The sequence below is a fragment of the Alternaria rosae genome (assembly GCF_020736505.1).
Source record: "Alternaria rosae strain MPI-PUGE-AT-0040 chromosome Unknown BKA58scaffold_6, whole genome shotgun sequence".
Lineage (NCBI taxonomy): Eukaryota > Fungi > Ascomycota > Dothideomycetes > Pleosporales > Pleosporaceae > Alternaria > Alternaria rosae.
In genome coordinates, this window is record NW_025763575.1 from 1,803,190 (window position 1) to 1,934,347 (window position 131,158).

Sequence of the window (131,158 nt, forward strand, 5' to 3'; positions counted from 1 at the left end):
CTCTTTAGTAGTTATTTAATTAATACACTTTTTTTAACTAAACTAATAAAGTCTCTTTAGCTCTATTACTTTATTATTTTAGTCTTTGTAATAACTAGAAAGGTAGGTCTTATAGAAATAAGCCTAGGCTTATTCTTCTCTAAAGCCTATAATTAATGTAATAATACTACTTACGCTTTAACTTTTTATTTATCTATTTAGCTACTTTAGCTCTACGCTTTTTTAAGACTATTATAATAGAAGATAGTTATTTATAGAGTAATCTTACTTAGACGCCTAGCTTATAAGTTATCTACTATATCTTATCTATAAAGAATATTTAGCTATTAGCTAATACTTCTTTTATGCCTTACTTAAAGATCTAGCTATCTTCTTTTCTAGCTAGCCTCTCTTTCTCTTTTACTTTTACGTTTTTTAAGTAAGTCTTTTATTTTTTTTTATAGATCTAGAATCTAATACTATAGACTAAATAGCTAAAGATAGATTAATTAATCTAATAGAGAGCTTCTTACCTCTAAGCTCTAGTAAAATAGCTCTCTTAGGTATAGATACTACTTTTTAACTACTAGTAACTCTATAATTTCTTTAATTACTTATCTCTTAACTTTCTTACTTAGGCGTAGGTTCTAAAGTAGTAATCCTAGTGTAGAGTAGCTAATTAAAGAGAATTTTTAATAGAATACTAGCCTAATATTCTATTCTTTCTACTTCTTAAAACGTAGATAATAAGCGAGAAGAACCTTTAAGCGAGTAGAATCTTTTTACTAAGACCTAACTAAAATTATAAATATATATAACTATATAATACTATTTAGAATAGTAATTAGTATTTATAGTAAACTAAATTAATTAGAAACATCTACTACATCTTACTTGTATGTGCGTAAGTTATATTCTACCTTACTATAGCGTCTATAGCGTCTTTAAGATAATTTGTCTATCTTAGCACGCGCTCTCTTTTTAAATTTCTTTTTATTACTTTACGCTCTAAGCTCTTTTAGAGTTGTTAGTTAAAGTTCTTTACTAATTATAAGAGTTCTTTTTGTTTATATACGCTTTCTTTTATATAATTTATATTGCGTAGCTACTTTATTAACTACTTTAAGCTTAGCGTTGCGCGTAGTTATTAATACTAGAGAGTGCGCTATTATCTCCACTCTCTTTGTAAGCTTTTTAATAGTCTTAACTATTAAGATTAGTAAACTATATATATATCTCTAAAACCTCTTAAGACCTAGCTTTGTTTAAGACTCTAATTCTAGAGTATTACTTAGAGTCTATAACTATAAAAGACTATTCTTAATAGTAAGTAATAGTAGAGTATATAGGTAGATATTAGATGTTAATACTATAGCCTCTAAATTAAATAGAAGTAAGCTAGCGCCTTAGAAGTCTTCTAGAATCTTACTCTTTATAATAAAGGCGTTATAAGTAGTAATAAAGTATAGCAAGAACTCTATTTTAGTAATATAAGTAATCTTATTATATATTAGCTTCTTAGCTTAGCACCTATACGTCTTCTTTAGTAACGCAAAATACCTAACATTAAGTAGCTATAATAAGTATAAAGAGTACGCAGGTATATAAAGAGTAATTATCTTCTTCTTCTTATTAAGCTAGTAGAAATTAATAAAGTTATAGCTCTTATAGCTATTAATACCTAGTAGGTAATAGCTACTAATAACTTTTTCTTTTATATACTTATTAAAGTACTCTAGCTACTTAATACTAAGCTTATTTATTATCTAGCTATTTTTAGAGACTCTAATAATCTAAATCTATAGTAGGTCTTCTTCTTTATATTAGGTAGAGATGTAGTACTTACTAGTAAAGATAATAAAGAGTAGAAGTACCTACTCTATTACGTTAATACTCTAGATAGCTATAACCTACTTCTAATTACTCTACTAAACTATCTTTAGCTATGCTTAATACTCTACTACTATAACTACTACTCTAGTTAATATTACGCCTATTGTAAAGTCTATTTTACCTCTCTAGGCCTAAGAGACGAGGTCTATAGTGTACTTTTTTTAGAATTACGTAATAACGCGTTACTATATTAGACTAAATAGTAAACTTAAAAATCTTTAACGTAAGCCTACATTTGCGCCTTATAACTTTACGCTATATTCTATAATTACTAAGATAACTATTTTTATATATGTAATTGTTATAACGCGCTCTATATTTATTCTAAATTACTAATAGTCTTTTAGATTATTAGCTACTAGCACTAATACTAGCCTTATATAATTAAGTAATACTAAAAAGAAACTAAGTAAGTCTACTTGTACTAGTATAAAGCCTAACTAAAGATGCTTACTAATACTTTTAAGATTACAAGTAATTTATATTCTATACGTAATTACTTATAAGCCTAGCTATAATAGTAACTATAATATATACCTACTATAGCTACTATCTATATTTACTATTATCTATCTATCTATTCTCTATCTATGCCTATAAGTTTCTAAGTTCTTTACTATAGCTATAAAAATAATAGAATACTACGCTTAAGATTATATATTATATAAATATAGTAAAGAACTTTTAGCTTCTACTTTTTATAAAAGTTTTCTAGAGTAATCTTAATAAAGTTTTTTTTAAGCTATTATTAGAACTTATATATTAAGAAGTTTCTTCTTAAGATACTAGAGTTGCTAGAGCTATACTTTTATAATAGTCTACTTAGTAGCTAAAAAGTCTAACCTCTATTTTATAAGTACTACGCCTACTAAGAAGATAATAACTACTAATATAGTATTACTAGATAGCTTATCTAGAAATTTATTATTATTAATATTAAAGTTAGTACTATAAGTATAGCTAATTAAGCTACTAGCGTACTTTAGACTAACTCTTCTATTAAGAATAACCTTATCTAGTATATTACTTAGACTATAGTAATAGTTATTTACTATTTTTTAAGTAGTAGTCTATAATTTATACTTAAAGTATATTCGCTTAAGTATTAGATATAACATATAGTTTATATTAATTATATTATTATTCTTAGAATTAGTATTAGAATTAGAATTAAAGATATAGAATAAAGAGAAGTATCTCTAGCGCAAGAGAGAGGTTTTATACTCTTATAGCTACGCTCTTCTAACTCTAAACTAAACTTTTATAGAAATCTCTATACTTATAGTACTATAGTTTAATACTATCTTTAACTATAGTTAACTTACGTAGCACTATAGTTTAACTTAATCTTTAACTATAGTTAACTTAAGTAGCACTATAGTTTACTCTTAAAGTAGTACTACTATAGTTTAATACTACCTTTACTATAGTTGCCTACTAAGTTCTATAGCTAATAGAAAGGCTTCTATTTAATAATATACTATGTTTTTATTTCTAGCTCTCTTACTAATAAGAGTTACTTATTATTACTATTAGTATCTACCTCTATAGCTCAGAAAGCTTATTTCTATATTAACTTCTAGATAGAAAATATCTTAATATTTATATAGCTTTTTAAACCTATAGCTTACTTATTACTACCTCTAAGCCTACTTCTAAGTCTACTAGAAACGCCTTTATTACTATTACGCCTATAAGTATATTATTATTAAAGTACTATATTTATAGTAAATATTACTAAAATAGAGTTTTATTAATACTTATTACTATATATAGTAAATATAAGGTATTTAGAAAATACACCTATATTAAGATTACTATATAGAGTTACTAATTATATTTTGTTACTCTACTCTGTATTAACACTTTACTATAATAACTTAGTATATAATCTTTAATAAGCGCAAGTTCTATAAAGAAAGATCGAAAGAGAAGCTAACTAAGAAGTAAGTAATTAAGTAGATTAAGGTACTCTTTAATAGTAAAATTATCAATTCTTTAAAAAAATTAAAAATCTTATCTATTAATTGAATAGTAACTTGAGAGAAGTTATAGGCTACTAAGTAAGATTTTAGAAAAAATATTATTATAGATCTAAGTAATATAGATAGCCTACTTATTAATAAGAATTATAAATTATAAATAGTAGAGAAGATAGAATATAAAGCTTATGTTCTATTAGAAATATTCTCTAATTAGCTACTCTATACTAGAATTACTACTTTAGAACCTACGCCTAAGCTAGGAAGTTTAGAAATAAGTGATAAAAGAAATTATAAAGTTACTAGTAGTTAAAGAGTAGTATATATACTTAAGAGAGCTAACTTACTAGAGTCTAGAGGTAGAGAGCTCTTTATTAAATTAATTAATTCATCGCTAGCTATTAAGCCTATAGTATTAGACTCTAGATTTATAGAAATAGATAAAAAACCTACTTAATAAGAGTGAGCGCTAAAGAGAAAAAAAAGCTAGCTGCTAAAGAAGATAGCTAAATCTTTAAGCAAGGCTTAAGGGAATAAATAGCTAATAGCTAAATTCTCTTACTAGATAAGATATAGTAGAAAACTTATAGGCTAAGCGCCTTAGAAAGATCTCTCTATAAATAACTATCTTCTATTATAATAAACTTATAAAGGTAAGAAGTCTAAGTAGCCTAATAATTAAATAGAGAGTAGAAGCGTAAGTAGTATTAATATGTTAATTATAGGCTTAAAAGAAGATTAAGCCTAAACTAATTTCTATAAGACCTACCTTTCTAGTTTTTATAAAAACTAGAATAATTAAGTAAGCTATAAGACTATAAATATACTAATTATATTTACTATACCTAGTAAGTATAAGATAAACACGCTTAGTACTTACTAATACTATAATAGTCTTTAAGAGCTTTCTAGAATATATAAATATTTAATCTAATATCTAATAAGTGTACTCTTTAAAGACGCCTCTAAGAGAGAGATTAATTAGCTAAGTAAAAAAGAAACTTAGACTAAGATTCTAAGAGCTTAAGCTAGGAATTGCCTTCTTCTATTAAAATTAGTATAGACTTATAAGTTTAATTAGAATAGTTATCTTCTTAAATATAAGACTAGAATTATAGTTTATAAAAATTTATAGAAGAAGAACTTAATTAAAAAACCTATATAGTTACTCTAGTAGCTAAGTTATTCTACGCTATAATAATAATTACTACTTAAGATAATCTAGAGATTAAGTAATATAATATTATAAAAGCGTTTCTAAACATGATAATTATAGTAAAGAACCTAGTAGTCTATAAGATACTAGATAGCTTTAAGAAGCTAGAGTTAGATATAAAACTTAATTACGTACTATATAGATTAAAAGACTCTCTACTATTATAGTATAAGAAGTTCTCTAGTACGCTAAGAGCTATTAGTATAATAGCCTCTTAAGAAGAGCTATATCTCTTCTTTAATTATAATTAAAGAATTCTAGTACTCTTCTACGTTAATAATATCTTTCTACTCTATTATAAGAGTATAGAATAATAAGTAAAGAATCTCTAGGTAGAGATTACTAAAAAGTATAAGATCTAAGATTAAGATAATATAAAATAGATTCTAGATATATAAATAATTAGAGACTAATAGCTAAAGAATATTATACTAATTTATAATACGTATATAGATAAGATACTTAAGAAGTTTAATCTAGAAGATAGATTGTTCTTTTTTATACCTTTACTATTAGGAGAGCTAACTAAAAATACTAGAGAAGTAACTAAGGCGTAAATTAAGGCTTACTAAGAAATAGTTAGATTAGTATTATATATAGTAATTATACTCTAACTGGATATTTTATACTTAACTTTAAAGCTATTTTATTTTCTTATAAATCTAAGTTATTACAGTAGAGTGTTAATGCAGAGTAGAGTAACAAAACGCAGTTAGTAACTCTATGTAGTAATCTTAATATAGGTATATTTCCTAAACACCTTATATTTACTATATATAGCTATAAGTATTAATAAAACTCTCTCTTAGTAACATTTGCTGTAGATCTAATACTTTAATAATAACGTGCTTATAGGCGCAATAGTAATAGAGACGTTTCTAGTAGACTTAGAAGTAGGCTTAGAGGTAGTAATAGGCAAGCTATAGGTCTGTAGGGCTATAGAAATGTTAAAGTAGGTGCTAACAGTAATAATAGGCAGCTCTTATTAGTAGAAGGGCTAGGTATAGAAACGCGGCATAATGTTAAATAGAAGCCTTTCTATTAGCTATAGGACTTAGTGGGCAAATATAGTAGAGGTAGCGTTAAACTATAGTAGTAGTGCTGCTTTATAAGTAAACTACAGTTAAAGATTAAGTTAAACTATAGTACTACTGCGTAAGTTAACTATAGTTAAAGATAGTATTAAACAATAGTGCTATAAGTGTAGAGATTTCCGCAAGAGTCTAGTTTAGGGTTAGAAGAGCGTAGCTATAAGAGTATAAAACCCCTCTCTTACGCTAGAGATACTTCTCTTTATTCTATATCTTTAATTCTAATTCTAATACTAATTCTAAGAATAATAATAATATAATTAATATAAACTATAAGTTACGTCTAATACTTAAGCGCATGTACTCTAAGCGTAGGTTATAGCTTACTACTTAAAAAATAGTAAATAACTACTACTATAGTTTAAGTAATATACTAGAGAAGGTTATTCTTAATAAAAGAGTTAGGCTAAAGTACACTAGTAGCTAGATTAGCTATACTTATAGCACTAACTTTAACGTTAATAATAAGGAATTTCTAGACAAGCTACACAGCAACGCTATTTTAGTAGTTATTATCTTCTTAGTAGGCACAGTACTTATAAAATAGAGGTTAGACCTCTTAGCTACTAAGTAAGCCTTTATAAAGGTATAGCTATAGTAACTTTAGTATCTTAAAAAGAAACTTCTTAACATATAAGTTCTAATAATAGCCTAGAAGAAAGACTTTATTAAGATTACTCTAGAAAACTTTTATAAAAGGTAGAAACTAAAAGTTCTTTACTATATCTACATAATATATAATCTTAAGCGTAGTATTCTATTATTTTTATAGCTATAGTAAAGAACTAAGAGACTTATAGGCATAGATAGAGAATAGATAGGTAGATAATAGTAAATGTAGATAGTAGCTATAGTAGTTACGCAATATAGCTACTACAAATATAGCTAGGCTTATAAATAATTGCGCATAGAATATAAGTTGCTAGTAATTATATAGGTGTCTTAGGTTATCTTAGAGGCTTTATACTAGTGCAGGTAGACTTGCTAGGATTTCTTTTAGTATTGCGCAATCGCATAGAGTAGGTATTAGTGCTGCTAATTAATAACCTAGATAACTTTTAGTAATGTGTAATAAATATAAAATAGTTAGCGTGTTGCAATTGCGCGCGTAGTAACTATTGTGTTAGTAGTAATTATAGAACACAGCGTAAAGTTGTAAGTTACAAATCTAGGCTTGCGTTAGAGATTTTTTAAGTTTGCTTTTAGAGTCTAATGTAGTACTGCGTTATTGCGTAATTACGTTATTACGTAATGATTACGTAATTTTAAAACAAGTACACTATAGGCTCTGTCCCTTAGGCCTAGGGGGGGAAAATCTAAGTTATAAGTATCTTAAGGCTATAAAGTAAGTAATTTTATACTTATACTAAACTTACTATAATATAATATAGTATAGTAACTATAATAGTCTAGATCTAATAATTACTAGAAACGTATTCTTTACTAATAATCTAGAGACTTGCTAAATTCTTATAGATATATTACTATACTATAAAAAAGAATAATCTTTTAGAAAGTAGCCTATTAAAATATAGTAACTATATTAACTACTAAAGCTAAGCTTCTTACTCTTAAGTATATAATAAAGAAAGAAATAGCTTTCTAGCGTTTCTTCTATAAGCTTACACTTAATCTTAGAGACCTATAGACTATTTAGTATAATAATTAGTAGATAATTAGGCTAGTTATAAAAATAAATAAATAGATAACTACTTAGCTTAGGTATATAGATATCTAGAATATATAGCTATAGTAAGAATATACTAAAGGATTATTCTAAGTTAAGTACTTAGAAATAGTCATTATAAAAGCTAATAGATTAATAAAGACGCTTATCTAATAATAGTTTTAGAAGTTTTAATAGCTACTTAATCTATAGGATTTAGAATACTTAATTATTAAGAAGTAGATAGAGAGAAGAACTTATTACAGTAGAGTGTTAATGCAGAGCAGAGCAATAAAACGTAGTTAGGTAACTTATTATAATGTTCTTAATGTAGGTATATTTTCTAAACACCTTATACTTACTATATATAGCTATAGAAATTAATAAAACTCTATCTATAACGTTTACTATAGATCTAGTACATTAATAATATAATTATAAGTAGTAATAGTAATAGAGGCTTTTTATAGACTTAGAAGTAGACTTATTATAGTAGAGTGTTAATGCAGAGCAGGGCAACAAAACGCAGTTAGGTAACTTATTATAATGTTCTTAATGTATTTACATTTTCTAAACACCTTATACTTACTATATATAGCTATAGAAATTAATAAAACTCTATCTATAACGTTTACTATAGATCTAGTACATTAATAATATAATTATAGGTAGTAATAGTAATAGATGCTTCTTATAGACTTAGAGATAGACTTAGAGGTGTATATAGTTAAGCTATAGAGCTATATTCTCTCTTTAAAGAAATTAACGTAGAAATAAGCTTTTAAAACAATAATTAGATTACGCTAATAAGAAGAGCGAGCGTATTAATAGACTAATATTAAATAGAAGCCTTTCTATTAATTTTAGAAGTAGGTAGGTTAGAGATAGCTTTAAACTATAGTACTACGTAGGTAAACTATAGGTTTAAGACAACGTTGTACTATAGTACTATAAGTCTAGAGGTATTTTGCGTAGTTAAAATATAGTTTAGAGAATAGCTACCTTATATAGTATTTATATATAAGGTCTATACACTTAAAGAATACTTCTCTTTATTCTATATTTTTCTTAATACCTCTATATACTTTAAAATATCTTTAAATATCTACTAATATATCTATTAACTACTAAGAATATATAGTATAGATTAACTTCTCTTTTATACTTATAATAGAGGCCTCTATTTTTAAAAATACTTAAGCTATTAGTATAATAGAATATATAACTATAGTAGAGCTTACTACTTATAAAAGTAGCTTATTTAACTTTTTAGTCTTTACTAAAAACTCTAAAATAGTAGACTTAAAGGCCTTAGCTATATAAATAGAGCTAGTAAAGAGCTTCTAATATAATAGTATTAGAATTATAGTAGTAATTAACTTAAACTAAAAACGCCTTATAGACTTATATATTATAGCTATATAGTATCTAGCTTATATAGATTTTTTTTCTTTTACTATATAGATAATTATAGAAGAATAGTTTAGTTAACTTTTAACACTAGATAAGAAACTAGCTAGTTTAGTAGTTATACTAGTAACCTAAAAAGAGCTTAAGTTTATTAAGATTACGCGTAATAATATTTCTATTAGCTAAAAGTAAGTAGTACTTTACTAGCTCTAGAAGGCACTAGAAAAATAGTATAGTATTAGACTATACTAATAAACACGTAATAAAGAGTAGAGTAAGTAATTAAAATAATAGAGAATAGTATAATATAGCTAATATAGCTAGGCTTATAAATAATTGCGTATAGAATATAGGTTACTAGTAATTTTATAGGTATTATATCCCCTCTAGACCTAAAGAACAAGGCCTATAGTGTACTTGTTTTGAAATTATATAATTATTACGTAATAACGTAATCACGCAATAACGTAGTACTATGTTATCTAATAGTAAACTTAAAAATCTCTAATGTAAGTATAGATTTGCGCCTTATTATAATACTTACACCTATACTACTACTACTACTACTACTACTAACACAATAATTACTACGCGCGTAATTACAACGCGCTAACTACTTTATATTTAATATATATAACTAATAGTTATCTAGGTTATTAATTAGTAGTAGCACTAATACTAGCTCTATGCAATTGCGCAACACTAAAAGAAAACCTAGTAATAGCAAGCCTATTGCTAGTATAAAGCCTAACCTAAGACACCTATAAGATATCTATAAGATTACTAGCAACCTATATTCTATACGTAATTATCTATAAGCCTAGCTATATTAGTAGCTATATTATGCTATTCTCTATTATTCTAATTACCTACCCCGCTCTTTATTGCGCGTTTATTAGTATAGCCTAATACTATACTACAATTCTAGTGCCTTCTAGAGCTAGTAAAGCGCTACCTACTTCTAGCTAATAGAAATATTATTATATATAATCTTAATAAACTTAAGCTTCTCTTAGGTTACTAGTATAACTACTAAACTAGCTAGTTTCTTATCTAGTATTAAAAGTTAACTAAACTATTCTTCTATAATTATCTACGTAGTAAGAGAAAAGAGGTCTATATAGACTAGACACTATACAGCTATAATATATAAGCTTATAAAGTGTCTTTAGTCTAAGTTAATTACTACTATAATTCTAATACTATTATATTAGAAGCTCTTTACTAGCTCTATTTATATAGCTAAGGCCTTTAAGTTTACTATTTTAGAGTTTCTAGTAAGAACTAAAAAGTTAAATAAGCTACTTCTATAAGTAGTAAGCTTTACTATAGTTATATATTTTATTATACTAATAGCCTAAGTATTCTTAAAGATAGAGGCCTCTATTATAAGTATAAAAGAGAAGTTAATCTATACTATATTTTCTTAGTAGTTAATAAATATATTAGTAGATATTTATAGATATTTTAAAGTGTATAGAGGTATTAAGAAAAATATAGAATAAAGAAAAGTATTCTTTAAGTATATAGACCTTATATATAAATACTATATAAGGTAGCTATTCTCTAAAGTATATTTTAACTATATAAAATACTTCTAAACTTATAGCACTATAGTATAATATTATCTTAAACCTATAGTTTATCTACGTAGTAGTACTATAGTTTAAAGCTGTCTCTAACCTACCTACTTCTAAGGTTAATAGAAAGGCTCCTGTTTAACATTATACTACGTTCTAACTTCTAGCTCTTCTACTAATAAGAGCTTATCTATAATTACTATTAGCACCTATATTATTTTAAAAGCGTATTTCTACATTAATTTCTTTACAAAGAGAATATAGCTTTATAGCTTAACTACGTACATCTCTAAGTCTACCTCTAAGTTTATAAAAAGCCTTTATTACTATTACTACTTATAATTATATTATTAATGCACTAGATCTATAGTAAATGTTATAGATAGAGTTTTATTAATTTTTATAGCTATATATAGTAAGTATAAGGTGTTTAGAAAATACACCTATATTAAGAATATTATAATAAGTTACCTAACTACGTTTTGTTGCCCTACTCTATATTAACACTTAACTATAATAGGTATCTTATAGCTGTCTTAGGTTAGGCTTTATACTAGTAATAGACTTACTAGGTTTTCTTTTAGTACTGCGCAATTGCATAGAGCTAGTATTAGTGCTACTACTAATTAATAACCTAGATAACTATTAGTTATATATATTAAATATAAAGTAGTTAGCGCGTTATAATTACGCGCGTAGTAATTATTATATTAGTAGTAGTAGTAGTAGTAGTGTAGGTATAAGTATTATAATAAGGCGCAAATCTATACTTATATTAGAGATTTTTAAGTTTGCTATTAAGTAACATAGTACTACGTTATTGCGTAATCACGTAATTTTAAAACAAGTACACTTTCGGCTCTGTCTCTTAGGCCTAGAGAAAAGAGAGAAGAACTTATTTATTACTACTATATAGAAATTACTAATCTCAAGCTAGCTCTTAATTACTATAAGAGGTAGCTAGTTGTAGAGAATTAAGTAAGAAGAATAAGAAACTATAATTAGTAACTAAACTATAGAACTTTAAACTCTAAATTAGAACTTTCTCTACTTCTTATTCTAAGTCTTCTTAATTTTATAGTAGAGCTAATTTTTACGTATATAAAAATTATAAATGCTAAGCTTAAGCTTATAATACTTATACTTACTTTTAGCCTTTTTATACGCGTGCTAATACCTAGTATAGCTACTTAATCTAGTACTAAAGAGTAAGCTCTTAAAGGCGCGTAGAATAATTAAGTAAGAAGTAGAGAAAAGTAATAAATAAGTATAGCGTAGAGAACCTATATTAAGTAAGCTAAAGTATATAGCGCTAATAAAGTTAAGCTTATAAGTAAGTAATAGCGTTAGCTTAGAGAAGTAGGTTTTCTTCTTAAAAGAACTTAAGCTCTTCTTATAATATATAAGAATCTTAGTAATTAACTTACTCTTAACTTTAGTAGCCTTAGTAGAATACTACTTCTATTAAAAAGTTAGCTAAAAAATTAAAATAATAAAGATTATTAAACTTATATAGCTAAAGCGCTTACGTAGCTAATTATACTTAGTAGATAGATTAGTGTTAAGTAGATTATATAGATAAGTATTATACTTAGTATACTTACCTAATAAGCTAAGACACTTATAGTAGTAATAATAGAGCTAAAAATTATAAAGTAAATACTTAATATAGCTCTTACACTACTTATTATAAGAATAAGAAGAATTAAGTAGAGTACTAATAACTTTAGTAAGTGTAATAAGTAGATTAGATAGCTACTTACAGTAACTACTACTCTTACTTAGAGTAACTAACTACTAATAATTCTTAATTTTATATAATAAATAATAAAGTAGTAGAAACTATAGCTCTTTATACTACTTACTATTAAAGCTAATAAGCTTAGAAGGCTTAACTTAAAGAGTAGAGCTAGAGCTTATCTTTCTTATTTATACTTTACTCTTAGCGCGTAAAAACTAGTAATAGCGCTTATTATTCTTATAGAGCTACTTTTCTCTCTTATACTTACTATTAGACTCTATACCTTAAGTAGTAATTCTCTAAGCTAGTAAAGAAGTATTAGTATAGCTAAGAAATTAATAAGGTAAAGACCTATATAGAAGACTTTAAAAATTATAAAAGTAATTACTTATAACTATCTCTACTCTTAACTAACTCTCTAGTAGATAAGTAGCCTTAAAGAGTTAGCAATTCAGCTCTTTATTATATTCAGAGAAGGCATATTTATTATACTTATAGCCTACCTAAGTAATAGAATCTTAAATAATAAGTTACGTAGTACGCTTATAGTACTTATTACTATTATAGTGCTAACGCTTACTACGTAAGCAATTACTAATAAGAGAGTTAGGATAAAACTATAATAATATATTAGTAAGTAAGTTAATTAGAAGAGTAAGAAACTTACTAAAAGAAGATTAGAAAAAAGGCTTAAAGAAAGTAGAGGTAAAGTAAGGTAGCTAGAGGCTTAAGCGCGCAAGAGCTTAAGTATAGTAGGTAAGTAAGTAAAGTAGAAAGACTAGATAGATAGCTTAAAGAGCTAGACTAGAAACTTAATACTTTTAATTACTATACTAGAGAATTATATAGTATAATTAAAAAGAGAAGAATTAAGAGTACTATTATTCTTAATAAAAGTCTTTAATTATAGTCTAAGTACTTTAATATATACTATAATTACTAGATTACTATTAAGGTAGTAATAATAGAGATAAGTAGTAAACTTTACTTAAAAAAATTAAGAGGTAGGTAAAAGAACTAGGTCTTACTACTAAAGAACGTAAAAATATAAGACTCTTACTTATATTCTCTAGAATTATAAGCTAATTTCTTACTTACTAAGACTAATTTCTAGCTAATTAGGCTCTAATTAAATAACTAATCTCTTACTTCTATTAGTATTAAGAAAGATTAGATTGTAATTTAACTTTAATTTACTATACTACTTTAGGCTTTGTAATCTAGGCCTTAGAGAAGTAAAGTAAGTATAGTAAATATAACTAGATTAATTTAATTAGAATAAATTAATAAATCTTACTGTTCTAGAGAGTATATTAGAGTAGAAATCCATAGACTTCTAGTCTTTTTACCTAATTATAACAATCTAAGCTACGTAATTGCTTAGTAAGTAGATATATAGTAGAGGATTTTATTCTAAGTTCTTTTTAGTAGTTATCTAATTAATACACTTATTTCTAACTAAACTAATTAGGTCTCTCTAGCTCTAACATTAATTAAATAAGTAAAGTTTATATCTATAAAAGAAACTGTTATAGTTAAAGATTACGCGTACAAAGTCTTTAGAGCACTAATGCTAGAGTATAGTATACTAGAAGATTTAATAATAGATAGAGATAAGCTGTTTATGTCTAAGTACTAGACAACATTTCTAGTAAAACTAAAGAGAAAGAAGAAGCTATTAACTAGCTTCTATTCTAAAATAGATACCTAGATATAATAATTAAACTAGATACTAGGATAGCATCTAAGAATATACGCTAATAAGCTATAAGATAAATAAGTTAAACTCTTACTAATAGTTTAATTAGCTTATAATTTTATAAGATAAGTAACTATAAAGTACTTACTAGACTACGTAAACTATAGATATAAGCTAGTTACTTATAAAGATCTAAAGAATATAGAAAGTATAATAGTAGACGTAGAAGGTAAAGCCTATCTTATATAAGAACTATATAAAAAATTAAACTAAAATATTACTTATAGAAATCTTAGGAATTTCTAGAGTAGTAACTAAACAAAGTATTAAAAGACTAACTTTTAAGAAGAGAAATAAAGTTTTTTAATTATAATAGAACTTAAAATCTTAGTAGCTAAGTAGAAAACTAGATAACTTCTAAATAGGACTATTTAAAACTCTAGAGAAAACAAGTATAGTAAATTAAAAATCTAACTATTATTAGGTATACGTATCTACTCTATCTTATATTAAAAGCTTCTAGAACTAGTACTTCTAGATACTAAGCTAGTAATAGATATAGAGCTTAAAGATAGTAGATATAAGTTAAAAGAGATTAGAGACCTAAAAAAAAATTAGTTATAAGTAAAAGTATTTAGTTAAGTAGTAAGAATAGCCTAATAGTTAGAATATTTAGACACTAAAAGAAGGCTTAAAAAACTATAAGTTACTAATACTTAAATACTACTAGAATTACTTAAAAAAGTAAGAACTAGACTCTTAAGAGACTAAAAATAATTAAAAAAAGAATTAAAAGAAGCGTTAGTCTATAACTAGTCTAAGTTAGTTAATAATATAGGTAGTAATAGTTTAGTTGTTAGAAAGTCTATAATAGAGGTAGAATTCTTCTTAGCTTACTCTTTTGCATAATCTTAGAGAACTAAGATAGTAAGATCTTAATTTGTAAATATTTATTCTTACGCCTTAGCCTCTAAGAGTTCTAGTTTACTCTAAGCTAGCTAAGCTTTTAAACGCGTAATTTTAAAATATCTTTAATACTTCTTCTTAAAAATAAATAGACTATACCTAGCCTGTATAAAAACATAATAAGTATAGTAGCTAGTTATAGTATCTATAAAATAATAATAGTTCTTCTTCTTATAATACTTATAGTAGAAGAGTATCTCTAGACTCTACTCTTTTATATAGTTAGTGCGAGCACAACACTTAGAAGTTATATTCTAGAGATAAGTATAATAAGAAATTAAACTTTAGGAATAGTTAGAGACGCTAGAAGTAGAAAGAGTTAGCTATAATAACTTAAGGCCTACTAACCTTATATATAGGTAATGCCTTAACGCGTAGTATAGAAAAATAATAATCTAAAGTATTATAATAATACGCCTAAGAGAGAAAATAATATTATAAGTAAGAAAGACAAATTTTCTCTATAGTAAAGGCAAGAAGTTAAAAGCTAACTAGAGCCTCTAATAGAAGGTAATAATTATTTTAAGGCTAAGAGTTACGTAATATTATATTTTACTAAGGCTAGCTATTTAAGATAGTAGAGTATTATAGAATAGCAACGCTATTTTAGAACTTGTACTAAGTTGAGAAAGATAGAGTAGTAGAAATAGATTATAATAAGTATAAAAGTGTATAAGATCTTATTATTATACTTATTATAGTTAACTTAAATAGTTTATCTCTTATATAAATTATTAACTAGTTATTCTATAATAACTCTTTTCTATATAAATTGCTAGACAAACTCTATAGACTACTACTTTAGTCTACCTCGCCTTAGTACAGACTAAGGTTAGAGAAGTATAGCCTAACTCTATGTAACAAACAGTTGCCTATATAATTAGGTCGCCTGTAGAGTACGTTAATAAGCCTACGTAATATAACGTACAGCTAAGTAAGCTGCTAACGCTGCTTTTGCTCTCTATATTTACAAAAAGTATAAAATTCTCTATAGTTTTTGTAAGGTTGACTGAGGCCTGCTGTTCGAACAAGGCCCTTCTAAGATTCCCCTTCAAGAGGGCGACTATTTGACGGGAGAAGAAATCAAGCGATACAGAGACTCGAAACGATGCTTCCTGGATAACTCCAAGTCTCTTTGATCGATTCTAGTCATCTTCCTTACACTTCCAGATGCTCAGATAACGTATTTCAACGAGTTTCACTTCAGCGATACTCGCTACATCATCCGGCTGCATCTCGTACGGGTGGATCACAGTCTGGCTGCGCATCGCAATCCGATCAGCTTCGACGACTTGGCGGTGTTGTGCGACGAGGTCAGAGCATCGTCATGGCACTCTATGTTTCGAGACTGAGATGCCGTCATGACTTTCATGCCCTTGGTGCAAGAGAGACTGATGAGTTGCACTGGGGATCCAGAGCTAAGGTTTCACGCTTGTTGGGATTGTTGGCCGCGTGGAACGTTACTGGATTTCGGATGGACCCGAGAAAACAAGGATATGCCAAAAGCCTGGTCATTTTTTGCCTACTGCAAGCCGGAAGACTTATTGACTTGCCTTGTTGAAATTATGGACACGATTACAGAGTTCGAAAACCAGCTGGCTGGTGAATGGGTGTATCCAAGGTTCCAGCCATGGAAGCTTATCACGGTAGGCCAGGTTCTCCATTGCCTTTACAGGAAACGCATTCTAGTTGAACCCCAGTCGCCAGACAAGATCAAGTATATGGAACATGTTCTGTATGTCCTCGCATGTACTTAACTCCTCAACACATTCTTCAAAAGCGAGAGATCAAATATTCGGGGGCTCCAGGTTAAGCTCACCCAGAAGATCTGGTCGGAAACAGAACTTGATGACGTGGACTACGTGGACGAAGTCGAATTTCTGCTATCACTGCGACTATCTGAGCTAGCAACGCTAGCGTTGCGCCCAGAGGACAATCTGATACCTTATTGTTATTTCGGACCAACAGACGCAGAGGTTTTTAACCCAAGGCATCTCAGATTGAATCTTCTAGTTGGCGTTGGGGGTTTGAAAATAGAATGGACCGAAGACCTTCACGAGCACTTGACTCTCAACGCATCAACCTTGACTGTTTACATTTTCTGGTTTGCGTCACACATCCGCCAAAACTCCATGTTCCAGTAAGTTGTCATTGTTGCACCATGAGGGGCGTCTTCTAATTTCGTCAGGATGTACTGTGATCTCTTCGATTGTAAACTTGATCATGCAAAGATCGGCCAGCCTAGCATGTCACGATTATCAATGTCATATCGAAAGCAAATACTCAGGTCGTACTTATGGATCTTTCATGAACTGGCATCTAGCTCGTCACGTAGAGAGGCATACTACGACCTTCCGCTGCCCTGGTGGCTTGCTCCTCTTCAAAGCGCCCAGCAGCAGCAAGTACCAACAAAGACTTCAGTGAAAGGCTTGTTTGTATGGCTAGGGAAAGCTTTGAATGCCTTGGCTACGTTGCTCCATTTCAAAATGCCGCGACCCAAGGAGCCGTACGGGACTATCCGCTCGCTTCTCAAAGATGGTATTGGCAGGAAGTGCAAGCTACCTATCGACTGTCTTCTACAGCTTAGGCCTTTTAATAACGAGCGTACAGAGATTGCGGAGGGTGGACAGATAAGCGAGCTGTACGAGGACGACTCGGACGATGAAGAAGAAAGCCTTGGCGTTACACACCAAGTGTCGTACCAGTTATACCCAGCACTAGCTCCTCGTATCAAGATACTGATTGAGCATCTAGAAAAGCAGAAGCCGAAAGGGTTCGACGCCCTGTGGAAGGATCAGAGAGATTCCAATACCTGGTATACGTTCTGGGCAGCGGTGATCTCTGGGGTCACGGCGTTGGTCCCAGCCGCAGGAAGTTTAGCAGTGTCAGCTGCGCAGACTTGGGCAATATTCAGGGCGGTGTATATGTGGCATGAAAGATAATGCGTAGTCGAATCGCTGTAATTTTAGATTCTTTCGGAGCTGCGTAGATAGCAACCCAACTTGACGCTGTAAAGCCTAGTGATAGCATAAGTCATGAGTTGATAGACTCTAACAGGATACTAGTCCACGACTTCCAAGAACTATAGACTTCTTAGCCTTTAGATTTTTTTACCTGATGTTGCGATATCGTAGACTTGCATCTCGTGCGGGGACATCAAATCGTAGCTTTCTTCTTGTTCGTATTGTCCCACCTCGTCGCTAAGCTGGTGAAGACAGTGATGCCACAGGATACGATGGTGATTGCGAACGCAACCCTGATACCCCAGGCGTATGCGAGGATGACGCCGTTCAGCTCGGCTTCGTGAAAAGCTTGACGCAGGGCTGTGGCGCCGGTAGATATGACTAAGGAGCGATTGATACTTGGTGTGGTTGTCCGAAGCTTCTGCAAGAGCTGGTTCTCGAAGCCGCACTGTGCGGCTGCGATCATGAATGTAGCACCAATAGATCGCGCGACTATTTACGGGACGTACCATCAGCTTCGAGATACAACAAATGAACGGGAGCCGGCCGCCTCATCGGCAATGAAGCGGAAGGAGACTTACAGATAATGATCGCGGTCACAGGAGCAATATCGCTCGGTTCGGCGAAAGCCTGCGCAATGATAAGCGGGATCTGGAGGCCCATTCCGTATCCAGTGCCCGCCAACATCTGTTAGCCGACCCATTTGCCGGTCGATGTTCCGACATCTAGGGTATATAACAGACCAGCCGAGATGGTCACCATCACCGAGCTGACCACGAGGAATGGAGCGGCGATACCCGTCTTCGAGATGGCTTTCCCAGATGCAAACGTGAAAATGCTGAACAAAGCTATGAGAGGTAAGTTGCGAACACCAGAGCCAATTGCACTTTGGCCATCAATGCTCTGAAAATATATGGGCAGATAGTACAGCGTGATGAAGTACGCGCCAGCAAAGAAGAAACCCCATATCGAGCTGACCCAGATGGTCCTTTGTCGCATGAGACGTGGTGTCAGCATAGCGCGCTCACCTTGCCAGATTTCTACGATGATCAGTGCGATGATCATGAGCCCGAAGCCGACGAGTAAGCCTATGACGAGACTGGACTTCCACGGATGAGTAACTCCTCCGTACTGGAGAGCTAGAAGTAAGCAGAGGGATGCGCCCATCACAAGCGCAGTCCCAGGAAAGTCCATCTGCAGAATCTTCTCCTTGGCAGTGGCTTGTACACGTGGAACGGATGCAGGAGTCTTGAAGGTGATCAAAATGACCAAAGCTGCCAGACCCCCAACTGGAAGGTTGATATAGAAGCACCTATAATTGATATGGAGTCAGCTCGTGTCACGATAGAGGTCTACAGTTGTAAACGACATCGGTCTCGCAACGAAAACGAACAGCGCAAGCATCTTTACTCACCATCTCCAAGATGCTCCATCGGTAAGCCCTCCACCAATGAGTGGTCCAGCGACAGCGGCGATGCCATATGTCATTCCGATGAGCCCGGTGTAAGTGGCCCTCTTTCCAGGCTCGGCGGAAAATGCGGAAAACGTGTATACTCCAGGCGCTACTCCCGAGGCACCGAGACCAGCAAGGGCACGGCCGACAATAACTGTAGTCGAGTTTTGGGCAACAGCGCTGACCAGACTGCCACATTCGAATATGAGGATCGCCACCAGGAAGCTGTATTTAAGGTTAAAGAATTTGAACACTTTGCCCCACTGCGACTGGAACGCGCCGAGCGTCAAGAAGTACGCCGAACCGTACCATGAGATGTCTTGCATCCTGTCGAATCGGTCGGTAATCTTTGGAATAGCGGTCGCAACAATGGTCTGTATAGGGAGTTTCAGCTTATCGGCCTAGAATACGTTGACAGAAGATAGGTCAGCGTAGGAGGCTTGTAGCACCAGAACATACCTGGTCCAGAGCACAAAGGGTGATGCTGAGCACGAGCGCGAGCATGATGAAGAACATGTGAAGACCATTTGGATATTCTACGGTGTTCGCCGGCTCCTCGAGAGCTTTTTCTCCAGCAGCGGGACTATTGTCTTCAGAGTTGTCAAGCTGGCCATTGCTATCGCCAGCTGGGGACGCTTCAGTGAACGGGCCGTTCTGTTCCATAGCTTGCTTCTCCTTCTCCGGCTCGGTCGAATATGGTACGTCTCTTAGGTCGTTGAGCCTACCATCCTGTAGCAAGCGTGGCGGGTTTGTTGATGTAGCCATGTGTACGTGTCGTATAGCTCGACTGTGCAGATTTGCTGTCTGACTCTGTGAGCATTCGATATGGGGCTCAAAAGTAAACGGTATGCAATCGTCTTACGGGTTCAGATGGGCTAAGATACGGAGATAGTCGGTGATAGTGTTGGGTACAACACAGTCAAGGGGCGCACATTCTAATGTCCTTTTTTGTGTACCTCTTGGCGCTCCTCTTCTACTTCATCTGGCTGTTGCATAGTGCGACTAAACCTGCTCCCATACGCCGTTAAGTCTGTAAGCCCGCTAACCCCGTTCATTTGCGTTAACGCCGCTTTGTCCGAAAAGTGATAGTAGCATCACTGCTAATCATGCTTGCAGGAACGTGCCGACCTAGGTGCGCTGGCATTCAGAGGGTTTTGACATAGGATGACAATGGCTGCTATATAATAAGGAGGATGAGACTGCAAAGTTGATAGTCTACTCCACTATCTACAAGCGAACTTTGCAGGTCTTCGTTCCAGTGACAGACTTGTCGCTTTCACTCGTAGCAACGAGAGTTATTGTAGCTTCCTTGGAACAATATCCTTCGCAACCAACAGCAACATTGACTGTCTTCTGCTTACCCGCCTTTGCGTAAGCTAACGCATTAGGCACAGCAACCTTCCAACCAGCGCCTTTGACCTCCGCCTCCAAACGGTATATATCCGACCCAAGGTAGGCGGACAGATCCTGTGGGTGAGGGTTTGTCGCAAGCGAGGCCGCTTTACCGGTGTTCTTCAGCTCGAAACTGCAGTATAAGCCATCCGCGGGGCTAGTAGCGTTTCCGTTACTGACAACTTTGCCGGATCCGAGTTCAATGCCATGTTGAGCAGACGTAGTAGCGTTGGTCGCTGTCGAGGCCGCGCCTACGGTGTAGCGCAATACCCCATTTTCGTCAGTTATCTTGTCGAGGATGTACAGATGCAGGCCGTTCTCGTGATCAATGTGCTCATACTCTGAGCCCGAGTTTGTACCAGCGTGGAACAACGCATCGACCAGTTGCCTGTAGTCACCAATGGTCCAGTATCTTGCGGTTCCGTTGGGAAGGTAGAAGTCGATCTGGCGCGCATCCTGTGGGTTTGCGTCAATTGTCCATTGGAACGGCTGCACACGATCGCTGTTCTTGGTCTTGCTAATCATGACGCCAGAGTCTGGGCAGAAAGAGTCCGCACCAAGTCGCTGAACAACTTCAACATTGTAGTTGTTGTAACCACGGCCGTCGCAAAGAGCATCGAGGGACGCATTACATGGGGGCGCAAGATCGCCCGCAGCGCCAAAGGAAATGTTGAATCCCATAAGGCTGTCCACTGGATCGACAGAGCGAGCGGTAATCTGCGCGATGACTGGGCCAGAGACGGCAAGGCCTGAACGGGAGATCTGTAAGATCGGAGATGTATCGATGAGCCCGATCTGGTGCTTGTCTCGCATTGTGTGTAGAGATCCCATGGACGCGCCTTGTACTGGAGGGATTTGCCAGCGCGTGTGAGGCCCTCCCGGTCCATTGAAGCTGCCTCGAGACAGCATGCTCCAAGGGCCAGTGTATGTTCGTCGCGGAGGGTCGCTGAAGGGGTTATTGTAGTTATCACCGATACCGAGCAAGTGCGACAGTTCGTGAGCAAAAGTAGCCATTCCACTCGATTCTCCCTGGGTTGAAGAGCCGCCACCGGCGTTCGGCCATATCGTAGAAGCTGCAGCCCACGATGACCACTCGACATAACGTGTACTAGCCCAGTTTGGGAGGGAAGAGTTGTCCGGTGGTCCAAACTCCTCAGGAACGTCTTCCTTGGAGAGGAATTTCATCTCACCGAATTCCTGCCATGTCGAAGATTCGTCTTGGCCGGCCGAGAGGATGAAGGCCAATTCGTACGCGTCTGCCGTCTCATTCCCAACATCGGCACGCCATGCTCCGAGCGCATCGGTCCTAAGATCGACCGAGCATGGCGGTCCCTCCGGGCAAGCGCCTTCGTTAAAGCCACCTTCCTCGTCGTCAATACCGTATTGGTAGCTTCGCGCTGGCATGCGATAGGGACCAAACACGGTCAAGTCCACTCCGTACTTGCCGAATGAGTCGCCCATCCAGTATTCGTGAAGTGTGTGGCCTTCGTTGAGCTCGCTGGGTACGTTGAGAAGGTCGTGATAAAATTTGGGCACATCTTCACGGCTCAAGCCAGCGGCAAGTGGCTGTGGGTTACCGAAGATGTCCGAGTTAGCCGGCAGAGTGACGACAAATGGAGAGTCGGGGTAGTCTATGGTCACCAAGGCGATGTTGAAGTTCCGGTCTCTGCCCTTGCGTGCTGGGTCAGCCCAATTTGTCGTGGGTGGCGCAACATAATCTGAAGAAAGCTTTAGTAACTTGCTGCATACGCGTAGTTATGCTTGGACGTACCGTCCCAAGTCATGTTATCCGGATTGACCCAATTCTGGGGGTCTATAGGCGCGAATGGATTCACAGGCGCGCTTTGGCGACGCACGACAGCAGCTGCCGCAAGCTCAAGCATCGTGCTCAAAATGACAGCCATTGAGGCGCGATGAGGGCTTCGGATCGCCATCATTTACCACAAAGCTTTGGAAGGCAGATGAGCAGGCAACAGGAAGAGCTTGGGAAGCGGAGGTGAGAGGAGACCCTTGAAGTATGCTAACGAGAACCCGGACCTGCATCATCAAGATTGAGTTGCCTACCCATGATGCCGACTACGTAAGGCAAGACAGATATCAAAGTAAAGTGCATATGCGGCTGCCTCTTCCAGCTAGGTTAGTCCGTTCCACCGTCTTGGCACGCGCGCACCTGCTGTTCCCAGTCTCCGAGGCTGGGGTGGACGATAACGGCGTCGCTTGGTCCTGCACTTTCGTCGATCTGATGGGTAATTGCGTCCAATGTGACGGTTACGTACTTGACGTAAGCTTTGGTGGTGCCGTGAACCTTGGTACTATGGCTGCTAAAGCTTGTCCGCACCGACCACGGCGATCCCTTCCGCCCCGCTTGAGACTTGCCGGAAAGCTTCAATGTTTTATCGTATCGCGGATGATGGGTGATAGCACGGGTATAGCTCGGCCGCTTGATTCTGCGACTACGGGCGGCCCAGATGTTGTGTTTACTTTCTCACGCCACGACGTACGTCATTGTGCGGATGCCTCTTTCTTGTTCGACATCCTTTCGTGCTTTGGCCATAACGCGGCCACAGAGCGCCCTGCAACTCAAAGTCTGTGTCAACCGAGAATCTTACGGCGCCTTGGTGCTGTCTAGCTGACGTGAGACAATTGCAGCACAGCGAAGTACGGCATCTCTGGCAAATCTCCGATGCACTTCCTTGTGTGTCAATAAAGGATGGCCAGGGGCTGGGAAAGGAGGGTTACATTGTCTTCCCAGACTTGGCTTAGCATGTCTGATTCCATGAACGGCAGATTCTCACGGAATTTTTGATATTATAGACATACATCCAAGATATGCATCGCGATTAGGCCTACTTTCCAACGGCTACGGCGACTGACTGTGATTAGCCAGCACCACGCAGATGTGGCGACCTTACACGTGGGAACACAGATGTATGCACACGGATTCTTGCTATGTATCATTTCCCCTCCAGCGTAGCATAGGCCCTCTTGCTTGTCAAATGCTGGATGGACGATGCTCAATTCACCCCAGACGACCCTTACCGCCCCCATATTTCCCTTCCGGGCCCTCGAGATGCGCATCCAAAACTGCCGATGTCCCACTGAGGACGCTCTTAATGGCATCTGGTAGCAGTCTACTAAGCTCGTCCGCAGTGGATGCATGCGCAGCCCATATCTGGCCTCCACTTGCCGCCTTGGCGATGCCTGAGTAGTCTGGAGTCGGCGCGAAACTGATATTGAGCTCCTCGTTGCTGACCTTAGATCCCTCTCCATCGGGATGTACCAGTAGCATAGACCGTCGTGGAGCGTTCCAGCCCTTGTTGTTGAGCACGACGGTAAGAATGGGAATGTTGTAGCGCTGCGCGATCCAGTATACCGATCCGGGAACGGAGAACAGATAAGTACCGTCTCCAACAATTTGACACACGAAACGCTTCTTTCCTTCGGTGTCAGTTGCAAGCTTGACGCCAAGCGCACCACCTCCAGACCACCCAAGTCCGCCACCACCGCAGTTTATCCATGAGCCAGGAAGCGTGGCCTGGATCTGGTCCGCAACAAAGCCGGTCTGAGTAACGGCCTCTATGGCCCAGATGGTGTCATTAGGGCAGAGTTTTTTGAGTTGAGAACAAAGGTACGGGGTGCTGAAATGGCCTTTATCGTCGACCTTTGCTTCGCCGGCAATGCCATCAAGCTTCTTCTTATGCGACTCCTGTAACGCGGTCCACCGTTGGTTAAAGAGTTGAGCAGAGATCTTGTCCTTGAGTTGCGATTCGAAATGTTCATTGAGCTGCGTTAGTGAGGTATGAGAATCGGCTCTGTAGCGTTGTGTAGCGTTTAGGTAGAAGACAGGCATCTGTTGTTTTAGGGGGTCGACATCGACATGGAAGATCTTGGCATTGTCCTTGGGATGACACTGAGTGTTGATCCACGGCACGTCACAGTCAAGGACTAGGATGACGTCGGCCGTTTTGATGGCAGGATCGTTGCCGTATCGCAGGCCGAGCCAGGCTGGGTGGTTCGCGGGGAAGCACATGTCACTGCCTCCGGTGTCTAGTACGCGAAGACCCTTGACGTTGTCTGCTAAACGCACGAGCTCTTGCACGGCATCGTGGTTTCGCCCCGAGTATCCGGTGATGATGAGGGGCTCTTGAGCGTTCACCAAGGCCTCAGCAATTGTCTTGACACCCTTAGGAGGAAGTGCAGCGGGCTCGACAGGATGCCAGAAGTCCATCTCGAGCTTGTACGGGGTCAAGTCCTCTTCCATGGGCTCGCGCGCGCCGTAGAGATATACAGGCCCCTTGGGATCACTCATGGCAAACGAGAGAGCCCGATTGACCATCTGCTTGACGTTCTTGCCCGACTTGATTTCGCCTGTGTACCTGCAGTATTGTGCGACAATTTGCTTCTGGTCCGGCACGTCTTGTATCCAATGGATGTATTCCGTTCTGCTGCCGCGCATCTCGCCCTCGATGGTGAAGGGCGACAAACCGGCGAAGATGAGGACAGGCGCGCGTCCACATGAGGCATTATGTACGGCGGCTCCGAGACCTTGGGTTCCGACGTCGACGTGCACGATAACACATTGGGGCTTGCCTGTCAGTCTGGCATATCCATCCGCCATGGAAAGGGCGACCATCTAGACGCGTCAGTCTCTGGGCACATAGAAGTGCATCTCAAGTACCTACCTCGTTCGGACATGTTATGATCTTGGGGAATTGGCCTTTCTTCTCGTTTTGGCCTTTGACGATGGCTTCGATGATGGAGGGATGGTCGGACCCAAGGTTGACAAAGACGTGGCTAACGCCATACTCCCAGAGCGCCTCGAAGAAGGCAAAGGACGCTGTGTAGCTAGCAGCAGTCAGTACATTATACGTGCGTGCATGCAGAGGCGGTGCTTACACCATGCTGGCTGCTGTGCGTGGTCTATCTGTCGTGCCTCCAAGCTGACTTGAGGGCAGGTGCGCACAAGTCCGATGACGGCGTGCGTCGGAGGATTGAATGCCCCATCGCTCTTGCTGCTATCATGGGATGGGTACGGAATGGGCAGCGGCCCCACCAGAGCGCGGGGAAGCTTTGCTGTCAGGGTTGGGGTTGACGGCAGGGCGACTCGATTATCGGCAGTCCGAGGGGCGAAGGCGGCTGTTGACGGCTTCATCAAAGCCGCATCGCATTCTCAATTGACAGTCGTTTCGGCGTCATCTCGCCCGTCGCTGAACACTGGCGACATATATGCGACGGTGGCACGCGTCTAAACCGTGGCAGATAATGGAGCTTGCCCTGTCGCGCCTGCTCGTTATCGATCAAGTCGCGGCATGGTTCCGCCGTGCGGAAAAGCCACTTCGTGACCAAGACATCTTCATTTGCTTGCACCGCACTACGACCCTCGCCTTCGCCAACTCTCGTCTTGTCGTCTTTCACTGAGATTGCGAAGCCTTGCTCAACTTTGCAATGTCTGCACCACCACCACTGCAGGAGCGCGGCGCGGCGAGATATGCGTATCAAACGCGTTTCATACCAAGCACGTATACATAGTCAGTCAGGCCCGGCTACATCATGATCGTTCCCAACGACCGCTGGCCATTTATCCAGACTTTACAACATGCGCTTTCATCCCATTCACCTTTTATCATTCATTGCCTCGTCAGTCCTTGCACATCATCCCGAAGAATGCCCATCCAATGCCACACAACACATTCAATACCCGACATGCCTTGGCCTACCGGGGGTCTATCTCGTCAAAGCAAGCGAAGGAAAGGGCTTGGGCGTTTTCGCTACGCATGATATGGATATAGGCGATATCGTTATGCGCGAGACGCCTGTCATCAAGATTCGTTTGCCAAAGCTCGCCAAGGGGAGCCCATATCCCATGGCAGCCGTCGCTTTGCTACTCCAAGAGCAATTTGACAACCTATCGCTAGAGTCACAGGAGGAGGTCCTTTCTTTGACACATGAGTCAAATGCTGTAGACAGCAAAGCTCAAGATACTCTAGGCACCATCTTTCGCAACAATGCCTATAACACTGGCGATCAAGTCGGCCTATTCCCCAAGATCGCTCGCATCAACCACTCGTGCCGACCGAATACGAGCTACTACTGGAGCGGGAAGCTGAACAAGCGCATCGTCTACGCCACACGCAGCATCAAGGCAGGAGAAGAGTTCTTCGTGTCTTACATCTCACTGTTGCTCAGTCGGGAAGATCGCCAAAAGCAGCTCGATCGATATGGCTTCAAGTGCGGTTGTGAAGCATGCGCACACGAGCGAGCCGCTCAGATAGCTAGCGATAACCGCCGTGCCACCATCAAGAATGCCTTCTCGAAGTTCGAACCGCAACTTGTGCTGGCAGCTCCACAGTCCAAGGCTGGGAAGCGTCAGGCACAAAAGGACGCTGAGGTGAGCGTACAACTCGCTCAGCTAGTAGAGGAGGAAGGACTTGCCGACTACTATGCCAAAGCTTACAGAATTGCCGCTATAAGCCATGCCAGAGTTGAAAATTGGGCGACCGCTGCGAGGTGGGCGAATCGAGCCTATGAGATACGTTACATGGAAGACCCGGAGTCAAAGAGCACGTTAGAGTTGCACCACCTCACAAGCAGCTTTATCTCAAACTGGGAAACTGAGTTGCGAAGTCGTGCTTCAACATGAGATTCTGCAAGCGGCTTTGACACTCGCGTCGCAGTGCCCTGCATATCATGCGGAGGATTGGCCGTTCCAGACCTGCGGTTCGCACATGCGGCCCTGTTCACCCGGTCGCCCGCTTATTAGCCTAATGCATCACCAGGCCTCTGGAACTTCGCATTACAGCAAACGTATCTTCACCTAACAATCATCGCAATCATTCACAACCATCCAGCAACATGAGTTTATCGCAGATTACCCCCAGCATGTCCAAGCAAAGACTCATCGATCGTGACGAGCGAACTCGCAAAAAGCCGATGCGGATCCTGGTTCTGGGCATGTGTCGGACGGGAACAACCACTATCGCCGTCGCACTCCGTAAACTTGGGTATACCTCGCATCAGATGCGCGATGTGCTTACCAAACCATCTGAACTCGCGCTTTGGGAAGAAGCTGTCAACGTCACTCTATTACCGCCCCAAGAACGGCCTTCAAACCAACAGAAGATGGAACCGTATGGCAAAGAGGAATTCGACAAACTGTTGGCCGACTACGATGTTGTTATGGATCTACCCGGTTGTGTGTTCGCATCGGAACTGGTGAAGGCCTATCCCGACGCCAAGGTCATCCTGACGAAGAGGAGGTACGAAGACTGGGAACAGAGCATGCAGGACAGTATATGGTGTCTCGATACGTGGCGGCTATTTACTCTCTGTCGCCAACTTAACATCACACAATTGGCGCCATTAATGCGACTCGTGCACTCTATATTCCGAGTGCACAACAATAACAACTACGGTGGCCCTGCAACGAAGACGGCATTCGATAAGCATTACGACACTGTTCGCTCGTTGGTACCTCAAAGTCAACTACTGGAGCTCGACACCGACAGAGACTTGAGATGGGAGCCTATCTGTGAATTCCTGGGCAAAGAGGTACCGAAAGAAAGTTTCCCGAAAACGAGCGAAGACAAGGCCATGCGCAAGGGTCTTGAGAGCGCATGGTGGGGCATGGTTCAATACTTCGTCATGTTGGTTCTTCTTCCCGGGCTTGTCGTGGTTGGGTCTGCTATGTTGTACACGTATGCGGATGAGGTGAGGGCGTATCGAGACGGGTGGTTAATGGTGGCAAGGAAGTACATGGAAACGGGAGAATTGTAACATACTGCGAGAGCCTGGTAGCATTTGACAAAGTCGTGATCATTTTAATCTGTGCCTATCATTCTTGCTTCAAGAAGGCTTTCTATGTCGTATATCTAGTTGTCTTAACTCATTCAACAAACTCATCGTTCAGTATTGATCTGTTTCATGCCAGCTGCTCAAGCCCTCCACCTCAGCAGAGTGAATGAATGCTTTCCGAATTTGAACTTGCCCTGCCCGTCCCAGCTGTTTTCCTTGATACCAACATTCTGCACGCCATCAGTGTTGACCACATCGACATTATCACCCGTCACAGTGTGCACCTCGACCTTGTCGGCCTTCAGTCCGGGGATGTCAACCTCAAAGTCCTGCTTCTCGTTGACATTAGTGACAGCAAGGTTGATGAACCCATCGTCACTGATCGTGGCACTGCAGTCCAGGTAGGGCGTCTCGATGGTGTTGCGGATCCAGCTCGGGTTCGTGCGGCCGGTATATTCTGGGGCGCGAACATTGAGCGCAATAGTGTGGCCACGCATGTACTTGGAGAAGAGGAGCAAGGGCCACCAAGAAGTCTGTTTGACGAGTCCCTCCTTCGTGGTCATCAAGGGTGAGATGACGTTGACGCTCTGTGCGACAGTCGCCATGCCCATATCCTTTGCTTGACGGATGAAGCCGTTCAGGAAGATGGAAACGGCGAGAGCGTCGGAAAGGGTATACTTCTCCTCAGCACCGAGCTCACCGGGGGCACGAACAGGATCCCAAACGTTCCATTCGTCAAAGCAGATAGTCTGCCTGGGCACTGTCTCGGGAACCTTGTTCTCAATGCGTGCAAGATCGATCAAGCTCGCAGTCATCTGCACTGCTCGCTCAGCTGCCCGGGGTGCGGTAGCATTGGGCAGATGCTCCTTGTCGGCAGTGTAGATGTGGATGGAGTGCATGTCGATGAGTGACTTGGTGGTGTCGCCACTGAGACCGTGGACATCCCACTTCACGCACTGGTTAAGGACATAGTAGTCCCAGGAAGAGTAGCCAGTCTCGCCGCAAAGAATAGTAGTGATGGTTGGGTCGAGGAGTTTGAGGGCTTTGGCCCATTGATACGCCTTCTTGGCATAGTCTTCTTTGGTCATCTGCTCAACCTGCCATGGACCCCAACATTCGTTGCCGAGGGCCCAGTACTTGACCTAGATGGTTGTCAGTATGATCGAGACTGTAGGAAGAGGAAATACAGTAGTCATGAACATACATTGTAAGGCTTCTCGCGACCATTCTTGCGACGAAGGTTGGCGTAGTAGGTGTCGCGATCCGAGTTACAGTACTCAAGCCATCCAAGAGCTACATCTAGTCAGATCATGTGCGACAACACCAATTGGGTCAAACGAACCTTCGTCCAGAGTGCCAGTTCCGAAGTTGAGGCAGAGATATGGCTCTGTGCCGACTTCTTCGCACCATTGCATAAACTCATCCGTACCGAATGTGTTTGGCTCGATGCCAATCCATGCCAGCTCAGGCCTAGGCTCAGAATTAGCTTGCTGTAGTGGACATGCTGAACAAATGGTGGCTGGGTCCATGTCACATGAACACGCTTGTGGCGCCAGTATGACCAACGGGACATGATCCTCAAGATGCATCGGTAGCCCCCAACGCAGGCGCGCAGTCAATGATCGCCACGCATGAGTGAACATACGTGACAACTTACCTCTTTGGTCTGTTCTCTTTGGGTCCAACACCATCAAGCCAATGGTATGTTGCTACGAAGTTGCCGCCCGGGTACCGCACTACAGGCACATTGAGTTCCTTAAAAGCTTCAATGACGTCCTTGCGGAAGCCTCTCTCATCGGAAAGAGGGTTGCCGGGGTCGTAAATGCCGCCGTAGATGCAGCGGCCCATGTGCCTGGTGCGTGGTCGGTTAGCCGAAAAAGAAACACGCATCCAGCGCCATCCGCAAGGCGTCTATCCTGGAGCTTACTCAGTAAATCCTCCATAGATGTTGTCGTTGATCTTAGCAATCTTGTGAGAGGGATGTATAGTGATCGAAGGCGTCTCGCTCTCTTCGATCTTGGTGAAGCTTGCCATGATGATGAGGGTGAATGAGAACGACGCCTGAAGATTGAATTGTGTGGTGTTTCGGAAGAGAACTTCACATGCAAGTTCAAAAGTCACGATGATAGTGGCCTGATCTTCGCGATGTCGTTGAAGGCTTCATGGCGTTCATGCGCACCTCCGGCTCGGCGTCGGTGTCAACGCCAAATTGGTTGACGCACCCGACGCTGATACATGCTCCCATTCGTGGAATTTACCCAGCGGACGCTAGCTGCTATCATCTCGGAGACATGCCACACTATTGTTGTTTACAGAAGAACTGCCGCCACAACCACGGGGAGCCAAGAAGACTTCCACCAGTGGAAATGTAGCGCGTTCTGCATTTGCATCCTGAATATGCATGTGCTAACGTTGTCGCGTTGGTAGCAAAAGTAGCAATTCGGGCTACGATCTACCGAACAAGTGCTGTCGCCTCGGTACTGACGCCGATGGCTGGTGATGCAGGGATGAAGGGGCGGGTCGCGGAGAGAATAAACGCGGAGTCGAGTCAGTGTCCCCGCTCTTTGCGGAGACCGTGGAGTAGCCTCGTTCGATGCGTTCCCCAGACCGCGGTCAGCCATGGGTGGTGACATGGTGCAAGGGAGCAGCGCAGAAGGATCAGTAATGCCTTCAAGTATAAAGGCCCAGCAGCCTGCCAGTAGTGGGTCTGTCTACGCATCGCATCCCCCTCCGCACTGCAGCGCTCAATCCCTCTGCAGCAGCCATGGCGCTCCCTCCCAAAGTCTACCAGTTCCTCGTGGGTCTCTTTGCATCCCTTGGTTCGCTACTGTACGGTTACGATCTCGGTGTCATCGCCCAAGTCATCTCCTCTGGAGCGTTCAAACGCGAGTTCAACGATCCTGGCGCAAATGCAAAGGGAGCCGTTGTGTCAGTTTTCACGGGCGGTGCCTTCTTCGGTGCCATGTTCGGTGGCCCTGCCGGTGACTACCTCGGTCGACGACTTACTATCCTGATGGGCGCCTGTGTAAGCAATTCCCAAAATATTGACTGGTTCGCCCCGTTTCTAACCCAATGATGATCGTAGGTCTTCATGCTCGGTGGTGCTTTGCAGACTGCTGCCGTGAACCTCAACTACCTTTACGCTGGACGTGTCCTTGCTGGTGTCGGTGTCGGTTTCCTCGTCATGATCATCCCTCTGTATCAATCCGAATTGGCTCATCCCAGCATCCGTGGACGTATTGGTGGATTGGTGCAGTTCATGCTGGGTATCGGTGCCCTAGCCGCCGCCTGGATCAGTTATGGCGTTGACATCGGGTTTCCGGACAGCGACAATGGTCAATTCCGAACATCACTGGGTATCCAGGTCGTACCTGCCTTCTTCTTGGCCGCTCTTATCATGATGTTCCCCGAGTCGCCCAGATGGCTTATCAGCAAAGGCAAGGTCGAGCAAGGTCTAACGAATCTGGCCAAGCTTCATGCCCATGGTGACACCAACGACGTTTGGGTTCAAGCCGAGTTCCAGCAAATTCAGGATGCCCTCACTTTTGAGCGAGAGCATGAGGCCCAATCTTATCTCGAGCTTTTCAAGGACAAATCGTGCTTCCGCCGTCTTTTCCTCGCCTGTGCGCTTCAGGCTTCCGTTCAAATGACTGGTGTTTCGGCTATCCAATACTACTCAGTTACCATCTACGAGCAGATGGGTATTAATGGTACCGAGGCGCTCAAATACCAAGCCATCTCTTCTGTTCTTGCTCTTTGCGGACAAGCACTCTGCATTGCCTTCATCGACCGACTGGGGCGTCGCTGGACTCTGATCGGTGGTAACCTTGGTAACTGCCTTACTTTCATCGTATCCACCATTATGTTGGCTGTCTTCCCTCCAGGCTCAACAGGAAACGCAAGTGCTTCGTGGGGCTTCATTGCTGTCACCTGGCTGTACAACTTCTGCTTCTCGTCGACTTGTGGACCACTATCTTGGATTATTCCCGCCGAGATCTTCGACACAAAGACCCGTTCCAAGGGTGTATCGATCGCCACCATGACATCCTTTGCATTCAATACTTTGATTGGCCAAGTCACCGAGCTCGGCATGGTATCCGTGGGATGGAGATTCTACCTGCTGTTCGTTGTAAGTACTCTCGCAGCTTAACAAATTGACCGTAAGCTAATCAAATCCTCAGATCTGCAACTTCACCAACGCCGTCTTCTTCTACTGCTTCTTGCCTGAGACCGCCAAGCGTCCGCTCGAGGAGATGAACTACCTCTTCACCAACGCTCCCCTCTTCGTCCCCAACATGAAGTCGTCAGAGTGGGGTCTCGACATCGAGCGCCGTGTCGAAGAAGTTGCTGCTAAGCAAGGCTCGGTCTCCCACGCCGAGCATGTAGGCACCAGCAAGCACGCCATGTAGGAAGCCCACAATAGTTTAGCTTCCTTGTCGAATTGACGTCCAATGCTGCATATCTTCATCACTATTTCAACCGTCTAAATGGGATTGTGATGGTATAGATAATGAAGCAATTCCCACCAAAGCTTTCTTCCGTCTTCTTGTGAGATTAACGTAATTCTGAAAGTATGCCTCAGTGACGATGCAACTTCTGGACAATTCTGATGTCAATTATCAAGGCCACTGCAATTTGCAAACGCGATTCTAAGCATTACCGAGCTTTATTTCGTACAGTGTGGAGTGGGAAGTAAAATTTGGGTTATAAGAAGCTGTATTTCGGGCAACGATGTACAAGACTTGGCTGGGCACGCCTAGACTATATATTGTAAACCGACCAAAGCGCTAGTGAAGATCGGAGTGGTGTAACTTCTCTTGATGCCTCAGACTGAGTGCACTTACGTCGAATAAAGTCCTCTCTACTGATCTTTTAATGTCTTTTCTAGATACAGATGGACCCTTGTTTCACGAATCGGAAAATCCGGCGACCTTGCCTATCACATCAACCCCAGGCTATGTGCAGACATGCCAGCTCTTCCAAAATTACCTTGCCGCAACGAAGACGTAATCTCTCATACGGCAGGAGCGCAATGTCCCACTATTCGACATCCTTATGTCTACATAGTAGTCGGTACCGTCATGGGTGTAGCTGCTGTATTGCTGTTCGTCTTGTGACTGGTGCATAGCGGCACCCCACGGTTCAGACATTCTCCCGCCATGGAGATTGTGCGCATGAATGCGTTGCGGAACAAAAGGTTATACCAAGTTGTTCGCCATGTCCGCGGGCTGCGTAGCAACTAAGGGATATCCGGGCAATGGCTTCGGAAGATGAGATCCGCATGCGCGTGCGTTCACTGGCTCTTGCTAAGACTTCAGGCAGTACTTTTCCCATCGAAAAAGCTTGTTGGGAGAGAAAACATCATCGGTACTACATCGAACAAAGTGTACAGCAACTCTTGACCCGAAAACGACGCTGTTCACGAAAATGAATTCGAGTTTCATCCAACATCACACGAGACTTTCCACAGCAGTACGTATGCAGGCAGTGATATTAGTTTTGATACTACAAAGCTACGACTACCCTGATAGATGAACTAGTATCAACATCTAGATACGTGTGGTTGTTCGCACTTGGTCAATTTGTGACAATAAATGAGGGCGCTTGTAACTATCTTTTGTATAATATATCTCTTATGTCGCGAAACTGGTGTTTTATATCCATTTTGTCTCCTTCGTCCGTTCATTTAATCCGCGAGAGACTGCGTAATGTCTTGGACAATGTATCAGTAGACAAGCCATGAGAAGCATTGATACCGAGTCTCTGGTGTGTGATATTCACTATCATTAGTCGGCGTTGTGAGTACACGAGGTCTCGTCTGAAGACGAGCTAATTCAATCGTCTGATTGGTACGTTGTAAACAAACTAGGCTCATCCGTACTGAAAACAGCTTCTACTGCATGAACCAATGCACTGCTTATAATCCCCCTCTTCCATCCCACCCTACAACAGACGACCAACAAGACAAGAACCCCCCAGACGAGACAGCTCACTACGCAACAAAGCCAAACTACTTTCACACTGAAACCGATGGAAAGCATAGCACAAGTAAAGGTGGTCGTGCTTACGGAGTATACAACTGTGTACCCCACAGACGTTGCCCAGGCTACGTTCGAGCCGTCCGCATCTCTGACGACCGCCGTTAGTCTTTCCACTAGCCTGAACAGCAAGATACCTGAACCCACGATTTCGGTTTCATCGGCTGTTCCCTCTCAGACATCGCGGCCTACTTCTTCGCCCACTGTTATCCCGCTAGGTCCAAAGCGCCAATTCAACGATACCTCCGTCATCGTTATCCTTTCACTGTTCATCCTCTTTGCCATTCTTCTCATTGCAATGGTTGGTTACCTAATCCTCATGCGTTTCAAAGATAAATGTTCCTCGTGCCGTGATCTGCAGGAGCAGATCTTGAAGTGGGAGAGCGGCGAGCTGAAATGCATCACACGGCATATGATTATGGAGCGTGATATGCTTAACAAGACCCCTTGGGCACACTACACTTCATCAGAACTCGATCAGGAAACTGGATATCTTGGGCACAAAATGTCTCGCGCACCGACTATCTACCAAGCTAAAAGGCAGAGGAGACCGTCGTTCTTCCAAAAAATAAAAGCTTGCATTGCCCGTGGAGGCAAGTCATCAGCTCGAGCTCCAGATTTGCCGACTACCTACAACGATGGTCATCAGTATTCGGCTCGCTCCTCTGCATATTTGGCGTCTTCTACATACTACGATCCCGAAAAAGACGACAAAGAAATGCGTGTCTTCACAGACGTCTCGGTACCAGCTATTTCCAGCGTTCGTGGACCTCTCCGCAAAGAGTCAGATGAGCCAAAGCGCTATACCGCATACGCACAGTCTGAGGATGATGAAGACTACTCTCTTCAAAACGAGATGGACATCGCCCACGCGATGGCGAGTTTAGAATCTAGAGAGTACAAGGACGCCAATGCCATCCTCAACCGCCAATCTGCAACAGGCTCTGAGACTCGACGCGCTCTGGGATTCGTCGATACTAAAGACCAACAGATGAAGGTCGCACTTCATCCCAGCCTGTACTCCGAGGTCGACAAATCTCTATATGAACCACCAGATGCTAATACCACTTCGCAAGCTGGGGAGTACCAGCCGTTCAGCTGGCGCAAGAAAGGCCGTAAACCGCCAGACCTGGGAGACTAGCAAGAGAAACCCCAATAGTACCTGAACAACAAATCAACCAACCAGTAAGCGTAAGAGCACGTAGCTAAGGGCCTATATCGGTCGGATGGGCTGTAAGCAGATGTACTTGTAGTCTCAAGAGGACGACGGGCGCGCGACCGACGTTGTCAAATCTGGAACTATCAAAAGATGAGCGAGAGATTGCTTAAATTCCAGCAGGTTTTGGTTTCCAGCTGCTGAAATAGAACACGTAATGCAACTCAATACTATATCTATCGCCTTCAGCCTCTTCTCGGTGTATATTTCGTATAGCGGCAAGAGAATAGGAAATGCCGTCTTCATGCATCGTCTGCAGTGTCTCGGAATAGACTTGCATGGCGTGGTTCGGCTTCGATATGGCTGTCACCACTCGCCGGTTTGCCCACGGTGCGTATCATGTAAAGTTCTGAAATGCATTTGCGATCATAGGTCAGCTTATAGAATGCTGCAAAATATGTGATGCAAGTCGTGTCTGTAGTCTCAATAGTGGCGTCGCTGGCGGTACCTTTTGTTGATGCAGGCACCAGGCGTGGGCGCGCAACGCCGCATGCCTCCTTCCCGACCACCGGTACCCCTCATCTGGCAGCCGGACCGCCTGAGCTATTGCATCTACTCTCCAAGTCGGTGCACACAATCGCTGGCCGCAAAGATTATAACAAACAGACAGCAATCAAGATGCGCTTTTGCGTCAGCGTTCGATTCAGCGCCTGAGCGGTCAGGCAGGAAGTGCGAACGATTATGGACAGCGCGCTAATCTTCCCGCCGCTTCTTCCCCGGTGCCAGTCGCTTCTGCCATCAAGCACACGACCAACTCCATCATGAGCATCTATGATTCCATCGGCACGACTCTGTCTTTTCTGAGTCTGATATGGATCCCGGCTACGCTGCTCTGCTGCCTGCCATGGGTCCAGAAACGTTAGAAAACACTTGCTGAGTGAACATTAGTAGGTCAACGCTAACAATGCCAGAAATGCTCTATCTCCATAACTTCACATTCTTCCCCGGAAAATGGTTGACGCAGCCTGAAAGAGCAGGATTCCTGAGTATGTCGAGTCTCCTAGGTCTTCATGACAAAACTGTGCGCCATATAGTTCTTTGGGCTTATGTGATCAGAAAACCAGGTCATTCCCTTTCGCATTACCTCGAAGGACGGAGAGCGGCTCTTCGCATGGCTTATAGCTCCCTTGGGTATCTACGCTAAGAATGCCGACGCCTTCATCCAAGAGAAGACAGGCATTGACGTAGAGCAAACGGTTGCCTGGAATGCGCTGCGCAACGACCCGGAAGCCAGACTACTCATATACTTCCATGGGAATTCTGCCACGTTAGCACAGGAGCGCCGCACGATAGAGTATCGATCCTACTCTGCTGGAGCGTCGGAGAAGATGTTTGTTCTAGCATTCGACTATCGCGGTTTTGGCATCTCGACAGGTGAGCCCTCGGAATCTGGTCTACTGAACGATGCAGAGGCTGTGATTGACTGGGCTTTGAAGACTTGCCTGATACCTCCCGAGCGAATCGTACTTCTGGGACACTCACTAGGCACGGCTGTCGTATCAGGCATTGCACACCGTTACGCAACCAGTCTCGGCATAGAGTTCGCTGGCCTCATTCTGTGCGCAGCCTTTACGAATGCTGGAAACGCATTTTCGTCATATTCAATCGGTGGCGTTGTGCCTGTTCTTGCGCCTGTGAAGGTGTTCCCTGCCTTCCAAGCCTGGTTTGCCCGTAGGATGGTAGACACCTGGCGAAGCGACGATCGACTGGCAACAATGGCGCGTAAGTTGACGAAGCACCCAAACTGTTGCGGAGCCATGTCGTGGTTTATACGACGATCAAATTTGCTCAATCCCGTCTGATCCGATACTGATGAATCGAATAGGTACCTGCTCGAGGTTCAAGCTGGTCCTTGTTCATGCCGAGAGTGACCAGACCATGCCGTGGCACGAAACGGAAGCGCTCTTCCAATCAACACTTCGGGCCGCCAAAGACGCGAGTCCGAACGAAGACAGCCTCAAGAGTCTTGAGGTGGTCGATTTGGGCGAAGCCGGACGACAAGAGGTTTGGCAGAGCAATTCGCGCAGCATTTCGAAAACGATTGCTAAGCACGGCGGTACGTACTCGTCTTGAGGAGTTGATCCCTGAGTGTCGGCGCTTGCAGATTGCGCGTTTCGCCTATTGTCAGATGGGATCGGCTGCCCCACATCCGTCTAACGCAGACGATGCACATCTGCACCCTTCATTTCCTGGCTTTAACCACGCAATGAAGCGCAACGCAGAGAACCTGAGGCCAGCGGCAGTGCGCCTTCAGGTTCATGGCGATTTCGCACCATGCAGACGTTTACCCCACACGTAGTGATCTGGGCCGGCTCAGCCTGACATCCATGCGGTCATCGCCGCGCCTTCCGGCCTCGCTAGTTGGAAACAGGGCTAACGCTTCATACTAGGACACAACACGTCAATGACATGGTCGCCTGTAGCGCTCACCATCCTCCAGGTTTTTGGGCTTGCGGCTGAGACGGCACGAGTGTAGCTTTCTGAAGATATCATTAGGTGTGGCCCCTGGAGATCAGGCCCAGTCTCAGGATCCTGGTCGCTTCAGCAGAGGCTGGGTAGATCTGAGTAGCTCAAGAATGTCGATTAATCATTCAGTCGTCAACAAGGCACCAAGCGCAAGGACTGAGAAGTAACAGCATCTGTGAAGAAACAGACTACTGGGAAGTCGGCTTCGCACCAAGAGTGTAGCGCATGTCTAATCACTCTAGTGTATGAGAACGCGCAACCGCCAGGAGTTCCGACTTCTCGGCATGGCGGCCATGTGCGTCAGTCGATTCTCCACAACCCCCATGACGTCTCCACGTGTGGCTCATCCAGACCCGCATACAAAGCGCTTCACCGGCAACTGTCATCCTTCGTTTCAGCACCTGTTCGTTGTTCCAGACACTCTTCACGTACGACTTTCGCTACACAACGCTCCGTAACCCGTCCATTCCTGTCGCTCTCACCTCACCTCTTGACACCTTTCGTTTGTGACCTGTTCTTTGCATTGAATAAAAACACAACTCTATCTACCTCGTCACCAGGTCGGACATCGAACACTCTACCAAACAGAAAGACTACTACAAATATGCCTGCTATCCACCATCTACAGGCGCGTTTCCTAGAAGATTCGAACGGCAACGGCGGAATCTCACCGACAGCTATTGCCCTCATCGTGTGCCTCGGAATTGTACCATGCATCATCTTGATATGGGCAGTCTGCTACCTCTTCTGGGCCTATCCATATGACCGCAACTGCTGCTGCATCAAGCGAAAGCGCCGCTCGGAACCGCAAAGCGTACTGAACCAAGCGCCAATGAGCGAGGAGACGTTATTCGAAAAGCAGGGTATGGCACCTCCACAAAGACCTTTCTCTGTGCAGACCAGGACCGAATCGGGGAGCTCAAGCAACAATGGGCGCCTGCACAAGCAGCAGAGGCCTGGCAGTGGAGTCGACACCCGGGGCGCGCGCATGAGCCAGCAAAGCGTTATGAGTGCGAACACTATGACGTACGCCCAAGAGCCTCAGCGATTCGTATGAGGATCGAGCGATGAACCACGACATGAACGAACCTTTTCAACAGCGCATATGCGCACCGAGATGGCCACGACCGGCACCCGGCATCGGCACCGGCGCCTCCGCTGTGGCTGCGGTCATATCCCGCCTGTGAAGGCATTGCTGGTATCCCACCGCCAGGGAAAGATGGCGGGCCATCCAAAGACCAACCAGCACACTCAGGGCCAAAGATTATTACACGTCCACGAGGGACATCTCAAGCTTAGCACGGCAGCTACAGTAGTAGCGCTGCAACACGCTCTGCCCTTTGCGGTGAGCAGCTGGAGAGGATGAAGAATTCGCTGAGCTAAGAAGCCCAGTAACAGATCGAAATCTGCTGGACTATCCTAGTTAGGACTGTACCTATTTGTTTGCATGCATGCGGGACATTTGCATTTGGGCAGGAGTTTATAGCATTGTACTTTAGACGACGTTACGACATATCACATGTAATGGAATTAATCGACTACACTATTCTACCTTGCATATCACAGGATCCAAACCATGTGAGCCTGATGGCGGTGTGGTGGGTCTCGTGCAGTTGATAGGCCGAAGGGGTCTCACACGGAACCTGAGGCTCGATTAACCCTCGCAGTGGGGTAGTGGGCAGGCATATCAGTCGCGACTTCCCAAGCAGAAGCCGGAGGAGGATCACAAGTACCTTTGACTGAACTCAAGTGGCATCCCCTAATTCGCCGTACCGACACACTGAGCCATTTGAGAGTCGATAAGAAACGGAGACGGCCAGATTACTTGTCCGAGGATTGCGACAAACGTCGGCGTTCTTATCTCCGCGTCGCCATCGCGTTTCCGCCACCGTAACTCGTCCAGAGGCTACGTCAAGATACTGTACCAAAACAAATCCGTCGCAGGCAGCGCCCCAAGGGTGCTCTGCGACACGCCGCAAATACCGCCACCATTCCACCCTCAATCTACTTCTCGCGTTCCTATTTCCTGTCTTCACACGCATCGTTACTTTCTGCGCGCCTGCGAATGCTACGAAGTTACCTAGCCAAACCCAGCGCCCGAAGCGTCATACATAAGAGCGCGGGATTCGGCGGCGCGAGCTACATCAGTCTGAGCCTGAGCACACCTATCAGAATCGACAACAAAGCGAATTCGACCATGGCAGGGCAGGACGGCGAAGAGGCCAGACAGGGAGGTCAGCAGGCTATGCTGGCGAGTCAACGCGCAAAAGAGCAGGGAGAGGCGCAGGGGAGGTTCTCCAAGTGGTTCCCTCTTTCCGCCAAAGCGGGTTTCGATCAGTGGTGGGCGGGTCTGTCGCCTATGGCGTAAGTAGTGACTCTGCATGATTTGTATGTGAGACGTATACTGATTGCGCATGCGAACCCTAGAACAGAGCATCGTGTCCTCTCCTACATTCCACATCTCCAGAGTCCACCCACACATACCCAAACGGGCACCGCTCCTGCCTCAGCCGTTCCGTCCACAACAGACCTCGATGCGCCACCAAAACACACCGAAGATCACACAACAACGAATACCACCAACGACCCTTACGGACCACGAAGATGGAACTCACAAATGGTGGAATTGAGTGGTAAGGATCGTGCGCTGAATGAATTCTCCGTAGAGCGACTGGGTGAGGATGTGGAGAACAACTTGGTCATGCTGCATGGCTACGGTGCTGGATTGGGTTTCTTCTACCGCAACTTCGAGTCGTTGTCCCGCGCTGAAGGCTGGAAAGTCTTTGCGCTGGACCTTCTCGGTATGGGCCGGAGCAGTCGACCAACCTTCAAAATCAATGCCAAGGACAAGGAGGGAAAAATCGCAGAGACCGAATCCTGGTTCGTAGATGCGCTCGAGGAGTGGCGGATAAAGAGGGGGTTAGATCGCTTCACGTTGCTAGGACACAGCTTAGGTGGGTATCTGGCTGTTGCCTATGCACTGAAGTATCCGGGTCATCTCAACAAGCTGATACTTGCGTCTCCGGTCGGTATCCCTGAAGACCCGTACGCGGTTGACGAAGAGATGCCCGATCCGCAAGATTCGACGATGGCGAATGAGTTTACTCAGGATGCGGCTGACACGAACCGGAATGGTGTACAGCCATCGACAGCGGATAATAACAATTTTATGAACCAACGGAGTAAGAATGGTACGTATCATCTTGAACAGATCTGTGGAACCGGACTGACTCTTTGATAGAGGGCAATACCAAAGAGCCCAAACAACCGCCGAAAAGACGATTGCCCTGGTGGCTGTACTCTCTCTGGGAGGCCAACATGGTCTCGCCCTTCACCTTTGTACGTTGGTCAGGGCCTCTCGGCCCACGTCTGGTTTCGGGCTGGACGTCACGCCGCTTCTCGCAACTGCCGGAAGAGGAGGCTCAGGCTCTGCACGACTACAGCTATGCTCTTTTCCGCCAACGGGGTAGTTCCGAGTATGCGCTGTCGTACCTGCTTGCACCTGGTGCATTCGCTCGAAGTCCGATGATTCGGAGAATTCAAGGCGTTGGTCGACAATACCTACAAGCGCACGACAGACCCACGGTGGATGGCGATACTGCAGCCAATCCTACCACTCAGCGTGAGACGAGCTTCCCAGTCATCTTCATGTACGGAGAGAACGATTGGATGGACGTCGCTGGTGGTTTCGCCGCTGAAGAGAAGATGAAGCAGGAGCGGGAACGGATACTCGTGAAGGCATCTGCAGACGAGAAGAAGAATGATCATGGTGTAGGCAAAGTTATCATTATCAACAAGGCCGGCCATCATGTGTATCTGGACGGATGGGAGCAATTCAACCGCGTCATGTTGGAAGAAATGAACGAAGTCCGACAAAGAGAGCAGGCAAAGAGGCGTGCATAGATGTCCAAGCATTAGATGGATAGCATTGTCTGGGCGTTTGGGTTTGTAAAGCGTTCGATTCCGAACATGTTGGATCCACGACCATAATTAGTATAGAGCCTCTTCAACCACAGGCTTCCTTGAACTCATACACGTTCTCAACCCCCCATGATCAAAGCCGTGCTTCCTTGCCGTGGATGGTACCCCTCACTTCCGAAAGACGATCTCACATGAGCCCCTGCATACTTCACCCCCGCCCCGTTCCGTACACATTGCTCACTACTGCAGGGTCAAAGACGTGTCAGCCATCGTGGTGAAGGATAGCCAGCACGGCCTTCCTATAGCATGCTAGCAGTGTGGGGTGTAAACAGGTATGCCAGCAATCCATGTCTTCACCGCCCCGGCTAAGCGAGCAGGTGCATCATCGGAGTGCCTGACCGACTCGCGCCGGATGCACAGCATCTGATATAGGCACGAGGGCCCCTCGTACGCGTTGCGCATTCTCTTTCACGTGCACGCAACCGTTTGGTGGCGGTAGAGAGAAGGATAGCAGCCAAGGACAAGATCCTACAGCAACACTCGCACCATCGCATCGCCAGCGTCGCATTCACATGTCATTTCTACCGACACCCGCACGGCATCCCCAGACAGAGGCGTGATGGCGCCGCAAACACTCGACCAGATAGTCAAGGGCGCACCGGCGCCGAGCACGAGCTTGCACAGGGTGGCCGAGAGCGTCGAGCGAGACCCGCCGCCATATTCAGCGTCCATCCTCGCCGACCCGCCCCACGATGCCAACGGCCGCCTGCCCACCATCAAGACCCCGCGGCCGCCTGTTCTCAGCGACCCGACGTCGCTCCTGCCCTCGTCGCCGCCGCAGATCTACCTGAACCTGCTCATCCTCGAAGCCAGCCTGCGCAGCCAGTACCTCACCCTCCGCGCCCGGCGGCGGCAGAACACTTTCGTCCTCACACTGCTCGCCGTATGGATAGGCTTCTGCTTCTACCTCTTGTGGCTGCGGCCGCGAGAGGATGGCAAGGGAATTGGCGGGTCACAATACTGGCTCGTTGATATGCTGCAGAAGGTTGGCTTCATCACAGGCGTCGTCACGGCTCTGCTCTTCTGGGCGACTGGCCAATGGGAAAGAGGGGTACGCTGGCCGCGCCGCTGGATCGGGGTCGCGAACCGAGGCCTTAGGGGCATGAATGCGAAGATTGTCGTAATCCGAGGACCCTGGTGGAGGGAGCTGGTGGAATGGGCACATTTCATTGTGCCCTTCTCTGGCGGGCTGTGGGGAGGCGAGCAGGGAGGCAGTTCATACCACTTCATCAACACTGCGCAGGAGAACAAGCACGCCTTGGACGGCGGCCGACCCCGCCATCGCATAACGGAAGACGGCAAGGAATACGCCGAAGAAGACATTGCGCCTGGAGGCGACTACATCAAGCTACTCCTGCTCCCGAAGCCTTTCACGCCCGACTTCCGGCAAGAATGGGAGGTTTACAGAAACGAGTACTGGGCCACCGAAAACGAGCGACGAGCTGAGCTACGGAAACGCGTCCGAGCTAGACAACGCGAGATAGCAAGAGAAGAAGGCGGCTGGCTGTGGTGGACCGGCTGGCGGGGATGGAAGCGCGCTCGCGGCATCAGTGGCCGGAGTGCAGACGTGGAAAAGAGCGGACACCACCACGGCCACAGCCACAGTCTCTCGCACACCGGGTCTCGGAAACGACGACTAAGCACCTTGCAAGCCGCCAGAGGAAGAGACGGATCGCATTCGAGAAGCTCGTCACGCAGCACAACGCCCACGCCAGACGTAGACATGGACGGTCGTCTCCGCCCGATGGAAGGTCATGAGCGCCGGTGGAGCAACGCGTCGAATAGCACAACTACAAGTCGCAAGTCTTCTCTCCGCTCCAGCACAACCATCACACAGGGCAACGCCCAGTCGGCACGCCAGCCACCGCAAAGACCTGCTGTCAGCTCTCGACCCAGTACGCCTAATGAGGGTAACCTGCCTTGGCAGAGTAAGAGAGCTAGTATGCTAAGCAACGCCTCAAGCATGAGTGAAATGGAAGAAGACGGTGGGTATGAGGCTGCCACGGAAGGGAGGGCAGACATACGACCAACGCCGAAGAGGAGGACTAGTAGGGAAAACGGTGGCAGTGGAAGGGCGGAAAGCGCCTAAACGACTGTTGAAGTGTTACGCATCTACGTTCTGGCCATGTTTTATGATACTCTGGTTTTTAGTCGGCGGTTTCTCGTTCCAGTTCAGCGAGCATTTTGTCTTGGAGAGGGTATATAGTAAGATAAGGAAGAACCGCATACAGAAGAGACATCTATTGTATTTAGCATAGTCACGTCTCATCTTCTCAGAGCACGACAAATGGGGTCTTTTGGAACGCCAGTATAGCGTGATGCGGGTCGGCCGCGAAACTATCCTTCACGTCTGAAAGCCAAAGTACGTTCGCCTTCCTATCCAAAAGGCCTATCCTACATTGCTGGGATCTCCGGTAACCAGAACATGAACGTCGCCCCTGACATCTCTCTTGATCAAAAAGACAAAGTGCGAGCAGGCTGTGGACTCATTCGTCCGAGCTACTGCCTCTGCCTCGACCTCCACGATAGTCGTCCCGACTGCCACCCCTTCCATCCCTTCCCTTGCCTCTACCTCTGCCTCGGTCTCTTCCTCTTGCAATGCTGTCCTCGTCGCCGATACCTGCCCACTGATGTCCGTCATTCGCGGAGAGTGCCTTATTGGTGCTAGCCGGCTGCTTCTTCTTGGCATCTGCCGTAGGAAGTATTTCATGACGTACTTGAGGCCTGGTAGCTAGATCATGCTCTGGCTCTGGCGGGACTTGCGCCATGCGATCCGGGTGAATGAGGGATGCTCGTGGCCGTGGTTCTCGACGCTCTCTGGAGGTGTCGCGCGTAACGAGACTCTGCGGTGAAGTATCGTCCATGCCTTGTGCTTCGGCGACTTGCGCTTTGCGCCAATAGGAGCGCTTTCGGTATCGGTCTTGGAAGGGAGGTATGGAATCTTTTCGTTTGCGGCTGCTGTAGCCTGGCTCACGGTAGTGTTGTCCCTCTTCTCGGCGCTTGCTTCCATGCGTGTCATCACGTCTATGGTGGGTAACATCTCGGAGGTCAACTCGGGAGTCTTGCGGAGGGGTGAGCCGACCAGTTTGATCGAAGTTCCGCTCGTGATCTGCTTCATCATGGGAAAAAACTGACGGCTTTCGCGGATTACGCTCATGGCTCGACTCCCTCCAATGAACATCTTCATCACCACTGACGTCGCCCCACTTCTTCCGCTTATTTCGCTTCTGTGCGTGAGGTCGTTCCCGTGAGCGTTTTCTATATGCTTCATCTTCTAGATTTTTATCGTCGAATGGAGCCACGGCATCGTCATTGGCCTTTTGTTGTATGTTGCCTTTGTCAATGTCGTCGAAGTTGGCGGCCCTTCTCGATGGGTGGACGTTTTCTTCTACGTGAGCAGCTGACAGAGCATGTGATGCCTCTTCTGAGCGCTGGCGGAATCTGTCCCAATACCCTCCTCTGCGCTCACTGCACCCACTATTCCTACTATCATCAAGTGCGGCTGGAGCACTGTACCAGTCATCAGCACTGCCGATGAAGTCCTATTAGTAATACTTAGCTTCGTCTCTATCGTACGCAAAAGAGTGCGCGAAGAACAGAAGCCGCAAAATCCACACGCAAAAATCCATGTTTATACTCAACGCACTCTTCCAACTCTTGCCCTGTCTCTCTCCCTCTCATCTGCCCTAGGGTCGTTCGGCACCTCTACCTCATACTCCTCTTCTTCGACCTTGTGGAACTTCTCAACCTCGGCGCGCTCACCGTGCGCACGAGCTGCGTCCAACATGAATCTGACCGTGCCGTTCTGACCACGAATACCGATTGCAGACTTGGGTGCTTGATCCACGCCAGGCGAGAGTGCGACGGGAGTAGCTGGGGTAAGTGGACTTGTAGGATCGATGCCATTGCGAGGTTTGGCCCCGTTGGCTGTACCTTCTGCTTCGGCGGCTCGCTCAGACTTGTACTGAGAGTAACGTGGGATGTGCGCTGCTGAAGCCTCCTGGTTAAGCCCAATGCGGATGTTGATAAAGTGTTCGAGTGTGTAGGATGGTCCAACTGAAGTCGCGCTGCGGTGATGGGTGTAGAGGTCGAGCATATCAAGGAGCGTTTCCATGACCTCCGCCCGGCTGGTAGCCCACTTGTGGTATCGCACAGGTCCTGCATCCACGAACTTGGCGGTATTCTTGCCGTGTAACCGTGCTGCAAGCTCTAAGCATGCAATAGCCAAGGTTGGCGTAGACTGCTTCAGCGGTGCAAACGTCCTGTATGAATCGATGCTCAGGTTCCAAGTCGTCTTGGCCTCGTCTTTCGCATCGAATCGCAGAGCTCTAGCAAGCTTTACCATGACCTTTTGGGGGTATCGGTTGCGGAAATCGAAGCCGGCGCTTTCGAGCATGAGTCGTTCGAGACCGATGATAAGCTTGGAGTGGTTTTCGAAGCGCTGTTGGGGCATTAGCTTTAAACTCGCAATCAGTCTCGCTCACAAGAGGTGCATACCGGATCATCGCTACTTAGGCTCTCACCAGGCCCGACCTTGAGATTCCAATGGGCGCAAAGAATCTCTCTACTCTTCTTTAACGTATCCTCAATCTTGCAGGCTGTGAAGAGTGCAGCAGCTGCCGCGTCCGCCCAGTTGTATTCATTGTCCGCGTGCAGCAGTCTGAACTTGTGGTAGTAGATGACGGCTGTGTTGAAGGTACGGATAGGCAGTTGCAGTGCGCGCCGAACTTGGTCTATCCAGGCAACGCCTTGCAGGCGGACGGCATCTTCCTTGGCATCGCTCATGTGAATCTCCGCGAGACATTTCTGCATGCGCGACTGCAGGATGTAGGGCTTCGCGATCTCGATATAGGACGGATGCGGTCCGACGCGCTCAGGATCGCGCTCCGAGGGAGAGGTGGTGGGCGCCATGACGTGCGCTTTTGTTCGGGATCTGTGCTGGATGTCTTGCGTCGTTGCAACCGTGGGCATCGGGGTGTTGGTGAAGACAGCTCAACTGTTCGCAATCGGCACAGTATTGCCTTCTTTGTCGCGCTATTATGATGCGTTCCTGGCGACGCAACGCGACTACGAAAGGGTCCTAGCGCTGGGCAGATGTTGTTGCGGGCGTGCAGGCGGTGGAAGCACGAAGACTATCGGCATGTGGAGTGGACTTCGAGGGTCATGGTCATAGCTCTAGTCCCTGCCCGCGGTAGATATGTGGACCGGTTGAACTTGTAATCTACCCAGCACGTTTTACAACAGCACGCGAAGATTGTTCTTTACTTCATACATTCTCCATACCATTATTGCTGTCCTATAAAAGACCGTCGCCTCCCCAGCCTATCCCCTCCTCGTCCCAGTATTAATTCATCCCAGCTTACACTGTACTCATGAAGCCAACGGGCTACTTCTCAAGAAGCGCCAAGGGCCGTAATCATTAATGTCTAAAGATGCAAGACCAGAGTATAAGTGTACCTCTGCCTTGGACGAACCAAATTTTCAACATAGAAATCTACGGGCGCAAATGCAAGAAAAGATCGCTCAATGTGCGCATCACGTAGCTGAATAGAATATCGACTCTTTATGCCGCTGTTCGGTCCTTGAATGTAAGAAGGCAGTCATCCTGTGAGAAATTAGAAAAGATTCCGGAGAAGGTGAATGTTACGCAATGCGACTTACCATAGGGAAAATAGTGGCAAACACCTTGATCACCTCGCTCTGATCGGTGACCTTGTGGTCCCAGTCCAGCAACATACTCGCCTTGCCAATCATCAACATGAGGTTGGCTTGCGCGTATGTCTGGCCCAGGCAGTAGTGGGGACCTGTGCCGAAAACGAGCCAATTCTTGGTTTGTTGATCAGCGTTGCCGGTAATCCATCGCTCGGGCTCGAACGAGTCTGGGTTGGGGTATGCTTCAGGGTCGTGAAGTGCCGGGTAGGTGGTAGGAATGACCATGGAGCCCTTGGGAACGGTGTATTCAGGTGTTACAGGGAAGTCCTTCTTAGCCAAGTAAGGAACCATGATGACTGGGGGACGGTAGCGGAGAGTCTCCTTGACGACAGCGCGGGTCCATTGCAGCTTCTCGATGGCGTCAAGCGAAAGGGTACCGTGGACATCGCCGTTTCTAGCCTTGATGTTCTCCTCACGGATCTTGTCGAGGTACTCCGGGCGGTCAGCCATGATCTGGAAGAGCCATGTGGCGGCAGACGAGGTAGCGTCCTGGGAAGCGAAGAGGAAGGTGAAGATGGTCATGGAGATCTCAAGATCGCTGAACCAGCGGATGACAGTCGCGGGCTTCTCAGCGTCATCGACCTTCTCGCCAGCTTCAACCCTTTTGCGGTACTTCTCGGACTGGATCATATTGTCTACCCAGAAGTCGAGAATGCACTCCTTCTTGCCACCAGCAGCCATGCGGACCTTGCTCTTTGCGGCACACTTGGAGAACTCATCCAGAACCATGTCAGCGCACTTCTTTCCGTACCAGGTCTTGGTGAAGGGGATAATGATAGGGAAGTTGACAAGTTCGAGCGCAGCGGTGATCAGGTAGTAGTCGTCGGCGATCTTCTTGACGGCCTCGTCAGAGCAGTAGTGACCAACGAAGGTACGGCAGCTCAACGCAGTGATCATGAGGCGGAACTCTTGCATCCAGGGAATGTGCTCGCCCTTGTTCTCTACTTGCGAAAGCTCCACAAAGCGCTTGAAGTATGTGTTGTAGACTTCCTCCTGACCCGGTAGGTACTGTTCGAGTGCTTGACGAGTAAACAAGCTGTTGAGACCTTTGCGGTAGTCGACGTGGGCACGGCCGTCGAGGAAGACCCAGTTCTCGGGGCGAAGGAGCTTCTGCGCGACATCGACGACACAGGGCTTAACGAAGGCGGGGGAGTTGAAGATCTTGCGGGCCATGTCGCGGGTAGAGGCAATGACGACGAATCTGAGGAGCGGTCAGCATAGGAAAGAGCTGGGAGCAGATGCAAGGGTAGCGTACTTGTGAAAGACGGATACGCAGCTGAGAGGACCGGACATCCATTTTTCGTGGTACTTCTTGAAGTCGGGGTTGACAGACTCGAGGAATGGACCGATGAAGGGTATTTTCCACGACGGACCGACGATTGAGCCCTTGTTCCAGATGTACTTGACTGCGCGAGGGTCAGCAATGTCCGGCGCAAACATAACACATGTAATGCCTACACTGGTCGTACGCCACCGCCGTTACGATAAGTGTCAAAGCGAGCTTCCAGGCATTGAAGCCGGAGAAGACGGAGGATAGGAGACCGCTGGTATCGAATTGCTGCAGGACATGCGCAACTTTTGCATCCGCCGTGGGCGAGACGAAACTCGCGTTGACCGCCATGTCGAAGTCGAAGAATTAGGATCGCGCTGCGCTGTGTTGTGTACGGGTGGAGGCGCGAGGGTCGCGGAGGGGAGGACGCAGGGAAGACAAGGGGAGTCAATCGACGCTGTATTATATTCCCGCGCGAGGACGAAGCCGAAAAGAGAATCTCTGATTGTTTAATTGCAGGGCTTGGCGCGAGCGGTGGCCACTGCAAAAGGAGCCATGTCAATCACATCGACTTTCGGACTCTAGTGCGTTATAGGCCTGGCGCTGCCCGGCGATTCGGATTTAGCACATCCGGGCGCGCGACGAGTGGATGCCCATGGATGATGCTGCCGTATAGAGGGCGGCATCTCTGGTCGGCGGATACGGCCATACGACGCATGCGTGTCGTCGGCACATGCAGTAACGTTGTCGGAGACTAAGCCTAAGTCGTGCTTTGTCTTAGAAATCCACTGTAGGTCTCAGATCTCGAGATCTAGGGACCGCCCCATACATTCCTTGCCCTGGTTTTCAGGCACGCGGCCAATCGGCACGTTCGCCCGCACCGCCGTAAGCACTGCATTCAGCGCAAGCGTGTACATCGCATGTCCAGCACGCCACCTGTGAAGTATGCCCATTTCATCGTCATAATATTCGAGTGGACCAATGATATGCTAACAAGATCAGTGTTCCCAATGTCACGGTAGGGAAGGTCGCTGCAACGTCAGACAACAACAACAACAAGGCCATACCTAGTCTGGCAGTAGTAGTCGTCATCTATGAACATGAAAGCGCCGATAGCATTGATTGCACTTCAGACAAGGAAAATACCGAACAGGTCTGAAGACTGCACTGGAACAGAAAGGCTAGATTAGAAGATCTAGCGTTAGTGTAGGCTCTAGGGTGTTCACTTTTCTCCACTCCCTCTAGCCCCACCTGCGGTCAAGAGGCACCGCATTGATGGAACTGGGCCAATATCTGCCTTCTGTGACGGGGAGCGTGGCCCGGGTAGCTGAAATCGAGTCCATGCCCCATCGCTCGCGAAGCATATGGTCTAACTCAATAGCGGGATAGCCAAACGAAATGTCGTTCGCATCTATTCCTGGGATTGCAAGGTAAAATTGCGCTACCCAGGCGCGTTCGTCCTGATGAACGGCTTTTTCCTGTATTATAGTTAGTTCAGTGTTGAATATCCAGCCTCACGTAGTCGAATGTTATACTTACTTGCTCCCATTGCTTTTGTGTCAACCCGAATATCCCTGTGATATCACGCGGAAAAGCCGACATGACTGGGTCGTGATGCGTGACCTTGACAGAGATGTTGTCACAGTCATACTTCATGATGTAAACCCAGTTCCTAATGGATTGCAGGAAATTCACGTAGTTGCATTGAGCGCCCCACCCAAGCTCGTCATCTTGGAAATCTGGGAGCTCAGTCATGACGACAAACTCGATATTGATATCGTGCTTGGAGCGCTCCCTGAGAAATTGCCCGAGACCTTCTAAGTTTTGCTCAGTGAAGCGTAGGAAGCGTCGTTCGTACGAGTACTTATCGAGACCTGAGAAGTGATCTCTTTGCATGTCTTCATCGAACTGCTCGAATTTGACGCGGACCTGGAGATTTCTGATGTGGTTCCTGGGGTACAACAGTGGTTTTGTCTGAACGTCCTCCGGTACATCCCAGGGGGTACCATCGTAGTCGTATCCCACTATGTTTTGGCCAGAGTGTTTCTCGGAAAAGCTGTATATAGCTCGTTCAACGCTGCATACTGAAAATGTATTGAGCGCGTAGTATATCTTCTGTATCTCATACGCAGCTTCCGCACCAACGTATCTGGGGTCCAGAAAATGGCTGGATGGAAGTGGCATATCCTTTGGTGGCTTGTGTGTATGTACTTCTTTGACTCGGCCGTCAGGGAGGACAGTGGTGTCATTGTCCTCGACCAAACTCAGTTCATCAACTCGATGGGTCAACTTCAATTTCGCGATGCGCTCTGTGAGTTCCAGGCCCAATTGCACGTCGTTGCTACCATCGGCTTCCGCCAATTTCACATCGACGTCCGAAGTGTCACCGGTGAGAGCACGATAAGGAGCTGGTGATGGCCACCTGTGTGAAATCCGTGGCTGCGCGTAGTTGTCGTAATGTAGTCTCTGTAATGGATCGTGAAAAGGCTTGTCATATTTACGGAAATGGTAGTATGAGCCAACGGGAATCGGACGATCAGGCTCGACGCAGAGGAACTCGTACACCAAGTCGCGTAGCTCCACGGGGAGCTTTTGATGCATCAGATTCACGAGTCGCAGGCAGTCCTTCATTGCATAGTAGCATAGATACTTCTGATACACAACATCATTGGCACGTGCTGCCTTGTTGGTCTGTTGAAGCTCGAGCTTCTTTTCAGTAATCCTGCAGGAACGTCAGCTACTCGAATGAATGGTGCGAGTCGTTGCGCAAGTCTACCATGGTTGTGCAGACGTCATGGACGCAGTTGTTTCCGGCACTTACAGATCGTGTTCGAATTGCGATTGCACGGCCATGCGACGCACGACCGCTTGTAGCTGTTCGAGCTCCTTTGGATCATCCATCTTGCATGCGAACGGAGGAAATTTGAAGTCTGAGGCGCGTAGCGTGAAGCTCATCAGTGCCCTAGTGCGGAGTGCGACCAGTTGCCCCCACATTTAGCGCGTCACGCCCATTGGCCAGCCCGAAACGCGTCGCGTAGTCACGCCGTTCGCATTCATTCGTCTCCAGAACGTCACCTCGGCATGGGTTGACATGGCCACCATCAAGGCCATCGAGGGCCGCTCTGTGCATCAGATCCAGTCAGGCCAGGTCATTGTTGGTCTGGAGTCGGTCTGCAAAGAGCTTGTCGAGAACAGCATCGATGCAGGCGCCACATCGGTTGGTATGTCTTCGCCCCACGATCTCTGGTTGACATGAGGTGACTGATGGTGAACAGAGGTGCGCTTCAAGAACTATGGCCTGGATGCGATAGAAGTACAAGACAACGGCTCTGGCATCTCCCCAGACGACTACGAAACCATCGCACTCAAGCACTATACGTCCAAACTCGCTACCTACGATGACCTCTCATCGCTACAGACATTCGGCTTCCGCGGTGAGGCCTTGTCATCGCTGTGCGCGCTATCCAACTTTTACATCATCACGGCCCGGCCTTCCGACGGCCCAAAGGGTACAAAGCTGGAGTTCGAGCAGTCGGGCAAGTTGAAGGGGACGTCGGTGGTAGCAGCCAAGCAGGGTACGACGGTAGTGGTCGAGACACTGTTCCATAACCTACCTGTACGGCGGAAGGAGCTCGAGAAGAACATCAAGCGGGAGTACAACAAAGTGCTGCAGCTGCTCAACGCATATGCTTGCATAAGCGTAGGCGTCAAGTTCTCGGTGAGCAATCAGATACCGAAAGGGTGAGTGCAGATCCAATACCCATCCACCCATCCATCGTGCTGACTCGGCCAAGAAAGAAGACGGTGGCTTTCTCGACCAACGCGAATGCGAGTACGCGAGACAACATCTCCAATGTCTACGGCGCAAAGACGATTGCTGCCCTGATTCCTCTAAGCCTTGAATTTGTCATGGACCCTTCGAGCCGACCAGGTGCCACACAAAGCGCAAAGAATCGGAGCACACAAGAGGACTTGGGTTCAAAAAGAGTCAAGATAGTTGGCCACATTTCCCGCCCTGTTGTAGGTGAAGGTCGCCAGACACCAGACCGACAGATGTTCTTTGTGAACTCGCGGCCTTGTACTCTGCCACAAGTTGCTAAGGCCATCAATGAGGTCTACAAATCCTATAACATCACACAGTCGGCTTTTGTATTTGCCGACATCCAGTTGGACACGAATGCCTACGATGTCAATGTGAGTCCAGACAAGCGGACCATTATGCTCCACGACCAGACTACGCTATTGGAGAACCTCAAGGACGCTCTCCTAGAGCTATTTGAGGGCCATGATCAGAGTGTACCTCAAGCTCAACTCTTGGGCAGGAAAACACCCGCATCCGCCTTCAAGCCGCCAACGATACAACCTCGTGAAAGCACAACGTCGGCGTTTGCGGGTGACCGGAGTGAATCGGAAGATGCTGTTGAGCTTCCTCAAAGGACCCCAAAGAGGGGTGAAATGTCATCTCCTCAAGACACGCCCGATATAAATGTCCGTCCAGGCTTCGTAAAGGCAAGTCTCATTGAGCGATTCGCTGGTCGCGACTCTGAAGACCGAACGATCCGTCCAATGGTAAGATCTAGAAGAGCCAGCTCTCCCGAGAATAGTGAGCTACCTGAAGAGCCCATGTCGCACGCGCATGTACCTCGACGCAGTCCTTCGCCCCAGAGAGAAGACAAGATCGAGCTAGCGCGCTCAAGGTCGCAGTCACCGTTGTTCGAGCCAGAAGACGAAGCGGCTGGGGTTCCTGTCAGGCTTTCCCAACCTTCCAAGATCGTCCAAGATTTCAATGCCCGCATAGCATCCCAGAGTCCTCGCAATCAAGAGCCAGACACCTCGTCAAAGCATCCAGAACCCACTGATGACGGTGGCGATACACAACAGCCAATTCCGGCGATAGTACAAACGCCGCAGAAGTCGTGGTCACAAAGTACCATCCAGAATGCCTTTGATCGTATGCGTCCAATGCGGACGCCAATCCAACAAGCTACTATAACTGTTGGTGACACGACGACAATTTCCACAATCGGTACGGGGAGTCGATCGATGGCTGCCAAACGCTCTAGGATACACACACCGAAGTTCTCTCTTTCTGGCAAGCCGCTGAATCAGACGCCAAAGAGGAGTTTATTCCAGAAGGGTCTAAGCGGCTTTGCCGCACCAGGCACCCAAGCGGAAAGCAGTGAGGAGGACGAGGAGGACGAGGATGATGAGGAGGACGAGACTGAAGTCGCGCAAGACAGTCTTATGTCTGATGCACCAATACGCTCTCCTTCTCCGCATAAGCGTTTGCCGTCTCGAGGCTTTGAGGAACCGCAAACCGATGATGTAGCTGCCTCATCCAGCGCTCCACCGCCGCGCGCAACAGTCGTTTCCGAAGAAGCTCCAGAAGAAGAATCCTCATCTGATGGTGAAGCCCAGCCTCAAGCTAAAGCTGAGGCCGAGATCACAGATGATGATGAGTATATAGAAGATTCCGAAAAGAAAGAGAGAGAAGAAGCGAAGATTGCGCAGCTCATTGCTGACGCTGAAGAAGCTGCAGCCCGGCCGACTGAAATGAACCTGAAGCGCGCCAACAAACTGTTCAAGGTCACTCAGAAGAAGTATTGGACCATCAATCTTGAACGTGTCATCGAGACAGATGTGGATGCCATTGCTCGGCATCTGCAAAATGTGCAGGCATCCATCGACGCGTCGATGGCAGAGATCAGTGAGGCGACTGCGCTTCCGGCAAGCACCCAGTTGAACCAAGAAGACCCAGAAGAACGTCTCAGCCTTACAGTAACAAAAGCTGACTTCAATGAAATGCGCATCATTGGTCAGTTCAATTTAGGCTTCATCATCGCTGTGAGACCGCCTACATCTACATCACCCACATCAGACCTCTTCATCATCGACCAGCATGCGAGTGACGAGAAGTACAACTTTGAGCGTCTTGCTGCCACGACAACACTAGTGCCACAGCGGCTAGTCCACCCACATCCTCTCGAGCTGACTGCCGTGGAGAAGGAGGTCATCCGCGAGAACAAACCCTCACTTACCGCAAATGGCTTTGTTGTCGATCTAGACGCGGAGGATGACAACTGCGCAGGTAATCACGCGCAGCTGATCTCATTACCAATGTCAAAAGAAGTTACCTTTACACCCACAGATCTAGAGGAACTCCTAGCACTCATCATAGAAAGCCCACAGTCTTCCTCCATGTCCACATCGTCGCACATACCGCGTCCCACCAAGGTCAGGAAATTGCTCGCAAGTCGAGCGTGCAGAAGTTCGGTGATGATCGGTAAGACCCTTCAGCCGCCACGCATGAGGAAGATTGTTCGACACATGGGCAGTATGGACAAGCCTTGGTCTTGTCCTCATGGTCGGCCTACTATGCGTCATCTCTTCGGTCTGGAGAAGTGGCAGGGTTGGACGGAGGGGGACGGCGTGACGGGCGTTGATGTCCAGGGTGAGAAGACTGATTGGAACGCGTATCTGAGGGATAGCAAGAGATGATGAAAAGGAAGAATGGAGATGGCATGCTGCAGAAGGACCAGAATACCCAGGTATTATTACGCAATTTGCTCTACATCAGCGTTGTTATCAATGACGCTGGTGCATAGCACTGCCCTGAGTACCTACACTTGAGGTTGAATATCACTAGGATAGATGGAAGTAGCATCCCGCTTGCAATCGCGGATGTTTGGAATACACGTAGACGCCTCGGTCTCTTACCCGATTCAAGTGTTTGCTCACAAAAGTTCGGCTGCTGGTGTCGTCGTTTGGCTAGTAATCCCCATCGCTTTCTGTACTAGGCATATGTCTTCTTCCTACTCCTGCGTTTTTCTTCACACGTATACTCTCCACATTTCCTTTTCTCACGCTCTCAGAAAACTTTGTCAAAACTGCTCAGCGCTCTCGTCTTTCCTGAACATCCTGCTCGCTTGTCTCAAAACGTCGTCTTGCATCCAACCATGGCGGAAAGTTCTACCTGGCTAATCGCAGCCTTTCTCGCTCTATCCCTTTATCTAGACATCATCTTAGCGCGAATCGATTTCGTATATGCATTGTATGGCAAAGATATGTGATAGTGTTTGCTTCCCGAACTGAGAGACGTGAAGATGTTGGTGATGATGATGTGTAGCCCAGATGGCGTCTGCCGCTTAAAATGCGTTTGCGCGTTTGCCAGCACGGCTTCTCGCCAGCGAGGCAGCTTGCTGTAAGAGATACTTCAAATCATTTGAAATATTACACGACACTCGTATTCTCTTCTGTCTTCCATGGCATCTTCCTGGGATTTAAGTATCGTATCTTCATCGCTACAGCCATGACGACACCAGACAGCAACTACGATGCCTCAGCCTCCGACTTCACATGGCCCAACGCCAAAGCGCTCTGGCTCATGATCATCATCGGCGCGGGTCTAATCGTCCTTTGCATCATCTACAAAGTTTGCATAAAAGTACATCAACGACGGGTCCAGCGAGCTAGTGAACATGAATTCGCCGATTTGATACAAGGGTCGACAAGAGTCGAGCTTGAAGGTGGTGCGATAAGATCGCAGAGCCCGTCACGAGCGGTAACGAGGAGAAGTAGTGAAGTCTCGGCTTTACCGCGGTATGAGCGGTTCGATGAGGAGGAAGTGTGTGATAAGGATGCACGGATTGAGAAGAGGGGGCGGTACAGTTATGTGTTGGGTGAGCAGTGGCCTGGGAAGAGACAATAGTGGAGGCTAAAAAGACGGGATGTGAATGGATGATGGGACTACCGCTTTGCGACATTAGAAGGGGCAATGCGCTGGCTGTGGTGGTGACGGTATGAAAGCAGCAAAGTCTTACTCACCTAAAGTGCCGAAATCCCCAAACCCCCTCATTTGGCGCTATATTCTCTTCAAACAGTGATTCTGACGCATAAAGATCAGGATGCGCAACTATCACGCTGGACCCAGAAGGACAGATTCTCAGTCAGACTTGTACTACGATTATAGAACGACGCGACCGAGACCGACACAGACAGCAGAGAATGCGCATCCAGGGGTTGCATATTACGCATAGATATAGTAGCGGCGATGGTGGTCTGTGATAGTAACGGGAATGCTGTTGGTAGATGTGAGCAAAAGACGGCTACGTAGCGGTAAGAAATGGCGGCTCTGGGAAAAGTTGAAAACTGGAAATACTGGAACACTGCGAAGTGAGTAGACCTACGTAATTTGGAAGCCGTTGCGAAGTATACTTTTCGATTTGGAATAGATCTCATACCCCTGATCCTGATTCTGAGTTGGCTTTTCTGCTGTCAGCATCATCATAACAACGCGGAATACACACGTGTACTCACAATATATACGTGACCCATTCAATGATATATCTACATCTAATTGAATAGCATTCATGCCCGCATAACTGCAAGATGGAGATTGAAAGCATCGCAATTATCTGCCTCGTTATTCTTGTCGTCCTCATCATCCAAATCATAGTCAGTCTGCGACTGCTTTTGCAGCTCCACCACCATGTGCACGCAAGAGATGAGGAACATGATATGCAGAGCAACCCCGTCAGACCCGGTTCTGTGCCCATCCAAGAGAATGCACGACCGCCATCGCGTAACGATGCGGAGGGTCTTACTGTACCAGGACCAGCGTATCCATCCAGCTCAAGATACAGTGTTCGGACAGACATCAGCGACTCGTCATCTCATTATGCGGCCTACAACTCGACCAAGAATATAGAGCGGCAGGCATCGCACAGTGACATGAAATATGAATGTGGGAACCCCTTTGCAGATGACGCGTTGAGCAAAACGAAGAAGAAAAAGGATCTATGTAAAGATTATGGAGTGAGAGACCGTGAGACCGTTGACGGAGTACTGGTAAGAGAAACGAACGCCGAAGCGGATCGATGTAGAACCGGGGGATAGCCGCATCTGGCGAGCTGACACATCCACATGATCCGAAGAGCAAGCCGGGATACGTATATATAGTCGACCGGCATGTCATTTCACTAGCTTTCTCAACAGCTTTAGTCGATCGTTCAACCAATCGACTCCTACTCACTTTACCTTTAGTCATGACAGGTAGAATCCAAAACCCGAAATACCAAGCTCCAAACATGCCCGCATACTTTCCCTAATTCGCGCTAGGCGTTCTAGTTGGCATCCTTATCGCAGCACTATGCTGTGCCATGTATGGCTGTGGTATGTTTCTTGCACGAGATTGAAGAAGTCTCAGGAGAGCGCCTTCAGAAGGCTCGTCGATCTATTATGCTGATGACGAAAGCGAGCTGATTGGCAGTGACGCTTCATTGACACAGCATGTGTCGATCGAGCCAAATTATACAGCGACGACACCTGTCAGGTGGTCGGATGCCGGACACGGAACCGAGAGATGATGAGATCCCTACGGTTTGCGTGTCAAGGCGTCGATTTGCGCGGTGACAACAAGTTGGCGGTCAGAGGATCAGACCGTTGCGTTGGCATCGCATGTATGCAACCACGACGCTGGCGTTTGATCAGACGTCGAACGGGAAGCAAACCGATTGCATGGTCTTCAAAGACAGACAGTGTAGCTATCAAACGATTAGTGAAAATCAACCGCTGAAGATTTACAACTCCGATCCCACCAGGTCATCAACTCGCGTATAATCACCCTCCAACCTCTTGTTCAAGCAGACGATCCCATCTCACTTGAAAAGCCATAAAGATAAAAGCTGAGCCTAGCGTAGCCGTTGGTGTATACATGGTGATGGTCACCAGCTGCGTACTCAAAATACCCACAGTCCCACTAGCGACATCGATAGACAAGGAATCTTTAGTAAGCGGAACTGTCGAGTGCTGGAAGAGCTCAAGTGAAGGCTCAAAAACGAAATCTATGGATTTCCCCAGGTCGACGAAAATCCTAGCATGTCGGACGCGGAATATTTTGGATGGACGGCAGCGTACTGAAATGGCATATGCAAGATTCTTTGAAATGTGTATTACTATCTTAAATATCAGTACCTGAAATCATCCTTGAAATGTGTCTACACATCCTGAGGTCCCATGTCAAACAGCAAGAACTCAGCGGGCTTGTCGCCCACACTCTCAATCTCGATCTTGCCAGGCCCGCTCACTCCCTCAATATACGCGCCATCACCCTCCCCAAACACCGTATCGCCAATCTTGACCTGCGCGCCACCCTGCTTAGGCTGCGACCGTCCACCCATAACAACATGCGCAAAGAGCTTCCTCGGCCCCTCGGCAACAAGCTCATGCACCACCTTCTTACCCGGCGACAAAATCGACGCATCCATGCTAAGATCAGCCTGCAGCCCAATAGCACCCTTGCTCTTCTCCAACCTGTCCGTAGACTCCATTATCCTAACCAGCTTATCCGCCTTCTCCTCGTCGGTAAACTTCTTCGTTTCGTAATGGGGCTTAAGACCGCGCTTGTTGGGCTTGGCCCAAATCTGGAGGAAATGGACTTCGGAGTCGGTGTTGCGGTTGTATTCAGAGTGGCGGATGCCCGTGCCGGCGGAGGTGAATTGGACTTCGCCGCGCTTGAGGTTTTCGAGGTTGCCCATGCTGTCTTTGTGTTCGAGGACGCCGTTGACGATGTAGCTGAAGATGAGGAATTCGGCGTGGCTATGTGTTCCTGTTTGGTAGTGTTAGCAAGGGATAGGGTGGGCGTAGGATGTGCATAGGGAGCGAGAGATGGTCTGTACGTACCGAAACCGGTGCCCGCCTTTACTCTGTCTTCGTTGATGACCCTCAGCGGGCCGAAGCTCTCGTGTCTAGGGTCATAGTACGACGCGAAGGAGAAAGTATGGTATGTGTATAGCCAATCGTGATCGGCATGTCCGCGTTGCGACCAACCGCGCTTGGTGAGCTTCATCGAAGTTGGACCTGCGGTCGACATTGCGCGTGTGGTGGGCTTGGTAAGGACAGCAGGGAACCAGATACTGCGGAAAGTGCTTGAGAAAGCCAGGATGATTGCGAGAAGACCAACGACTACGGTAAGTGTCTTTGTGGTTGTCGAATACGAAGTATATGTTGTACTAGAGCGATGTTCACCAGGTGTGTCTGTCATCACGAAAGGAAGAATCCTGGCATCGAAAGCGTCGAGGCCTCTTTATAGCTGTTAGTAGGGGTAGGGTTAGTTCACGCATCATGTCGAAGCTTCATTGACTTCGCGCATCGCATTTGCAATGAGTGACTAAGGCACGGTCAGGTTAGTAACTGCGTCTTGTGGGGAAAAGAGAAGACGCTTGCTGACCAGGCGGATTACCGATGGATGACGAAATCACCCCTGCTTCTTTCTCAGCTAGCCCTCATTGGACGCTTGCCGAAGGCGTTGCGGAACAGGTCCGGTCACGACCAAGCGATTACGATTCGCGCGTTGTTTACCTCCTACTGGTGCTACAGTTTTGATTAGACGTACCGGTACGAGAAAGAGCTTGTGTTGCGAATTACCAACTTTGCTGGTGGTTGTGCAGAATTGCAGACATAATCACGGATCGGCATCTACCCGTGAACCACCATCATGGCATTGACCAACTTCAACCCAGATGCCTTCTTCGAGACCTGGACAGAAGAAGAATACTCCCCGCGGTGCAACAACAAGCCCCTAGCACAGTGTTTAGGAGAATCCTTCGGCATCCCCCCAACCGATAAATACATCTACCGCGCCCAAGCCGAAACAACCCTCCACGCCACCCAAAGAGCCATCGAAGCGAAGAGGGCCCACGGTCTCCATGGATGGTACCACGATGACTCCGGAAAACCCTTTGACCCACCCCAATACCCAACTGCTGAGGAAATTCACGCCTACACCGTCCTCTTCTCCCCTCAACACAACCTCCCCACAGCCCTGAACAACTTTACCAAATCCGCAAAAGCCGACACTCTACGCAAACGCATAGGAAACCACCTAACCAGCCGCTTACTCAACAAATCAACCCAGAGCCTGCTTCCAGCGAAAAGAGATCCCAAAAAGCCCGCTCGCCAGCACAAAAACCCCTACCTCGATCTCTGGACCTACTCCTGTGAAGAACTAGAATGGGCCGGCCCCTTACCCTCAACAACACATACCCGAATCTCACATCACATCCTCCCAATCTTTTACCACCACTTCGGCTGCGTCGTCCCGTCTTACGCCGCTTTACACGTCTTGGCTAAACTGGCTCAGCCGGCGCGGCCAGCGAAGGAGAATGTACTACCTATCCTGGATATAGGGAGCGGAAATGGGTATTGGACGTACATGCTCCGTAACTTCCCTGTTTCGCATATTGGTACGGAGAAGGGACTTGATGTCCGGGCTATTGATAATCAGGTTAGTGAGTATCGTGTGACGTGGGTTAAGGATACGATTATTGTGGATGGGAAGGAGTATCTCAAACGGCATGATGGCGGGAAGGGGTGCGTATTATTACTCGTCTACCCGCAAGCGACAGGGGGGTTTACGGGGCCGCTGCTCAAGGCGTTCGCAGGAGATAGGATTGTGGTTGCGGGAACGCAGAATGGGAATGGGTTTACGGGGTTTCAGGATATGATAGTGGACGAGTGGGTAGAGAAGAATCTGAAGGCGTTTGAGTTGGTGCTGAGGATGCCGTTGCCGAGTTTTGCGGGCAAGGACGAGGCGCTGTTTGTGTTTGAGAGGAGGAAGTAAGAGGGGTGGGATGCGGAAGGGAGGGCATAGAGGTCACGGACGCAAGGATAGGGATTGTATCATACAGCATCTTATAGCTGTTCATATTCATCATTCATATCGTAGGACATGCCAGTACCTATCGTCGCTTTATTTTCCCATATCTACCACTTGGCCTCCTTCTTCGCCAAGAATGTGTTCAGAATAGCGACAAGCTTCTCCAACGCCGCGAGCCACTTCTCCAGCTCAGCCTGGACCTTGCTCTCGTCATCGCCCAACTTTCCGTAGAAGTCCTTACGGTAGGGTGTAGCGCTCATGGCAGCACTGAAGATGGGCTTGACCATGAAGGAGTGGTGGGGCTTGAGTGTGTTGCCGTAGGCATCGCGGAAGGAGTCGGCGAGCTCCTTGGAGGGGTTCGAGATGTTGTGACGGAGGGCTTGGGCAGTGAAGTCGAGGCCACTATGAAAGGTTAGTAACATGATATAGGAGTTGCAAAAGGATAGCTTACCGGTTCAGCCACACGAGACCTTCGGTAGCAGTGTGCTTCTTCTCCTTGAGCTCATTCAGGGCCAGTTCTTGGAGTGATTCTGACTGGGCGGGTGCTGCGAGCTGTCTGTCGCGGATTTTCTGCCTTGGGTTAGTACAGCTGTTTCTGCAGCATCAATTCCAGTCCTCACCTTGATGTTGCCGCTCATGTCATTCTTGACCGGCTTGAATGCCACCGAGCCCAAGACATCGAACAGGATAGTCGTGCTCTCAGCCGCCTCTAGGAACTCCGTCGTCGAGATAGCATTGTCCTTGGACTCGTCAACAGGCACGTCTACGAAGCTCTTCTTGACCGTGTCGAAGAAGGTTCCACCGGGAGGGTATGCAGCTGCCATTGTGGGGTATTGTGGAGTTTTGTTGAAGTGAGAGAAAAAGCAAGTGAGGTTGAGATGCGAGGAAGGCGGGAAGATGTTTGTTATGGCAAAGGTGGTCTCGGCCCAAGCGGTGAGCTCTGGTACGTTCGACACGCGTGGCTCTGGTGGGGCATGCGGCTGCAGTGAGCTAGCGCGGGGAAGGCGCGACGCACAGGGTCTCGAGAGGGGAACTGCGAGCGGCTAGCTCACGTTGCACATGGGCGCTGCATGTGTCTTGGGGAGCGGCGTCGGAATGTAGAATTATACCCGGAAGTAGTTTGTGCTGGGCGGGGAAAGAATGCCCGGTAGTCGTGACCTGCATGCGGTATAAGACATCATGAGCTTGCTATCGTCGTCAGATCGCGAGAGAACACCACAACCTGCAGGGCAATATATCGCCATCCCGATCTCTATCAATCGGACCTTCTGATCCTTGCCCTGACTTAACTCCGAACCTACAGCAACTATAACCACTAAGATGCCATCACATATCCACTCAGTAACCAACATACACCGTATAGCCTGCATCCCCGGCGATGGCATCGGGGTTGACATAACAGAAGCCGCCATCCAAGTCCTCAACGTCCTCTCCAAAACCATTGGCGGCTTCGAGTTCGACTTCAAAACCTTTGACTGGAGCAGTAAAAACTATCTGGAGCGAGGATGGTACATGCCACCCGATGGTCTCGAGCAACTAAAAGCCTATGATGCGATCTACTTTGGTGCCGTCGGTTGGCCCAACGTGCCAGACCATATATCGCTCTGGTCACTCATCTTGCCAATCCGAAAGTCCCTGAACCAATACGTCAATGTCCGACCTACGCGCATCCTCCCTGGCACCACATCCCCTCTATCAAATTGCAAACCCGGCGATCTAGACTGGATGATTATCCGCGAGAACAGCGAGGGCGAGTACTCTGGCCAAGGCGGTACATCTCACGAAGACAGCCCGCACACCATCGCCACCGAAGTGAGCATCTTCACACGCGTGGGCATCGAGCGCGTAATGCGGTATGCATTCGAGACCGCGCGCTCACGACCACGCAAGAAGCTCACCATGGTGACCAAGAGCAACGCACAGCGCCACGGCATGGTTCTTTGGGACAAAGTCTTCTACGAAGTCGCAAAAGAGTACGAAGACGTTGAGATAGACAAGATGCTCGTGGACGCCATGACGGTGCGCATGACACTGCATCCCTCCTCGCTCGACACCATTGTTGCGACAAATCTCCACGCGGATATCTTGTCTGACCTTGCGGCTGCGCTCAGTGGCTCGATTGGCATTGCGCCGTCGTCGAATCTCGATCCTACGAGGAAGAACCCGAGTATGTTTGAGCCTATTCATGGGTCTGCACCGGATATCGCGGGGAAGGGAATTGCGAATCCCGTGGGTGCGTTTTGGAGTGCGGCGGAGATGGTACGGTGGGTCGGGGAGGAAAAGGCGGCGGATGGGCTTATGAAGGCGATTGAGAATGTTACGGAGAGGGGGGTTAAGACGAAGGATCTGGGTGGGAGTGAGAATACGAAGGGTGTCACCGATGCGGTTTGTGCGGAGATTGAGACGCTTTTTAAGAGGGACTGAATAGGGTAGATATACATGTACATACCCACTACTACCACATCGCTTCTTACCATCTTGATATACCAAGGTATCAACCAGATTCATCACCCATCCAAAAACACCGCAGGAACCTCACTCCTCCCCTCAACAACCCGGCTCCTACACCCCTTCTCACCCCTCACCCTCTCATCCCCCACCTCCCTCAACCCCCACCAGTCCCTCCAAATCCTCACCGCTTTCCCCTGAATCAGCGCTTTGCTAATCGGCCCAAAATCATTACTATCCAAACTCTTCCGCCAGTTATCCCCTTCAATCCACACATGTCCATACGGCACAACAACCTTACCCACCTCATCCTCATCTCTAGCTGCAATGCTAGCCTCGTCGTGGTCAGGTAGTCCGTCCGGTACACCTTTCAACCTATTCTTGTAAGACTGCGGATCAAGCGCATACCCCCGTGTAGGATATACAGTGTCTCCTTCAACAGCCACAACGCGTTTTATCCCCATTTCCCCCGGTTTATGCGGTTTCCAGAACGTTACTACATCTCCTCTTTTCACGCCCCAGATATCCTCTCGCTCCCCTTCCTTCACATTCCCTTTTTTACTACTACTTCGCTCCTGATATGGTCGCACGATGACGTAATCTTCTCGGCCTGTCTCGTGTGCGCCGGGACTGAGTGTGGGTGCCATGGAGGAGCCGCGCACGTGCTGGATTTCAATGAAGTGGTCGCGGATCCAGAGGAGCGCGCAGGTGGCTACAATACCGTTTGTGCCCCATTTTAGGTAGCGGCCGCCGGTGCGGGCGCGTGGGGTTTCATGCCATCGGGGTGGTGGTGGTGGGGGAGGTGCGGTGCGAGATGGTGTTGCTGGGGTGGGCTTTGATGGGAGTGGAGTGCGCGGGGCGGGGTTGGCGGGTCTACTCGGTATAGAGGGCTTCGCGAATGATTTCGGTGGAGCAGGTTTCGCAGCAAGGCGGATGGGTGGTTTAGGTGGCATTGGGTAAATTGGCGTTGTGATGGGGCCTTGTTCAAGGTAACGCGATGTTGCTCGGCAATACTTGCCCGCGTTGCGCCATGGGACTTTGAAGGAATCGACGTGCCGCCGTTTCTCTGCCGCGAGACATCATTCTCGTAGATGCTTTGTTCATGACGACTTCACACACCTACAATGTTGCAGACTAGAGTAAGAACACAGACTGCAGCACTTCACACAAGTCATGTCCTAAAAGATTCTGATGATAACGTGCAAGTTCAAGAGGTATATCCAGCTAGGTGGCAGCTATAGTACAAGGACTAGTACATATCCACAATATGCAATTGCTACCATTCGGTCATTCAATGCTCGTCAAATCCATAACCTAATCTACTTCAGGGCCTTGATGACGGCGTCGGCGTACTCGAAGGTCTTGGCCTTGCCGCCAAGGTCACCGGTGATGGTCTGTAATATGATTAGCATGTATTTAGATCCAAAGACAATGTCTGATGCTTACCTTGCCCTCAGCAAGGACTTTGAAGATGGCCTGCTCAATGTTGGCGGCCTCCTGGGTGAGACCCATGTGTCGCAGCATCATGATGGAGCTGAGAAGAAGCGCGGTAGGGTTAGCGAGCTGCTTGCCAGCAATGTCGGGGGCGGATCCGTGGACAGCCTCGAAGATGGAGCAGTTGTCACCGATGTTGCCGGAAGGAGTAAGACCGAGACCACCGATGAGACCAGCGCACATGTCGGAGAGAATGTCTCCGTACAAGTTGGGCATGACGAGGACCTTGTCGTTGTAGGGAACAGGGTCGGTGACCATCTTCAAGCAGGTGTTGTCCAGCAACTCAGCGTCGAACTCAATGTCGGGGAACTCCTTGGAGATCTCGCGGGCGGTGCTGAGGAAGAGACCGTCGGACATCTTCATGATGGTGGCCTTGTGCACAGCGCGGACCTTCTTCCTGCCAATGTCGCGGGCGTGCTGGAAGGCGTATCGCAGAACGCGCTCAGAGGCCTCGCGGGTGATGAGCTTGATGCTCTGGACAACGCCATCGACTACAATGTGCTCGATACCAGAGTATTCTCCCTCGGTGTTCTCACGGATCAGGACAGTGTCGACGTCGTCGTAGGGGGTCTTGTAGCCGGCGATGGATCTGCAGGGGCGGACGTTGGCGAAGAGGTTGAAGGTACGGCGGAGAGTAAGGTTGAGCGAGACGTGGCCCTTGCCGATGGGCGTTGCGAGGGGGCCCTTGAGGGCGACCAAGTTCTTCTTGACGCTGGCGATGGACTCGTCGGGGATGACTGTCTTGCCGTCCTCGTTCAGGCGCGGGGTGACATCGACCGACTCCCACTTGATTGGGACGTTGGCGGCCGAGTAGATGTCCTTGACCGACTGCGCAATCTCGGGGCCGATACCATCGCCCTCGATTAGAGTGACGGAGTACTTGCCGTCGCTGCCCTTCTTTCCGTGGAACTTGGCGACCTCGGAGGCGTATGTGCGGGCGGAGACCTATGTATGTTAGTATAGTCCAGATGCATTTTTTTTTTCGCTTCCTCTGTCTCTTTCCTCGCCAGGCGCAAGAATCGTATGTCCCGCGGGAAGCTCACCTGGGACAGCGCGGGCGCCCATCGTGCGCGGTTAGCCTGGCGCATGCATTGCCGCGCAGGGGCGGCGAAAGAGCGAGCAGCCAACATGTTGAGGGTATGTAATTGTTGTCACGACCCAATTGGAGCTACACTGTGGTTGTAGCAGGTCGTCGAGGTGGGTGGTCGGCGGCGGGAGGGTTGCGCAAAGCTCGGATACAGAAAAAGAAAGCTCCACCGGCCGCGGGATGTCTTCGTGCGCCAAACCGGTCCATTCCGCCTCCGTCATGGCATCCCACCCGCGCTCGCCCTGCATTCCCTCATGCACCCTCGGCTAACGTCAGAATGGACTGGCGATATTTTGGAGAGCCTCACTACTGATGTTCACTTGGTACAAAAGTATAACACCCGTGAACCTTCACATTAGTGTCACTCGGCGCAACGGAATGTCTCGAACCGAGTGCTTGTCACATGTCACGGCACAGCGAAACAATCGTATCCATGAATTACACCATGCACTACAATATCCTACACTCAATCTCAACAGCATGACCACATGATGGAGTAGTCCTACTTTATTTCCCATCTCACTATCTCCATCTTATCTACCCCTCCTAAAAACTCGTTCCGGCTCCCGAACCCTCTCATGCATTTCATATTCACTTGCTAGGCTTCTCGGCTCATCTTCCTCCTGGCACTTCCTACGAGTCAAACGACCGATACCAGTTGATAACGCACACAGCCAGAGCACGACAAAAATCATAATCGCAGCGGAAACCGCACCGAAGATGAAGAAGCCGAGCCAGATACGGTATTCAGCACTCGAAGTGTTTGGTGGATGCAAAAGACTGGGATAAACGGCGTTGCTGTTTTGTAGTCGAGCGGGATTAGTAGTGTTGGTAGCTGCGATGGTGAGGCCGCTAGAGTAAGAAACGGTGTACGGAGCCGCCATATTCGACTGAAAGTTGATCTGCGCTTAGATGTGGGGAGACTGCTACTCTGTTCGTGTGCTTTCTTAGCAGTGTGCTGTCATTTTGGGCAGGTAGAGCAACAGACTATAGGCTCTGCGTCGTTGGGCATTGTGCGCCAGGGATGCTGAGCCTTCACGATCTCATTAATTCGAGAGCCTACAATGTGTTGGAGTACACCCTGTGAAATGTCGCCGGTGATATGACTGAAATTCAGTGTCATCAAACCCAACACTGTGAGCTCACAGGCCTGACGACCAGTGATGGTCACCATATGGTAATGAGTCTTGTCTGTACAGCGCGATAAGAACTACGCTTTACAGTTGATCTCCACCGATCTTCCTAGGTCATCGTTCAACGCAACCATGAGCTGAAAGGCGACCAGACGATACAAGACAACACCACCCGCATCAACATTTCGACTTCAGTATGTCCCAAAACGGTACTATGGCCGCTTTTACTTGGCCTAATGCTGCGCATGGAACTACTTCATCAGACACGACGACGTCGCATTCGTCGCATTTGCCTCTACCTTCTGCATTCACACCAACTGCGAAGATTGTTAACGTTCCATATATAGCGAAACCCCCAACTGGGAAAAGTACTGGTGTTTCCTACAAAGCGAAGCCTCCTACACCGACTTTTACGGCATCGAAGGGAGACAGATTGCTCGCTTGGGATGCTTCTACAGTCGCATCGACTGCCGTAGATTCCGTCGTTTTCTATCTATCGGACGTTGCTGAATTGACTTCCACTGCCTCAGACGGAGGTGCGTTCTTCTCCTCCTCCGTGTCCACGACTGCTATTGCCTCCGCTACAATCACTTCAACAGCAGTAGACTCTGGTATCTTCTACTCGTTAGAAATTCCTACTTTTACTTCTACTGTCCCCGATGGAGCGACGTTCTTCTCTTCGGACGTTCCCGTCTCTAGCATCGGCTGCCATCAGTGCACAGCTTGTACACAGACGACGTCGAACGCCAGTGCTTACACCAATGCGTCTCCTTTCCCAAAAGCAGTTTCAAACAATCCTTGGAATCCATATATAGCACCGCCGATTGATGTGTCACCATCGTACGTCGATTACGGCACGGTGTCCACCCTGATGCCTAAAGCTACCGGAGTCGCTTTCGATCGCGGCACACCTTTCGAAATGACTGATCCAACAATGCCAATAGCAAATGCATCGTCTGATCTTCATTCAGCCTTCACCAAGCAAGACGGTCCCCGCTTCGCGAAAGACCCAGGCCACATCATCGGTGTCGTCATACTGGCCCTCGGTATCGTTCTCGTATGCTTCCTAGCGATCAAGTACTTTAAGAGTTTAATTCCCACGACCCACGATCTGGAAAAGGGAAACAGCCGCCGTCGCTATCCATATTATGAAGAAGTCGTCCGTGGACGACGACGCTACCGTGACGGATCACCTCAAAGCACCCGTCATGCTGACATACCAATTTCGGAGGGATATGGTATGGATCCGGTCGACCTTGCTCGCGCACAGAATTGGCAAGACGGCTTCGACGAAAAAGGTGCGTATGCGACGCGAGATGGTGTAGATCGAGGGACAGCCACTGATAACTTCCAGTCAGTTGCGACGCATGGAACTGGTGATAATACTGGATATCAGCTGCAATTACCCAGCTTTATACCAACGCGCAGCTCGAATCCAAAGTCTCGTCCTGTCACCGAGCTGCCGGCGCTCGCCCGTAATCCGGAGTATACAGCCGGTCAGCCAGTCTCGCCGCTGGGTGCAAACGGCCCACCACACGATTATAACCGCACGCGAGATTACAGCGACGTATCACCGCTACATTCGCCCACAATGCATCGCCAAAATCTCAGGTAGTCAGTCCGGTCGAATGGCGAAAATGTGGTGTGGTTGTTGAAGATCAAACAGGTACAGCTGTCAGACGCGTTTCCAGCTAGTGGAGTTTAGAGTTTCGCATAGGTATCCTGCAATTTTGCTTTTGTAATTCCGAGACTCGTTACTTGATACAGTGTAATTAGTTCTGCGCCGGCAACATCGTTGGTTTTCAAGGTTACTTTGGGGGTTTCATTTCTTTCATTTGCTGGGGCTGTGCAGTGGTGGTTTAACTATCGTGAAGATCCCGTCCCCACCTGCATTCTTACCTACGCATTCGTTCCTTACCTACACACTCTTTTGACAACCACACTCATTCGCTCGATCGCAACTTTCCAACTCGTGTAGTATACATACAGATCTCATCTTGTCACATCGCACGACATGCCTGTACTAAAGTTCTCACACCGTGCTGAGCCCATCAACGCCGAACAGCGCATGATCGGCCCCATTCCTTTACCATGGTTCATTCCCATGTGTGTCTTTGCGCCTTTCTTCCTCTCATTCATTTGCTGGGTATTCTACCAACAAACAGTGACGCGATACAAGAACAAGAAGCTTCTGGCAGCGCAACAAGAGCAGCAGCGCTTAGCTACTAAAGAGGTGGAGACGCAGATGCAACAGTTCATTGGGTCGAGCGTAAACAACGCGAACATTCGCGCACCACCAAGAGCAATGAGGCAGCCCGGATTCCGATGAGTGTTATCTGGAATTTCTCAACACGAGTATCATGGAATTGGTCGCAGGATGTGAGACATGATCACGTGTCATCCATTCATTTCGGCTCGGGCAGACCAGCAGTAAGTAGTCCACACTGTCAACGAACTCATAACATCGTAAACTTACGACTTTTTACCAGAACCCTCTAAACGACTGTCATGAAAGCACAATGCCTCACCAGTATTCACACAACATCGCCACTCGTTCTACAAAAGATCTTCCATACCCGCTCACAACCTTCCACCACTAAGCTCTATCTACATCATCCCATCTCACGATAGTCTCGAAGCCGGACTTCCAACTTACATCCAAATCTCAACGAACTGACGCAGTACCATGGCACCACTCAGCCTTTACATCTGTAGCGACGTCGCGCCATTAGCCACCTCGATGTACTCACACCCCGCTATGCCGCTTGTCACTCAGCTTTCTGCATTAGCGACCATCGTCACCCCGACGACGCCCTATACATCCAAGGCATCTCCGTCCTCCATCTCGGACATTGTACACGAGATCTCCAAAGCAGATGTCGCCGCTCAGCCTACCTCAACTCTGGACCTAAAGCTTAAATCTAGCTCCTCTGGAGCCGAGGGTGGTTTGTCAACAATGGCTGTAGTTGGCATTGTCGGTGGTATAATCCTGGCCATGATCATCGGGGTGTTTATCGTGGTGAAAGTGTGTCACCATTGAGTCATGAGTGGGTCATACAGGTGGGACGGTGTTTGGGAGGGAACGTAGAATGTAGAAGGGGAGATGTTGTTTGATGGTTTGATTATGACGTTGAGATGGGTCTACATACTTAGATGTTGTATAGATGTAAAGATGAGTTCATGCCTTCAAAAATCCGTGGTTCTAGTTCGCCTTCCACAAGCTGGTCGCTCGCGATGGGACGTGCAATCTTCTTCCGCCGAACTAGGATATATCGCCTGTACTCCAATCACATAGATTTGCGACGAAGTGATGTATTTAGTGGCGACAAGCAACATCAAAATGTTCTCTAATCGCTGCTCTTGTACCTCACTAATCATCTTCTTCGCCGCTGTCGCCTCGGCGCATCTTCAACTGCAACCCAACCTTCCATCTCGATATCGAGATTGTCCAGCTCAGCCGATAAGTCTTGTCACGGCCTCTTCGCCTTTCTGACTGGTTGGTTAATGGCATGGTCGGAGTCAGATAGGAAGCTGTCTCTTAGTCGCTTCGTGTCGCGACTAACGGAACGAATGGCTCGTTCTCTTTGGGGATCCCTTCCGCTAGAGGGCGAGGAAGGCGCTGGAGATGCTGAGCAGGGTGAATGAGGGTGCTACAATGCAAAATGAGGTACTTACTGCCGTCCTCATCATCCGAGTCCACGATGAAGCGTCGCTTTCGTTGCGAGGCTGCTGGATTGATATTGCTAGTATGTACCATGGTCTTGCGTTCGAACGTATTTGCACTCGGGAGACTATGTTCTTTAGCCAGAGCCTTCCTATATGCGGCTGTCAGATACTGAGTCCAGTCATTCCTACGCGTTCGACTTACTGCACTGCATATTCCACCTGCTCATACTCTATTTCAGGCTTGACCTCTCCATCACTCAATAGATCCACGATTGCTGGTACGCAAATACCTCCTGCTTTGCGGTTGACAAGATCGAGTTGCGCTGCAGCAGCGCGAAACGCGGCATTCGATGGGCGGCACCTTTTCTTCGGAAGACGTCTTGGTTTAGTGTACGAAAACCGAGGGCAGTCGACTGCCATTTCAAAAATCTGAAGTGGGAAGGATGGGAAGGATGATACACTGTCAATCTCACTTGGAGAGGCAAAGGGGCTGAGAGCGCGCTGCCAAAGGTGAGAGAACATGCTGTTCCTCTGTGTTGTTTGCACTCAAGCTGCTTTTGCTGTTTGTTGTCTTACCTATGAGACTCCAATGTCTCAGCGCCCGTTTGAAAGGTGACAGAAAGAGCGAACAGGCGAGGCACCGCATGAAGCCTCGCAGGACAAGGCGCCCATACCAAAAGACCAAGACAAACACTGGTACCAACTGTCAAAGGTACGGAAGTATGCATACTTTGTACTTCGGTAGGATGCGATAGCGTGTATAGACAAACCAAATACTGTGAGTAACCTGAGAACTGATTTAACTTAATTTTCACACACGCAAAACGCCAGATGCTAATCCGATCCCGTCTACATGCCTTTAGATCAAGTCAACCTTTCTTCAGATCTTCCAGCTCTAGCTCTTTTTCTCAGGAGTCTGGTGTTGTATGCAAAGCGCGGCTGCATATCTATATCCAGATCTAATGGATCCTCGCTATCTGACATCTCAACGTCGCTGGGTGCACGTTCACTGCGTACCTCAATACCAAGAAATTCGTCGGAGCCATTAGAGATATCCGAGTCGAGATTGTATTGGACCACGTTATCGGGGGCGATGAACTCGCGGTCGCTGCTGGTCTCTCTGGCGTGTGTGGGGTTCATTAAAGACGACTTCGTTCGTTTGGCGCTCGTGTTTGAGCAGTGTTTTGTTCCTGACTTTGCGTTTTTGGTAGACTTCGTATGATTGTAGAGGCTTCTCGACTTCGTAGCTTTTGGTCTTGATGTAATGGTGGCGGCAGACTCCGGCTGAGGCTCATCGTCGTCCCACTCAAATTCTGGATCGTTCGGGTCTATCTTCACCATAACTTCCCCGCCATATGCGTCCAAGGCTGCACGGTACTGCATGGGTGGAGCTTCGCTCATTCGTATAGCTTGTTTCTTTGCCAACGGTAGATCGCCTTCGCTGTCCATAATGAGGTGATAGAGATCCACAATAGGCAGTGCCGGTGCGATGGCCATCAGCTGCGCGACCTTACTCCTCAGACCAAAGTCGTCGGTATCTGAGAGACTCATATTGACATCCCCAGGTTTGCCCTCTTTTCGGCACTTATTGAGCGAGTGGGGTCGATATGTGCGTCGCGTAGCAGGTTTACGAATCGATGACGCTTCTTTTTCGCTAACCAAATCTCGTTGAAGTGTTTCTCCTGGTACTCCAACAAGTGATCGATCCTTCGTAGGCTTGATAGACGCGGGTGTGAAGCGTCGTAGAACGAAGCCTATGGGTGCATTGAACTTGTTGGGCGATGCGCCTGAGCTCCCACTTGTGCCTTCGTAGCGAAAGTCTCGTAGATTTGGCTCGGCGAGTGAAACATGCGTTCGAGGACGTTCAGAACTATCAGCATTAGCGTTCGTAGTGTGAGTGCCATTTGTCTTGACCTACCGTAGAGGTGTCCTTGTTGGCGCATCATCGTGGCTATCCAGTGTGATCGGTAACTCCTGTAAGACGCCCATTCGGATACATGGAATAGACTTGGAGCCAGATTTAGGTGCTTTGCGCACCGAAATTTGAGGTTTTCGCTTCACCCGACCGCGTTTCTTTTTGCCTGTCGCCGGACCCATGTTGATTTTTTTGATATTGCGCTGGAACCCCATATTATCCTTCTTCCGATGAGGGTAATCGAGCTTGCGCTGTCGAATGGCGTGATGTGGTTTGGAGGTATGGTCGAGGGAGGGAAGAGACCGGTGCGGACAAGAAGAGTTGAACCCCGAGATCTCTAGCAGCGTTGCAGTGTGGAATCGCGGCAGTCCATATCGCGCTTGCGTATCTTTGCTCCCTTTCAAGATATCCTGATAATGGCTGCTAAGGCCGTAAGGCAACGATATAGGCAAACAGATATCAATGGCAAAAGGTGATTCGAAATCGCAAGACTGAGTTTGGTATACTGGAGGTGAAGGAGAGGTTCAGGGAACGGTCTAGGGTCGGAGGCAGGTCCGTCAAACAAGCGGTATCCTTGCGCAAAGGAGTGAAAAAGGAGAGACGGTTGCCATCGTATGCTGGGCGTGGAGAGGAAGCTTGTTGGTGGGGTAGGCCCGCGACGAGGAAGGCACGACCTGATCAGCTACGCGGACGACAATCACCTAGTTACTAACTGCTCCTGTGCCGCGGTCGTGGTAAGGTAATAAGCAGTATTTCCTGCCCTAAAACTGGCATCGCAAACCCTGCAATAATGGCATCTCCAACCACATTCGCAATATGCGCACCCAACGTCGCTATGAACACTGTTGTCGCCGTGGCACTCACAACACTGTCATCACTAACACGGACGAGCGTCTGCCATCATCACGCTTGATTGAGTTGCGCGGTTAAATAAGGAAGGAAGACGAGACACAAGAAGCGATAACAAAGATACCAATCATGTTATCGAGCTGAAGATTCGGCGAGTAGCCCCGCCACGCCACCTGCTACCCATTGGAGGCAGCACAGCCTTGCGCGCTGATGCTTCTCAATATGATACCAGTCACGAAGTCAAGCCCAGTGGCAAACATTGGAGATAATGTCAGAGAGCAAGGTGATGTATAAGAGTGCAAGGAATACTGAATCCCAAGCATGGAAGTGAACGATACGATCATGAGACGCTGAATGACGATGCAGCGCATTCCCAAGAGAAACCCCGCTCACCGGAGGGAGACCTGACCACTGAGCAAGAGGAGCTTACTTGGGTGACTGTAACATTGTAGACATTCTTGCAGGGCATGGCCCCGTATGTGGCATCAAGGTAGGCACATTGAGAGAGCTGAAGTGTCTGGCACTGATGATCGGTCGCGCCCAAGAGTGATGGGTGGGTCCGGCGCTGAGTCAGCAAGCGCCGCTACCGTACCGCGCGCCCTTAGAACCGCGCCCGCTGATGTTTACAGCATTCTATCATTGCATCTCCTTCCGTATCATACTTGACTCCATCGCGCGCTCGGTATCTGCCATTTCATAGGGCGTACGTACGCCTCCAGTCTCAATAATCGTCAACACGCGACGCGGTGACATTAGGCTGCACTAACCGCGGAGACAATACGAGCAGCCACAATACTGCAGTCATTATATTGTGCAGCTACACCATGTCCAGTAGTATCACAAATGGCGCGGTCCTACCCAGACCGGTGATGATATTTGTACTAGGATGGTGAGACGGCACTCAGCAGCCAATTAAGGACGCGACGTGTGGTCAAGCACGGCTGAGGTCTGGGGGCCGAAATGGAATTCCTGTTCTTGGGATCTCGGAGGTGACGATAAAGCGGGCGCATGCCCAGCCCAAACTTTATGGTATAATTGCTCCGGAATTGACTTCGACTATTTGTAGGAGAGGCGTACACTCCCAGACATAGCAACAGACCTGCTGGCTCCCGAGAAGCTATAGCTTCGCTGCTTCTCAGACCCCTCGAAGAATTCTTGTGGAAACTGCAACATGAGGTTTGGGCGTGGGCGGGACAGTCCGGAACCCACAGATCCGGTCTTCGACGAGGATCAAGATCTCAGCGAAGTTTGGCCACAGGTCGTGCGGCAGTATGAGGACACCACCAAGAAGAAGCTGAATATCACCACCACGTTCAAGAGCTTCCAGCTGCAGATTGACGCAGACATCAAAGAGTCAACAACGAAAAGCCACCAACATGCTCGGACTGTTCTGAACAATGTCGGTACCTGTCTCGAGAAGTTTGGGAGCATTGTCGCACAAGGGGCAAGTGTGGTCTTCGGACCAACTGCTCAATGCTGGAATGCGATAAGCTTCGTAATTCAAGCAGCACGCGGCTTCAGCGACATGATGGACGGGTTCGTCACTCTTATGGAACGCTCATCCGCCTTCTTACGACGCCTCGTCTACTTTCTGGAGCAAGAGGCCGGCAAAGATGGAACCTATTTGCCGCGCCCTCTTCGTAAGTCAGCGTACGAGATTTTATCCCAGTTTTTGGGTGTGCTTCGTTCTTCCTACAAGTTAGCTACCAGCACAAGAGAGCGAATGAAGTCTATGGCCGGAATCATTCTCTTCAACTCGAACGATGCGGTCGCAGAGTCACTCCAGCTTATGGAAAATCATATCCAGGAGTTCACCAGAGCCGAGGCCGATGTCATACTAGTAGGAGTTCGAGGGCTTGCAAAGCATCTCGTCAAATCTGACGAGGAAAGAGCCCGCTACCAGACTGAAATACTTGAATACCTCCAAGCCACATACAAAGTCGGTGATCAGGTTCTGAGCGTTACTCAGCAGATGAAGACTACTTTAGACGGTCGAGCCAATAAGGACCAACAGAAAGAGAATTTGGTAAAGATAGCAAACAGTCTGGGACTGAAGAAGCCTGGGGACTGGGAGACTTGGACCAAGCGGCATAGCGAGCTCTGCAAAACGCACGTAGAAGGGACAGGAGAATGGCTCAGTCAAGACGAGCCTGCATTCAGCCAATGGGCTGATCTGGAACAACACGACAAAAGGGTCCTTTTCCTGAAGGCCGACTCCGGTTTCGGCAAGACACATCTCTTCAATCACGTTGTTTCTCATCTCGAAAAGAAATGTCGGTCTGCACGCGGACCAAATCAGGCTTTCATCGCTTACTATTACTACGGAGATGATAAAGATGACTCTCTCGAACGGTGCATTGGATCCATCATATATCAGTTTGCAGCTGCAGATGTTGGATATGCTCAAGCTGTAGCAGAGGAATGCGCGCGACTCGCAAGCATTGCGCGAGCTGAAGATCGATGGAATAATCTTGTTTCGGGATTACAGCGTGCCATGAAAGGGACTTATTTCATATGTATGGACGGTTTTGATAGTCGTGGCCAGCTCGACACTGCAGAGGTAATGATGTCAACTATCGCGGGCCAAGCTGCGTCTTCAGCCGAGTCGAATGGGGTTTCCCTACGTCTCTTCGTATCCGGAAACGAGGACGCGCTTTCTGAGGTCTCGCAAGGAGTCAAAGGTGTCGGTACCATTGTTCTCGGGAGACGCAGAGACTCTGCCCAAACCATGGAACGAGCTGGCTACATACCAGATATAGCTCCAGACTCGCTGCCAAACGCAAGCGATCTGAGAGCTGTCACAAGCGCCAGGATCGAGGAGGTTTGCAAGACTAAACCCGGTCTGAAGGCCCTTCTTAGCGACGCGAACATCGAGCTTTTGCTTGAAGGCATACGCGGAAACTACAGGAACTTGGAGGCCAAGATAACAGAGATCAACGCCTGCGACACTAAAGGAAAAGTCCAAGAAGTCATCAACAACACAAGTGCCGACATGAACGCCGTCCAGAGAAACAGAATCAAGACGCTGGACGCTCTTTTGACTTCACGTCAGGCTCAGGTGCTTAATTCTCTTCTTGTGTGGGTTGCAGGCTGTAGCTACCCACCAAAGATCAGGGTTCTTGAGAGCGTTCTCTTCTTTATCTTTGGCGAGGAGTTTCTCCTCACAGATCAGATTGCTACTACCTACTCGCCTGTGCTCATGATTGATAAAGAGGGTAGGGTTGGATTCAAGGACGGCCTTAAGGATATCCTGTCCGCGAGTGCTCCCTCGGGAGCTGAATCTGCAATGTCTCAGTTGCATGCTGAAGCGATCACTAGTGCCGAAGTCGAACTTTGTCGCCGGTTCATACGAAAAGCTTGTGATGCAACAGATTACGCCAGATTTAGGTTCGATGATTTCTTTCAGGCCATGGCACAAAAGGTACATATTCACCTCGATGACGACAACACCGTAAATGTAACCATAATCAGCTTGTGCATCGATGTTCTGTTCGACAGTCGAAAGGTCGGAAGCCTCGAAGCAATGCGCGATTATGCTTCATTATGGTTTTATGAGTATCTTAAGAGCTTGGTCAAGGCGCTTGATGAGTTTGAGCCAGAAAGGAAGTTCATGACTGACATTGGAGGCAAGCTGGTTGACTTGTTCTACGATCCCAAAATGATCGATATGTGGTTCTCCAAGAAGAATTTGACGTGGTTGAAGTACGACTATCTGTATTCAGAAGAGTTCCTTGACCCCATCATGGCATTGCTGAAGAATTCGCAAGTGGCCAAAGGCTATGCAAAGGATGCAGAGAAGAGCGAGTGGGCCAGATCTGTAATTTCCGACACCGCGAGCAAATACTCCGTTCTAGAGCGCATCGCAGCGCGGTTGGCGACCCATTGGTTTAGTTGTTCGACTGGAACAACAGACAGAGATTACCTTTGGATTTCATGGGGTATTGTAGCCAAGGTGAGTTTTTCTTGACAATGCTAGGAGGTTGTCTGACACCGATGAACAGATATCCAAACCGGAGAAACCTTTCGAAGAATGGAAGCCGCCCTCGAATACAGAGGTTGACGAGTACATCGTCTGGGTAAAGAAGCAAAAGGACATCAACGTCGACAGCGCTGTCTGGGACTACCGCGTAGGAGCTACAAACGTCGTCTTCGAGCATTACAAAGAAGCCATTGCTGCGTTGGAGAAAGCTGAAAAGCACTCTCAGACGAATTGGGGTCTCTTTTTCAGTCTGGCAGAGGCCCATGAAAACGAAAAGAACCATCGTACAGCACTTGGGTATGTACAGAGCTTCAAATCGCTTAGCGAAAAGTTCCTTGAGACAGATGATTCGTACAAGGAAGCCTACTGGCTTTTGCTCAAGGTGGAAGGGAATTGCTATCGAGAGTGTCATGAGTACAACATGGCCGTGCAATCTTTCCGCGATCTTCTGAGCCAGGATATCAGTGAAGCATCCGGTATGAGCTGGCTTCACTTGCACGCTCTTTCGGGACTCTTCACAACCTGGACCGATACGAAGAGTCCTCAATCTATCATCGATCTCATTCGCAGCTGGAAAGATGCGACAGCCGAAAATCGTGGCCCGACCTACTGGCTACGAAGAGCATCACATGAACATGCCCTCCATACATGTATCATTGTGGCCGCAAAGCGTGTCGGGGTCGTGGAAGAGATCATCGCTCTGTATCAGGAGGCCATCGATTACAAACCGCTGGATGATCCTACTGTGGACGAGTCGGGGATAGACATCTCTGCTGAAGCAACCAAACAACTGCAGTACTTCCAAGCTGTCCTCAGATTCCACGGGAGCAAGTCCCGTAAAGATCAACACCAGAGCATACAATGCTGGGAAGACATTGTTCTCCAATCCGACGAGAACCCAGGGTCGTATATGACAGCATGGAATGCGACCCGCAAGCTAGCTCCGACTCTTCTTGACGTGGCAGTTGCTGAACTCGTGGAAGCTCCTTCGAGCTCTTCTAATGATTTCGCGAGCCGATTGGAGAAGCTCGTCAACCAAAACACGACGATCATCTGTAACCTGCGTCAAGGTTATTTCGACCCTGGCCTCTGTTTAGCAAGATTATACTGCATCAAACAGAACCATACTTCAGCTTTCACACAGGCGCGGGCTCGACTTTGCAGTGTCTTTGACAAGTGGCCTGAAGCTACTGATGATGCTTCACTTACTATTCGGTTCTCGAACTTGGCTCAAACATTGAATGTCCTTGACAAAGATGCTGATGCTGTTGCAGCGTGGCAGGCGATCGGGCCGTACCAACCGTCGAACGCGACGGATGCGAAAGCAGACGCGCAAAGTACCGGAGAGCTTCCACAGCCCAACTCTGAACCATCCAACACAAATGGTATGTCTGCGACTTCTGACAAGAACTCGAAAGACGGTGCAGCAGCATCCCCACCAACCACGACTGCGAACAAGGCGTACCTCACAGGATATGGTTGCGACGGAGCCTGTGGGACAGAATGGACAGACATGTTAGCCGACTGTTGGGTGTGCAAGCACTGTCTCTGCGTTCAGCTTTGCCAAGGATGCTACAAGAAACTTCTCGAAGACGACCTGCACCCTCTCGTTTGTAACAAGGATCACAAGATGCTCTTTCTACCGCCGTTCGACTGGGAGGCATGGCGTATTTGTCCAGCAGACATGATGGTTGTGGACAAGCAGCTCGTACCTCGAAAGGACTGGGTAGACAGGATTCGCAAAGAGTACAACGTGCAACAGGAAGAGATCGATTTCGTCAAGACGGAGAAGGCCAGGGAACTGAAAGCTGCCAGTGTTATTGCCGTGCGATGGCGCAACAGGTTGCAGAGGATCAGGGCCAGCAGGCCAACAGCGCCTACTCTCCGCCGAGCCAGGACGGTGGCATAGGTTATTGGTGCAATGCTCATTACGAGACAGCGCGACATTGGGTTGAGAGTAGAATGGGCGTTCGGCGGTGTGTCGATCAAGATTGATTATAATCCAGGATCAGTTCATGTCATTGCTAAGAATACACGATAGTTATTGGACATAGCACAGGCGCTCGTCTCTTCTTCTTCTTCTTCTTCTTCTTGTATTGCTCGAGCGCCTCACGACCTCCTTGTGCTTTCCACCCCTCCTCCACCCACTCTATAAAGCTTGGATGGCCATATTTTCTCGCCTCGGCGAGTGCAGCATCCGGATCCGCGCCTCAATCGAGTAGGAACTATGTCAGTTCGCGTGCATCTTTATCTGGTCTGCCAACGCAAACGATGTATTTTAGTGGCGTCCCCACTTCTCCTTGCAATCATTATGTGTCGCGCGGAAAGTCTAGCTTGTTCTTATCCCAGCCCACGGTATCAACTAGATGGCGCACCATCGCCATACGTTGAACATAACGTGCCTTGCTCTGCCATTGCGTTTTGTCGTCTTTCTTGGGGTCGTCCGACCCATCATGACCCAACGCCGCCATGAGCACCGCCCTATGCAGTGTACAGGGTCCCAAGGGAGCCCTTTCAGAGCGCAATGACTCAAGCGTTGCGATGTCGCCCCTCTCTGCGGCCTCTTGGAGTATGGGCCTCTTGTGCGGTGGTTCCCTCGGCGTAGCAAGTCTTGCACCATGCTTTACGCACCATACAAGCTTTTCGCGGTCATGGATACAAGACCACATGAATTGACTCTGGTAAGATAGAGCTTCTCCTGCTCAGTTTGTGTCCCAGCCACAAGCAAGCAGGAAATTGAGAGTTGTAGTTGGAACCTCTTTACCATAAATGTTAATGTGCTTGATGCTGACGCCGTGTTTAATAAGATAGCGAAGAGCCGGTATCGAGTTCTTCTTTATCGCAGAGACTACGAGTGGATGATTGTCGCGTTCCTTCGTATTACCTTGGGCGTTGACCCTGACCTGCTCGAATAGCTCTAGTTCGTGGTTGTCGATAGTGGTATCAAAAAAGAGTCTGCTTCCCAGTATTCACATCCTCCGCCTGATGCATCTTGGGTTTGCGCGTTTGGCAATATGATAGAGACTTGCACACTCTCAATTGCTGCTAGGCGTCTTTGAAGTTGTCTCCCTAGATTGACAAAGCGTCGGGTGCAAAAATGCCAAAAAAAAAGAGGATGCGCCGGCAAAAACATACAACAGCGGGGATTCGCTAGTGGTCACCCACCTAACTACTAATCCGCCGGTACAATGCTTGTATATGGCTGAGCGGACGGGAAGCCTAATTTTCATTGTCCTATGGTCGTATGTACAATATTGGGCATTCAAAATGTATATAATCGCGTTGTGCAAGGCTGGCTTCGATAGAACGAAATCTTAGGTTGTAGACGACAACAAGGGTCACGGATAGTGTACTAGTTTGCACCGGGCCATGTTGCTGGTATGGAGTAACCAGTGGCGTACTATTGCGGGGAAGAGCGCTTGAACGGGGTATACTGCCGTCGTCGTTTTGGGGTGTAGGTATGGGAGGGACCGACTAGCAAGTGAAGAGAACGACAAGGCTGACTAGATGCTACACGTTAGCATGCATGATGCAGGATATGCTGTTAATGCGTCCAGTCGTCCCAAGACCTCTATCGCTACGAATGTTGCCGTTGCGCAGTCTTGCGCGCCGATGTGTGCTTCCTATGCGAAGGTGCTGAGTAATGGGCTGCTTAGCGCGTCATTCACGCGTCTCAACCAAGGGAAGCCTCCCACCGAAGTCGTCCACATCCATATCCAGAACCACTAGTCGTGCTTCATGGTACTACTCAAGGTGCTGCTTTAGCATGTTAAGAGTTGTCGCTCTTGGCCATAAGTTTGCCCAGGTGATAGGAGACATGAATGTGAGTGAACCCCTCAGCACTCAGGCATCCCTCTTGAATCGAGAGCACACGCCATGTGAATCATACTAAAAAAGTGGACAATGGCAGACCTCGAACTTCGTATTAACGAACTACTACCATGGCCGAGCTCTCGAGAGAAGATCTGCCGCCTTCAGATAGCCCACACCTCGTCATCCGGCACCCTACAGCAGAAGAGTGCACCACAATCTCCACCAATACCTCCATCGAGTGGAAAGACTCGCTTTCACTCGCACAATACTTAAACGAAGGTCAATGGCTTGCCACAGTCCCTTTAGCCCGGGATGGAGGAATGACAACATGGATCTTGGTCCACCAGGATAAAGCTCCAGGCGAACGTCAAATACTATGCTCTTGCGAGAGCTTCTCCAAACGCTCACTCACGAGCAATAACAACGGTACTATGAGCGAGAACATTGTGCATGGTGTGGCCAGTGTCTTCTGTCCGAGCGAGTACCGCGGTCGAGGGTATGCGGCACGCATGATGCGTGAGCTATCGCGGATTCTGTACACCTGGCAGACAGAAGGACACCAATGTGTAGGAAGTACGCTGTATTCCGACATAGGCAAGGATTTCTATGCGAAACTGGGCTGGCTACCCAACTCCACGAATTCGCACATCGAGCTACAACCCAGCGTCATCGTGCGGCCTTCGCTTGCTACACCAGTCATTGAGGATGAGCTGGATGCTTTGTGCAAGCGGGACGAGGAACTGGTACGGTTCCGCATGTCATTACCCACGCGAGAGGCGAAAAGTCGCTTTACGATCATCCCAGATCTTGATCATATGCTCTGGCACATGTCCAAAGAAGAGTTCGCTACTAAACACCTCTTTGGCAAGATACCCGGTTCGAAAGGAGCGATAGCTGGCCCGCCAGGCAGCCAAGTCTGGGCGCTTTGGACGCACCGATACTACAGTCACCCCGATGCCAGCACGCCACGGAACGTTCTATACATACTTCGGCTAGTGATGGAGGTGGATGAGACCGCAACAAGGCTATCTTCTGATGCAACGAAACGACCTGAGCCTGCCATGTACGAGCAGCAGACAGTATATCTTCGCGCGGTTCTGCAGGCAGCTCAGGCTGAAGCCAAAGAATGGAAACTTGATGTCGTCAAGCTATGGGACCCTACACCCTTGGTCCTAGAGATGCTGACTCAAAGTGGTCTAGAGTACGAGGTCGCCGAACGGGAGAATAACAGTATCGCTAGCCTACTTTGGTACGATTCAAACGGTGATATCAGCGACGAGATACCGCTGTGGCTGAACAACGAGCATTACGCGTGGCAATGACAGTTGGAAGGCCTGGTGCCCATGGCATTTAAGTGTTACATGTAGTGCCGATCGCACTGCGCAATGTACTCTCTGATCCATGCCCCGACAAGGCCGCCGTAATCGTCGTCTCGGCTTCCATATCGTGGGACGAGCCGATGGATAGACAAGCCTGCGAAGCTGAATCGCTCTGGAGGCTAGGCTAGTGTATTTGCTGGGTACGCACCGGACGGGTCATGCTGTTCGCTTCATTGCTATAATCACACTACAATTTACGCTGTTCCATCCACCGGTGTTAAACTATGTTGCAGCGCCATATTGAGAAGACTGCGCGCCAGACGGATTCTCATCGACCTCAGACCTGTGGTGCAGTCTTGTCATTGGTATACCGCTATCCGCTGCTGACTCATGCTTCGACCCCTCTCTTCTATCGATTCCGAGAACTGCGGGCTTAGACGTATCGCTCAAATGATGCGCACGGAGAAAGAGGTTGGCGATGAACGATAGGCCTGCCGCCACCACGAACTATAGCTGTTAGCAGATGCATCAGTAAAGAAGCGCAAGAGCTTACCATGATCCAGACGGATCTTAAAGAGCGAAAGTATGCATCCTTTACGAGCAATTGTTGAGGATTGGGCAAAGTCTTGATTACCTCGACATTCGCTGACGCCTGGTCGCCGCCGAACATGCTCGCCAGGTCTTCACCAATCTTGTCTGCAAGTTCATGGCTAGCAGCATCGATCCGATTCTGGAACTAGAAGTAGGTGTAAGAAGTCAGTGTTTGTCCAGCATGCAATATGTAGATTGACGCCACGTACAATCACGCCCCCAACAACGACCGCCACAGTCGTCGCCAGCGACCGCAAAAACGTCATAGTCGCTTGTATAACCGCCGTATCCACTACCGTCATTGCAGCCTGCGCAGCGATGAGTGGCGGTTCGATATTCATGCCCACTCCGATGCCTGTGATGACTTGGAAGATGATGAGTTTCGTCAGACTCTCTCCAACCCTAACGCTAATGAGAAGGCCGGTACCAAGACATAGCAAGCCATGTGCAACGTATGTGATCGGAAGATATGTCCCTGTCTTCTGAATGTATGCGCCTGTGCATGCGGCGGACAAAGAGCATGCCACGATAAGCGGTATGAGATAGACGCCGGAGACGAGAGCGTTGGCGCCTAACACAGACTGAGAGTATAGAGGTAAGTAGTACGATAGACCGATGAGGATGTAAAAGTTACAAGCCCATACAAAGTATGCAGCGACAGTCGAGCGCTTTGTAAAAAGACGCAGTGGGATGACGGGATGTTTGGCGAACTTCCACTCATTAACGAGGAAGACGCCGATAGTCACGAGTCCAAAGACTATGAGGCATACGACTGTTGCTGAAGACCAAGGGAACGTGACGCTACCAAAGTCCAGTCCGAGCAAGATCATCAATGCGGCGCCAACGATCAGGATACTCCCCACCCAATCGATAGCCTTCAGACCCGCAAAGACAGGCGTGTGCGGCGAGGGAAGGTTCAAGAAGAAGACTAGTACGACCAATACCACTGCTCCAATTGGCAAATTGATCCAAAAGCACCATCGCCAGCTCGCCTTTGTCGTAAAGCTACCTCCGATGACTGGCCCGATAGCACTGCCAACCGCCCACACAAGGGACGTTATGGCAAGGTACAGCCCTCGATCGCGCAGGGAAAAGGTATCGCAAATGATGATGTTGACTGTCGTGCCCATACCAGAGGACCCGAGGCCCTGCAATGCACGACCTGCGATGAGAGAATGCATGGACGGCGCAAGAGCGCAGAGTAGACTTCCCCCGAGGAATATGGTCAGCGCAATCAAGAGGATGGGCTTGCGGCCCCATATGTCTGCTAATGAACCCCAGACTGGCGTACTAGCTGTACTCGCTAGGATGAAGGCGCTGCCTATCCAGACATAACCCGTGGTCGAGTGCAAGCGTTGCACTATGGTAGGGATGGCGGGTGTGATAACTGTGAGGTCGAGGGCGGATAGGAACACGGAGAGACAGAGTGGTAGCATGATCAATGCGATGGCCGCTGCTGAGAGTTTGTTGGTAGTATTCTCTGATTCTGTGGCGATCGTAGGTGGTAGTGTCGTCGCCACACTGTCCGGGAGCACGTCGCTTGCTGATGTTTCCGGGTTGCGGATGGACTTGCGGTCTGCGAGCACCGCTTGAGGTAGATCCTGCGACGCCATCGCTGTCGCAACATCGTTACAACTCAATCTTCGGCGTGGCGCCTCAAGAACATCGTCTGGCGAAAGTACGCTCTCCACGGCCTCTGTCCTACTAAGTCCAACAACTGGCGTCGGCGTGGTCTCCTGGTTGGAACCGTAAGTCCGCGCAGCCTGAGTAATCTGGCTGTTGCTCTGCCGTGTCGCAGACGATAGCTGCATGTTCGTTCGTCGTGATATCGCTGCTGCTTGCTCAGAACGGGTTTTTGATTGTCGCGTATGACGGTCAAACGACAGCCATAGCGCAAAGCTGTTTGCAGTAAGGGAGTCGTGCAGCGACATCTAGCTTGTGGTCATCGACCCTGCAGAATCTGGTTTTTATTGCTGAATAGATTGCTCAGGATCTGGCAGGACAGACTTTGTGCCAGCCGTAACGTCGCCCGCTTGCTTTTGAAAGTAAGCTGACGAGCTTCCGCAGGATCCATGATTCGGATGTGGCACGGACTTGGATCATGTGACTTCATCCTCAGCGTTGAAAGGTCCTCGCTCTCCCACGTCGCGCCTGGAGGTATTCCACACACAATAGCCATCCTTCCTGCACGCGCTCACCCAGAGCTCTCATGGTAAACGAACAACCATCATGTGCGAGTTTGATCCAAATGATCGTTCCGCTTCCTCGATATCACGACTTACCTCGTGCTTATCTTTGGCTTCTATCGCGAAGCCTTGGAATGGAAGCCGCGCAATCAGCAAACCCTACCGCGACTGCTTCATTCGGCTTTCCACACACTCCCGGGCGCTCTTTATCATGGTCTGGCGTATAACGCAGTATTTGCAGGCAACAGCGTCGCGTCGCTCGCCTGCATGGTATGGCGTTTGATCTCGGGGGCCGGTACTTGGGTGGTGTATGTATATCGTGTATGACTGGTCAGTGTGCCATCAAGTTCATCATCCGAAAAGACGTGTATCTACTACTTATTGGCAGCCTTGTAACGCCACTCAGCCTTGCGCCGACCGTAACTCACAAGGCTGCGCTACTTCGGTACTTATAAGTCCCTCGCGCTCGCTCATGCCGACGAACCCGCAAGTCAACGCGATTCATCATTGAGGCATCTACTATGGGCCCATACCAGTACCGGCCACTCGATGAGACCAAAGGAGATCTTCGCCTGCTCAGGTTGCAGCCTGCGTCTTGGGGAGAGGTCATCGAACTTCACATACAGCACGTTCCTTTGTGCGAAAGTCTGAAGATTGGTACGATGCCAAGCGCTTTAACGCGTGTACTGGCAACTTTGCCCCCCGGTTGGACAGCATACGAAACTCTGGAGGGCCGTTATCTATTCGAGAATACTGTCGACGACTACTGTTCTTGGACCCACCCAGATGATAGCATCCCGAGAAGCACGTACACTCGCAACCGGAACAACATCAACCTGAAGTATGCATTCGAGGCACTGTCCTACACGTGGGGAAACGACACCGAGACCACGCCGATACACATTGTCGACGTTGCCCTTGGAACAAACGGAGATCTTCTTGTCCGTCCGAACCTTGCAACGGCGCTGCAACACCTCCGCTACACTGACAGGGAAAGAACGCTCTGGATAGATGCAATCTGCATTGACCAAAGTAATCTACAAGAGCGGGGTAGCCAGGTGAAGCGCATGGACCAGATTTATCGATTCGCGAAGCAAGTGAACGTCTGGCTGGGGCCTGAGTCAAAAGAAGAGAACAGCGGGCGAGCTATGGAAATGCTTGGCTACATCGGAGCTCAGGTCGAGTATTCCAAGGATCAAAGCTATCTAGAAGCCCCATCTGCTAAAGAGAAGGGATGGTTTAGCCCCGATGTGGAGATACCGCTCACAGATGAGGAAGCTACTGCTATTCGGACTCTACTCGAGCGACCATGGTTCTCTAGGCTTTGGATTACACAAGAGGTTCAGCTAGCGAACGAGTCAGCTCGACTTTATTGCGGGCATTATTCAATCTCCTGGTATCACTTTCGCCGAGCGGCGCTCGCTTCGGACGTTAAACAGAACCTCAACGCCCTTTTACCTCTACCACTACTTGCTAAAGTCAGCAACCTAGTCTTCTATAACAGAAGTACGCCTTCACTCAAGATGCTCTGGGCGACGCGACGCGCTCAGTGCTTTGACAGTCGCGACAGGATCTATGCCGTTCTAGGGCTCTTAGAGCCGCGCTTCTCCTTGCTAGTGAACCCCGATTACAGCATCACTCCAGCGGTGACGTATCAGAGAGCTTGCCAAACTTGGCTTGAGGCATATGATAGGCTAAGCTTCCTTGAGTTCTGCGACATGCCAAAAGGTGGCTGCAATGGGCCATCGTGGGTGCCAGATTGGTCGAAACAACTACAGCGAGAACCAATGACCTTCGGCCGTTTCGCCTCGGGCCAGAGCTGTGCTGGAGGTGCGCGAATCATCGACGACAAAATTCTTGAGGTCATTGGGGTGCACTGCGGAGCGATCTCATGGGTAGAGGAGGTAGAACAACGAGAAGGGCCAGGAACGTGGGAATATTGGAGGCGCATTTCGAAAGAGCTAATACGGTTTGACGAGAAATTTGACGACTCGAGTGATGCCGAGCTCGATGCTTTCGTCGCTACTCTATGCGGAAATCGCGTTCGTGAGATGGACCCATCCCATATCTATTGGCCAACCGTATCTCAATGCAGAAAAACCTTGAAATCAGCGGATGGGGGAGGGTTGAGAAGGACGGAAACTGGCTTTGACGCTTTTCAAAGTAGTGTACAAGACTTCACCCATGGGCGACGCCTCTTCAAGAGCCAGGACTACATCGGATTCGGCTCCCAATCGATAGCAAAAGGTAAGATGCGTCCAGTGGAAGATGATTGAAGACCCAACTAATGGAGAAAGGCGATATCATTGCGGTATTCTTGGGTTTCGACGCACCAGTGGTCCTCCGTCCCAAGGCGAACGGTCACCATATAATTGTCGGAGAAGCTTATGTACATGGTTTGATGAACGGTGAAGCGATCCTTGGGCCACTTCCATGTGGCTGGCGAGCACAAGCCGATCGCAGCCATCAAGGCGTCATGGTCCAAAACTTCACGAAAGGCTCGGATGACGCCGTTGTTGAGGACCCACGCCTAGGACCGTTGTCGGCAGAGTTTGAATGGCGTGACCAGACTGCTCTTTCCGAATACGATCCGCGATTGTTTCCCAAGGCTCTGAAGTATCGAGGTGTCGATATCCGGACCTTTCACCTCTGTTGAGCATTCATGACCTATACGCGCGACCCAAGATGTCTAAATAATGTTGAGGACATGATTGCCATGGTGACGCAGTCAACGCTGTTGGAGGTAGAGCTTTACAGAAAGCAAGCCTTTCATACAGAGTCGTAACCATCCATTATGCTGTACTCGTCTTGAGGTTGGTGGTTGTGCGGTAAGTCAGAAGCGACAGCCCCAACGGACACAACAACGCGATGATCATTAAAGCATTGCCGCTAGAGACAGAGCATCAAGTACTAACCCACTTGGTACCCATTTTGATACTTGTGTAGAAGGTACTGCATATCCGCAATAGCCCTAAATCACGTCAGTGAGTGTGCACTACTAGTGAATTGACAGCGTAGAGAAGGTTGCGGTCTTCGTAGTCACACTCTGGTGCTGTGGTAGGAAAGAATGTATGGTACTCTTGCATCCACTCTCGACCGAGATTGTAGCGAGGAGTGGCCATGCTACCGGTGTCGTCTTTGTATTACAAACTACCGTATCAGAATCGATCTAGATGCTCTCTTATGCTGCCACTTACGCTCATTATGACTCCAAAAGACCGCTGAGTCAAAGTACACGGGCTCACCAGTAACCGCATTGGTACCTATGTTGCTACACCAGATATCGCCATGAAGCGCAACCGGTCTTAGTCTGCGTCCATGACTTTCGAGAGACCGAAGCAGTCGCGGAATGACCTTCTCCTTGAGACCAAGCACCAACTTCTCGATCTCTTCGCTCGGGCCCTGCCATGCTCACACCGTTCAACGAAGGACTGAAACCGCCGGCTGTACAGCTCTTTCCATGTTTTACTCCACGCTATGTCCTTGTACATACTGCCTTCGTGCGTCATGACGTGGCATCCAAATTCCTTGGGCGCTTTCGGGTCCAGCATGCTGTCGAGATGTAGCTTGGCCAACGAGTCAGAGAGTTTGCGGATGTCAGGGAGATCTGCGGTCATCTATATGAACTCAGCTAGGTAGAAGTGTTTGTTGGGGTCTGATTTGTATGTGCCCCAAGCGATGGGGGAGGCATGCCTCCTAAGCAACGAACGAAATCAGCTTTTTGTCAATATGCGGTTGGCGAAAGTACATGCTAGATGTGTATGATAGCAGGGTTTTGGAACCACAGTACTCTCCTTTTAGCATGCTCATGCTCAGTTCGCCACTGGCGGTCTTCAGGAAATATGTTTGCTGAGTGCCATCGGATAGTTGGGCATCGGCACGTGCAGTCTGTATCCAGAAACTGGCACCATGTAGTCTTGCTGCAATTGTTTTGCACCCGTGGGGTAGTTCTTATTGATGGTCAGTCTGCATCCTACATTAGACTGCGTTCAAGAGCCGGCTCACTCTCAACGACGGCTTCGTCTACTTCGATAGCTTGACCGGTTTTCTGTGTCGCTGGCTCTGGTGTCCAGGTAACTTCTGTCATGCTTCGAGAATGCTTGAGTAGTGCTTGCTTGTCTTGCTCGAAAAAGGCATCAGCTGGGTGGGTTCGGCTTCTCAAGAAGTCCAAGTGATCAGGTAAATTGAGGATGCGACTTGAACACCTGCATTAGAATATGCTAGACTAGAGTCACCAGTGACAGCGTAATAGTGGGATAGCAATTCATACACACGAGCGACGAGTCTCACGTAGCTAAGCACGGTCACCAACATCCTCACTGTCCACTTTTCGTCCTCTGCTGCTCCGCAGCCGCTGAGTCTGCCGTCCACAATTTGATCAAAGGCGATCCTTTGCCTTTGCTTCCTCATGCCAACATCAAGGAGTGAGGGTGCATAGTGGGGCGACCAGTAAGCGCAAAAAAAAGGAGCTCGAAATTGCGGTATGTGCGCATTAGAAAGCATTGGCTAAGCCTGAGGTTCGTCTTCGTCCCATCCATCACCTGATCGATTGCCATCCAGGTAGTCGACTACATTCTTTTTGCTTTCTGTGATATCTAACGGGTCGCCTCCATCTCTGAAATGGTTGACCTGCTCCCAAACCTGATAAGCCTTGCAGCGCACACGCATGTGCAATGCCTGGCCTCTATGATTGAGGGCAATCAGCAGTATCCATCCCTCTTCGCATGCCTCGCGGTCTGCGACCACGACAAGTAAGCTTTGTTGCAATTCTGTGTGATCGTCCTCCTCCATTATCTCACGCTCACTACTTCCTTCTATCGCGTCGGGACATCGCATTAGGGCGCTTAAGATAAAAGAGGGTATGCCATCCATCAGCTCGACTTCATCGTCTGCGTCCCCTGCCGCCACTCCATATGCGGCATCGTTGTCGTCGAAGATGAAAGGCCCAAACATAGCCGCATCAAATTCGTAATGGTGCTGATAAGGATGCAAGGCTGTCCGCCATAAGCGAAGATATGCCTCGTCGGCACCTGCACGAGTGACAATGTCTTCACCCGATCCTTCCCCGAGACGTGCTTCATTGCCATACCATGTTCGAATCCATATAGCACTAGCAGCAGTATCCCACTCGCCTGAGTCTGTCACCTTGCGACGCTTCTCAAAGACCGATAAGTTTGAAGGAATATATTGAGGAAGAGGTATATCGTCACATCGCTCGCGGTAAAGCTGGTGAAATGCGCGTTAGTGATTGAATCTGGGAGGTAACCTCAGAGTGGGACAGGTAGATCCTACCGAACGACCACGCTCGCCGAGGTTAATCCAGGCTCTAATAAGGTTCTGTTCTTGCGCGTCCTGGTGTAGAGATGATTCTGGGTCCCATTTCTCCTTTTGCTCTACGTCAGCCGCATTCGATAGAGCTTGGTCGCGCTCGCTGTGCTGACTAGGACGCGTAGAGTGCAGTCCGACGTACTAGGAGGAAATGATCAGAAGGTTCCCAGCCGAACGAGGGTTCTAATGACTGAGAACTGGCCATGACGTTCGATGTCGTCGAGTTGAAGTAGAACGCATAGGGTCGCGATATGAGAAGGGACAAACAGGCAGCAGTCTCGGCTGCTGCTCTTGGCGTGTACAGTGGGTCTCTCATTGGTTCAGATGATGATCCTTCGAAGGTTGCGAACCGATCTTGATGTGAGCGTGTGAAGTTACTTTGTGATCCTGTTCCTGGTGTCTGTGACAAGATACTTGATCGGAGGTCGCGGCAACAAGTACATTGCAAGCTTTCGCTTTTTGGAGATACCATCAGACGACCGCTTCGACGTAGGGTTTGCGCGTGGCATTGCTTTCCTCCAGATTCGCTTGAGTGAGATGGTGGTCTGCGAGGAGGCAGGGTCGACGATCGCGTCAAACGATGTTTTGTCCCTGATCATGGGTGGCATGGTGTAGTAGGATGCGATTAATGTGTACGTTGGTGGGGCGAAAATGTAGAACTAGAAATGAAATGTCTCTGATTGCTAGCGAATATATGATGTTGATGTTTGGGACTTGGAGCGATGAACCACAGGTCTGTCTTGCAGAGGATGAGGGGCTGTCACATCTGTGCCGAGGGTACCAATGAGTCGATTTGTATATGTACTCTCCGGATCGTTTACCGATATGTTAAAGCCAAATTGCAGGCTCAGATTAGCAGAACTTTGCCGTCGCCGGAAACAGCGGTTCTGCGGCAAGGAGAGCATCCCCTGTTTAACGAGCCTACTTTAGCACGGGGAGCTATGGTAAAAAGGCAACGTCACATATGCTTAGCGCGGCGGTGTCGTGAGTGAGCGGAATTACCGTCTGCGCAGCCATCGTGGGCAACGACAGGACTTGACATTACCATGATGCGGTCTTGGAGGAGCAGATTTCGGATGTTGAGTTGATGGGTGTTGAATGCAGGCCCGAAGTGACGGCGGTGATCTGGGCCTAGGCAATGCGGAAGCTACCCCGGGCGGGCCAACGACGTACGTCAGGGCAGAAGCCACCCCAGCCATTCTTGATGTCTCCACTCCAGCACGTCTACACGGACGGTACACCTCACCACGACACCTCACAGCCCTCACCGCATCGCGACACGTACTATCCCCCATAAAGGCCATCGCGCATCCATGAGCGCTATCTCCGCGCTGCATGTGGCAGACTCTGCGACAATACCATCGTGATTTCGCCATTCCGGGTTCTAAACGGTCACGGATGGCTTCTGGCAGCATTGGCGACGTGCCTGCCGCGACTTTTGCTGAGTACGTAGACGATCCTTTCTTCGACCACGGTGACGAGGCGGGTGCATCGCAATCGCAGACATCGTCGGAAAAGGAGGATGATTTCATGGAGAATGCGCCGCCTGCCGATGCATCGCAATTGGAGCTGGCGCAAAGACCCGAAGCGCCGTCGCGATGCATCGCAGTGCGCCCGGCTCTCACCCACCGTCTCTACTCTCATCGCCTCCATGTGCGGGCCAAAGCTAAGCTACAACGCGATAGACTTCTCTCCGGCCCCATGATCGACATCTACGTAGGCGAGTCCAAGCGCCACTGGTCGCTGCATCGCAATCTGCTATGCCACCACTCCGAAACCCTCGAGAACGAGCTGCTAGGCGATGCCGACGGCCACACTAGGAAAGATCGCCTCGATCTTCCTGATTACAACCCTGCTGGCTTCGAGCTGCTGGTAAAGTGGCTATACCAGGGCAGCCTCGACGATGTCTCTGACATGGCCGACGCCAACCAGAAGTATGAGTATGCTGTGAGCTGTCACAGACTATATCTGCTTTGCGATCGCTTTGACATGCTTCAATTGAAGAACGTCGCGATGGACCAGTACCGAAAAGGCTTGAATGAGGCCGAGCTGGTACCTGACGCTGACGAGATTGATGACATTTATCGCAAGAGCCCGACAGGGTCGCCCTTCCGCAGGCTCATGACGCGCATCGCCGCCCGTCAGATTATGGATCCTGGCAGTGAGCGCGACGTTGAGACCTATCGCGAGTGCTTCGAAAACAACCCCGACTTCGCCATCGATCTAGTCAAGGCAATCAGGTCAGGCACTGGCGGCATGCTGTTCGACGATCCAACCGACGAGGGTCATGAGTGCGACTACCATGACCACGAAGCTGGCCCGAACTGCCACACAAAGGGCAAAGGCAAAGGGAAGCAAGGTGTGTGACTCCGACCTCTCCCAAGCCCTGTTTCAACACCCTATCAGCCATCTCATTGCTGTCTCAAAATGCGTAATAACGTCCATTAACCAGCAAAGAAGAAAGCCGGCCTGTCATCCGCCAGATCAGTCCCCTACATAAGCTCCGACCAGCACAACCGCCCTCCCCGCCCTCTTCCCCCGAAGACGCCTCGCCCGCCTCATCCCCTGCAAGCTCGCCCACAAGAAGGAAGCGCCGGTCCTCTCCGCCGTCGCCTGACAAGTCCGGCGAGCTCGACGGTTGGCACATCAACGGAGATGGCAGTCGCCAGTCAAGCACCCAATCTCGACGCGATTCGCGAGAGGGAGAAGGACAGGGAAAAGCTGCGCAAAGTGACGCCGCCGGAGAGAAGACGCCTGGAGCGAGCTCAAAGCAGTGGAACGGAGATACAGAGGTCACGCCCAGCCCTAGAAGAGCGCCGCCAAAGCTCCGACGACGCGTCTCACCCACACCAGAATAGTCAGCTCGAAGACGAGAGCTTGAGGGAACTTGAGGGAGGACCAGTACAACCGCCACAACGATCACCGACGCGTCGAGGCATCTGGGAGTGGGCGAAACTAGGGACAGGCAGGTTGAATGTTATCGGACGCATACCACATCCAGAATGGAAGGGCCCAACAGTGTTACACGAAGCTGTCGCAAATGGCAATTCGCGAATAACTACCATTCATGAGACCCATGACGATTTCAGTATCCCCTCGACAACGGCTACCGAGACGAACAATCTGCAAGAATACAACCAAGCAATGGCAGCTAAACTCGAAGGCTTTGGCTTCCCACACGCCCACATCATAACGTCGCCATCGTTCTCGCAGACCAAGCGCTCTTCTGATGACCTCGTTGCTGCATCATCTACCGCCAGCACGCCAGCGAATCTGAATCTTATCCTAGAGGGTGGGACGAATGGCGAGCGCGTTACACCGCAGGCCTCGAAAGATAGCCCACCGTTGACACCAGACACCCCGACACCGCAACAGCGCAGAAAAGACTCGACGATCGAGACTGAGAGCACACCGACGAAGGTCAGCTCCGACAGCGTGCTGAGAGAGATCGCTGATCAATCCCCGAATGGCGTCAAGAAGGCCTCTACTCCCACTCCTACTCCTGACCGCATCCCCAAGTATCGGATTGCGCTTTCTTCGAATTTCCTTTCACCAGCTCGCAGTAGTCCGAGTTCGGCATCTTAGTTCTTTACGATTAAAAGCGATACCCTGTACTTACATATAATTTTACGATTTGCGAATCTTATAATACAAACGTATGTCCACAAACACTACTTGCCGCGCATGCACCGAACACAGCCCCGTATCAGCCTTGCGGAGGCGATGCGCGCCCTACGGCTGTTATCGTCTTGGCATATGCACCTCGCCCTCGATTTAGCAGGTTCATCAAAACTACTTCCAAAGCCTCCGATGGCAAGATATCCCGGAAGACCATCGTCTCTTGACGTCACTAATTACTTCCGCCTCTTCGCGATCTGCCGATAACCCTCTCATCGTCATTGTCGCTGTCGCAAGGTTGGAGCTGGTCACGAATGCAGAGCTATGCCTAAGCACTCACAACTCTTTGAGACAGAGGATTACCGTTATGCGTCCTTGGAAGCAGAGCACAGTATACGTAAGTTCAAAGGGGCGACAGACTTCCAGCGATCTGCATCCAACATCGGCAATACATATCATTTCCGCACCAATTCTGCCACATACGACCACAGGTAAAGGAGTATACTGGATCCCGTTTGCTCTCCACACGTCAAACCTTTGACCGGCGAATTAGTAGCTGGGTGGGTGACCACTGGCGAATAATCGCTGTTGTATGTTTTTGCACTTTTTTTTTGCGAATACTGCTACCTTATACATGATTCAGTGTAGACTCCTGCAAGGTGGCTTTGGGCAGACTGTATTCCAGGGCTGTCACCACAACTGATGGGACGCAATCCCTTTTTGGTAATGCTTGAGTACCCTTGCCGTCTCGTGGTCTTCACATGTCGATTTTGTAGTTAAGTACAGACATAGTGGCTATCAAGGTGTTCAAAAGTCGTCACGGCGCGCTTTGAAGCTCACTGTGTCAAGTATTGCTGTCCAAACTTCGATGATGCCTTTCACGTGGGATGGTGCTGCGTCGCGAGTCGGGCCTTCTTCATCTACTAGCTTTTAATGTAGCGCGTCACGGCGCACGTGCAGACGCGTCACGGAATTATCAACTGCCTCATTCATCCGGTCGCATGATACCAAATGACAGTATCATTCCATCAGGACCCAAATTGTTTCAGTCGCGCCCTGTTCTTGCTTGCCTCCGATTCCACCCCCACGTCCGCAACGCTGCGACTGCGAGCATGCCGAGTACGCCATCGACGAGCCCAATCGAGGTGAACACCCAGTCGTCTCCTATGGCTTCTTTGAATGGCTGGACAAAAAGCATAGACTGACGGCTAATGGGTTGTAACCGTATCGTTGACCGCGGATCAGTGATATGGAAGCCTGGATACAGTACCACACAGCGTATGAAGAAGCTGCTGACCAGAGGATCAGGAACGTGTCAGCGTAGAAAATGAGACGTACTGAGGAGAATGGATTCGGAAAGCTTCGTACACCTTTGCCACTATTTCCGGTGTATACGTTCCTGAAGACCTTTGTGTCGACTTGTCTTTCTTGTCTTCGACTTCGCCTAATGATAGACCACCATGTATTCCACACGCCACGAGGAACTACTTCTCCATTACCAACGAGTTTGCTTCCAGATTCAGGCATATTCCATCCGATTAGCATCAGAGAAGATGCGTCAAACATGACAAGCGTCCAGAAAGCCCACTGTGTCTGCCCTGTAGCTAATACGATACCGCCCCCGATTACAGCCCAAAACATGGTCCGAAGTTCGGACCAAGGATCTTGCCTCGCTCAGCAGGCAAAGAGATATCAGCGACGACCGCATAAGCCAGAGATATCACTGCCAAACCTCCAACGCTTTGCAGAGACGGAAGGACTAGTAGCGCAGTGTAGCTATTCTCGTTGAGAGCCAGGCCCAGGCTTGCTGCAATGTATATCGCAAAGGTGATCAAGAACACTGGGCGGCGGCCAAGCCTATCCGAGAATGGGCCGCAGAAAGCTGGTGAGATGGCCTGGAAGACGAGATAGAGCGCGATGGTCAAATCGATCGCGGGTATGGACGCATTATACTGCCTGCTTAGGCTCTCGATCAGGGGCAGGTAGATCGTAGCCGTCAATGAGGAAGTGAGAGTTAAGTAGCCGAGAAGGTAGGTGAAGTAAGTGCGCTGATGGCTCGTGAAGACGGTGAAAGGTGGCACTGGAACTGCATCCGCTTCGCCTATTTCGACGCGTATTTTGCCTGTCGTTATGCTGAGATTCAAGGCCGGGAAGTGGTGATGTCGTCGGTTAGAGTGCCTGGTCGCTAGGCTCATGCACTCACGTGGCACTGTGATAAGCAAGGGTTAAGCTCGCTGTTGGATGTTCCACCAACGATGACTCCCGTGTTGGAACTCGTCACAGCTTGTACACTTAAACTACTGGTTCTCACTTCTTTTCATTGCTGGCTATCACGGGTTTCGCATGCGAATTGTTGTTCGGGTGATGGCTGATATGAAGGCTGTGAGCATCAAAACCGCTGTGCCCCGCACGGTGATCTCATACGTTAATCCCAGCCTTGCAGCATGTGATTTGACTGGGCGTTTGACCTCGTCTGCGTTACTAATAGCGGTATCAGTACTTCCTCCTGGGTCTAAGATCGAGGATATTCTACCTCATGGCTTTCCAAACTGAAACCAGACTGCTCGAATTCTTACACTCAACAACACCGATGAAAAAATTTCATATTTCCTGAAGGTCAGTAAGCTGATGCGTATCCATCTTTGCTAGGCTTAACAGCCGGCCAGGTCTCCTGTGGTGATGTTGGAAAGGGTATGATGCTTGGGGAGTTTACTTCAATGTAAGCTCTTTACAAAGCTGCGCCAGATCTGGTCCCGCAATCGAATGGTTGAGGTAGTTACGCATACGATACTAATACCTTCTTCTTCATGTGCGCATTTCGCGAGACGACTGAAGGAGTACCTGATGAAGCATCAACCGCAGGTGGCAGCAGTGGAGGACCTCGGAGTAGATTAGGTAAAGCGCTCCAACGCATGAGCGACTTCACTGGCCGAATCGCTCGCCTGCACATAAACGCACTTTCCCGAACTGGAAGATTTGGCCTTCCCGTCACGACCTAGGGGGGCAGACTTCCTCAAAACATCCCCTTATGCGATACTTAGGAAGAGAGCTTTACCCGCGGTATACAGCGAATGTTCGAACTCGAAGAAGTACAGCATGGCCATGATAAAAAAAACTGTGCAGCTGCGCACATTGATTATAGACAAGGCGATACCGCCATTGTTGCGGCCTCTAGAGACCGACGGAAAGAGCGTTTCAGCCTGCTTGGTGTATGGCGATCTTTGGGATGGCAATACTGGGGTTGACAGAGAGCAGGCTTCACACGACAACTTACGACTCCCTTCCTAGCTACCCTCCCCACGCCCAACCACCTCTCACCAAGGCACCTCTCACCAAAGAAGACCGCTTATGCCGTCCCCTGCCCCGGCACCGCAGCCACATCCACGAGCGTACTCACTGCGCAACACCGACCTTCGCTCGCCCGGCGCCTGACCTTCCGCGCTCGCACACCACATCTCGCCATGCAGAACGACCTTCGCCAGTCATGCCCGCCATTCTTCCGTGACGCTGCATCGCACGAAGCCCCATACGTTCGATTGGCGGTCCGCCCCAACCCAGACACTGCGCTTCCCATAAGCGACCTGCCTCCCCCGGTGCCGACGGCCCTGAGCGGCTTTCCAAGCGTACCTGCATACGTAGGTACGAGCCTTATTCGTCATACCCAATATATATGCTAACGGTGTGTCAGCACCAGTGAAGCAGATGCTCCTCGCCGACATCTGGCGCAATGGTGACGCAGGGAGCAACAACGACCCAACGGGCCTCGGTCTTGAGTATGAATGGAGGCATCACTAGAGAGTCTGGACGACCGCACACGCAGGCGAGGCATGGCTCGTTGTCAAACATACAAAATCCAGCTACAGGTGGACGGACCCCACGGCTCTGATTGAGCCATCAAAAGCCTCAGCGCAAGCTGCTGTCCAGTGGTTAAAAGAGCAACTCCCAGCTCAGGCGTCAGAGCCGCAGGGCCGCTCTGTTCAGGGTACGTCGTTCATGCTGGGCGGCAGCTCTCTGCTGTCATTCTGGAACAACTTGCGCGAAGATCGCGGCGCCTCGTTTTGGCCCAACTCCACCTTTGCCGTGGTCCCCGTCGATGAAAATAGTCCTCAGCACCGCTTCCTGACCGGCACGTGTCCTTTGTCTCTGGCTGAATTGTCTATGGATGTACCTCATAACATGTGTTGCACCCGCGCAGCCGAGCGTGAGACATATATGCCCCATACAGAGCGAATGTGCATCATACATGTCACACGCTTGAAGTGGACATTGGACATCAACGCGATTAATGCTGCATTGCTGTTGAACACCGCCCCACCTCGCGCGCCTCACAACACGCAGACAGCTTGGTGCCGCGCCATCGCAGACCGCATGGAACGGTCACATTGGTCACATCAGACTTGCTTTTGAGAAATGATACCATCATAATTGTTCAAACACCTTCGTGACTTTGCTTGTCTGGCGCGTCAACTCACAATTGCCACCCAAGTGATCATAAAGTATAAGACCTCGAACGTACCCTCTCCGAATTCGAATCATCGGTCTGATCCACGGCGAGTAGATTCGGACTCGCTGCCGCCCCACCTGCTCCAAAAACCATGCGTGCCAGGCTAGGAATCAAGTGACGCGACCCGCTGCTTACCATATCGGAGTTCCATCAAAGGAAGGAAGAACGTAGTGGCAGATGCGCCGTCAAGACGACACGAGCGCCTGGCTGCGATGGCTGCGGACCCTCAATGAGCCTGGAGGAAGACGCGGAAGAAGTCATCGACAAGCAAGTTGCAACTTGGCGCCCGTTCCTAGGGCGACAGGAATGCCCGTGATTGGGGCGCAACATCGGAGCCACTCGAGCCAACAACTCCGAATCTTTCCGCCGGCGATCCATCAATGAGGCTAATGATATACTTCTCTGCGTACTGGAAGTTGAAGTTTAAGATTTCTGCACCGAGCCTACGCAAGCGTGGATATCTGTCCCCGGCAACACTGGGTGCTGAAGTCAAAGCTTGGAAAAAGATGCCCGAGCATCCTACCACCTTTAACGAAGGCATCGAGAGCCTCAAAGATTTCCGTAAAGTAACACGTTATTGTAAAGGTAGCAGGGACGTAGGCGAACTGCTCTTTACAGCTCTACTACAAGGCCTTAGTATTAAGGCCCGTATAATCGTCAGTTTGTAGCCTGCTAGCTTTAGGTTCAGTCAGGCGGAAGAAGGAAAACCAAAGAACCTCAAAAAGGTAAAGTACGCTAACAAGAAGCCTGTCGTAACGCCTGCGAAGACGACGCCGGCCAAAGGCAAGCTGCCCTCACGTCCGGCGAGACGGGAGTCGAAAGCCGCACCTAAGGACAATCTGTCGAACGACAGCGACCTCAGTAATGTCGTCTCTATCTCATCGGACACAGAGAACGACAAGCCCATAAAGAAGTCACTAAAATCGCGCAACTACAACGACAAGCTTCCATACCCAACATACTGGACCGAAGCGATATCCAACCTCGCACACACGCCAATCTCTGTGTCTCCCCTACATCGCGTTCTTATCGCAAGCACTTCGTTACTAGATAAGCTCTAAGACTTCTACGCCCGTAGCGCAGCAGCAGACAAAGCTAAACAAGTCCTCGCATATCTTATCGCCTTTTTATTAGACAGCACAGCTAAAGACGTCACTATCCACTATCTGCTAAAACACTAGTAGCTAGGTCGCACAAAAGGATTTAGGATGCCTACTAAGAGGATACCAATCTATAATAAGCGTAGCAAAGTCAAGCGATAGAAAGTATAGAACTATTAGAAGTTAGTTCTTTAGCCCTACCCACAACCTCACCATAAGCGACAGCTATAGAACAAGGTAGAAGAGAAAGGCAACCTTGTGCTTATGTATCTAGATAAGAGAAAAGAGATAGACAACGAAGGTAGAAAGAAGTCTTTACAAGGCTACAAGTCTTCTTCTAAGTACGTGCTTAAGCAACACTTAAGGCGTAAAGAGGCGCTTAAGACATGCGCAATGTTACAGGAGGTTAGCGAGCAGGAATAATAGGTGCACGTGATTAGTATATTCACTACGTATCGCTAATAGTATAGAGTTAGGCTAAGACAAGAATATAGCTTAAAGAGCTTATAGCAGAGCGCGTTTATATAAGGATTTTAGTATTATAGATTTTAGATCTACTAGTAAGGCACCTAAAATCTATATAGCTAATTAGAGCGTAGTATAACTCTTAGCGCTTCTTACTAGCTAGCGCTATAATAGTACTTCTCTTCTTAGGTAGAGCTCTAACAACGCAGTTAATAGAGCTTGTGTAGATAATAGTAATAGAAGTTTCTTATAATCTTCTAGGCGTTCTTAATATAGTTAGCTAGCACTTTAGTAGACTTATTATAGCTAGCCTATTTTACTATATATTTTAGTTAGAGGCGGCCTCTATAGCTGCGGTAGTTCTAGTAGAAGTCTAGAATATTCTTAACTTTCTATTCTTTAACTTCTTTAACTTAAATAGAAGAAGGTAGGTCTTAACGCTGCCTAGGTAATAGGTTTGTAGTAGCTAGGTAGAGAAGACTAATGTAAAATATAAAGTAGATTTTTATAGAAGTAGGTAGCTATAATAGGCTAATGCCTAGTATATTATGCCTTAATAGAATCTTAGGTAAATGTGCAAGGCGCATAGATTACGTTTAGAGAATTAGACTAAAGGTTATTCTAGTAGCTTACTAATAGTTCTTTAGACTAAGCTGTTTATAGTTTCTTCTTTATTAATTATAACTTTAGTATACCTATGCAATAGCTCTCTAAGCGTAGCCTCTTACATTTTATAATTAATTCTAATTAATAGAGCCTTGCTACAAGACTCTATTAATATAACACACGTTAAGCTTCTTAACTACCTCTTTATTACGTGTAAGTAGGTTAATCTATTATATAGAATTAGTGTTACTCTATTACCTAAAAGGCTTTTAGATAATAACTAGATAATCTACTATAAAGTAGTAAGTTTATTAGAGTAACTCTTTATAGAAAGTAGTTACTAGAGGTTAACGCGTTGCAATAAACTAGTAAAGCAAGTAGTAGCTAGCTAGAAGTAAGTCTTAATAGAAAGCTTTATAAATACCTTAATAGTACTAAGGTGTAAGTTCTACTAGCTATAAAAAATACTATAAAATAGTAAGTAGTAGTAGTTAAAAAGCTCTATAATCTCTTTAAAGGCTAAAGAGGTAGGTCTAGCCTACTATAGTATATAAAGAACTATCTAAAGGCTAGTTAGCGCTATAAGAAAGATAGCTATACCGCGTCTACTACGTAAGTTCTATTAGTTCTCTATTAAATAGAGTATAGGTGTAAAGGTTGTTCTAAGATAACCTAAGAGTTAGTTCTTAGAAATAAGTAAGTGCGTAGAACAGTTAGGTGTACTAGCATAATTAGTAGATTAATATAATAGTACAAGAGTGTAATAGCACGTTTAGTAGAATAATATAGTATTATAAGAGGTTAAGAAAGAAGTATAATTCTTAGATTAAATACTAGAGTTTTGTATAAAGTTAAATACACTAAACTATAAGAGTATAGTGTCTAAGCTATATACTTAATAAAAGTTATAGTATTCTATAAGTTCTATGTTTATTCTATGTTGTCTTATGCGTAGTATATTATAATACGTTGTAATATATTATAAAACGCACGTAACTTATTCTATAAAGAATTTCTACTAAGCCTTGTAAGACTACGTAACTGCTGCAGAGTAGCGTTATCTATTAGTAGATAAAGAGTAGGCCTTTATCTAGGTTGTCTAGAGTCTCTCTATACTACTATCTTTTATATATAGTTAAGTGCCTTTCTATTCTTAAGTTTGTAACACTATTCTCTTCTTCTCTTATTTATGTTCTTATGAATTAGCCTAATAGTTTTCTATAGCACTGCTTATTATTACACTACTAGTAATCGCATAAATAGTACTAGAAAACTTACTATAGTTGCTTATTAATACTACACGAAGAAGAACTTAGAGTGTTAGATATTATCTTTAAATAAGGCGTGTAGAAATTGTTATAAAAATAGAATTAAAGAGTGTGTACTAGTAGACGTTTCTCTTCTAGACTATTTAAAGTTAGACTAGAAGTTAGCTTAGTTAGAGTAATAGAAGTCTAAGGCTAACGCGGCTAAGTTAGCAGCGCTTAATACGTTATTAGCAGCGCGCGCAAAGAAAGATTGTTTTTGTAAGTAGTAAAAGGTGCTAGCGCAGCGTAAGTAGAAATTAATAGATAAGTTAAGAAGATTTATAGAGAAGATTAAGTCTTTAGAAGTAGTAGAGAAGCTTAACTAAGAGGTTAGCCTTTTAGAGAAAGAGCTAATGCCTAGTACTTTAGCGTTAGATTAGAGCGCCTTCTCTTCTTCTTATCTAGAAGAAGATTCTACTTTTAATAACTTTCTTGTAGAGTTGTATAGTACTTCTGTAGGTAGAGTTAGTAGTTTGTAAGGTTTGTATCTAGCTTCTATATATTATTGCTTTTATTATATTCTAACTATTTAACTAGGTATTCTTTTCTATTGTTATTAGTTCTATTGTTATGGGCGGAAAGAGGCCTGCTAACGAGTATGCATTTGCTCCTATGTACAGAAGAAGAAAGATAAGAGAAGAAAGGTTCTTCTTACGCGTACAACTCGCCTCTTATAGGCCTTATGCTTTACTGCTTTAGTCGGCGCTAAGTCGTACGTCATGTGACTAGAGCAGTCTGCTTAATATGGCGTAGCCTCTTACAATACCCCCCTCCTAAGAATTGTACGTGACGCGTTGTTGTGAGAGAGTGTTTGCGACATGACGTCAGAGTCTGTAGTAAATCCGACTTCCGTACGTGTATATTGATCGTTGTTTGACCGCTCCAACAGTGAATGGGGCCTCTTGTACGGATCTGGCCATCGTCGTTTGACCGCTTCTCGTGGTGAGAGAGGGTTTTGGCGCCCTCTCCTGGGTATATAAGGCTGGCGTCCCTCTCTTAACTGTTTCCTTTCTTATACTAACTTCTCTGCTTCTTGTCAAGACCTCTCGTGCGATATCTCAACAATGGCTGCTCCTGCTCGTGGTATCTGGGCCGCCAATGGTTCCAACCACCTTGCTTTCGCCACTGGCGGTCAGGCCAATAGCTCGTACGCCAACGCTGCGACCGACCTCCAGAACATTGCCCATCGCCTGCTCACTCGCAACTATCCCAACGCTGCGATTGCGGTTGTCAACGTACAAGGCGGTATCAACATGAACGACTACTCTGTCTGGTATATCCTTGACAGGGAGGTTGCTAATGAGCTTCGTCGTGTGCTTGCGATGGCCTCCGTACGTTTCTCTTAACTCCTCTTTTACCTTGCTAACCTTCTGACAGGCTCCTATCCGCCGTGTCGCCGAGTTCTTCCTCCGTCCTGCCCAGAACTCACCGTACGACGCCTATTGGGGTCCAGGCAACAGCGAGTACTCCCCTATCGTCGCTCGCAGCACTATCCATGCTCGCCAAATCCTTACTGGACGCGACTCGTACGTCAAGGCTTTCGTCATCCATACCCGTGGTGTCCTCAACCCTGCCGGCTGCTCCAACAACTGCGCCCATGCCGTACGTGGTGCTAGGGCCTTCACTGCCTTCGCTGGTTGTGTCTCCATTCCTGGAGAGTGGAATGGTGCCTGTTCCAACTGCGTCTGGACTGAGCATGGTGCGCGCTGTGGTCTTGTTGGTCAAGGAGCGCCTAATGGCGGAGGAGGAGCTCTTCCTGGTCCTCGTCCTCGTACGGGTGGTCGGGCGATTCGTGCTCCCTCTGCTGAGGAGGAGTTCGTTGATGCGGACGACTAAGTTTTCGCTGCTGGCGGTTCTGTCTTCTCTGAAGAGAACCAGAGGGCGACCGTACGGCTTGTGTACGAGTCAGCCAGGACTGTAGGGCAGCGGTGTTAGCCAGATTTCTTTCTGGTTCCCATGTAGCTTCTTGAAATCCAACCCATTTCACGAGATATTGCTTAGTTCCTCGACGTGTTCTCTCACTTGTGATGCTCTCTACCTGCCATTCGAGATGTTCCTCTTGTTCGTCTTTGTCTCGTACGACAACTGCTGCAGGGTTTAGATCGTTGGTCTGTTGTGAGGGTAGAGGATCAGTAGCAGCTGGTCTAATCTTATCTACATGGTAGGACTTGGTTTCCCATGGGACAGCTAGTTCTACCCAGTATGGGTCTCGTACGCGTGCCACTTGGTACTTCTCGCTCTTCCAGTCTAGCTTCTTGCTGGCTCTTGTGGTGCGTACGTCTCGTAGGTCGAGCCAAACCCAATCTCCGACTTTGTAAGTAGGGGCAGGTTTCCTAGACTTGTTTGCCTGCCTTTCCTGTTCTTGCTGTGCGTACGACATGGCTGCGATTGCCCACTCTGCGGCGGAGGTGATTGTTTGGACGATGTCTTTAGCCTTCTCATGTGTGAGCTTCTTAGCTGTCTCGCTACTGTCCGCACGTTCCTGTTCTCCCTGTTGGGAGAAGGGCGTGTTGTGGTAACCATGTTGTAGGAAGAAGGGGGAGACACCAGTAGACGTGTTCGTGCGGGAGTTGAGCATTAGCTCGAGGATCGGGCATAGCGTGGCCCAGTTGTCTTGGTCATTGTTGCAAAACACCCGTACGACTACCTCGATATCGCTGTTTGCTCTCTCAGTCGTACCATCAGTCTGTGGGTGGTAGGCTGTAGACAGATTCCTTCTTATGCCTAACAACCTACAGACATCTCCCCACATAGCGCTTGCGAACTGGGGGCCTCTATCAGACGTAATAGAGAGAGGAAGGCTGTGGTGACGGTATACTTCTCGTACGAAGGCCCAGGCTACGTCCTGGCTCTCTATCTTCTGCATAGGTATTAAGATTGCAGCTTTGCTAAGGCGGTCTTTCACTACCATTAGGTTTGACTTCCCTTCTGAAAGGGGGAGCCCTGTAATAAAGTCTACCGTCAAGTGCTGCCACGTACGACTTGGGACTGGCAGAGGGCGGAGGTAACCATGTCTTCCATCTCTCCACGGGGTGCTTTTCCTGCAAAGCTCGCAGTTCCGTACAAAGCGTCTAATATCGTCGCTCATCTTCGGCCAGTACCATTCTCTTGCTACAATCCTGTATGTCTCTTCTCGACCTGGGTGGCCTGTTTGCAAGGATAGGTGGGCTATCTGGATTATGCCTGTACGGAGTGGTTCTGATTCAGGTACCCAGGTTCGTGTTCTCCATGTAAGGCGGTTGTCCGAGTTAATTGCGCAGTCTCCTAGGGACACAGCTATCTTCCTAGTCGTAGACAGTGAGCGTTGCCCCTTCTGTACGGACTGGAGCACTTCTTGATAAAGGTCGTCCTTAGCTACTGCTGTGGCCCAGTGGTTCTGTATCAACTCTTGTTCATTTGGTGGCTGGGGCAGTGTATCCGAGACTATTGGTGTAACTAGGGGGAGTGATGCAGCAACTCGTACGCCGTCTTGTTGGTAAGCTGGAGTTAGCATCACAAACTCTCTGCTTGCGATTCTATCGTCATCCTCGTCCTGTGGCATGTCTTGGTCCCGTCTAGAGAGGGCGTCGGCCCGTACGTTCTCCTTTCCTGGCCTGTACCTAATCTTCATATTCCCAAACCTTGACAGCTCGACTGACCATCGTACGTGGCGCTCTGTCATCTTTTGCTTCTTAGTGAAGTATTCAAGGTTCTTGTGATCCGTGATAACCTCGAATTCTCGTACGCCTCGGAGTTCGGCGTCCCATTCCTTCAAACAGCAGATTACAGCTAGGAGCTCCTTGTCGTGGATTGGGTAGTTGCATTCATGAGCAAGGAACTTGCGTGATAGGTAGGCAACCGTACGAAGTACGCCGTTTGGGCCTCTTTGAGAAAGAGTACCTCCTAGTGCGTGTCCAGAAGAGTCGCATTCTAGAACTGTAGGCAGCTCTGGGTCGAAGGGTACGAGAATCTCGTCAGATAGGAAGGCTTCCTTAATTGTACGGAAGCTTCTCTCTTGCTCTGTTCCCCATACAAACTTAGCGTCCTTGCGTGTAAGTTGGACTAGTGGTTCAGACAGTCGTGCGAAGTGGGGGATGAACTTCCTGTAGAAGTTCGCAAATCCTAGGAATCCTCGTACGCCTTTAACTGTGGTAGGCGAATTCCAGTCTTGGATAGCCTGTACCTTCTCTGGGTCCATAGACACGCCCTTCCCTGCTTCTACAATAAATCCTAAGTATTTTGTACGCTGGACGTCGAATTCACACTTCTTCAACTCTAATTGTAGTCCAGCTGTCTTAAGTCTGTCCAACACCGCCCGTACGTGGCTGTGGTGCTGGGATAGTGGTCCATCCGTGAAGATAATAATGTCATCAAGGTACGCTGAGGCGAATTCATCCAGGAAGTCTCTCAGAACCCAGTTTACGTAGCGCTGGAACGTGCTTGGAGCGTTTGCAAGGCCAAAGGGGGTTACTAGCCATTCGTACGAGCCAAATCTCGTCCGGAAGGCTGTCATCCACTCCTGCCCCTCTGTGATTCTTATCTTGTGGAAGGCAGCTGTTACATCAAGCTTGGTGTACCACTTAGCCCGTCCAATCTGGTGCAGGGTTTCCTTAATAAGAGGCAGTGGGTATCGATCCTTCTTGGTAATAGCATTTAACGCTCTGTAGTCAACACAGAATCGCAACCCGCCGCCTGGCTTCCGTACGAATAGAACTGGTGACGCTGCAGGAGAATTGCTCGCTCGTATGAATCCTTTGTCCAGGAGCTCATGCAGTGTCTTCCGTAGTACTAACAGTTCATCTCTTGACATGCTGTAGAGAGGCCCGTACGGAATCTTTGGGTCTTTGCCATTCTCTTGTTCTAGCTCCAGTTGGTGGTCTACCTCGGGCCCTCGTAAGGGTGGAAGGTCCTCTCCCTCCTTTGGTTGGAAGAGGTGTACGTACGACTGCAGGTATTCCGGAAGTTGCTGGCGGATTTGCTCTGCTGTCAAGGGGGTCTTGATCTGGAGGGCTTTCTCGATGTCGCGAAGGCTTGCTGCAAATATCTGCACCTTATTCTTCTCTCGCCGATTTCGTCGTACGTGTAGTTGGAAGGCTGCAGCAGAGATTAGGGAGAAGTCTGTCTTCCCCTTCTGTGACTCTGTACTGCGTACGGTGATACCGTATTGAGGCAGCCTTAACGTGTGCTGGCTAGAATCAATGATTCCACCAACTCGTTCCAGCCATGACTTCCCAAGAATCATGTCATAATCGTACGTCGTAGAAACAATGTATGCCGCAGCGCGTTGTTTCAATCCTCCAACGTCCAAGTCAAACTCTGTAATAGCGTTAACAGAGCTCTTCTGCTCGTTCACCCCATCAATCTGGATTCGGGGTATCTCTATGCGCGGTAAGCCCTTTAATCGTACAAGCTTCTCAGTTACAATCCCATAAGTGCAACAACCATTGTCAACCATAGCGGTGGCGTGTTCAAGGCCATTTATTGTGACATCTATTGACATAGGGGGGGTTGCTGCTAGCTGGGACAGAATCTTCTGAGGAGATCGTACGGCCTGAAGGAGCTTCACTGTGCTTAGCCCTAGCTTGCGTCTTTGAGCTAGGGCTCTTCTTTTCCCGACTCCTCCGAGTCGGTATCTATTCTTGTAGGAGTAGCTGCTGCGACTGCAGCAACTGTAGCTCCTTTTTCTTCTGTACGAGCGGGTCGCTTTCCAATCTTAGCCTGGCACTGAGCGACTCTGTGGCCTTGGTGCCCACATCTCAAACAGTCTCCTCGCTCTCTTCTTTCCTGAACCTGGGCCTGTGTTCCCCAGAATTCTCTCTTCGTACGAGGCTGGAACGCCGCTACGGTAGGAGTCCAATCCATCGCGTCATTGTGGTGATGGGTACGTGGGGGTGAGGTCGTACGGGGTGTGTAATTAAGAGAGGACTGATCCACAGCTTTCAGATTCTCCCAAGTGACACGCATTCTTTGAACGAACTGCTCGTACGTCTCCCCAGCAGGAGGTTGATAACCTACTTGGTAACGTAGTAGTCTCTTGTTCAACGAGTTCTTAAGGTAATCAATCTTCTGCGCATCGCTAGCGCTATCTAGACCGACCTCTAGGAACTTGAGATCAAAGGATTGTACGTGGTGGATAAGATCCCCTTTGCCTTGCTTCGTCGTACGAAGGAACTGCATTGCTTTCTCCTTAATCGTGGGGTCCATAAAGAACCCATCTAGCTGTTGCCACAGATCCTGGAGGGAGGGGCTAGATCTTTTCTCCATCAATGCGGTAACGTACGTCCTTAGGGCTGTGAAGGCCCATCCTTTCGTACGAGTGATCACGTAGTGAACTTGATCGCTCTCGCTTGGGTAAGCTCGTTGGTCTGCAAAGAGCTTCGCTTGCACGCGTGTCTTCCACTGAGTGTAGTCCTCGTGACTACCCTTCTCAAAGACCTCTACATCTGGTAGGCGTGGCTTCTCGTATCGTACGGGCTCTTGAATTCGGCCCGATGTTGACGTGGCAGGTGGGGTGGTCCCACCTGGACTCAGCACACTCAGCATCCTCCTCTGATCCTCGACAATTTGAGTCAGAGCCTGGAGTTGCTGGCTCAGCATATCATACGACTGTCGTTCCTGGGTTGCTCGGTTTAGGTCGCTCTGTAGTCGTCGTACGTGGTCTTGAAGCTCCTCTACTTCAAGCGCATGGTTTCTTTCTGGGGGGAAGTCCGTCCTGCTTCCACTTGGCTCTTCCCAGTTCATCGTATCGTCGTCCACCCGTGCTTCCATCGTACGAGTAGGGTCTTGCTAACCTGTAACACTCAACAAGTAGCCGCTCTTACTTCTAACTCGCCACGTGCGAGAAGAAGAGTAAGGTAAGGTTGATCTTTCTTCTAATGTTATGGGCGGAAAGAGGCCTGCTAACGAGTATGCATTTGCTCCTATGTACAGAAGAAGAAAGATAAGAGAAGAAAGGTTCTTCTTACGCGTACAACTCGCCTCTTATAGGCCTTATGCTTTACTGCTTTAGTCGGCGCTAAGTCGTACGTCATGTGACTAGAGCAGTCTGCTTAATATGGCGTAGCCTCTTACATCTATATGCTAGAATCTTTTTAACTTTAAACTTATTGTTTTCCTTAGTCTTAAAGTAAAAGGTTTTCTGTAGCAGCGTTTTAGAGTGTACTAGTTCTAATATCTTAATATAGAATTGTAGGTAGATCTTTACGTTAGGTAGAAGGTTAAGTATATAATTAACTAGGCCTTTTCTGTTAAGAACTAAAAATAGTCTAACTTTAACGTTGTTAAGCTCTTTGTTAGGTCGCTTAGTGTAGAGATTTCTTATAAGCAAATAAACTTTATCTCTCTTCTTTAGCTAAGGTGCTGTTTTTTATTTTTTGTTAATATATAAAATACTTTAGCGTTGTGCCTCTTTAAGTTTCTTCTTAAGTAACTTATATACTATCTTTAGCTTATCTACAGTAGTAATAGCTACTTCTGTCTTTAGACTAGAAAATGTGTATGTAAAGAGATTTAGGTGTCTCCTGTAGTTTGCATAGAATAGAGTTTATTCTATAGACTTAGAAAGTTTATTATTATACGCTATCTAGGCTATAGGTAATAGTAATACCTAGTTATTTTGCTATTTGTTAGCGTAGATGCGTAAATATACTTTTATTATATAATTTATTCGCTTAGTCTGTCTGTCTGTCTGTAGGTAGTAAGCTATTAATAGCTTTCTTTGTATTCTAATAGTAGCTAGTAAGGTAGTCTAAAAGTTTAAAGTAAAGAGCTTGTCTCTATTACTAATAATTAATTTTAGAATGCTATAGTGTTAAATAATTTAGTTGTTAATAATATGTGCGAGCTGTACTACTATAAAGTCTTTTCTAAAGGTAATATATTTAGCTTACTTTGTAAAACAATTAACTACTATAAGAATTATATTATAAGATACTTTAGTTATAGAGTTTCTTAAGACTAGAAGGCTTGTTACAAAGTCTATAGAGATGTCTAACTAAGGCTAGTTAGGTAGCTCTATTGCTTGTATTTCTCTATAGAGTGCGTGTGTACTATACTTATTCTTTTAGCAGTTTGCACACTTAGCTATAAAGGTAGTAATCTTGCTCTTTATATTTAGAAACTTATAATTTTGCTTAATAAGTTCTATTGTTCTAGTAATACTAGAGTAACTGTGTACAGAGTTATTATAGTGTTATTAGATAATTACTTTTTACAATTCTTTTAGCACTATGTTAGTAACTTATATAAGTAGGTTTAGCGTCTTAGCTAGTTCTAATAACCTATTATTATTAACCTTAAGTATTATAGTATCTGTAATAGACTTAGTTTCTATAATATTATGTCTGTAGCTAAGAGCATTAGCTCTACTATTATCTTTTCTAGGTGTATACACGATCTTAAACTTGTACTATCTAAGTTCTTCTAACTATTAAACTTGTTAATAGTTAAGAACCTTAGTAGTAGTAAAGTTTACTAAGTTCTTATAATCTATAAATATTATAAGTTCTAAGTAGCTTTTAGCGTATACTCTCTAATGTTTTAGGTAGGTAATAATAGCTAATAGCTCTTTATTGTAAATGTTATAGCGTTTCTCTAGCTCTAAAAACTTACGTAAGTAATAGGTAATTAGATACTATTTGCCTTTGTGTAGCTAACTAGCGCAGCCTCTAAGTGCGAGGTCTAATACGTTAGTCTTAAAACATAATAGTTATTCTACTTAGAATATACAAAAGTATAGTAGAGTAATGCTTGCTTTCTTAAGCGTCTAGAAGGCGTCTTCTGCTTTCTTACTCTATATAAAAGGCGTATCTTTTCGCGTAAGCTTTATTAGAGGAATAGTAATTCTAGAGTAGTTTTTAATAAACTATTAATTAAAGTTTAAGAATTCTAGAAAGAACTATACTTTCTTAACTAAGGTTAGTTAAGGCTATTCTTTAATAAGCTTAATCTTTTCTTCGCTTATACGTACTCTGTTAATTTCTACAACATAGCCTAAGAAGTTAACTTTCTTCTAGTAGAATTTGCATTTCTTTAGCTTAATCTATAAGTTATACTAGTCTAGGCACCTTAGCACTATGCGGATATGTTTAACGTAATCTTCTTTGTTTTTAGAGTAGACAAGAATATTATCTAAGTATGCGATAATAAAGATGTCTAGATATATTCTTAACACGTTATTAATAAGCGCTTAGAATGTTGCTAGAGCGTTTGTAAGTCTAAATAGCATAATAGTATATTTGTAGTGCCTGTACCTTGTACAGAACGCTGTCTTCTATTCTTTACCCTTTTTTATTCTAATAAGGTAGTAGCTATCTCTAAGATCTATTACTATAAAGATCTTAGCTTTTAATAGTTAATTCTAGAGTTCTCTAATATTTAGTAATAGGTATTAATTCTTAACTGTAATGTTATTAAGTTTCTAATAGTTAACGCACATTCTTAGTAGTTCTTCTTCTTTCTTTAGTACAAAGAGTATTAGGTAACCTACTAGCGAAGTAGATTCTTAAATATATTCTTTCTTTAAATCTTATTTTAGCTTTTTCTTTAGTATTTAGAGTTCTATTTCTAATAACTAGTAAATTAGTCTAAAGGTAGGTTTCTTTTCTTTCTCTAGAACAATCTTGTAATTCTAGTTCTAGTGCTTTAGTAGAGCGTTGCTATCTACTACTTCTGCAAAGAGATGTTTAAAATCTTTGTACTCTTTTAGAATACTTAGAGTTACGTGTTTCTCTAGAACTCTAACTTTGTAATTAGGTAATTCTTTTTCTATATCTATTAAGCTAAACTCTTATTACTTAAGAACGTTCTTATGCAAGGTCTATTACTTCTTTATAATTAGGTTAATCTCTCTCTTATCTACTATTAGCTTTGTATAATGTATAGGCATGCTTATAGTTACGTCTAGTTTATAGTAGTTAAACAAGAATTCTTTTAACTTCTAGTTAATTTACGAGTTGTGTTCTTATAACTAGAGTAGCTCTAATATAATATTATAGGTAGCTAATCTAAAGACGTCTAAGTCTAGCTTTTTCTAATGTTCTTTAATGCTAAGCGTTACTCCTTTAACCTTATAGGTAATGTTTGTTTTACTTAGTATTAGTTACTCGTTAGTAATATATAGTAGGTAGCTTTCTTTTTTTTATAGCAGCCTTAGCTTAGCTAGAAATACTACTTGTATAGAGATATAGCTTTTCTAGAATCTAGAATCTATAAATGTCTATATTCTTACTTTATTAAGCTTTACTAGAAGCCTAATAAGTGCTAAGAAGTTTATACTATTAATCTTCTTACTAGCTTCTTCTATTAGAAGTCTTAGTCTAAAAAAGCCTTTCTAAATCTATAGAAATCTTTAGTAATTATATGCTTATTATAGTTAGAGTGTAGATAGGTGTGCTATTCTTCTTAGTTATATTCTAGTGCTAGTTCTTCTCTAATAGTTCTTTCTTCTACTATCTATATCTAAAGAATTTCTTAGAGGTCTACATGTCTAGAAAAATAGAAAGCGGTTCGCTTGTTCTATAAGTAGACTAGGCAGGTATCCCTACAGCATTCGAACTAGTGCTATTAGCACTTTAGAGCTAGGCAATCTTTCTAGAGATTCTAGCCTGCTTCTTATTTATCTAAGTAGTAGATAGAATAGAAGTCTATAAAATACGCTGTCTATAACATTTTTACGTAGAAGAGGTTATAGTAGTCTATCTAGTAGTTAATCTTAGTAATTTTCTTCTTAGTAAGTTGCTTTTTCTTCTTTAGAGGTGCTAATTGCATTTTCTCTTCTTCTGCTTTAGAGAGTTGCTGTGTAGTAGGTTCTTTCTATAATAATGTAGTATCTATAGTCTACTTATATATTGCCTCTGCGTTATATTCTATAGTTTTTAGTTTATCTAGAAGATCTTAGTATTTGTTAAACTTTTTATATTTGTTAAAGAAGTTCTTAGACTCTAGGAATTTCTTTAAAAGTCTTTGTAGATACGTAAGCAGCGTATTAACTTAGAATTCTAGTTCTTCTAGACACTTAATAGTAACCTTATAGTTACTAGTTATAGAGTTCTTGTAGCTCTTAATAGCTTAATTAATCTAGTCTAGCTGCTCTAGGCTAGAGATAAATTTAAGAATATTTAGTAGAAGATTTTCTTTATCCTCTATTACTTATTATAAGAGGTAGTAGAAGTCCTCTTACATAGTAGCTATAATATCTAGAGTCTTGTATAGGTACTTAATATTAGGCTTATTAAGGTATTGTAGTAACTAGTTAATGTGTAATAAGAGTTAGAGCATCTAGTTCTTTTAAATGTAGAGTGTAGATAGCCTATTATTACTCTTAAATAGGTCTATTTTACTAAACTTAGTTTTGTTAATTTCTGTAGCTACTATATATTTCTTAGATCTATCTTTAGAGATTTTATATTTCTTAGAAGAGAGGTCTTTCTAGGTAGTTTTATTAGAGGTTATAATAGATATATTACTTATTCTACTAGTTATACTTCTTAGTTAACCTTAGAATAGGCAAATAGTTATTTTCTATATTTCTCTCTAGTTGTTAGGTACTATAGGTTGTAGAACATTTAGCTGTTATACTACCTTACCTTAGCTCTTGTAGTTCTATGCTATATAACCTTTCTTACTATAGGTATAGTAGTTAAACTTCTTATTCTTGTGCTTCTTGTTGTAAAACTTTAGTTTTCTAGGTTTCTTGTTAATATTGTTAAGGTGTATAGGCTTATAGCTATTTGTAGCGTATAATTCTAGAATTCTAGGTACGTAGCTTTGTTAACGTTCTTAGTTAGAGTACAAATAGCGAGGTAGCTAACGCGCTTAGTTATTTGTGTTTGTATTTCTAGGTGCTTGTATTCTCTACGTAAATAGTTGTTCTTCTAGCTTTAGTCTATAGAGTTTATTATTAATATAGATTACTTTGTTTATAAGTTTCTAAAGCGTAGTAACTTATTCTCTACTCTTTATTAGTTTCTATTGCACCTAGAGCTTAAGACCTTGTTTGTACATCTGTATTAAAGCGTTGTTATTCTAGTTAATAGCTACCTAGTACTGTTAAAACTTAGTAGTGTAATTAGTAGCAGAGCGCGTCTAGCGCACTTATTAGATTTTCTACTTAGTAATTACTATTTCTTAAAAGAGTAAGAAAACTTTGCGCATCTTTGTCTTAAAGGCATTCTAGTTCTTAACTAGAGTAATATTATTAGTGTCTTTTATAGAGTTATCTATATAATAATAGATAATTAGAATAGTCTACTTCTTAGTATCTTCTTTAAGATAAGTAGTAGCTAAGACAACTTTATTGTCTTTCTTAATTCTTTCTTCTTTAAGGTAGAAGTAATAGTCTAACTAGAGTAGCTATACTTTAAGCTTACTGCGATTACTATAATAGGTATTAGGTTTATTACCTTAAACTAGAGCTCTAGAGACGTAAGAATTAGAGAGAGTATCTATTATAGTATTACTTATCTTAAGAGTGTTTAAAGTGTAAAGGTTATTCTAAGATAACCTAAGAGTTAGTTTTTAAGAATAAGTAAGTGTATAGAATAGTTAGGTGTACTAGTATAATTAGTAGATTAATATAATAGTACAAGAGTGTAATAGCACGTTTAGTAGAACAATATAGTATTATAAGAAGTTAAGAAAGAAGTATAATTCTTAGATTAAATACTAGAGTCTTATACAAAGTTAAACATACTAAACTATAGAGGTGTAGTGTCTAAGCTATATACTTAATAAGAGTTATAGTATTCTATAAGTTTTACGTTTATTCTACGTTATCTTATGCGTAGTATATTATAATACGTTGTAATATATTATAGAACGCACGTAACTTATTCTATAAAGAATTTCCGCTAAGCCTTGTAGAACTATATAACTACTGCAGAGTAGCGTTATCTATTAGTAGACAAAGAGTAGGCCTTTATCTAGGTTATCTAGAGTCTCTCTATACTACTATCCTTTATATATAGTTAAGTGCTTTTCTATTCTTAGGTTTGTAATAATAGGCTATAATACTATATTAAAGTACTAACTAGTGCAAGAATTATAAGTATAAGGTAACTAGATTACTAATAGTTATAATCTATAATAACTACTAAAAGTTATTTAGAAGCCTTACTATTAAGAGTAAGCTATAGAAGCTGCGGAAGCTTTATAATAGTAATAGGCTACTAGAAGCTCTACTAGTTCTTACTATAGAGAAGTAGGCTACTACGTAGTAGCTTATAAAAAGCTAGCTATTAGTGCGTAAATAATTAATAAGAGAATACTAATTAAAAGCTCTATAAGAGAAGTAGGTATACATATGTAGAGATAAGCCTTCTAATAGAAGATTAGAAGAAAATAGATAATCTATCTAACCTTAACGTAGAAGAACTATTAGTCTATACGTTAGCTAAGCACCTTACTAGTGTACTAGATAGTAAGATATAAGAGAGTATTATTAACATGCTTAAGAGCAATAGGTAGAAGAATACTATAATAGTACTAATAATTAATAAGATTACTAGACGTACTAAGAAGGCTAAAGAGTTACTTAAGAGCTTACTAAAGGTGTCTTAGAATATAACTATAGTAATAGTAGTAGCCTTAACCTAGCTTACTTAAATAATAGCGCTAATAACTACAAGATTAGAAGCACTAGAGTAATAAGGTCTCTAACTAACTCTATCTACGCTAACGCCTAAGAGCTATTTAGATTATATTATAGTACCTACCTTTCTAGAGAAGCTCTAGAGAAAGAGGCTTCTAGACCTAGAACGCTTTAATAGTAGTTGTTTAAACTACCTAGGCTAGAAGTATAAGTGTAAAGAAAAACTTAAGTATAATAAGTACCTATTCCTAACTAAAGACTTAAAGAAACAATACGTTCTTAGCTAAACTAGAGATAAGGCTAACTAAGCTCTTCTACTATAGATATTAGAGAACTAACTAAGTTTAGTAGAAGAGCTGTAGAAGTATATAGATACCTAGTTTCTTAATATGTACTAGCAAAAACGCGCTCTAAACAAGCTTTAGCACCTAAAGTAGAGTTAACGCTTAGTCTAAGATTATATTTCTAAGTTTAACTAGCTACGTATAGAGTTAGAATAGAAATTTAGTAAGTTAGTTCTCTAAGAGATATTTAGCAAAGGCCTTAGTATAGAACTTTAGTAGCTTATATTATGTACTCTAAAAGGCTATAGCTTTAAGAAATATATAGATAAAGTAATTAAGATCTTAGATAACCTTTATTAGATTAACCTAAATAGTAAGCTAAGAGAGAGAGCTATATAGTATATCTACTAAACACTACACTAGAATAGACTAAGCTACGTTTAGACGCTCTTACTACTAGAGAATATAGACTAGAAACTAATAAAGGTTAGTAAAGTAAGTGCGAAGAATAAGAGGCTAAGCTGTAATTAGATTAAATACTACTTCTGTAGTAAGAAAGAGTATATAGCTAGAAACTGCAAAGAGAGTACTAAGTTAAAGAGTACTAAGGTAAATAGAGTAGTTTAGCGTAAGTTCTCGCCTGCTTATAAATACTATGCAAAAGTATTAAATAGTAGTAACTTAGAGAATTTAGAAAAAGAGTAGCTCTAAGCTAAAGTCTTAACTTAGAGCCTATAAAGATAGATTAGTAAATAAGTAGTAAATAGAACTAGTTCTAACACTAATATATAAACACTCTACCTCTTATAGTATACTTAATTATAAACTCTATTTATAACACTACTATATTAATAGATAGTAGATATTTATACTATATACTAGTTAGTAGAAAGTTTATACACTAAAGCTATCTTAAGCGCTTTGCGATTACCTCTTAGATAATTAAAGAAATTAATAGAAAGTTATTAAGAATTAAGAAAGTCTCTTAATTTAAGTTTAATATATATAGCTACTAAGAGGTTGCCTATATATATATAATTAATAACATAAACAAAAATATTATTCTAGAGAAGAGGTAGATAAACTACTAAGATATTATAATTACTTCTAAGAAAAGAAGCTTATATATCTACTTAAAAGGTATTTAGATAAGGTGTAATAAAAGTATTATAAATAAGAAGACTACTTGCGAAGTAAATGTAGTAGTATTTACTAGCCTTATTAAGAAGGCTAAGAACTCTAAGAATAGAGTGCGTGTGTTTACTACCTCTATTATAGATATTAATAAGGCGTTAGCGCTAAAGAAAGTAGTAGACGTAAAGTTATTACTACTAAAGTACTATTAGAGCTACTATAAGCTCTTTAATCTAAAGAAAGTATTAAAGCTTTCTCTACACTAAGAACCTAGAGTAGACTACTAGATAGAGCTAGAATTAAAGAATAAATAGTAGCTATAGCTACTATAGAGACTACTATATAGTATATTAAGAGGTAAGTTATTAGTACTTTAAAAGAAGCTTACCTCTCTTCTTAAAAAAGAATTTATACACGTAAGTAGCTTACTAGCTTCTATACTAGTGCTGTTTACAAAGAAGTCTAGAGAAGAGCTATAACTATGTATTAATTACTAGGTGTTAAACGCGATTACTAAGAAGAATAGGTACTTACTACCTCTTATCTAAGAGACTCTTAATAATCTAAGTAAGGCTAGGTAGTTTACTAAACTAGATGTAATTATAGCTTTCTATAAGATCTGCGTTACTAAGAGCGATAAGTAGAAGATAGTCTTCTAGACACGCTTTAGTCTATTTAAATAGTTAGTTACTCTATTTAGTATAGCAAACTCTTTAAGTACCTTTTAGTAGTATATTAACTAGACTTTAAGAGAGTACTTTAATAACTTCTATTCTACTTATCTTAATAATGTATTAATCTATATAGATAGTAGTCTAAAACAACACTAGAACTACGTCTAAAAGATTCTTAGCAAGCTCTAGAATGCAGGCTTATATATAGACATTAAGAAATGCGAGTTTAAAGTAAAGTCTACTAAGTATCTTAGGTTTATTATTAATGTAGAGAAAGGTATTTATATAGATCTAGATAAGATTAAGGCTATTAAAGAGTAGAAAGCATCTAAGATAGTAAAAAGTATTTAATTATTTCTTAGTTTTATAAACTTCTACTAAAAGTTTATTAGAGATTTCGCTAAGCTAGCCGCTTCTCTTACCTACTTAATAGGTAATATAAGCTTTACTTAGAGACTAGAAAAGCAAGACACCTTTAATAAGCTAAAGAAAGTCTTTATTATAGAACTAAACCTAGTAACCTTTAACTCTAAACGTAATATAGTTTTAGAATATAATTTCTCTAGATACGTAGTAGAAGAAGTACTTTCTTAGTATAATAATAAAGGCGTACTATATCTCTGCGCGTTCTTCTTAAAGAAGAATAATGTCTATAAGTATAACTATAAGATCTATAATAAGAAGTTACTAGTAATTATATATTGTTTTAAAGAGTAGAACGCTAAATTACGTTTAGTTAAGAGTTTTAAGGTAATTACAAACTATAAGAATCTTAAGTACTTTATAAAGCTAAAGATGCTAAGTAAACGCTAAATCTAATAGGCTGCGCTATTAAGCTAATTTAATATAGAGATTCTGTATTAGCTAGAGAAGTAAAATGTAAGAGCTAACGCACTCTTAAGAAGAGAATAGAACTTACTAGTAGATACTAGAGACAAGCGCCTTAGAAAGCGCGTTATATAGATTCTGAAACTAACGTTCTAGTACTATAAAGAATCTAGCAAGAATAAAGATAATTATACTAATATATAGGTTATATTAGTAAAGATATATGTAGAGTAAGTAGAAATACGCTCTAAATTAACTAAAGAATAGTTAGAATAATAAGAAGTTACTGCTACTAAGGTTAGCACAAAGAGCTTAGGCACTAGTAATAAGGTACCTAAACATTTAGAGAAACTAGAGAACCTAGTTACCTAGAAAGAGAGCCTTATCTAAGTAAATAAAGTAGAGAAGCTTTAGCAAGAGGCTCTAAAGAGCAATCTATAGTATAAGAATATAGCGTAAGCTATACTAGTTTAAGAATAAAGGTTTCTACCTAGCTTAGGTCTAAAGTGCTTAATCTTAGAGTATTTAGTTAATAACTAAGAAGTATTATTATACTAAGATAGAAAATAGGTACTAAGTAGCAAGAGCTTGCGTATCTAAATTATTAGTAAAGTTTATAATTCTCTTTTAGCTAGCTACCTAGAGAGAGAAATTACGTACAAGATGTTAGTATAAGACTTCTTTTAGCTAGGCATGTTAGATAATATTAGGCGCTTTGTAAGAAACTATAATATTTATAGTAGAACTAAAGTCTAGAGAGAGAGTACCTAAGGCTTTCTAAAACTATTACTAATACCTAATTAGATCTAGAAGAAGATATTAATAGACTTTATAGATAGATTGCCTCTTAGTAAGAGTATAACTTATCTTATAGTTATTACTAATTAGTTAAGTAAGAGCGTAATCTTTATTCCGCTACCTAATACTAAGATAGAGACTGTAGTCTAAGTGTTTATTAGATAAGTAGTAGCGTACTACTAGCTACTAGACGCTATTACTTCTAACTAAGGTACCTAGTTTATTAGTATGTTATAGGAATACCTATGCAAAATTCTAAAGATTAATTAGTAGTTGTTAATAGTCTTCTATCTATAGATAGATAGTGTAATAGAATAAATAAATAGTGTATAGAAAGCGTATATATAAGTATTTACTAACTAGTTGTAAGATAACTAGGTATAGTACTACTCTATAGCCTAGATCGCTATTAATAGAAAAGATATAATGTTAATAGAAGTAGCTCTATTCTTCTTATAGTATAGATATAACGTTAACCTACTATAGCTTAAGACTCTACTTAGAGCTAATAGAAAGAAGTACTTTACTAAAGAGCGTTTAGACTATAAGAAGATAGAGGCTATTATAGTAAAGTTTTAAGACGTATTTAATCTAGTGCAAGCTAGTATAGCTAAAGTCTAAGTAGAGTAAGAGAAATAGGCTAATAGGTACTATAAAGAAGCCTAAAGCTATAAGATAGGTAATAAGGTATAGCTAAAGCTTAATAAGTAATATAGAATAGATTATTAGTTAAGAAAACTTAACTAGAAAAACGCTAAGTACATAGTAATTAAAGTAGTTAATAGCTATTTAGTTAAGTTAGACACGCCTCTAGGCTATTACCTAGTTTTCTATATTAATAGATTACGCCTTGCTAACTTAGACCTACTACTAAGTTAAGAGTAAGATAATTACTAACTACTACCTCTTTAGGTAGATAGTAAAGAAGAATAGGTTATTAAAAAAATTCTAAGCAAATAACTTAAGCGCTAAGAATGTAGTTAGAAACTATACTATAAAATTAAGTAGATAGGTTACTACTAAATAACGCTAGAACTAGCTAAGATTCTAGATAATACAAAAACTCTAGACTAATAGAAAGCCTATTTAAAGGGCTTTTAGGACAAAGAAGAATACTTACTAGAAGAGTTCTAGCAAGACACTCTCTAAGATAGAAGAGAAGAAGAGTATTATAATAAGCTAATACCTAGTATATTATGCCTTAATAGAATCTTAGGTAAATATACAAGGCGTATAGATTACGTTTAGAGAATTAGACTAAAGGTTATTCTAGTAGCTTACTAATAGTTCTTTAGACTAAGCTGTCTATAGTTTCTTCTTTATTAATTATAACTTTAGTATACCTATATAATAGCTCTCTAAGCGTAGCCTCTTATAGTAGCTCTAGGTAGTAGATATATAAGCTAATAACTTTAGTAATGCTAAAGAGGCCTAGAAATTTCTAGTTAAGCTTCTTCTATAGGTAGATAGTCTTAATATTCTAGGTATCTAACTAGACTATATTATTCTTAAAGAACTAGTAGGTAGGCGTATATTTTCTATTTGTATACTTCTTATACTAGGCTTGCGCAATATAGATCTCTAATTATAGATATCTATAGATAGTCTTTATCTTCTAGGTAAGGTCTTCTGCGTTTTAAGTAGTAGGTTACTAGCTAGAGTCTATAGGCTTAAATTCTAGGTAGGGGTAGAAGCTATAGTTTACGAAGAATAGCGTAGTATAAGTACTTTTATTACTAGTGTTGTTTACTACAAATTTAGCTAGTAGTAGCTATCTTACTTAGTTATTCTATAGGTATAAGACCTAACTTTATAAGTACTAATCTAGAAAAGAGTTTACTCTCTCTATTTATCTATCTATCTCTAGGTAGTATATAGTTAATAGAAGAGGCTAAATTTCTAGGCGTTAGGTTAGGTAGCTCTAGAATTCTAATATAAATTATAGACTATAGTCTAAAATAATAGTTTTAGGTAGGCTATATAGTTTCTAGATATATTTTGTAAATAGCTGTACTACTTTCTCTAAGTTGTAGGTACTATTATAGATAATAAAGTGCTTTATCTTAGTAAGTCTATCTACTATAATAAAAATAGTATTATATCCGCTACTCTCTAGTAGATGCGTAATAAAGTTTATTAATAGATCTTACTAGGCTTAGTTAGAGATTAGTAGTAGTTTTAGGACCTCTTGCTTTACTTCTTATAAAGTAGTAATTTGTTTGTAAGTGTAGTAGTTCTAGGTCTATTACTTAATATAGTCTAGTATTCTAGGCTAGTAGTACTCTTAGAATAGTGCTTTATAGGTCTAGAATTAGCCTATATAGCTAGAGACAGAGCTTTTATAGTATATATAAAGTAGCTTAGTATATAGCTTAGAGTTATTAGGCACGTATAGATAGTCTTAGTAGTATAGGTAGCCTCTACTCTCTATATACTTAGCGAGCGTAATTCTCTTATAGTAGCTCTATTTAGTGCGGAGGGCCTTTAGAATAGAATTTAGTTTCTTATTCTTCTAGTATTCTTTTATAACTAGGTTCTTTATAGTTAGTAGTAGTAGAGGTATAGTTCTATTAGGTAGTAGTATTAGATAGGCTAGTTTAGTAGTTAGTTCTAGTACTACTAGCGCTGTGCTTCTTATAGTATAAGTGCGCGTAATAGAGAATAGGTAGATAAAGTAATTAATAGTAAAGTAGACTTTCTTTCTAGATTTTAGAGATGCTAGCGGCACTTTAGTAAGGTAGGTAGTAGCTAGTATAGAGGTTATAGCGGGCGTGTCTAGCGGGGTTAAGAGTAGGTTAAGGTTCTTCTTCTTTAGTATAACTTAGCTCTAGTACTATAGGTGTTTATCTCTCTTCTTAGGTAGGTCTTCTAATCTTCTAGTTAGCGCGTTAGGCTTTACTTCTAGCTTTTCTAGGTAGTATATAATCTAGAAGTTAAAGTAGAAAAGAAATTCTAACTAGTAGGCTTATTATTAGTTTAGTAGCTTTATAGTAGTAAAGTACTCTAGGTTATAGTAGTTTGTAATAACTTTAATTAGTAACGTAGTTCTCTCTAGCTTAGGTCTTTATTTCTTAAAGTATTATACAATTATAAGTAGTTTCTTATGTTACAGGTAACACAAAGGATTCTCTCCTTGACATGGGGTGAAGGGGTTGAAGGCCAACCACGACCAAGTCAGAACGCAACGATGATCGCGGGGCTCGGGGTCACGTGATCAGGATTGGCATCCCGCCAAGACCAGGCCTCCGGGAGGCCAGTGGGGCTAGGGAAGCCACGGTCCTCCCAAACCTCCCTCTAGGATGGGAGGCCAGGGAGGACAGGACCTAAGGCAATGGGTATAAGAATGTGTTGGATTTCATTATTACACTCATTGTGGTCAACTCAAATAGTTCATCTCTTACACAGATTGTCAACTAGTTATTCTATCGTTTATAGAATTGGATTGTCTTTACCTGCAGTTATTCCACGATAACTCTTTTCCACAGAATCGCCAGACAAACCTCACGGACTACCGCTTTAGTCTACCTCGCCTTAGTACGGACCGAGCCTAGAGAAGTATAGCCTAACCCCGTGTAACACTTTGACCACCATCGGATTCAGTGGACGTGAATAACAACCAGGTTGCCCGATTAAGGAAGATGTCAGCCCCAAGAGTCACTCAGAACAACGCGGCCCAGGGTCCGGGACCCTCGGCACCAGCACCAGCAAACAATGAGATGCTGGATGCATCCGACTCGGAGACAGAAGATACTCCCAGTGCCACGGAGCTCAGACACCTTAGGCAACAGGCCCAAGTTCAGTCTCGGCAGATGCTCGAGATGCAGAACATGATCAATCAGCTTGCAAGTCAGCTGATGGCCACCCCCAACGAACGATCATCTACTACGAAGAAACCCAAGATGGCGTCACCCGAGAAGTACGACGGAAGTCGAGAAGAACTGCGAACGTTCCTCACCAACATCGACTTGTACTGCGAGTTCAACGAAGTACCCAACGACCAGGAAAAGATCCTCATGGCAAGCACGTACCTGAAAGGAAAGGCTTCCAATTGGATGCAGCCATACGTGGACGACTACCTTACGGATATCACGCAACATGGAACTAAGGAAGAAACCCGAACCATGTTCGCGAGTTGGACGGAATTCAAACAAGAAATGGGACGCATCTTCGGAGAAGTAGACGCGAAGAATCAGGCTGAGAAACGGATTACTCAACTGAGGCAAACCAAGTCTGTATCAGCCTACACGGCGGAGTTCAAGCAACTACAGGCTAGGATCGATTGGGATGATGCGGCACTTCGAACGGTCTTCGAAGCAGGCCTCAAGGAAAATGTCAAGGATGGCCTTGTACACCACGACAAGCCCGGAACACTACACGCGTTGATCGAGCTTGCTACACGCATCGACAACAGGCTATGGGAGCGAAACGATCAGAAAAAGTACTTCCGCCCTAACATGGCCAACATAAAGAGACAGCGTGGAAGGTATGACAGGGATGGCGATGCCATCATGACCGGCAAAGTACAAGAGAAGGCCAAAGACAAGAAATCCCGAGGAAAGAGACACGACGGTCTCTCTAAGGAAGAACGCCAGAGGCGTTATGACAAGAAAGCATGTCTCCGATGCGGTGAAGTTGGACACTTCGCCCGAGACTGCCCTACGGGTGAAGCAAGTAAGCAAGCAGCTGTCAAGATCGGGATGGTCAGACAGGGCACGCCCTACCCGGCTCAGATAGAACCGGATGACAACCTTAGCGACATGGACCTCTACGAGGAAGCCCGCATGGAGGAAGACTACGAGGTCATCCAGCAACCAAAGCGAGCCGACGACATCCTCACGATGGAGAAACCTAAGGAAACCGACTGGAAAGTCGAGGACAGAGTCGTACTAGAACGACTAGCAAAGAACCAGTGTTGGGTATGCGGAGACGCCGCACATCACGCCAACGACTGTGCGAAGCGGGACCGAATTGTAATAACCGGCCCGGACGCCGAAGAAGTTGGGTATCAGGCGATACACCAACAACCGTACTTCGAGGACCCAGGAACAGAGGTTCTCAACCTCGAAAGACCCGAAGAAAGGGACACCAGAGAACACCGAGGATTGTGCTGGTACGACTGCAAAGTAGAGTGCGAGTTCCACCAAAAGGATAAAGAGGATTGCAGAAAGGACCAGGAAAGGTGCTGTCACCTAAACCTGTGGGCAGACGAGTGTCTAGCGGACAACTGCCACCTCCATGAGCCTGAGAAAATAGGAATCCATGAGAGACTCCTATGGCCACAGTGCAAGAACGGATGTTCCTTCCACCGCGACCAACTCGAGAAAGCACGACAAGTGGACGACTACTACCATGTCACCCTGTCATCAAACATCTGCGAAGTAACAGACTGCCCCATCCACGAAGCCAAGAAGGCGGAGCCAAGGAAGAAAATCACCAAGGAAAAGATACCTCATCAGAACCTTCATTGGAGCTTTTGTTACGACGACAGATGCACAATCCATTACAGTTCCAAAACCGACACAGGCTACTTTCCCAGGAAAAGGAAAGGTAAGCAGGCAAAAAACTAGGATGCCGCCAGAAACAGGGTCACACTGGCGAGGGCATACCTAAAACGACCCTTAGGAAAGTACAGGATACCGATGGTCAAGCAAGGCAGTTGCTCACAACCGTATCTGTACAAGGTCAGAACATCCAGGCGCTCGTAGACAGCGGGGCCGCACGGACATTAATCTCCCCACGAGTGGTTGAGAAATACGAAATACTATATCGAATCAAGAGTAAACCGATTCCGATAATACTAGCCGACGAAAAACCCATGGAATATGGAAGCGGCATGATACGAATGGAAACCGAGTCCACCAAGCTACGGATAGCGGGCATAGAATGCCAAATGGACATCGATATCATGGATCTAGGAGGACTAGATATGTTGATAGGTTATGACTGGCTGGACGCCCATAACCCCGCCATCGACTGGCGAATGAGGACGATACTCAAAAGAGAACCTGTGCACAAGGTTGCAGGAGTACGCCACGAGACACGCCCGACGAATCAGAGCTCACCCCAGGACGGGAGATTTGGCAGCATCTCACCGCATAAGATCGCGAGAATCTATGCGAAGGACCCTCAGAAAATAGGAGTCATTTGGATAAGGAAAGTCGCGACCACGAAGGAAGGACCCTTACCACTAGAAATACCACGAGAGTATCAAACCGACGAGTTCAAGGAACTCTTCGAGGAAAACGAGGCTACTGATCTAGCAGACCATCAGGAGTGGGATCACGAGATCATCCTAGATGAAGGAGCTAAGCTAAGCCCAGGACCAATGTACCCAATAGCGCCCGAGCACGATGCTGAGCTAAGGGACTACATCCAGAAGAATCTGAAGAAGGGATTCATCCGACCGGGATCAGGCCCGATGGCCTCACCCATCTTGTTCGTAAAGAAGCCTAACGGAAAGTGGCGACTATGTGTCGACTTCCGAAGGTTGAACAGCGTCACGAGGAAGAACCGATATCCCTTACCACTCATTACAGAGCTCATGGATCGACTCCAAGGAGCTAAGTGGTTTACGAAATTCGACGTTCGGGAAGGATTTTACCGAATCAGGATTAAAGAAGGTCACGAATGGATGACAGCGTTCAAAACGAAATACGGACTGTTCGAGTATACGGTTATGCCGTTCGGTTTGACGAACGCGCCGGCAACCTTTCAATCAGTCATCAACAACGCTCTCCACGAGTACCTTGGGATCTTTGTCACAGCGTACCTGGACGATGTACTAGTGTACTCCAGCGGATCGCTCGAAGAACATGTGGAACATGTCAAGAAAGTGCTCAGGAAGCTCAAGGAATACAAGCTGTACCTGCAGCCAGGAAAGTGCGAATTCCACGTCAAAGAGACGGAATTCCTAGGCTTCATTATATCTACAGAGGGAGTTAAGATGAACCCAAAGAAAATCGCGGCTGTACAGGAGTGGCCACAACCCAAAACAGTCAAAGATGTGCAATCCTTTCTAGGATTTGCCAATTACTACCGGAAGTTCATCAAGGATTACTCGAAGATCACAGCACCCCTCTCAGAGATCACGAAGAAAGAAATAGGGTTCAAATGGAACGAGGAACATCAAGAGGCTTTTGTTCGAATCAAACAGATCTTCCTCGAAGCACCCGTACTAGAAATGTACGACCCCAGACGGGAAACGCGAGTCGAGACCGACGCGTCAGATTATGCACTCGGTGCTATATTATCACAGCAGTGCCCAGACAAGAAATGGAGACCAGTGTTCTACCATTCAAGGAAGTTCTCCGGAGCAGAACTTAACTACGACGTTCACGATAAGGAACTACTCGGGATAGTAGCTGCCTTTGAACAATGGGAAGTCTATTTGCTGGGACTACCACATACGATCGAGGTTTTTACCGATCACCAGAACTTGGCAAGCTTCATGACAACCAAGAAACTCAACCGACGACAAGTCCGATATGCTGAGATGTTAGCTCAGTTTGACTTTAAGATAACGCATCGAGCCGGAACGCTTAACGGAGCAGCAGACGCTCTAAGCAGGAGGTCTGACCTACGAGAAGAAAGTCATGAAGAACCACACGACGCCATGTTCAAGAAGATGCCCGATGGCACACTACGATACAACCAGCCGGAACTAGCTAAGGTAGCTAAGGTGGCCGAGCAGGTGGAAACACTACAGCAGCAATGGCAGAGGAAAGCGTTGCACTGGCAACTAGAACCAAGGCCAATCCCACGGGAGATACAAGAAGATGAGTTGGAGCTCAGAGCGATGACCCAAGTCGGGAAAACGTACGTGGCTCCACCCATACGGGAAGAACTCATCAGAGAACTGCATGAGTCCAAGGAATACGGACACGCATCGCTGGAAGAAATGGCTAGGCGACTATCAAGGGTGTTTGCGATACCACGCTTGCGAGCGAAGGTGCAGGATGTCCTAGGCAACTGTTTGGCTTGTCATCAGAACAAGCCCAAGAGACATAAGCCCTACGGCCTGTTACAACCCTTACAGCCACCAACCAAGCCATGGAGCAGCGTAACGATGGACTTCATAGTGAAGCTCCCGAAATCGTTAGAACCAGGATCAGGACGACTTTGTGATACAATCCTAGTAATCGTGTGTCGATTAACTAAGGGAGCAAAGTTCGTACCAACAGAAGAAACCATCACGGCGGAAGACTGCGCGTATGAAGTCTCCAAAGCATTGATATCAGAGCATGGTATACCAGAAGAATTCATAACGGACAGAGATAAGCTGTTCACGTCTAAATATTGGACAACATTCCTGGCCAAACTGGGTGTAAAGAAGAAGCTATCGACTAGCTTCCACCCTGAAACGGACGGCCAGACGGAACGAACGAACCAGACACTGGAACAGTATCTGAGGATGTACGCCAACAAGCTGCAAGACAACTGGGTTGAACTCTTGCCGACAGCACAACTGGCCTACAACAGCACAAGATCGGCGACCACGAAGTACTCGCCGCACTACGCAAACTATGGATATGAGCCGACTGCTCATCGAGACCCAAAGGATGTAGAAAGCATCGCAGTAGGCGCAGATGATAAAGCCCGCCTCATGCGAGAATTACACGAGGAATTGAGCAAGAACATCGCCCACAGGAACCTCACAACAGCCAAAGCGGCTAATAAGCAAAGGATTGAGGGACCAACCTTTAAGAAGAGGGATAAAGTTTTCCTGTCACGACAGAACCTGAAAACTAAGCGACCAAGCAAGAAACTGGATAACCTCCGAGTAGGACCATTCGAAATCCTAGAGGAAATAGGCACAGTAAATTACAAACTCCAACTGCCACCAGGCATGCACATCCACCCTGTCTTTCACAAGAAACTCCTGGAACCAGCACCTCCAGATGCCGAGCTAGCAACGGATATAGAGCTCGAAGACGACGAGTACGAGGTCGAAGAAATTAGGGACCTGCGGAAAATCGGTCGTCAGTGGAAATACTTGGTCAAGTGGCAAGGATGGCCAGAGGGTCAGAACACTTGGGAACCAAAGGAAAGCTTGACGAACTGCAAGTCACTGGTACTTGAGTACCACCGGAAACACCCAGAGAAGCAAGGACCGGGTCCTCGAGGGAAAGGAAGTAATCAAAAGAAGGGTCGAAAGAAGCGTCAGCCTGTAACCAGCCCAAGTCAGTCGACGGTCCGGGTAGCGATGGTTCGGTTGTCGGAAAGTCCGTACCAGGGGCAGAGTTCCCCTCGGCTTGCTCTTTCGCACGGTCTTGAAGGCTCAGGATCGCGTGATCTCGATCAGCGTACGAACGCTCCAAGGCCTCAGTTTCCGCGACTTCTAGACGAAGCCGCGCGACCTCGGCCTCTGCACGGAGAAGCGCTAAACGCTTCTCACGCTTCTCAGCTTCAACCTTTTCCCACTCTTCCTCGGTTACAAACAAACTGCACTCAGCTTTCACGGAAATACAACCCGCACACTGCCCAGACGCAGTGTCCACGAAGCAACGAAGGTTCTTCTCCTCACAGCGCTTACAACGAAACGTCATTTCGTTCCCTTGCTGCCGGACGCGATCAGCCCGGGCCTGACGCTGTTGAGTCGAGTTTTGCGAACGGACACGGCGAGTCGGGGGTTGAACCTTGGGCATAGTTAGGGACGCTGGAGGCAGGAAGAGGCGGCTACAATGGCCCGGGGCGCGCAGACCTTATATGCAGCCCACGCCTCAACGATTGGCACGGCAAAATAATAATCCAGGGTATCGGGACGATACGCCTAAGAGGGGGGATAATGTTACAGGTAACACAAAGGATTCTCTCCTTGACATGGGGTGAAGGGGTTGAAGGCCAACCACGACCAAGTCAGAACGCAACGATGATCGCGGGGCTCGGGGTCACGTGATCAGGATTGGCATCCCGCCAAGACCAGGCCTCCGGGAGGCCAGTGGGGCTAGGGAAGCCACGGTCCTCCCAAACCTCCCTCTAGGATGGGAGGCCAGGGAGGACAGGACCTAAGGCAATGGGTATAAGAATGTGTTGGATTTCATTATTACACTCATTGTGGTCAACTCAAATAGTTCATCTCTTACACAGATTGTCAACTAGTTATTCTATCGTTTATAGAATTGGATTGTCTTTACCTGCAGTTATTCCACGATAACTCTTTTCCACAGAATCGCCAGACAAACCTCACGGACTACCGCTTTAGTCTACCTCGCCTTAGTACGGACCGAGCCTAGAGAAGTATAGCCTAACCCCGTGTAACATCTTATTATAGATTTTATAATTGTACTCTATTGTTAAATGCTTCTT

The 131,158-nt window shown here is 45.9% G+C and overlaps 43 protein-coding genes across 43 annotated transcripts; 24 read left to right on the top strand and 19 right to left on the bottom strand.

Annotated features, from left to right (window-relative positions):
- Positions 1-11,750: 11,750 nt before the first annotated feature.
- BKA58DRAFT_402942 (uncharacterized protein) lies at positions 11,751-13,888 on the bottom strand (the record flags this gene model as incomplete). Its single annotated transcript, XM_046171751.1, has 13 exons — positions 11,751-11,764; positions 11,966-11,987; positions 12,245-12,278; positions 12,347-12,350; positions 12,422-12,458; positions 12,497-12,534; positions 12,581-12,611; positions 12,683-12,712; positions 12,827-12,835; positions 13,139-13,175; positions 13,226-13,247; positions 13,388-13,391; positions 13,856-13,888. The coding sequence occupies 13 exons, from the start codon at positions 13,886-13,888 to the stop codon at positions 11,751-11,753; spliced, it is 315 nt and encodes a 104-aa protein (XP_046024484.1).
- Positions 13,889-16,584: 2,696 nt separating this feature from the next.
- BKA58DRAFT_459455 (uncharacterized protein) lies at positions 16,585-18,199 on the top strand (the record flags this gene model as incomplete). The annotated part of the gene is made up of 3 exons (XM_046174716.1): positions 16,585-16,958; positions 17,004-17,363; positions 17,412-18,199. 3 exons carry the CDS (start codon positions 16,585-16,587, stop codon positions 18,163-18,165), a joined length of 1,488 nt encoding a protein of 495 aa, XP_046024485.1. The 3' UTR covers positions 18,166-18,199.
- Positions 18,200-18,214: 15 nt separating this feature from the next.
- BKA58DRAFT_430210 (major facilitator superfamily domain-containing protein) lies at positions 18,215-20,302 on the bottom strand (the record flags this gene model as incomplete). The annotated part of the gene is made up of 5 exons (XM_046173057.1): positions 18,215-18,678; positions 18,768-18,873; positions 18,910-19,498; positions 19,601-20,013; positions 20,099-20,302. 5 exons carry the CDS (start codon positions 20,300-20,302, stop codon positions 18,380-18,382), a joined length of 1,611 nt encoding a protein of 536 aa, XP_046024486.1. The 3' UTR covers positions 18,215-18,379.
- Positions 20,303-20,795: 493 nt separating this feature from the next.
- BKA58DRAFT_197709 (uncharacterized protein) lies at positions 20,796-23,233 on the bottom strand. Its single transcript, XM_046165759.1, has 2 exons — positions 22,803-23,233; positions 20,796-22,749 (listed from the first exon to the last, which is right to left on the bottom strand). Exons 1-2 carry the CDS (start codon positions 22,966-22,968, stop codon positions 20,867-20,869), a joined length of 2,049 nt encoding a protein of 682 aa, XP_046024487.1. The 5' UTR covers positions 22,969-23,233; the 3' UTR covers positions 20,796-20,866.
- On the top strand, positions 22,801-23,931 carry BKA58DRAFT_197696 (uncharacterized protein). Its single transcript, XM_046165755.1, has 2 exons — positions 22,801-23,616; positions 23,681-23,931. Exons 1-2 carry the CDS (start codon positions 23,049-23,051, stop codon positions 23,809-23,811), a joined length of 699 nt encoding a protein of 232 aa, XP_046024488.1. The 5' UTR covers positions 22,801-23,048; the 3' UTR covers positions 23,812-23,931.
- On the bottom strand, positions 23,858-26,094 carry BKA58DRAFT_197707 (thiamine pyrophosphate enzyme, N-terminal TPP binding domain-containing protein). Its single transcript, XM_046165758.1, has 3 exons — positions 25,928-26,094; positions 25,714-25,876; positions 23,858-25,664 (listed from the first exon to the last, which is right to left on the bottom strand). The coding sequence occupies exons 1-3, from the start codon at positions 25,930-25,932 to the stop codon at positions 24,051-24,053; spliced, it is 1,782 nt and encodes a 593-aa protein (XP_046024489.1). The 5' UTR covers positions 25,933-26,094; the 3' UTR covers positions 23,858-24,050.
- A 311-nt stretch (positions 26,095-26,405) lies between these two features.
- BKA58DRAFT_197699 (uncharacterized protein) lies at positions 26,406-27,777 on the top strand. Its single transcript, XM_046165756.1, has one exon. It carries the CDS (start codon positions 26,628-26,630, stop codon positions 27,669-27,671), a length of 1,044 nt encoding a protein of 347 aa, XP_046024490.1. The 5' UTR covers positions 26,406-26,627; the 3' UTR covers positions 27,672-27,777.
- On the top strand, positions 27,778-28,883 carry BKA58DRAFT_197700 (uncharacterized protein). Its single transcript, XM_046165757.1, has one exon. It carries the CDS (start codon positions 27,884-27,886, stop codon positions 28,802-28,804), a length of 921 nt encoding a protein of 306 aa, XP_046024491.1. The 5' UTR covers positions 27,778-27,883; the 3' UTR covers positions 28,805-28,883.
- BKA58DRAFT_430215 (glycoside hydrolase superfamily) lies at positions 28,862-31,028 on the bottom strand. Its single transcript, XM_046173058.1, has 5 exons — positions 30,750-31,028; positions 30,480-30,674; positions 30,165-30,292; positions 30,027-30,115; positions 28,862-29,964 (listed from the first exon to the last, which is right to left on the bottom strand). Exons 1-5 carry the CDS (start codon positions 30,854-30,856, stop codon positions 28,963-28,965), a joined length of 1,521 nt encoding a protein of 506 aa, XP_046024492.1. The 5' UTR covers positions 30,857-31,028; the 3' UTR covers positions 28,862-28,962.
- A 418-nt stretch (positions 31,029-31,446) lies between these two features.
- On the top strand, positions 31,447-33,610 carry BKA58DRAFT_430216 (general substrate transporter). Its single transcript, XM_046173059.1, has 3 exons — positions 31,447-31,847; positions 31,908-32,951; positions 33,004-33,610. The coding sequence occupies exons 1-3, from the start codon at positions 31,587-31,589 to the stop codon at positions 33,229-33,231; spliced, it is 1,533 nt and encodes a 510-aa protein (XP_046024493.1). The 5' UTR covers positions 31,447-31,586; the 3' UTR covers positions 33,232-33,610.
- A 1,242-nt stretch (positions 33,611-34,852) lies between these two features.
- Positions 34,853-36,001, top strand: BKA58DRAFT_363026 (uncharacterized protein; the record flags this gene model as incomplete). Its single annotated transcript, XM_046168820.1, has 1 exon — positions 34,853-36,001. The coding sequence occupies one exon, from the start codon at positions 34,853-34,855 to the stop codon at positions 35,999-36,001; it is 1,149 nt and encodes a 382-aa protein (XP_046024494.1).
- An 836-nt stretch (positions 36,002-36,837) lies between these two features.
- BKA58DRAFT_441043 (Alpha/Beta hydrolase protein) lies at positions 36,838-38,149 on the top strand (the record flags this gene model as incomplete). Its single annotated transcript, XM_046173792.1, has 4 exons — positions 36,838-36,934; positions 36,988-37,062; positions 37,133-37,798; positions 37,902-38,149. 4 exons carry the CDS (start codon positions 36,838-36,840, stop codon positions 38,147-38,149), a joined length of 1,086 nt encoding a protein of 361 aa, XP_046024495.1.
- A 997-nt stretch (positions 38,150-39,146) lies between these two features.
- On the top strand, positions 39,147-39,599 carry BKA58DRAFT_441044 (uncharacterized protein; the record flags this gene model as incomplete). The annotated part of the gene is made up of 1 exon (XM_046173793.1): positions 39,147-39,599. The coding sequence occupies one exon, from the start codon at positions 39,147-39,149 to the stop codon at positions 39,597-39,599; it is 453 nt and encodes a 150-aa protein (XP_046024496.1).
- Positions 39,600-40,739: 1,140 nt separating this feature from the next.
- On the top strand, positions 40,740-42,445 carry BKA58DRAFT_317569 (Alpha/Beta hydrolase protein; the record flags this gene model as incomplete). Its single annotated transcript, XM_046167632.1, has 3 exons — positions 40,740-40,906; positions 40,970-41,733; positions 41,784-42,445. The coding sequence occupies 3 exons, from the start codon at positions 40,740-40,742 to the stop codon at positions 42,443-42,445; spliced, it is 1,593 nt and encodes a 530-aa protein (XP_046024497.1).
- Positions 42,446-42,741: 296 nt separating this feature from the next.
- On the top strand, positions 42,742-44,780 carry BKA58DRAFT_197719 (Spo7-like protein-domain-containing protein). The gene is made up of 2 exons (XM_046165760.1): positions 42,742-42,795; positions 42,841-44,780. Exon 2 carries the CDS (start codon positions 43,083-43,085, stop codon positions 44,610-44,612), a length of 1,530 nt encoding a protein of 509 aa, XP_046024498.1. The 5' UTR covers positions 42,742-42,795; positions 42,841-43,082; the 3' UTR covers positions 44,613-44,780.
- Positions 44,781-46,160: 1,380 nt separating this feature from the next.
- Positions 46,161-47,434, bottom strand: BKA58DRAFT_316698 (cyclin-like protein; the record flags this gene model as incomplete). The annotated part of the gene is made up of 2 exons (XM_046167589.1): positions 46,161-46,964; positions 47,021-47,434. 2 exons carry the CDS (start codon positions 47,432-47,434, stop codon positions 46,161-46,163), a joined length of 1,218 nt encoding a protein of 405 aa, XP_046024499.1.
- Positions 47,435-47,689: 255 nt separating this feature from the next.
- On the bottom strand, positions 47,690-49,971 carry BKA58DRAFT_197739 (cytochrome P450 61). Its single transcript, XM_046165761.1, has 4 exons — positions 49,694-49,971; positions 49,491-49,641; positions 48,185-49,436; positions 47,690-48,128 (listed from the first exon to the last, which is right to left on the bottom strand). The coding sequence occupies exons 1-4, from the start codon at positions 49,854-49,856 to the stop codon at positions 48,087-48,089; spliced, it is 1,608 nt and encodes a 535-aa protein (XP_046024500.1). The 5' UTR covers positions 49,857-49,971; the 3' UTR covers positions 47,690-48,086.
- Positions 49,972-50,453: 482 nt separating this feature from the next.
- Positions 50,454-52,440, bottom strand: BKA58DRAFT_387229 (uncharacterized protein). The gene is made up of 3 exons (XM_046170537.1): positions 52,327-52,440; positions 51,045-52,227; positions 50,454-50,983 (listed from the first exon to the last, which is right to left on the bottom strand). The coding sequence occupies exons 1-3, from the start codon at positions 52,404-52,406 to the stop codon at positions 50,747-50,749; spliced, it is 1,500 nt and encodes a 499-aa protein (XP_046024501.1). The 5' UTR covers positions 52,407-52,440; the 3' UTR covers positions 50,454-50,746.
- A 63-nt stretch (positions 52,441-52,503) lies between these two features.
- BKA58DRAFT_363043 (uncharacterized protein) lies at positions 52,504-56,499 on the top strand. Its single transcript, XM_046168822.1, has 3 exons — positions 52,504-52,726; positions 52,781-53,246; positions 53,300-56,499. The coding sequence occupies exons 1-3, from the start codon at positions 52,597-52,599 to the stop codon at positions 56,001-56,003; spliced, it is 3,300 nt and encodes a 1,099-aa protein (XP_046024502.1). The 5' UTR covers positions 52,504-52,596; the 3' UTR covers positions 56,004-56,499.
- A 315-nt stretch (positions 56,500-56,814) lies between these two features.
- On the top strand, positions 56,815-57,213 carry BKA58DRAFT_318221 (uncharacterized protein; the record flags this gene model as incomplete). Its single annotated transcript, XM_046167663.1, has 1 exon — positions 56,815-57,213. The coding sequence occupies one exon, from the start codon at positions 56,815-56,817 to the stop codon at positions 57,211-57,213; it is 399 nt and encodes a 132-aa protein (XP_046024503.1).
- A 680-nt stretch (positions 57,214-57,893) lies between these two features.
- Positions 57,894-58,400, top strand: BKA58DRAFT_402959 (uncharacterized protein; the record flags this gene model as incomplete). Its single annotated transcript, XM_046171752.1, has 1 exon — positions 57,894-58,400. One exon carries the CDS (start codon positions 57,894-57,896, stop codon positions 58,398-58,400), a length of 507 nt encoding a protein of 168 aa, XP_046024504.1.
- Positions 58,401-59,427: 1,027 nt separating this feature from the next.
- BKA58DRAFT_340927 (RmlC-like cupin domain-containing protein) lies at positions 59,428-60,706 on the bottom strand. Its single transcript, XM_046168338.1, has 2 exons — positions 60,186-60,706; positions 59,428-60,111 (listed from the first exon to the last, which is right to left on the bottom strand). The coding sequence occupies exons 1-2, from the start codon at positions 60,544-60,546 to the stop codon at positions 59,501-59,503; spliced, it is 972 nt and encodes a 323-aa protein (XP_046024505.1). The 5' UTR covers positions 60,547-60,706; the 3' UTR covers positions 59,428-59,500.
- An 89-nt stretch (positions 60,707-60,795) lies between these two features.
- BKA58DRAFT_387232 (uncharacterized protein) lies at positions 60,796-62,239 on the top strand. Its single transcript, XM_046170538.1, has one exon. The coding sequence runs from the start codon at positions 61,000-61,002 to the stop codon at positions 62,122-62,124; it is 1,125 nt and encodes a 374-aa protein (XP_046024506.1). The 5' UTR covers positions 60,796-60,999; the 3' UTR covers positions 62,125-62,239.
- On the bottom strand, positions 62,196-63,232 carry BKA58DRAFT_197927 (glycolipid transfer protein domain-containing protein). The gene is made up of 3 exons (XM_046165765.1): positions 62,781-63,232; positions 62,612-62,730; positions 62,196-62,562 (listed from the first exon to the last, which is right to left on the bottom strand). Exons 1-3 carry the CDS (start codon positions 62,982-62,984, stop codon positions 62,268-62,270), a joined length of 618 nt encoding a protein of 205 aa, XP_046024507.1. The 5' UTR covers positions 62,985-63,232; the 3' UTR covers positions 62,196-62,267.
- BKA58DRAFT_197961 (uncharacterized protein) lies at positions 63,233-64,625 on the top strand. The gene has a single exon (XM_046165766.1). It carries the CDS (start codon positions 63,481-63,483, stop codon positions 64,582-64,584), a length of 1,104 nt encoding a protein of 367 aa, XP_046024508.1. The 5' UTR covers positions 63,233-63,480; the 3' UTR covers positions 64,585-64,625.
- Positions 64,626-64,653: 28 nt separating this feature from the next.
- Positions 64,654-65,743, bottom strand: BKA58DRAFT_197994 (peptidase S24/S26A/S26B/S26C). Its single transcript, XM_046165767.1, has one exon. It carries the CDS (start codon positions 65,559-65,561, stop codon positions 64,668-64,670), a length of 894 nt encoding a protein of 297 aa, XP_046024509.1. The 5' UTR covers positions 65,562-65,743; the 3' UTR covers positions 64,654-64,667.
- BKA58DRAFT_421866 (isocitrate dehydrogenase subunit 2 mitochondrial precursor) lies at positions 65,584-67,398 on the bottom strand. Its single transcript, XM_046172803.1, has 3 exons — positions 67,146-67,398; positions 66,055-67,047; positions 65,584-66,002 (listed from the first exon to the last, which is right to left on the bottom strand). The coding sequence occupies exons 1-3, from the start codon at positions 67,230-67,232 to the stop codon at positions 65,928-65,930; spliced, it is 1,155 nt and encodes a 384-aa protein (XP_046024510.1). The 5' UTR covers positions 67,233-67,398; the 3' UTR covers positions 65,584-65,927.
- Positions 67,399-67,722: 324 nt separating this feature from the next.
- On the bottom strand, positions 67,723-68,073 carry BKA58DRAFT_402964 (uncharacterized protein; the record flags this gene model as incomplete). The annotated part of the gene is made up of 1 exon (XM_046171753.1): positions 67,723-68,073. The coding sequence occupies one exon, from the start codon at positions 68,071-68,073 to the stop codon at positions 67,723-67,725; it is 351 nt and encodes a 116-aa protein (XP_046024511.1).
- A 445-nt stretch (positions 68,074-68,518) lies between these two features.
- BKA58DRAFT_402965 (uncharacterized protein) lies at positions 68,519-69,937 on the top strand (the record flags this gene model as incomplete). The annotated part of the gene is made up of 1 exon (XM_046171754.1): positions 68,519-69,937. The coding sequence occupies one exon, from the start codon at positions 68,519-68,521 to the stop codon at positions 69,935-69,937; it is 1,419 nt and encodes a 472-aa protein (XP_046024512.1).
- Positions 69,938-70,019: 82 nt separating this feature from the next.
- On the top strand, positions 70,020-70,859 carry BKA58DRAFT_198010 (uncharacterized protein). The gene is made up of 2 exons (XM_046165768.1): positions 70,020-70,752; positions 70,812-70,859. The coding sequence occupies exon 1, from the start codon at positions 70,337-70,339 to the stop codon at positions 70,649-70,651; it is 315 nt and encodes a 104-aa protein (XP_046024513.1). The 5' UTR covers positions 70,020-70,336; the 3' UTR covers positions 70,652-70,752; positions 70,812-70,859.
- Positions 70,860-71,008: 149 nt separating this feature from the next.
- Positions 71,009-71,362, top strand: BKA58DRAFT_441059 (uncharacterized protein; the record flags this gene model as incomplete). Its single annotated transcript, XM_046173794.1, has 1 exon — positions 71,009-71,362. The coding sequence occupies one exon, from the start codon at positions 71,009-71,011 to the stop codon at positions 71,360-71,362; it is 354 nt and encodes a 117-aa protein (XP_046024514.1).
- A 418-nt stretch (positions 71,363-71,780) lies between these two features.
- Positions 71,781-72,660, bottom strand: BKA58DRAFT_198016 (uncharacterized protein). The gene is made up of 2 exons (XM_046165769.1): positions 72,191-72,660; positions 71,781-72,137 (listed from the first exon to the last, which is right to left on the bottom strand). The coding sequence occupies exons 1-2, from the start codon at positions 72,508-72,510 to the stop codon at positions 71,861-71,863; spliced, it is 597 nt and encodes a 198-aa protein (XP_046024515.1). The 5' UTR covers positions 72,511-72,660; the 3' UTR covers positions 71,781-71,860.
- BKA58DRAFT_198023 (uncharacterized protein) lies at positions 72,659-74,418 on the bottom strand. The gene is made up of 2 exons (XM_046165770.1): positions 73,907-74,418; positions 72,659-73,858 (listed from the first exon to the last, which is right to left on the bottom strand). Exons 1-2 carry the CDS (start codon positions 74,116-74,118, stop codon positions 72,853-72,855), a joined length of 1,218 nt encoding a protein of 405 aa, XP_046024516.1. The 5' UTR covers positions 74,119-74,418; the 3' UTR covers positions 72,659-72,852.
- Positions 74,419-75,714: 1,296 nt separating this feature from the next.
- BKA58DRAFT_198053 (uncharacterized protein) lies at positions 75,715-80,840 on the top strand. The gene is made up of 2 exons (XM_046165772.1): positions 75,715-78,704; positions 78,754-80,840. Exons 1-2 carry the CDS (start codon positions 75,924-75,926, stop codon positions 80,638-80,640), a joined length of 4,668 nt encoding a protein of 1,555 aa, XP_046024517.1. The 5' UTR covers positions 75,715-75,923; the 3' UTR covers positions 80,641-80,840.
- Positions 80,841-81,524, bottom strand: BKA58DRAFT_198046 (uncharacterized protein). The gene has a single exon (XM_046165771.1). It carries the CDS (start codon positions 81,398-81,400, stop codon positions 81,041-81,043), a length of 360 nt encoding a protein of 119 aa, XP_046024518.1. The 5' UTR covers positions 81,401-81,524; the 3' UTR covers positions 80,841-81,040.
- Positions 81,525-82,435: 911 nt separating this feature from the next.
- Positions 82,436-84,087, top strand: BKA58DRAFT_198096 (uncharacterized protein). The gene has a single exon (XM_046165774.1). The coding sequence runs from the start codon at positions 82,673-82,675 to the stop codon at positions 83,864-83,866; it is 1,194 nt and encodes a 397-aa protein (XP_046024519.1). The 5' UTR covers positions 82,436-82,672; the 3' UTR covers positions 83,867-84,087.
- A 58-nt stretch (positions 84,088-84,145) lies between these two features.
- BKA58DRAFT_317354 (putative MFS transporter) lies at positions 84,146-86,067 on the bottom strand (the record flags this gene model as incomplete). The annotated part of the gene is made up of 3 exons (XM_046167622.1): positions 84,146-84,370; positions 84,417-84,599; positions 84,664-86,067. 3 exons carry the CDS (start codon positions 86,065-86,067, stop codon positions 84,146-84,148), a joined length of 1,812 nt encoding a protein of 603 aa, XP_046024520.1.
- Positions 86,068-87,042: 975 nt separating this feature from the next.
- Positions 87,043-89,543, top strand: BKA58DRAFT_198074 (heterokaryon incompatibility protein-domain-containing protein). The gene is made up of 2 exons (XM_046165773.1): positions 87,043-88,887; positions 88,938-89,543. Exons 1-2 carry the CDS (start codon positions 87,162-87,164, stop codon positions 89,294-89,296), a joined length of 2,085 nt encoding a protein of 694 aa, XP_046024521.1. The 5' UTR covers positions 87,043-87,161; the 3' UTR covers positions 89,297-89,543.
- Positions 89,544-91,146: 1,603 nt separating this feature from the next.
- BKA58DRAFT_317931 (uncharacterized protein) lies at positions 91,147-92,173 on the bottom strand (the record flags this gene model as incomplete). Its single annotated transcript, XM_046167651.1, has 3 exons — positions 91,147-91,866; positions 91,933-92,025; positions 92,111-92,173. 3 exons carry the CDS (start codon positions 92,171-92,173, stop codon positions 91,147-91,149), a joined length of 876 nt encoding a protein of 291 aa, XP_046024522.1.
- Positions 92,174-93,366: 1,193 nt separating this feature from the next.
- On the top strand, positions 93,367-95,553 carry BKA58DRAFT_441066 (uncharacterized protein; the record flags this gene model as incomplete). Its single annotated transcript, XM_046173795.1, has 2 exons — positions 93,367-94,327; positions 94,421-95,553. The coding sequence occupies 2 exons, from the start codon at positions 93,367-93,369 to the stop codon at positions 95,551-95,553; spliced, it is 2,094 nt and encodes a 697-aa protein (XP_046024523.1).
- A 1,033-nt stretch (positions 95,554-96,586) lies between these two features.
- Positions 96,587-97,781, bottom strand: BKA58DRAFT_421877 (major facilitator superfamily domain-containing protein; the record flags this gene model as incomplete). The annotated part of the gene is made up of 3 exons (XM_046172804.1): positions 96,587-96,769; positions 96,925-97,184; positions 97,244-97,781. The coding sequence occupies 3 exons, from the start codon at positions 97,779-97,781 to the stop codon at positions 96,632-96,634; spliced, it is 936 nt and encodes a 311-aa protein (XP_046024524.1). The 3' UTR covers positions 96,587-96,631.
- Positions 97,782-98,688: 907 nt separating this feature from the next.
- On the top strand, positions 98,689-98,874 carry BKA58DRAFT_318141 (uncharacterized protein; the record flags this gene model as incomplete). The annotated part of the gene is made up of 1 exon (XM_046167660.1): positions 98,689-98,874. One exon carries the CDS (start codon positions 98,689-98,691, stop codon positions 98,872-98,874), a length of 186 nt encoding a protein of 61 aa, XP_046024525.1.
- Positions 98,875-100,500: 1,626 nt separating this feature from the next.
- On the top strand, positions 100,501-100,873 carry BKA58DRAFT_387258 (uncharacterized protein). The gene has a single exon (XM_046170539.1). The coding sequence runs from the start codon at positions 100,597-100,599 to the stop codon at positions 100,756-100,758; it is 162 nt and encodes a 53-aa protein (XP_046024526.1). The 5' UTR covers positions 100,501-100,596; the 3' UTR covers positions 100,759-100,873.
- The last annotated feature ends 30,285 nt before the right edge of the window (positions 100,874-131,158 follow it).

What these genes read in the sequence shown, in the direction of transcription:
- BKA58DRAFT_197709 (XM_046165759.1), bottom strand. Translation starts at nt 22,968, where the DNA reads ATGATGGCGATCCGAAGCCCTCATCGCGCCTCAATGGCTGTCATTTTG. An exon ending in GGATAACATGACTTGGGACG is followed by an intron (nt 22,750 to 22,802) that starts GTACGTCCAAGC and finishes AGCTTTCTTCAG; the next exon opens with ATTATGTTGCGCCACCCACG.
- BKA58DRAFT_197696 (XM_046165755.1), top strand. Translation starts at nt 23,049, where the DNA reads ATGCTAACGAGAACCCGGACCTGCATCATCAAGATTGAGTTGCCTACC. An exon ending in AGAGCGCCCTGCAACTCAAA is followed by an intron (nt 23,617 to 23,680) that starts GTCTGTGTCAAC and finishes AGACAATTGCAG; the next exon opens with CACAGCGAAGTACGGCATCT.
- BKA58DRAFT_197707 (XM_046165758.1), bottom strand. An exon ending in TCATAACATGTCCGAACGAG is followed by an intron (nt 25,665 to 25,713) that starts GTAGGTACTTGA and finishes TGACGCGTCTAG; the next exon opens with ATGGTCGCCCTTTCCATGGC.
- BKA58DRAFT_197699 (XM_046165756.1), top strand. Translation starts at nt 26,628, where the DNA reads ATGCGCTTTCATCCCATTCACCTTTTATCATTCATTGCCTCGTCAGTC.
- BKA58DRAFT_197700 (XM_046165757.1), top strand. Translation starts at nt 27,884, where the DNA reads ATGAGTTTATCGCAGATTACCCCCAGCATGTCCAAGCAAAGACTCATC.
- BKA58DRAFT_430215 (XM_046173058.1), bottom strand. Translation starts at nt 30,856, where the DNA reads ATGGCAAGCTTCACCAAGATCGAAGAGAGCGAGACGCCTTCGATCACT. An exon ending in ATCTATGGAGGATTTACTGA is followed by an intron (nt 30,675 to 30,749) that starts GTAAGCTCCAGG and finishes ACCACGCACCAG; the next exon opens with GCACATGGGCCGCTGCATCT. An exon ending in AAAGAGAACAGACCAAAGAG is followed by an intron (nt 30,293 to 30,479) that starts GTAAGTTGTCAC and finishes TTCTGAGCCTAG; the next exon opens with GCCTGAGCTGGCATGGATTG.
- BKA58DRAFT_430216 (XM_046173059.1), top strand. Translation starts at nt 31,587, where the DNA reads ATGGCGCTCCCTCCCAAAGTCTACCAGTTCCTCGTGGGTCTCTTTGCA. An exon ending in CTATCCTGATGGGCGCCTGT is followed by an intron (nt 31,848 to 31,907) that starts GTAAGCAATTCC and finishes TGATGATCGTAG; the next exon opens with GTCTTCATGCTCGGTGGTGC. An exon ending in GATTCTACCTGCTGTTCGTT is followed by an intron (nt 32,952 to 33,003) that starts GTAAGTACTCTC and finishes TCAAATCCTCAG; the next exon opens with ATCTGCAACTTCACCAACGC.
- BKA58DRAFT_197719 (XM_046165760.1), top strand. Translation starts at nt 43,083, where the DNA reads ATGGCGCCGCAAACACTCGACCAGATAGTCAAGGGCGCACCGGCGCCG.
- BKA58DRAFT_197739 (XM_046165761.1), bottom strand. Translation starts at nt 49,856, where the DNA reads ATGGCGGTCAACGCGAGTTTCGTCTCGCCCACGGCGGATGCAAAAGTT. An exon ending in GGCGGTGGCGTACGACCAGT is followed by an intron (nt 49,642 to 49,693) that starts GTAGGCATTACA and finishes ACCCTCGCGCAG; the next exon opens with TCAAGTACATCTGGAACAAG. An exon ending in TGCGTATCCGTCTTTCACAA is followed by an intron (nt 49,437 to 49,490) that starts GTACGCTACCCT and finishes ACCGCTCCTCAG; the next exon opens with ATTCGTCGTCATTGCCTCTA.
- BKA58DRAFT_387229 (XM_046170537.1), bottom strand. Translation starts at nt 52,406, where the DNA reads ATGGATGATCCAAAGGAGCTCGAACAGCTACAAGCGGTCGTGCGTCGC. An exon ending in TCGCAATTCGAACACGATCT is followed by an intron (nt 52,228 to 52,326) that starts GTAAGTGCCGGA and finishes ACGTTCCTGCAG; the next exon opens with GATTACTGAAAAGAAGCTCG. An exon ending in CACAAAAGCAATGGGAGCAA is followed by an intron (nt 50,984 to 51,044) that starts GTAAGTATAACA and finishes ACTATAATACAG; the next exon opens with GAAAAAGCCGTTCATCAGGA.
- BKA58DRAFT_363043 (XM_046168822.1), top strand. Translation starts at nt 52,597, where the DNA reads ATGGCCACCATCAAGGCCATCGAGGGCCGCTCTGTGCATCAGATCCAG. An exon ending in TGCAGGCGCCACATCGGTTG is followed by an intron (nt 52,727 to 52,780) that starts GTATGTCTTCGC and finishes GATGGTGAACAG; the next exon opens with AGGTGCGCTTCAAGAACTAT. An exon ending in AGCAATCAGATACCGAAAGG is followed by an intron (nt 53,247 to 53,299) that starts GTGAGTGCAGAT and finishes GACTCGGCCAAG; the next exon opens with AAAGAAGACGGTGGCTTTCT.
- BKA58DRAFT_340927 (XM_046168338.1), bottom strand. Translation starts at nt 60,546, where the DNA reads ATGACAGACACACCTGGTGAACATCGCTCTAGTACAACATATACTTCG. An exon ending in AAAGGCGGGCACCGGTTTCG is followed by an intron (nt 60,112 to 60,185) that starts GTACGTACAGAC and finishes ACTACCAAACAG; the next exon opens with GAACACATAGCCACGCCGAA.
- BKA58DRAFT_387232 (XM_046170538.1), top strand. Translation starts at nt 61,000, where the DNA reads ATGGCATTGACCAACTTCAACCCAGATGCCTTCTTCGAGACCTGGACA.
- BKA58DRAFT_197927 (XM_046165765.1), bottom strand. Translation starts at nt 62,984, where the DNA reads ATGGCAGCTGCATACCCTCCCGGTGGAACCTTCTTCGACACGGTCAAG. An exon ending in ACATGAGCGGCAACATCAAG is followed by an intron (nt 62,731 to 62,780) that starts GTGAGGACTGGA and finishes AACCCAAGGCAG; the next exon opens with AAAATCCGCGACAGACAGCT. An exon ending in GGTCTCGTGTGGCTGAACCG is followed by an intron (nt 62,563 to 62,611) that starts GTAAGCTATCCT and finishes AACCTTTCATAG; the next exon opens with TGGCCTCGACTTCACTGCCC.
- BKA58DRAFT_197961 (XM_046165766.1), top strand. Translation starts at nt 63,481, where the DNA reads ATGCCATCACATATCCACTCAGTAACCAACATACACCGTATAGCCTGC.
- BKA58DRAFT_197994 (XM_046165767.1), bottom strand. Translation starts at nt 65,561, where the DNA reads ATGCCACCTAAACCACCCATCCGCCTTGCTGCGAAACCTGCTCCACCG.
- BKA58DRAFT_421866 (XM_046172803.1), bottom strand. Translation starts at nt 67,232, where the DNA reads ATGTTGGCTGCTCGCTCTTTCGCCGCCCCTGCGCGGCAATGCATGCGC. An exon ending in GGGCGCCCGCGCTGTCCCAG is followed by an intron (nt 67,048 to 67,145) that starts GTGAGCTTCCCG and finishes TAACATACATAG; the next exon opens with GTCTCCGCCCGCACATACGC. An exon ending in AAGTCCTTGCTGAGGGCAAG is followed by an intron (nt 66,003 to 66,054) that starts GTAAGCATCAGA and finishes ATCATATTACAG; the next exon opens with ACCATCACCGGTGACCTTGG.
- BKA58DRAFT_198010 (XM_046165768.1), top strand. Translation starts at nt 70,337, where the DNA reads ATGCCTGTACTAAAGTTCTCACACCGTGCTGAGCCCATCAACGCCGAA.
- BKA58DRAFT_198016 (XM_046165769.1), bottom strand. Translation starts at nt 72,510, where the DNA reads ATGTTCTCTCACCTTTGGCAGCGCGCTCTCAGCCCCTTTGCCTCTCCA. An exon ending in CAGGTGGAATATGCAGTGCA is followed by an intron (nt 72,138 to 72,190) that starts GTAAGTCGAACG and finishes AGCCGCATATAG; the next exon opens with GAAGGCTCTGGCTAAAGAAC.
- BKA58DRAFT_198023 (XM_046165770.1), bottom strand. Translation starts at nt 74,118, where the DNA reads ATGGGGTTCCAGCGCAATATCAAAAAAATCAACATGGGTCCGGCGACA. An exon ending in CCAACAAGGACACCTCTACG is followed by an intron (nt 73,859 to 73,906) that starts GTAGGTCAAGAC and finishes TAATGCTGATAG; the next exon opens with TTCTGAACGTCCTCGAACGC.
- BKA58DRAFT_198053 (XM_046165772.1), top strand. Translation starts at nt 75,924, where the DNA reads ATGAGGTTTGGGCGTGGGCGGGACAGTCCGGAACCCACAGATCCGGTC. An exon ending in CATGGGGTATTGTAGCCAAG is followed by an intron (nt 78,705 to 78,753) that starts GTGAGTTTTTCT and finishes ACCGATGAACAG; the next exon opens with ATATCCAAACCGGAGAAACC.
- BKA58DRAFT_198046 (XM_046165771.1), bottom strand. Translation starts at nt 81,400, where the DNA reads ATGTGGTCTTGTATCCATGACCGCGAAAAGCTTGTATGGTGCGTAAAG.
- BKA58DRAFT_198096 (XM_046165774.1), top strand. Translation starts at nt 82,673, where the DNA reads ATGGCCGAGCTCTCGAGAGAAGATCTGCCGCCTTCAGATAGCCCACAC.
- BKA58DRAFT_198074 (XM_046165773.1), top strand. Translation starts at nt 87,162, where the DNA reads ATGGGCCCATACCAGTACCGGCCACTCGATGAGACCAAAGGAGATCTT. An exon ending in CTCCCAATCGATAGCAAAAG is followed by an intron (nt 88,888 to 88,937) that starts GTAAGATGCGTC and finishes TAATGGAGAAAG; the next exon opens with GCGATATCATTGCGGTATTC.
- BKA58DRAFT_387258 (XM_046170539.1), top strand. Translation starts at nt 100,597, where the DNA reads ATGCCCGAGCATCCTACCACCTTTAACGAAGGCATCGAGAGCCTCAAA.